The sequence below is a fragment of the Lathyrus oleraceus genome, chromosome 2, assembly GCF_024323335.1.
Source record: "Lathyrus oleraceus cultivar Zhongwan6 chromosome 2, CAAS_Psat_ZW6_1.0, whole genome shotgun sequence".
NCBI lineage: Eukaryota > Viridiplantae > Streptophyta > Magnoliopsida > Fabales > Fabaceae > Lathyrus > Lathyrus oleraceus.
Window position 1 is genome coordinate 442,356,647 of NC_066580.1, and position 144,179 is coordinate 442,500,825.

The window sequence follows — 144,179 nt, forward strand, 5'->3', positions numbered from 1 at the left end:
TCCATCTTCTGAGAAAGACTTAGGAGGATGACTTGCTTATTTCACATGACATGCAAAGATGTAATGCCTAAAGTCCTACAAATGAGATGCAATATGTTAAGCTAGTCCCAAGAGAGGAGGGCAAATTTTGAGGTGTTACAGTCGGTATTATATATTCACATAATAAGACATTCATAACTTGTCACTGCATGTTCACTTCCATTTTAAAGTATCATTGCAACGAAATTATCATCACAATTATGGAAGATAAAGCAAGTAATAACATCTGGTCTCAACTTCAATTGTAATAACAAAATAAGAGAGTTATAATCAATCAACTCATCATCTTAAGAATTCTCAACAATAAAGTTAGTCTTATGACTTCAACATAATCAAACATAAGGAATAAAATAAGCATTTAACGCAACCCGATGTTACATGATCAGAGCAAGGTACTGCTAGTAAAAGCGAAAAAATAAAGAAGTAATCCAAGAGCTACCTTCCACTTACTTCAACAATACTACTCTTGAGTATATGTACGATGCCCATGTAAAGGAAACATTCAAACAAAAGGGATGAGAATTTATTTCAATAATAACGATATAGAATGAAGAATAGAGTACAACATCTACACAATCATGCACAACAATATATCACATTCTTACATCCAAATCATAATCAACATCATACACGACAACATCTCAATTATCATAAACATCATACAAAACCACATCTCAATTATCATTAACATCATATGCAACAACATCTCATTCAACAACACATCAACAACAACCAATACAAATGCAACACTTATGCAATATACTCAACACCGACTTGACATGCACATGGTACCAAATACGAACACTCAGGTTCATCTCACTCCATGATCCCCACCATAGGATCGATTCCCTCTTGGAACTTGAGCACACCAAAATCGCTACCATCACCATAGGTAACTCTTCACTAATCTCCCATAATAGGAATTAGCTACTCGCACTTTATCCATCACAATGGGATCGAGGCTCGCCAAAACTCGTTACCATCAACATAGGTAACGCTTCACTAATCCCCCATAATAACAATTAGCTACTCGCACTTGATCCATCACCATAGAATCGAGGCTCACCAAAATTGGACCGAAGCCCATACACCAAGATGCATGACTCTCAAATAACATGCATTAACACAACAAGGTTCACCTAAAGGATCCCCACACACATCTCATCATTTGTGCATCACATCATTCATCATGTAACAACCAATTCATGTTGCCACATGAATAATATCAAAAAACATCAGAAACTCATCAACATCTTAACATCATCGACATAACAACATAATCATCACCCCATGATATTACAACAATGCAACGATTCATCAACCAAACGTATAAACCAATACATTTATTAACATATCAGGCATATGAATATTATTAAAACATATCAACAATCACTACCATGTTATAAGTCTTAGTGTTATATTTCTAAAGCTTCAAACGACATCAAAATCAGACTTACGGAATAAAAGTTATGACCAAAATCGTTGGGATATGTCAACAATTCATTGATCGAAGGTATGAACAAAAACTTCACCAATACAGTAGGCATAGGAATAATACTTAAATAATTCACATATCACTATCACGTAATATCTCTGAGATTCATCTTTCTAATGCTTCAAACCCTAACCCAAAATGATTCACGAGTTGAAAGTTATGATCAAAATCGTGCACGAAGGTATTACTAAAAAGTTGTTGTTTTCTAAAATTTCCAACACAATTTTCATCTTCTTCAACCCCAAAAACATCCATGAAATAATCACCAAAATTATTTTATCCCTGAAATAAAGTTATAGTCCTTTGTTTCATATATCAAACACTTCAAACGACACTTGATTTGGACTTACGGATCAAACGTTATGGCCAAAACGATTTTGACCAAAAAACACAAAAAAGACTCTCGCGCTGAGCACGACCGTGACAGATAGAATGCAGAGTTTTCTACGTTTTTCATCGTTGGAGGTCTTCCGGACCTCAGATTTCGATTCCGTAAAAAGCCAAACTCTTATAAAATTACAATCCATACAATACTCTAATTATCTAAAATTAATTTACAGTTTTAACACAATTAAATCATTTAATCACAATTTTAAGATTATGCCTAAAACCTTCGAAATTGAAACAATGGTGGATATATATTCAATCATAAAAATAGAAAAAATACACGCATATAAGGGACATAAAATTCATCATATAATCATCATATAACAACTATCATAGCATCCAAATTCAAAATTATGAATCAAAACACCCAACCATAAGGAAGTTAAAGGTTCCTCCACTCTACCCTTCTACCATACCCATTACTATTGGAATAAGTTCTCACCCTTACCTGAATTCCTTGCAAAAATTCTGAATTGAAACCTTAACTCTCTTCCCTTGATCACCTTTCCTATTGCTTTTTTTCTCCTTTTTCTCAAATGTTACTTACTGTGAAAATCTCCCTAAACCTAGGTTTCTCATATTCCTTACTTTTAGGGTAAATTTTTCCAAATCACCAACTTGACCCAAACTTAATTATCTCATATTCCTTCCTCCCACTAACTTTCTCAATTTCTCATATTTATTCCAATTATTCTATCTTCACTCATTAATATAATATAAATAAATAAAACATTATTTTTAATTATCAAAACAATTCTAAATTATTCTACTTACTTCTATCATCTCTTTATCCCCTAACTCAAGGATACATACTCCTCCAACACCCAGACATAAAATAAATCATCAAAGTCCATAATTCAAACAATTAAAATATAATAAAATATATAATAAAAAAAATGGGGTGTTACAACTCTCCCTCACTTAAGAAATTTTGGCCCTCGAAAATTACATGAGGAAAACAGAGTCGAATACGACTCCCTCAGCTGCTTCTCACGCTCCAAAGTCATGCTCCAATCAGCTGGTCCACCCCAAACTACCTTCACTAAGGCAATCTCTTTATCATTCATCTTCTTCACTTCTCGATCCTCTATCCGCATGGGTGATACATCAACAGTCAGATTATCTCCCACCTGCACATCATCCACCTGGATCACATGAAATGGATCCGAAATATATCTCCTCAACTGAGACACATGAAACACATCATGAAGATTAGAAAGCGGCGGCGACAAAGTAATTTGATAGGCCACCTCTCATATCCTCTATAAAATCTGGTACGGACCAATAAAACGCAGTGTGAGCTTTTGAGACCTCAAAGCTCAACCAACACCAGTTACATGCGTAACTCTAAAAAACACGTGATCTCCCTCCTGGAATTCAAGGGCTTTCTTCCTCTTGTCATGATAACTTTTCTGATGACTCTGCGCCACTTTCATATTTTCTTATATCATCTTGATCTTTTCAGTCACCAAGTGAACAATCTCGAGTTCGAGCACAACACTCTCGCCTGACTCGTACCAACACAAATAAGTTCTACACCTCCTATCGTACAACGCCTCATATGGTCCATTTTGATACTAGAATGGAAACCGCTGTTGTAGGTAAACTCAATCAACGACAAATATCTATCCCAAGTACCTCATTATTCTAGCACACAAGCCCTCAACAAGTCCTCCAAAGACTGGATAGTCCTCTCTATTTTACCGTCCGTTTACGTAAGATAAGAAGAACTCAACTTTATCTTGTTAGTTGAGTAGCGCCTAAGAGGGGGGTGGGTGAATTAGGATCTTTGAGAACTATTTTCGGTTTATGAAAAACTTTGTTCTTTCTTTTCTGGTTATGTTAAGCGATGAGCGGTAAAGTGCGGAAAGATAAAGAACACAAAGAGATATCCTAGTTCCCCTCACAGATCGAGAGTACTCCAATCCCCTTTCAACATGAAAGAGATTTCACTATCTGTTATGACTTGTACACGACAGAGACAATCACCAAGAACAACCTCTTGTGATTCACCAAGTTGATATGAGAACAATCCTCTCAAAACCAACTCTCTTGCTTCCAGTAATCCTGGACAACAAGGTGTTTACAAAACACACAATCTTATTTTTCAACAACTCTAAAAATAAGATAAGGATTACAACAATGGTTTGAATGTAAAGTTTGTAGTATAATGATCACTCAAAGTGATATATCAATTTGCTTGATCTTCTCTTCCAATGAAAATAATTCACAACACAAAGATATTAGATTGCTCAAGAATTTTCTGTTTTAAATGATATGAAAATATGCAGAAAATATCTTGAATGAAGGTTTCTAACAATAAGTGTGAATTCTGAAAATTAAAGAGAATAATTGGAAGAGGTGAAATTTGAATCTGAAAGATCATGAATTTATATGCACATAATACCTCAAATGAAACATGGTAATGTTCTGAAAGAATCATGAACAATTGTCAAAGATGAATTGAAAAGATTCTATGGAATGGTGCATGAAGAGGTGTATGAAAAGCCATTGATTTTTCAGAAACACATAGTGGTAAATCGATTTACAAAATGGGTAAATCGATTTCCCTGTTGCAACGTTTAAAATTTTTCAAAATCTTTCAATGGTAAATCGATTTCCCTAAGAGGTAAATCGATTTACCTAGTTAAAAAACTTAAAATTTATCTTCTAGAAAAGTAATGCTCCAGTGGTAAATCGGTTTCCCTAAGTGGTAAATCGATTTACCTAAGTGAAAAAATATGTAAGCTTCAGTGGTAAATCGATTTCCCTTAAAGGTAAATCGATTTACCCAGTTTGAAAATTAGAAATATGATTCTAAGACATTTTCCATGCACTATGAAAAGTTATGCAATAACTATATGAATACTTGAGCATCTAAGACTTTAGTAAAGGTAAGTATTCTCATTATACCTTCTTGAAATGAAAAGCTTAACTTCTTAAATCAAGATGCTTTATCATTGAATAAAATATTTGCCTTCTTGTTGCTTGGAGTTTTGTCTTCATCAAAAATATTCATCATAGAGAGGCTTGACTTCACACAGCTTAGTATCCAAAGTAGTCTATAGACTCTTCCAAAACCTCGATGTAAATCTCGGATCTCTATTTGACACAATACTTGAAGGATTACCATTCAACTTCACAATCTCATCAATATACAATTCATCCAGCTTCTACAAAGGATAATTGATCCTCATCGGTACAAAATGAGCCGATTTGGTCAATCTATCCACAATCACCCAAACTGAATCGCATCCCTTTGAAGTCTTTGGTAAATCTGTTACAAAATCCATGTAAATACTATCTCATTTCCACTATGGAATATTCAATGGTTGCATTAGACCCAATGACTTTTGATGTTTGATCTTTGACTTCTAGTGTGTCAAACAAGCATACACAAATTCTAAAACCTCTTTCTTCATTCCTGGCCACCAAAACATCTTCTTCAAATCTTGATACATATTCGTAGCACCAAGATGAATACTCAATCCACTTATGTGACCCTCCCCAAGAATACTCCTCTTAAATTCGGATACATTAAAAACAAAAACTCTATCTCTAAACATCATCACACCATTTTCATCAACTCAGAAATCACATCCGTTACCTTGGTTGATTAATGTGAGACGATCTATCAAACTTAAATCAGATCTTTGACTTCTCCAATCTCTTCAAGGATACCACTTGTCAGCTTCGACATACCTAACTTCACACTGTTATGAATTTTTCCACCCAATAACTCATATCTTTGAATTGCTCAATAAATTCTAACTCTCGAGCCATAAGCATCGACCTATGTAAATACTTCTTACTCATCGCATCAACTACAACATTAGCTTTACCCGGATGGTAACTTAAATTAAAATCATAACCCTTCAGAAGTTCAAGCCACCTCTCACGCCTCATAGTCGACTCTTCTCACCAAATAAATATTTCAAACACTTGTGATCATTGAACACTTCGAATTTGGAGCCAAATAGGTAGTGCCTCCAAATATTCAACACGAATACCATTGTTGTCAACTCAAGATCATGCGTAGGGTAATTCCTTTCATGAAATCTCAACTGTCTCTAAGCATAAGCCACAACCTGACCATTTTTCATCCACACACCTCCTAGACCCATCTTCGAAGCATCACAATATACAACAAAGGACTCACTTGGATTCGTCGAAATCAAAATTGGAGAAGACATCAACTTTTTATTGAGTTCTTGGAAACTCTTTTCACAATGCACATCCCAACCTAGGCATAACCTTTTCGAGTCAACTGAGTTAACGACAATGCTAAATTTGAAAAACCTTTAACGAACTTCCTATAGTAACCAGTCAATCCAAAAAAAACTTTTAATCTCAATGGCAAACTTCAGAGTCTCCCATTGTAACACGACATTTATCTTCGATAGATACACAACTATACCACCACTAGAATCACATGACCAAGGAAACTCACTTTATTTAACCATAACTCGCATTTGGAAAAACTTTGCGTACAAATGGTTCTCTTTCAATTTCTGCAATACAATTCTCAGATCACTCATAACCTCATACTACCGTCCCTCTTCTTCATTAACAGCACCAACACACCCCACAAGAAACACCTGGTTGAACAAACTTCTTCTCAAGCAAATCTTATAGTTGCTTCTTCAATTCCCCAACTCTGAAGTAGACACCCTATAAGGAGTCATCGATACCGGACTAGTACCAGGTACTAAGTGTATAGAAAAATCCACTTCGTGCTCTGGAGGAAAATCACTGATGTCTTCAAGAAACACTTAAGGAAATTCACACACTCCAGGAAGATCACAAACTACTCCCGTTCCTCTCGCTTCCAACGAAGCTAACATCACAAACACTTGTGCCATATCCTTTATCACTTGCTTAGCTGATACAAATGTCAACTCTTCACCTCCATTGAATTCAAACTCATGCTCTAGAGGAAAGTCGTAGATATCTTCAGGAAAAACATCATGAATCACACACCACTGGCATAACACTAGTCGTCACATTGCTCTCCACTCTCCAAGAAACAACATTAACAAAGTTGGGGTAAGCCCTAGAGGCCAATACTTTTGGTACTTGTATCGAATTATTTATTAATAATAAAATGATTTTTCTTTATTATGTTTGTCTAATAAAGTCCCTAGAATAGATAGTCCGTTTAATGTATCAAGTGTGACTTAATCATGAGATCACATTAAACATAAGGACACTATTCTTAAAGTATCCATAGTAGAACTTTATTGTGAAGTGGGATAACATCAAAGCATTAAGACTATTATGTATATAGACTGATGATCACATCTCATGGATCATGGATAAGGAGTTATCAAGTCTTAAACATAGGTATGAATATTAAGAGTAATATTTATACTGGATTGACCCGATATGAGAATACTATATAGAATGTTATGCAAAGTGTCATAAGTTATTCTCACGGTGATAATAGTGTATACCACCCTTCGACCTGAAATCACTATGGACCCTAGATATATAGTCGAGTGCCTTATTACTGATCAAACATTGTCCGTAACTGGATGACTATAAAGACAGTTGATGGGTACTCCACGAAGCATGCTAAGGGACATGAGTGACCTAGATGGAATTTGCCCATCCTGCGTAACAGGATAAATGTCTATGGGCCCAATATTAAACTGGACAAGGATGACATGGTCTATGCCTTGTGTTCAATATAGACATAAGGGCAAAAGGGTAATTGTACACATAAGTATTATCACAAAAGGATTTGTCAGATCACATGACATTTTCGTGTCTTGGATAGCAGTGATGTGTTGCTAGATACCGCTCACTGTTTATTATGTTAAATATATGATTTAATATAATTGCCAATGCCGCGAAAACCTACAGGGTCACACACAAAAGGACGGATTGATGAGAGATAGAGTAACTAAGGAATACCGTAATGTAAGGTGAACTTAAGTGAATTGTAGAACATCGTAAGGTACGGTGTACTTAAGTAGAATACGAAATATGGTAAGGTACCACACGCTTAAGTGATTTTGGCATATTATAAGATATGGGCCACATACATTTGAATGAGATTTTTAGCTTGCAACCCACACAAGTGGTTCTATAAATAGAAGCCTTGTGTAGAAGCATTTGTGCAGTTGCAATTTCGTTTCTCTTTCTCTCTCTCTCTCTCTCTCTCTCTCTCTCTCTCTCTCTCTCTCTCTCTCTCTCTCTCTCACTCACTCAAAGGCTTCATTCATAGCAGCTAGCACTGAGATTGAAGGAATCCATTCGTGTGGACTGAGTAGAGGCGTTATCATCGTTCAACGTTCGTGATCGCTCCGTAGATCTGCATCAAAGGTTACAATCTCCACAAGAGGTAACGATTCTATCACTGATCATGTCCATTCGTAAGGATCACTAAAGGAGAAATTTTTAATTCCGCTGCGTTTTGGATCGCTATTCTCCTTCAGTGGTATCAGAGCCACTTACGAAACCATGCATCTGATAGCTGTTTATTTTCTGTATTAATACAATTAAAAGATAAAATGAATCAAAGAATAAACGAGTAATTAAATTTGGCATCATGTGTGTACGATTTCGATGATTGATGTTGACTATGCTTCGGAATCCGACATTAGTATGGTGAAGCAGCGATACATCGATTGTCCATAGGTTATGCAATTGAGATCGATCAAGTTATATATATGATATAAGTAATCCTGATGAAAAATACGGTATATATGATATACTATTTCTGTTTCGTTCATTCAAACACTTAATGGTAGTTTTCCTTTGAGCGATCAATGGTCGTTTGCTTCTTGATCCGACATTAGTATGGTGAAGCAATGACGTGTTGATCAATCATACTGAATCAACAACCAAGGTGTGCTTGACGGTCTGAAATTGGTGCATTAGGGTTAATGACGGCACAAGGGTTGTGTTGTCAAAGAGTTATGCGATTAGGGTTGTGACTGTGCAAGAGTTGTGCTTTAAAGTATCAAGTGTTGATGCGAAAAACGACGTCAATTTCAAATGAATTGTTCATTAAAAATTCCGGTCAGGGGCGCTGCCCCCTTAACTCCCGTTCGCTGATCGGTCAGCGGAACCCCCGTTCGCTGACCGGGCAGCAGTTTACTGTGGAAATTGGTAAACAATCGCTGGTCCTCCCTAGGCCTTAAAACTAAGGGTTACTTGCAGGATCGACCAGTTAATCCTAAGACATGTACTACTGTAATAGGGTGACTTATTTAATTCGACAGACTATTAACTTTGTGAGAAACGGCTTCTGACAAAGTATTGAACAAGCACAGGTTTTTCCACATGAAATAATGATGCTATAGACTATGGGTGACTCGTGACCGACAACACTATAACATTCAAAAGACATACACAACGAACACGCTTTTGGTGAATTCTATTATCATAATAGAATTAGTGTCGACAGTGTAGACGACAACGAAAAATGATAATTCAAACATAAATGAAATTAAAATAAAGTGTTCAACGGGAACAATTGAAAAATAAGGAAGTTGCATTGAAATAAATGTGGTGATTCACGTACATAGCACTCTTAAAAACTCTTGCTTCCTCACGCTGGGAGTGTGATGTTTTTTACAAGTGATTTTGGTACAAAGTGAACACCCCGAGTCCTCTGTGGGATCCCCTATTTATAATGAACTAAAGAAACTGTCTACAAGCAAAACTACTAAAAAATAACAGACGTCGTGCCACACAATCTACAAACTGTTCCATATTTTGGCGCTTATTCCCCTTGTAACTGCTAGTCATTTTGAATTTCAAACTTATCCCGCTCAGGTATTTATGTCGACGCCATCTCCTATGTGTTTGACACAGCCAAGAATTCCTTAAGTCCCAATCTTCAGTTTAGTCGACAAAATGGATTTCAACCAAACATGATTCTTCTGTTGGTTTCATCTTCTGGTAACTTGTGGTTTTCCCAGCTCTTGCTTATCTTGGGCTCAACTTTCTTTCAGCCCTCCCCTTGGTGGGGTATAATCCTTAAATCCATAAGGCACTTTCATTGATTACGCCTTCAACATGCCCTATAAATTTCTTGTGGTAACAAAATGCCCCCCAGAGATGCCATTTTCGAATGCCGACTTTTTGTGAGATAATGGCATCTTTGAGATGTCGACTTGTTCTTTACCGCTTCCACTTCTACTTAGTGGTACACCTGTTTGTCCCACACTGCTTACGTCATCTAATCATGACAAACCTCTCCTTTTTTCCTCGAGACACACAAAGTCACGTCTCCATCACTTCACGTCTTTATGACGGAAACGTGTTTACAACCATGACTGCCTCTTCGCCTCCACGTGTCTGCAGACGTGGGAGCATGGGTACATGTGTCAGAGAAGGAAAATTAAACGTTCACTCTTCCTTTTCCTAGGGTTTAACTCTTATAAAACCCTTGTTTCTTCTTCTTCTTTCCTTTTTTTCGCCCTCTGCTTCAGTAAACGAAAACAACCTTTCTTCTTCAAACCTTTAACTTCTTCCATGGCTAGCTCAAGCAAAAACAAAACACTTCCCTCTGCTGCGAAGCTCACACAACCACTCACCATTGATGGCAAGGAATATGTTCCTGAACCTCCATTTGTTGAAGAAAAAGCCAAAATTTGGCGTTCCCAGGTATTAATCCCTTTCTCCCTGTCTGACAAACCTTTAGCATTCTTAGGTTCACTCCTAGAAAATCGTCATCCTGAGATAACTAAGACAAATTCCTTTTTCCCCACCAGTCATCTTTCTTAACCTCTAGTTTCTTCTCAAAAACCTTTCTCCCTCCGTTATGTCGAAAGGAATTTTAGGACTGCTCCTCCCAAGAACTGTCCTATGTTTTGCGCTTGGATGGATCGTTTAGAAACAGAGAAAATCGACCACTGGAAACGAATAGGTATCTATACCCTTCTGCAGATTGCCCCTTGTGGCCCCCCTCAATCTTGTGGCATGCTGCTAGCTTCCCTCCAATTTTAGGACAGTTCGACCAATTCTTTTCATACAAAGTGTGGCATGATTACACTGACACTCTTAGATATGGCTGCCATTACAGGCTTAAAACCGACCGGCGAAGTCTTCGACTCTGAAGCCGTAGCACCAGTCTCTCTAAGGTTTGACGTTGGAGATTCTCGCAAGCTGACATACAATAACTTTATTGATCATCATGCTACATCTTCAGGCCCTGTGACCACTGAAGAACATGTGGCCTTTCTAACTCTTTGGCTGTCTCGTTTTGTGTTATGTTCTAGATTAATGCAGATAGCTAAACATTTTGCTCTTTTGGCAACTCAGCTACACCAAGAGCGTGACATCGCTCTTGGCCAATTAATACTGGCCTCTCTTTATGAGTCTTTATCTGAAGTTGTCTGCTAAATCAAACTTTTTGACCCTGAGAACTCAAAGAAGAAGAATGTCTTGGCCCACGATCCTTTTTGGTTCCTACAACTGTGGCTCAACGCCACTTTTTCTAAAGACATAATGTCCCATGGCATGAGAAGGGTTGCGTGTCCCCCAGAAGAACGACACCTTTTTTGGAAGCGAATGATCCCTTTGACGCCCATCGACAAAACCTTTCCTGACGTCAAGGTGTTTCGCCTCTTGTTTACCATCATGTTGACTCACACCGACTTTCACCCTTCTATGGCTCCTTTCAGTAGTCGGACTGAAGGTCCTGAATGGCTCACTAGGGCTTTTCCTTCGACTGAAGATGAGCATAAAAATGGAACCTTTGTTATTTGGAGACGTTTTCTGGTCCCCCAGTTTCTGTCGGTTGTAACATCCGGCGTTAACCCTGGCCTAGTTTCTTACCAACCCAACTTGGTAGCCAGACAATTTGGACTTTGTCAGTTTGTCCCCAAGTCCCCGTATTCTTCTCTCGACATACTCACAAACATCCTTTGTGATCAACCCTGGAGTATGATCCAAGAAGATATTGAGGCCCTTTGGGAAAACCGACCAAGGCTCCATTCCATACCATTTCAACCAACCTTCTTTTGCACCAAGGAATTTGATGATTGGTGGCAATCATATCTTGCTGCTTACGTTGGTGCTCCTGAGGCCAAATTATCTGAACTAACTCATGCTCTTGTCTATTTGCAGGCAAAATCGACCAAGTGTAAGACTCTCTACGCCAAACAAATTCAAGCTTTCCAGAACTATTTCCGAGTTGTGTATCGACCTGATAATCTTCGTCGGACCATTTCTCAGGCCGCTGTCGAATTAAAGGAGAAGGTAACCGACAAGCTTCCAAAACTTAAAATCCCTGGTTACGCGAAAGACGAGTATCTTTTCGCCCTTCATTTCGGAAAAATCAAATTTTCTCCTTTGCCATCTAGCCCATTGGCTTTGGCCTTCGGCTATTCAATTCCAGATTGGTATTATTGTCCCTTTTCAGACGTGCAAAATGCTTATAAGAAAAAGGCCGACAGAGTGGTACCGACGAAGCATTATCTGCCCTACTACTCAGGGCCACTTCATATTGATCTTCATATGTTAGAGTGCTCGATTCCACACAAATTGGTAACACTTTTCTGGAAAGCTAACACCTCCTTTTATTTGGATTTTGTCGCTTACTTGATCTTCTATGTTTCTTTACAACAATCCCTATAGACCCTGTGGACTAATTGAAGTCCAGGTAACTTGAAGCCTCTGGCATAATCGGCTACGGTCGGGTAATGTTTAATAAAATCTCTAGCCTAACTAAAGTCCAAGCAACTTGAAGCCTCTGGCATAATCAATTGCGGTCGGGTAACATTTAATAAAACCTCTGGCCCAATTGAAGTACATGCAACTTGGAGCCTCTGGCATGATCAACTGCGACCGGATAACGTTTAATAAAACCTTTGGCCTAACTGAAGTCCAAGCAACTTGAAATCTCTGGCATAATCGGCTGCGGCTGAGTCATGCAAAATAAATCTCTATGACCTCCATTTAACGTTAACCCCATGGGGCTCTGAAAGTAGGTTCATGCAAATAAAAGTCTCTGACCTCCATTTAACGTCAACCCCCTTAGGGCTCTGAACGTCGGGTTTTGCAAAATAAAAGCCTATGACCTCCATTTAGCGTCAACACCCATGAGGCTCTGAACGTCGGGTTATGAAAAATAAAAGTCTCTGACCTCCATTTAACATCAACCCCCATGGGGCTCTGAACATCAGGTCATGCAGAATAAAAGCCTCTGACATCCATTTAACATTAACCCCCATGGGGATCTGAACGTCAAATAAGTTAATAATCCTTTTAAAGATACCAAATCAACATACTTCTGGCCAGATCAAGATAACATGCTTAGGACCTTCAAGGACGGGTGATGATACATGCGCCTAATGTAGTCACAGCGGTACGATTAGAACAAACCACTGATCTATTAAGAATTATTATGATCCTACATATATCCCGACCAGGGTGTATGAACCCGACTTCAATGGTCTGCGACCAACCGGATCTTATTTAAATCAGAGTACTGTGAAGGAAGCCGGTAAAAGAGCCCGGATTACCATAATACTCAAAATCTACATGAGGTATTACAAATCTAAGAGCAAAGACCGAACATTGGAATGGTTAAAACAGAGCTTCAATAAGTCGAGATCCCATAAGGGCTCTCAGATTTCTCCATGGCTGGAACTTACCGAGTCCTACGACGATACTAGGTCAAGAATCTACTAGGGATCTCCGGTTTCTTTATTAAACACGTAGTGTTTTCCGACATCATTAAAGTCGTATATTTTCCCAAGATACTTTTGGGGCTTACCCTTTTCCTTAGCAAGACAAAATATATCATTGTTATAAATCTAAGGACCTTAATAGGATCCAAACATATTACGGGAAGGAGAGAGAGAACATCTGGAAAAAAGATATGCTTCCATGATAAAAGATTTTCCACGTCCGTTCACGTCATTGTGTCGGTTTAGAAAGTGCATGCAAGTAAGAGTAGGTTGAGTTATATCTCATCTTAAATGGAGAATAATGTTTTAGGCTTCTTTTATCCGAACATATCCCCTTTTCAGGATTCATGTCCGGGGGAATTATGTACACCCCGGAAATTATCTGTCCGACCGAGGTATCTATTTTTCAATGTTGGTCGAGATGGTCACGTAGAAGCCTCAGACCGGAACACACAGGCCGACCCCTGATGTCGGACGACCGGGTTCCTTAACAATTAAGGGGCAGACTAAGGGTCATATGAAGGTTACGAAATGTTATTGTACATCCCGAATTTTATTATAACTTGGATATGACCGGTATGTATATTGTAGATTTTATGAGGTCAAGAATTATTACGATCCCGAACAGCGAGTTCTATACTTATCCCATACTCAATCGACCGAGCTCTGAAGGAATAAGCCAAGTCATAATCGTTGTAACGTTTCTGGAACAATCAAAGGTCAGAAACCGTTACAAAACGATTAACAAATCGGTTACATTTCACTAATGGTCATAAACAGTTACAAATACTTATTAAAGTTAGTTACAAATGATTAATAGGCAATTACATTTATTATGACCATAAAAGCCTATTAATCGTAAGAGGAAGGGTAAGGCATATATATAGATCTTGAAGCCAACAATGGAAGGAGACGACAGGGTGAGTAGCATGAGAAAATAGACTATTGGGTGAGAGCAACATACTTGTACGACTCAGGGATCCCAAGAACGAAGTCGATAACCTCATCCCCCATATACCAATCACAAACACATTAACCAGTCATTTTAGGCTCTCCTTGACTAATAACAAGGAAGTCAACATTTTAATGTTTTAGTAAGAAAAAACGTGACCAATGGAAAAAGCTTGATTATCAAATTTGTTCTATTCTACAACAATCTGTGGAGCTAGCCATCTTGACAAACTTTAGAGCCTTTAAAACTTGTCACTCTTTTTGGAAAAAGGTTCAAAGTGTCTTTTCTAATGAAATTCAACAATTGTTTGATGTTGCACATAATTTGACCACTTCAAGACAAATTGATCATGACATGGTTGCTTATGTTTTAAAAGCTCAATCGACAGTCGAGGGGTTAAAAGTATCGTTGGAAGCTGATACAACTGGAGATATGAAGGGAAAATTGATAATTTGTATATGGTGTTGGTTATACTAGGAATGCATCTAGATTTTGATCATGTTCGTGATCAAGAAATTCCTTCATTAGAAAATTTAATAACTCGACACCTTCGAGTCCCCTCGTCAAAAATAAAAGTAAATTCGGTAGGTATGATGCAAACTTGTGCATTAGTTTACAATCGAGGGGGATGAGGAGGACGTGAAAGTCGAGGAGGACGATGCATAAGAGCATGCCGATCTCAATGTTCTTATTGCAAGAGAATGCCTCACACTTAAGACACTTTCTACTATATATACAGATTTCCTGGAAAATCTGTGAATGTTTTTAAGGCTGAGACATCAAGTATGAAGTTTTCAGAAGCTGACTATCAAGAATACCTTCAACTAAAAGCTACCAAGGAATATATAAGTTCATCTGCCATAGTTTCTCATAACTCTACTAGTTGTATTTCTCAATCTGGTATTGATCACATTCCATGGTTAATTGATTCAGGTACCTCCATTCACATTGTTGGTAATGTCTCTTTATTTTCTACTATCTCTCTTCCCAAAATTCCTCATTTTATTACTCTAGCTGATGGCTCCAAAGTTGGAGCAAAGGGTATCGCTCACGTGTCACCCACTACTTTCATCGTTTTAAACTCTATCTTGTTTATACCTGGTAGTCGTTTCAATTTGATTTCTCTCAGCCAACTTACTCGTTCTCACAATTGTTCAATAACCTTTGATGCTGACTCGTTTGTTATACATGAACATGGTATGGGTTAGATGATTGGCGTAAGACATGAATCTCATGGTCTTTACTATCTCAAGTCTGATTCTTCTTGGATTTGCAGTGTTGTTGCCTCACAAAAACTTATTCATGAACGATTATGACATCCTCACTTGTCCAAAATAAAAATAATGGTTCCATGTCTTGAAAAAATAAAAACTTTGTCAAGACATGAAACCATTATTTTCCTAATTGACATGACTCACATGACAAAGTTTTTAGTTTTTTCAAGACATGGAACCATTACTCTCTAGTTCACAATCGTTATCATGTTTCAGCAGAAGTAACATTCTTCGAAGAAAAAACATATTTTCTACCCTCCTTAGATGAATACAATATCATTTAAGGAGTTTTTCCCATTCCCTACTTTGGTCCTCGTTTTTCTCGTTTGCAGGAATCAACTTCAACTATATGTTATACTCCAAATAATCATTCACCCCACACCATCTCAAAGACCCCTCATTACATACCAGCGATGCCCACATGTTCCTAACAGTGAATTGGAAGGCACTGAAAGACCAAGTGAATCATGTCCTACTCCAGCAGTTTACCCTACTACAATCCTGCCTGACAATTTTTTTGATTTGTCCATTGCTCATAAGAAAGATACTCGATCAACTCGAAACCCCCCTCCTATTTATAACTTCTTAAGTTATAGTCGCATCTCCTTATTATTCTTTCGTAGAATCTTTATCTTCTATTTATATTCCTTATTATTCTTTTATAGAATCTTTATCTTCTATTTTTATTCCTAAAAATGTCTGTGAGGCACTTAATCAGGCACTTAATCAGGCACTTAATCATCTAGGATGACCACCTACCATGATTGATGAAATGCAAATTTTTGAGCATAATTTTGTTTATAGAATATATTATAATTTAAATTTAAATATAATTCTTTTAAATATTAACATAATATTACACATAAACTTATAATTTAATTTATTTTTATGTTCAAACATAAATCATTTTAAAAATAAATTAATTTAAAACTAACTTTTAACAAACATGTAAATACCATATCAAAATAAGATATACATATATTAAGGAATATATCCATTATCACATAAATATATCTACAACAAATATTATTAAGTAAAATAAAAAAAAAAATATTTTACGTTGTCAACCAATCATCACCATGTATTTTACTAAGTCACCATAATATTTGTAAGGTATTCTATTAAGTCACCATAATATTCGTAAATTACTTGTATGATATGACTGATTGATAAATTTTCATCGGATGAAAGTGTAAAACTATTTAGGGTAATGCTAACTTGTGCCCCAAGGACACATGTTAAGAAATCCATAAATAGAAAATTTGTATTGAAAAAATAAATAAAATTATTAATTATAAATTTCTAATAAATTCAATACACAATTTCCAAGAATTTATTTCTATATTGATATCTTAACATGTGCCCCAAGGGCACAAGTTAGCATTATCCTTAGGGTAATGCTAACTTGTGCCTTAGGAACACAAATAAGACACCACCTTGTAGAAAATTTGTATTGAAAATTTCAATTATAAAATTAATTTTATACTTTTATTAAAATAAATACACAATTTCCAACATAAAACTACTTTCTTTAATTCTTATCTTTGTGCTCTAGTATTATCCTTACTATTAAACTATTTTACACCTATTTTACACCGTCAAGATCTTCGATCTCAAATACAAATTGTTTTGTTTAAAAAGGGAAATATATTGATACTTTAATATATTTGATAATATAGCATTAAGCTATAACTAAAAAATAATTTGAATATAATTTTCAATTAAAAAACAAGTTTAAGATCTTTTGAATAAGAGAGTCAGAGAATGAAATAATTTTACAGTGCGAAATCGTGAATCCCAGAACGCGAAACCGCGTCCTTTACATTTCTTCTCCATAAATAAAGACTTAGCGAGATCTCACTTCTTCAATCTCTCTCCATTATTAAATCATCACACTTTCTCTTTTCTCCAACTATGGCCGATTCAGGATCCACAATCCCAACGGCGTCAACTAACGGCGACGCAACTCCACCTCCCAAAGTAGCACTGATTACCGGAATCACCGGCCAAGACGGATCATACCTAACGGAATTTCTCCTCAACAAAGGCTACGAAGTTCACGGCTTAATCCGTCGTTCTTCCAATTTCAACACTCAACGAATCGACCACATTTATGTAGATCCACACAACGCTCACAAAGCTCGTATGAAACTTCACTACGCTGATCTCTCTGACGCTTCTTCTCTCCGTCGCTGGCTCGATATAATCCTCCCCGACGAAGTTTACAATCTCGCCGCTCAATCTCATGTTGCTGTTTCTTTCGAGATCCCTGATTACACCGCCGACGTTGTTGCCACCGGTGCTCTCCGTTTACTTGAAGCCGTCCGATCTCACATCGACGCATCTGGTAGATCTCACATTCGGTATTATCAAGCTGGATCTTCTGAAATGTTCGGATCAACTCCACCGCCGCAATCGGAAACAACTCCGTTTCATCCTCGGTCGCCTTACGCCGCGTCTAAAGTCGCTGCGCATTGGTACACTGTTAACTACCGTGAAGCGTATGGAATCTACGCTTGTAACGGAATTCTCTTCAATCATGAATCTCCACGACGAGGAGAGAATTTCGTGACGAGGAAGATTACTCGCGCTGTTGGTAGGATCAAGATCGGGCTTCAGAGTAAGCTTTTTCTTGGAAACCTTCAAGCTTCGAGAGATTGGGGATTTGCTGGCGATTATGTGGAAGCGATGTGGTTGATGCTGCAACAAGAGAAGCCTGATGATTATGTTGTTGCGACGGAAGATTCGCATACGGTTGAAGAGTTTTTGCAAGTTGCTTTTGGTTATGTTGGTTTGAATTGGAAGGATCATGTTGTTATTGATAAGAGGTATTTTCGTCCTACTGAAGTTGATAATCTTAAAGGTGATGCTACAAAATCTAAGAAAGTTCTTGGATGGAAACCTAAGGTTAGTTTCGAAGAGCTTGTTAGAATGATGGTTGATAATGATGTTGAAATGGCTAAGAAGGAGAAAGTGCTTGTGGATGCTGGTTACATTGATGCTCAACAGCAACCTTGATGTTGTTTCCATCATTTTTGTAATCGATTTTTGCTTATTTCTCAAGTCATATAATATTGTTGCTGTTATTTTCAGAGATTCGTTATTTCATAGTCAAGGAGTTTAGTTTCGTTTAGTTAAATCTACGAGCTGTTTTATATAATACGGGTTTGGAGTTGTTATTTATTTTGTATTTTGTCCTTGTTTATTGTCAGATTTATTTTTCTCTGTAAGCCAATGATTTGATAAATATCAACAAGTCTACATCGATTCTCACTGTTGAGTTCTACATTTCTCACCAACTAATGTTATTCAAAATGTATAAGCTACTTTTCCGGTTTATGTAACTATTACACATTTTTGGCTTGAATCTTGTCACATTTGAGGCAATTATTATCATTGGGTGTGTTTAGATCTATGAACATGGCACTGGAATGAGTAGAGCTTAAGACATGTTACACTGCGGCATTAGAGAGAAAGGAGAATGCTCCAACTATCAAATTCTCAATTTTAACCGCCCCGCACATTAACATGTAAATGTAAACCAATGAGATCTACCTTTAGATCAGATCTATCTTGGGGCACCCATCTTTATATTAATTGATAAAAGATTTTATCAACACTTGCGTACATATTTAATTTGTGAACAATTTAGAACAAACAAAAACAATATTTGAATGTTAAAATAGCACTGTTGAGGACAAAAGCAAAATGTTGAACAATTACATGGTTATGTGCACATTTTATAATGTAATTGGCCTTATTCACTCTCTAACTGAGATGCCTTAAACTATAGTGGGGTCATCCCAAAATCACAAACTTAAAAAATGACTAAATAAAATGAAAAATAGCTTCACATCTGATCACTTATTGTGACCTACTTTCAATTTTTGGCATCCAATTAGCAAGCCCAAACTTTGAGTGTCGGTGATGGGATCCAAAGCTCCCTAATATAGAGGCAATGTAACATGGCCCTATTGCTCTAAGGTTGCCATGAGTTAGATCTCAATTAATGAAAAGCTTTGTTCCCTCCATCCAAGGCATGGTCCATACAAAATTACTCAATCACGTGACTGTGATGCAAAAGCTCTTCAAGCTCTCAAGCTCCACTAAAATGCAAGAACCTTCTGAAAATATGAGCAATAATCAAACCTGTTAGTCCAACTACTATTCTGCAGAAGGTGGCCTTGTTTTTGTTAAGGTTTGCAAGTTAGTTGAACTTGAGCAAATTTCTTGATCAGCCTTAGCAATTGCAAAAGGTTTCATAGATGACCGAAGGGGTTCTGGGCCCTCTGCGGTAATCCTCTTGCACAAAGCATCACAGTTACTGATAACTTCGGTCAACCTTCCTTTGAGCCTTCCAATCTCTACCTGCAATGAATGAACTGCATATGCATGTTCCGAACATAAAGTTAACCCATGTTAACAGGCAATCATATAAGACCAGCAGACATAGCATAGTGACAGTTCCACATCCCTAACTAATTATTTCTTCAGCCATACTGATGCTGAGTAAACATTGTGATAGGCATGAAAATAAACCAGCATTATATATATATGATTTGGTGAACCTTGCAAAGCAATGAAAGAGGGGATTTCTCTTTTCAATTTAGCAGATCATGCAAATTACAGGGTTACTATAAAATTGAAAATTGAATCCCAGCATTCCATATATTGTAAGAACTAAGAAGTGTGTCTGATTATACCTCCCGAGAGATGCTGTGAAGCAGTCTTCATTGTGGACGTTGAGTGATTATATCGCTGAAGAAGTTTGATTGCCAAAGCATCAGCAACTTCTATTTTGTTTTCTATCTCCTCCTGCAAGTCATAGCATTTGCAAATCAGAGAGGGAACACAAGTCCATTTTCCTTTAAGGGTCTGTTTGGGAGTTTGGAGGGGAAGGTTGGGGAGGACTTTGAAAAAAGGGAAGGATTGAGTGGAAAGAATTGAAGGATTTTGATTGGGAGGGTTTTAGAGGGTTTGTTTTTATTCATAACACCAAAAATCCCCTAATTTGGGGAGGGCTTGCATAAATTTTCCAAATATATTTTATGTTGTTATAGTATTCTAAAAATAAAAAATATAGTAATGATAAACACTCTTTTATCATTCTATGCAAAATCATTCTTTCAAAAAAATTGTCAAATATTTTCCTATATTTTTTTAAAAATTCATTTTCGGAAGCCTTCCCTTTCCTCCCCCTCCCCTCCAAACTCCCAAACAAAGCCTAAGAGGCAAAATCATCTAAACACCAACGAAAACAATATCACTCACTTAGTAAAGCAACATCAATACAATAAGAAAAATTATTGAAGGGTGTCAATCGTCACAGGATATGATTTTTGTTTTACATTAAAAAATACACTTTTTCCAGATTGATTATTTTGCAAAATCTAACTATTCAGGCCACTTTTTATTAGAAATATTGAGCAAGCAACTATATGGAAATGTTTTTACAAAAGTAAACAGACCCTAAGTTTGTTACACTACGAGTCAGCCTACAAGTAAAAACCAAGTGTGTTCATCGTATAACTAACTCAAACTCTTGGTAGCTTTACTAGTTTGAACTAAGGAACAAAGGAGTTAAAAGACTGAGGTCCAAACCCCGGTAAAGAAAAAACAACCAATATAACACTTGCCTATCCAAAAAAATATGCAATGAGACAATTGAGAGTATTTCTAGTCAATTGATGGTGAATTAATTCAACCCTGATTGTCTTCAGAAATTGCAAATGAATGCTAAAGGGCTGTTAGGTTTGAGGGATTTTATTAATTTCATGTTTGTGATGTTAGTTATAAAAATGTTTTCATGTTTTCATTTTGTTTTAAAAAACATGTATGGGAAACATAGTATTATATTTTGGGTTTGAGCGTAAATCAACCCAAAGCAAGGTGGGTGCAGGTGATATCAGGCAGCCCAACTGATCCTAAATTCAAACAACTTCTTAAAATTTGGGTTCAGCATTACTGAACCCCACAAAACCGACTTGTAAGTTTGAGTTTGGGAACAGAAGGTGTAGAGAGAGTGGGTGTATTATAAGATGTGAGTCCAATATTTGTTGAATTCATTGAACTATTCTTGTATTAAACAGACCTGGTTTTTGCTTATCTCTTGGACCCTTTCTTCCTGCCAATCACGGTACATTGAGAAGAGCTCAAGTAAAACCTTGGGATTCACTGTAGCTGTTTGAACCACGAAAAGCAAGCAACTAAGTATTATCCCAAATAAAATTTTTGGTATTATATGCAGCTGATAGGATACAAAAAAAATAAGCAGAATAAACATGATAAATCACAAAAAGGATGAAGATATAAATGTGATTAAAAAACCTGAAGCTTACAACACCAAAGTATTTCTAAAAACAGCAGAATTATATAGGAGAGGCACATATAGTTAAGGATATGCCAATATGCCATTCCAGTAATCATCAACAATGGAATCTAGCATGAGTGCATGGCATGGCATACTCAGACAGCCAACTCTCATCTGTGAGCTATGATAGCGGAATGCAGGCTAAAAGATTTAATAGGAAACCGAGAGATTCCTTAAACACTTACAACGGAAGCTAGATTATCTAGCGCGTGTTGATGTGACAAATAATAAATATATAAACTAGGAGAAAATAGATCCCTGTATTTTCATTTTTCTTTGGGAAACTAACCAGCTAAACAAATATCCCATTGTTAAGTAAATATGGCTTGAGCATATCGTAGTCACATCCTCATTTTAGAATGAGGAATTTAAGAATAGTTTAACTGGAAGTATATACAGGGCAAAGGATATTAACCCATCCGCAACAAGAAAACACTGGCAATGATTAAGACGATCAACTCTCGAGGGCTAGAAGACTTGACAAATGTAACAGCACACAGCAAACAACATTGAAAATAAAGATCATAAACACAAGTCATTAGAATCAAATGAAGCAGTACTTGAAAATACACAAGAATAAAACAGTTCATGTACAATGGAAGCATTTAGAAGGGTTTATTTATACTAATTTTATGGCCTTAAACCTGTACAACAATAAGCATTGTATTGGAATCTACTATGAATCTAGATAATTCATTACCCGTACCCAGGGACGACGAAGGCCGCCTCACTAAAATATCAGTTAAAGTACCCTCCGTTGGAGGCGACGTCAACACCGGCGGCGTCTACAGTAAAACAATTACCGGAATCATCAAATTCGCAGTTCGGAACAAGTTTAATCAACAACAAATATTCTAAAAAAATCAAAATAGGAAAAGAAGACATACAATTTTGAGGGATTTAAGGCGCTCTAAAATGGGATCAGAGGCTTCCAACGGTGCTGTTACGGTGGTGATTTGGTCATCCGGCGTCTAGAGTCGCAATGAATTGAGAGAATTGGGTGAATAAGGAAACGATTAGGAAAGTAAATTTGGAATCGAGAGAGTGAAAGAAAGAAATTTACCTGTACGGTGGGGAAAGTAGACTCTGAAGCGCCCATGATAGGGGTAGAATTGAGCTAAAAAATCTTCAAGTTAACCGGAAACTATCACTAACTAACATTGCTTTGGGTGAGGATTTTGGGAATGAGCACTAAAATAATATTTCCATGGAGAATATTTTTTTGTCTTAATTCTTATATTATTTTAAAGAAAATACCTGTAATATTTATTTTGATTAGAAAGAGAAAAAAAGTTTTTTTATTTAAAATAATCATATTTTTTAATTTAAATTCTAAAGTTATTCATTTTTTAAAATTAATATTGAAATACGTATGCTGCAGTTGAACTGACGCATTTAATTTTCAATGAACACAAACACCACTTGGTAGGGCGCATACATGCCTTATAAATTTTCAAATGAGCATAAGTATCATTGGGCGCATGCATGCCTTGAAGCCACATGCATTGACGCATGCTTACACTACATCAGTGTATGTGTTATTGCATGTGACACATGCACTACATGCTTTTTTTTAATTTTATATTTATAAATAATTAAATTAAATATTTAATTGAAAACTAATATTATAATATAAAGGTAAAATACATAACAATTGACAAGAAAATCAATGACCCGCCCGATTGAAACACTCATTTGTTCCACATCCAGGCGCGTTAGCCTGTCTTCGAGGTCTCCCACGATTTCTCTGAGGTGTTTGGGGTCTTTGAGTGCTGACATGATGCAATGGTGGCTGGTGTGAAAGTCTGGTGGAAGGTCCAACGGTATTTGATAGATTTGTCATCATTTCTCCCCAATAGCTTGAGGGTTGTCGCCAAAACGGCGCTTCCGTAATTGAGTTTGGTGCATATGTTATCGTAGTTTGGTGTATTGTGGACGGTATGGTTGCCTGAATTGGGACATTAAATCATTTTGAAAATGAAGCAATGGTTCTTGTGGTGTACTAAAGTCAAACAATGGTTGGGTGTTGTGGCGATGAGATGTTTGGGTGTTCATTGATGGGGGACTACGATGGCATGACGCTGAATCGTATGAATCATTCGTGCTATAGACTGTTGTGCTGGTTGCGTATGGTTGTTGGTGGTTAGGGTTTGATTTCTGATTTTGAGTTTGGGTGTGTGGCATGAATTGGTTGCTAGATTGGGTGTTTAGTGGTTGGGTGTATATGGTAGGATGATGGTGCGAGGTTGGTCGTTGGGTTTGGGTGGGTTAACATTGTTCTTGGACGGGGATTTGTTGTTGGGCGTTTGATGACGAAGCTCGTTGGTGTGGATCAATCAAATACCTTGGCTTAAACACAAACTGTAACGTTGTAACTGACCTAAATCATGCCATATAATGTTGAGTTGGTCTAGCACCATGTATGACTGGTTCGTTTAAGATGTGTTATCGTCGATTCCTCCAATAACGACGCATCTCTTTTGTGAAGTCTCTCAAATCGGAATAATCTCATTGACCATCGACTCTTTATTGATGCCAATCTGCCAAACACGTCGGAGGTTCTGGAATTTGTTGTTGCATGTCAAACTGCAGTTTTACACGGTCACTCTGGTGCATCTCCACAATAGTGAACCTGATAATTGATGTTTTTGCTATCCAAACTGCTGCAACATCATAATTGGTGAATGATGAAGAAGAAGAAGAATCATTACCATCTAGTCATGTATATTGTCCACCTCAACACATGACAAGCTTGAATTTGGGTACAAATGAACCTTCGTTAGATATATTTTACAATCCTTATGTGCAAATTCAAGGATCATTGAAAGAAGGAGACAAATTTCGCACAAAAGAAGACTGTGTCAGAGCCATTAAAAAGTATCACATGGAATTATCAACTGATTATAGGATTGATCGAACTAATCCAATGAGGTATAAGATTTATTATCGAGTTGAGCTCTGTCTGTTCCGGTTGTCAGCATCTTACCGCAAGATGAGTGATTCTTGGAAGATAGGTTCTATAGGTTCAGTTCACACATGCTTAATCATAAACCCAATGCAAGACCATCGCAAACTCAACTCTTAGTTAATATACGATGAAATTTTGTCTGTCATTAGCGATAATCCGTCGTTATAATGAGTACAATAATCTCGTATATTGTAACATAATACAACTATACTCCATCATACAAGAAGGTATGAATATCTAGGACTAAGGCAGTTGAAAGAGTGTTTGGCAATTGGGAGGAGTCGTACAAACAACTCTAAAATACGTGGTGGCTCTTAAACATTATGCTCCAGGGACTATTGTCAATTTGGAAATGTTGTCGGCGTATACCCCAGATGGGACTTGTGCTATTGGTAATGGAATATTCCACCGACTCTTCTGGGCGTATCAACCATGCATCAAAGGTTTTGCTTTCTGTAAACTTATTATACAAATTGATGGTACATGATTGTACGAGAAATATAAAGGAACGCTACTATGCCAATGACACAAGATGACAACAACAATATTTTTCTAATCGCCTTTGCCCTGGTTGAAGGGGAGATTGCTCCCATGTTATAGCGGCATGTTCGAAGGTTCGACGGGGATCCATCCAACTTACTATTTGACGTTTACAAAGTCATAAGCCTTTACAGTGTTTACAAAATTAGCTATTCAGTGGTAGCAAAAGAGGATTACTGGCCTGCATATCAAGGGGACATTCTCTGGCACAATGAAATAATGCGAAGAAAGAAAAAGGATCGTCCAAACAACACCCGTATTCGAACCGAAATGGATACGGCGAACAAAATGATTAGATTATGTAGTTCATGTCGCCAACCTGGTCATAATCGTACTAACTATCCCAATGTTGGAACAAGCACAACAAGATAATTTTAATTGTAGCTCTTTTGCTTTACATTAAAAACAACATTCATTGCATATGATAACTTTGTGAGGAAATACCATCATAAACAAATACAACACATACAACACATAAGCAACACATAAATAACAACACAACAAACTACAACAAATAAAATACCATCATTAACAAATACAACACATAAACAACATAACTATGCGATTACAACAACATAACTATGTGATTACAACCATCAATTTTTTTTGTAAGGAGTATACATCATCCTGTGAACGTCTCTGTCAGTTTTAATATCCACCCAGAAACGAACTTCTCCATTTTGGTTGAATGTCGTATCAAGCCATTGAATTCTTCTGATCCTTTCACCATCTGCAATGTCTTCATCTAACAAACGGTTCAAGATCCTGTTAAGATGTTCGAACGTATCTACATTCCAAAGTTGGATCTTCATCGGAGGTTGCACTACTGAAAATATTAAATCAGCATTTCTCTTGTGAATATATGAATATACAGACATTTTAAAGAAAATTGAAGGAGATTGAAGAAAAATGGAAGAAAAATGGGAGGAGGGTGAAAAATCATGTGAAAAATTATGGGAGAAATATTGTGTATTTATAAATGAGTGCACATGCATGCATCATTGCTTTGGACGTACACACATGACTACATGCATGCGCCAATACTTTTTGGCGCACACACACATGGCTGCATGCATGCGCCAATGCATGTGACGTCTTCACATGCATGCGTCATTGCATGTGGCGCCTTCACATGCATGACCCAATGCATGCGTCAATGGCTTGGACGCCTCCTGTTCATTGGAAAATAGATGCGTCAGTTTAACTGACACATAAGTCATTGAAAGATGGTTATTTCCATAATTATTTTGAAAAATAGGTTATTTTAGAATTTGAATTAAAAAATATGGTTAGTTAAAAAAATTATCATATTTATTTTATTTTATTAAAGCATATGTCTATATTTATTTTTCCTTTTTTGTTAGTTTGATTCTATATTTATTTACCTTTCAATTAGATCCCACTAATTTAAGATCACGTAGGTCATTATTACCTTAGCATTAATTTCTTTTATATATATATATATATATATATATATATATATATATATATATATATATATATATATATATATATATATATATATATATATATATATATATATATATATATATAATATTTTGTAAATTTTGTTTAGTTTAGTCCAAATCAAAGTGTTTGAATTGAATCTAATCTAATGGTTAATTAAATAAAAAAAATTAATTTAATAATTAAATTAGATTCAATTCAAATATTATAATTTGAAATAAATTAAAAAAAAATTCTTAGAATAAATTGATCCGCACTCTTTTATATATATATATATATATATATATATATATATATATATATATATATGAATGATTTAGAGACTTACGGAATAATACACATAATATACAGAATTTTATACTAAATTGTTTTGTCATTCTCATTTTCTAAATCTCATTTTTATATTATTGTTTTAAGATGGTTTGAGAGATCGATCTGGGAACTGAAACACTACGGAAAATTCATATCTTAAAGAAGCAAACAAAATCAAACCAAATACCAAATAACAATAACAACTCCAATATGGATTCTTCAAATCCATATTACATTCACCCTTCCGATCATCATGGTAACCAGCTTGTTCCAATAAAATTGAATGATACCAATTACTTATCATGGAGCAGATCAATGGTCCATGCTCTCATAGCCAAAAACAAATTGGGTTTTATCGATGAACCCATCAAAGCACCATTATCGATGCAACAACATGATTTTTTCATGGCTCACACATTATGTAGAACTAAATTTGGCCAAAGGAGTCATTCATGCCAAGACTTCCCATCAGATTTAGAATAATTTTAAAGATCAATTTCCACAGAAGAATATACCAGCAATATATGAGATTCAAAAGTCATTGACCTTCTTATCCTAAAGCACTATGTCAGCTTCAACCTATTTTACAAAAATCAAAGACCTTTGAGATAAATTAGAGTCATATCACACTCTTCCTACTTGCAACCAAATGAAGGCACATGATGAGCAAAGGGAAGAAGATCGACTGATGCAGTTTCTCATGTGCCTTAATGTTTCTTATAGTACTGTTCACAACAACATCTGCATGATGTCACCATTACCCAATGTACGACAAGCCAACTCTCTAGTCATCCATGAAAAGACACAGCATCAAGTGACTTCTGAAATAACATAGAATTTCTCCAATGATGTTGCAGTCCATAGTCATTCAAACAAATCCTCCAACAAGCTTTTCAAAAACAACCATATACATTCTACTTCGCCACTTACTGAACTGAATCCCCCTCTTCCACCACCTACAAATGAATAAATACCAACCACTTCCCACACTCATGACCCACCAACTTACCTTATTCCTCAAGTTAGGGAATCCCTCAGTGATAAGAACCACTCGATATGACATAAATACTACCATATGTTTGGACAAGTCAATACATCTCCCTCGGTGCCAACGCCTAGGTCAAGTACTCGGTATCGTCTTTCTCATTATCTTTCATATTCACACGTTTATTTTACACATTGTGCTTTTCTAGATAACACTACAGCTCATAAAGAGCCTCAACCATATGATCAAGCTGTCCATGATCCACAATGGCAAGAAGCAATGAATATAAAACTGGAAGCATTGAAACAAAACAACACATGTGGCCTTATACCTCTTCCTCTTGGTCACAATCCCATTGATTGCAAATAGATATACAAAATAAAGTATAAATCTAATGGTACAATACAACGCTATAAGGCGTGCCTTGTTGCTAAGGGATACACTCAGATTGAAGGGGTTGACTATCAAGAAACATTTCCCCAAATTGCCAAAGCTACTACTCTTCTCTACCTTCTTACCGTTGCAACTACTCAGAAATAGTTCATATACCAGTTAAATGTACAAAACTCCTTGATTCATGGTGATTTACATGAGTTAGTGTACATGGAGCCTACATTCGCTCTTCACCGACAGGGGAAAACATTGTATGTCGATTTACCAAGTCACTTTATGGACTCAAACAAGCATCAATAATCTGGTTTTCTAATTTCACTAAAGCCAATCGAAAAGTCGGTTACCAATAATCAAAGGCTTACTACTCTCTCTTCACCAAACTTCAAGGTACTTCATTCACATCAATTCTCATTTATGTTGATGACATACTTCTTCCTGGAAATGACCGTTAATAAATAAAACGTCTTAAAGAGTTTCTTCTTAAGCACTTCCATATCAAATGTCTTGGAGATTTGAAATACTTTTTGGGCATTGGATTCTCTCATTCCAAGAAAGGTATCTTCATGTTTCAAAGAATGTATTCCCTAGACATAAGTGCTCGCCCTGACAAGTTTCTGATGGAAAAAAATTTGAAACTTACTCCCACAACTAGAGTAGTGCAAAATGATCCAACCAAATATAGAAAGCTCATTGGTAGGATAATTTACCTTACTATCACAAGACTTGGCATTTTTTACTCTTTTAAAACATTAATTCAGTTCATGCATGAACCTAGAAAACTACATTGGGATGATGCATTAAGAGTCCTTAGATACATCAAAGGCACACACAGACAAGGCATGTTATTTTCAACCTCTAATGACCTTTCCTTAAAGGTCTTTTGTGATTCAGATTGGTGAGGTTGTCATGCCACTATTAGGGGTTTGAAAAAAACCGGTTATCTATAACCAAATTGGTATCTAAATTGATCCATTTTAAAAAAACCAAAACAAATACTAAAATAAAAATTTGGTTTTGTTATTGGTTATCCAAATATAAACCGTAACCCATTATAAAAATTTAGTTTTGTTGTTGGTTATCCAAATTTTACTGTGTTAAATTTTTATTTTTGTATGTTTTTATGTTTTATCACATTATAAATCAATTTTATATTTTAAATATTTTAAAAATTTTATTTTAAAAATAAAAATCAGATTTTTTTTTCTTTTCACCAAAAATATTATATTTGGATTTTTTTTTTCGAAAAAATTATATTTGATATTTTCTTTCAAATAAAATTATTATTTTTTTCAGTAAAAAAATAGATTTTTTAAAATATTTTTTTCATAATATAATTATATTATTTTCAATTTTTTTTATATATTTTTTTTAATTTTTTCTGAATATTTGTTATTTTTTTTCTAAAAAATTTTTTTTTTTATGTTTTTTAAATTTTAAAAGAAAAAATATTTTAAAACCTCATAAAATTTGTTTATGAACAATTATGAGAGATTTTAAAAATTTGAACAATTTTTTTGATGAGTTATTTATTTTATGAACAATTATGATTTATAGAGATATGATTCATAATTATTTTATTTTATGACCGTTTTTATGTAACACATCATACTTTGAGATTGTTTTTAATCGAGATATTATTTGTGGTGATTATAAAAGTCAAATTTAAAGTAATTTTTATTTTTTTTTATATAAAATAGTTTTTTTAATTAGTGAAAATAAAAAAGTAAGTTAAAAGAGAATAAAATTATTTTCGATATAAAATTGATTTTTTTAAAACAATTTTTTTTTATAAAATTGGTTTTGAAATTGATTTTTTTAAGAAAATAAAAAATTGGTTTTAAAGAAATTGATTTAAAACTGTTTTTTTTAAACTATTTTTTTTTTGAAAAACCGGTTTAAAACCGAACCGATTCACTTACAAATCGATTTCTAAAAAATAAATTGGTTTTATGAAAATGGTTTTAAGAACCAAACCGAACCATATATATGGTTCAATTTGGTTTGGTTCATGATCTATGCACACCTCTAGCCACTATAATATCTATTACAAGATTTTTCATTTTCCTTGGACATTCCCCCATCTCATGAAAATCTAAGAATCAAGTTATTGTCTCTAGATCATCAGCAAAATATGAATATCGAGTTATGGATATTACATGTATGAAGATAACTTGGCTACACTTCATATTACAAGATTTAAAAGTCCCACAGGCTACACCAACACCACTATTTTGTGACAACCAAACAACTATACACATTACGGAAAATTCTGTTTTTCATGAGCGCATAAAACATATTGAAATAAATTGTCATAAGTACGAGAAAAACTACAAGCTAGTATAATTAGTCATTCTTATGTGCTGCCATAATTCTAGCTAGCAAATGTGTTCTCTAAAGCTTTCGGAAACGATCAATTTGTGACATTGCGCAACAAGTTGGTACTTCACGACATTCACTCACCAACTTGAGAGGGACTATTAGTAAATATCTTCTATATAATTGTTAATTTAATGTGTGTATATTTACTTTTCCTTGATAGTTTGATTGTATATTTATTTACCTTTATATTAAATCTCACTAATTTAGGATCACGACTGTCATGCATTAGGATTAGCATAACATTCTTCTGTAAATGTATTATTGTTATGCTAAAAAATTACAGGTGTGTTCCTCCTATAGGGGCGGGGGACTCGTAGGTCTTTATAGGTGTATAACAAATAACGGAGGTTAGGGACTTCCCCACGACGGTGAGAAGCTCTTTACGGTGGTGTATCAAAACTTAGAATTTGAGCTTTAACAACTTAAAGCGTAATTAAATATGTTAAAAAGCATCTAAAATGAAGATGAGAAAAATTCATAATTTTTCAACAAATTTGATGCTTTGCATACTAAACTAGTAGATAAGGAAATGTTGATTGAAGAACTAGAAGCATTGAACCAAATTCTAAATGTTAAAAAGCCATAGATGAATGATGAGTTACATGAAGCTCGAAAAGAACTTATTAATGTAAGTTGTTTTTCAAATCTAACTTAATTTTTTAGATTATTACTTTCTAAATCAATTTGAAAGGTTATGTGAGATGTTATTTTACTCTATGTTGTTAAATTTATGGTTCAGAACAAGGTAAATAAGATGGTTTTTGTAAAATTAAAATTGCATCATGTAGATATTTCCCATTGGTTAACAGTCCTAACCGAGGGGAAAATGACATATTTTCAGGTGATTTTTCCTCGATTAATAGTCCCATCATAGGGGAAAAGTGACACGTTTTCCAATTTTTCACATTGGCCAATGACCCGAGGGAAAATGACACACTTTCTATAACACCCTACGTTACCTCGACCACCAAACTAAGATAGAATATCCTTTCCAGCCGAGGTGAATGCCCTTTCTCATAGTAGTGTGGGCCCTAAAGAATATCACAAAATCTAAGTCATCTACTCCAATAAACATAATCTGCATCTTTTATTAACTTAAAAATTGTTATATTTCAATTCTAAGACCTCTAGCCTATTCATTGATGTATATTCTTATGTTTATATATTTGCATGACTCGAGTGACATTCTTAAGATCTCTCTTTTGCAACAACAGAAGTACGTGTCTGGATGAAACATGACGCTTCATTAAATCAACAATATATTTCCGCTCATCTGCACATAGGTAGTCCACGAACGCACGACCTTCCAATATACTAGGTAAATCGTGATTTTGAAGTTTAGATTTTACGTCAATCTTCCATCTTGAACCATCTTTAAACGGTGTTGATCTTATTTTGAATGGACAATCACATTTTTAGTAGTATTTTTGTATTACACTATCATCTTCCTTGTACTAGTCACCTCCATCACAACCTAATATTAATTTGTTACTTCTCCTCCTCTTTCTTGTCTCGGTATCTGATCATGCAATGATGAAAATCACTTTATGTCTAACTCCAACTTCCCTAGCCTATATTATTACAAGATCTCGTGTATCAAATTCTTGCGTAGTTGAGAAGGCATCAATGATGTCTAACCATGTTTGATTTTATGCACAGTAGAGGAATATCCACATCTATAAAAAAAATTAATAAAAAAAATTCAAAATAAAAATAAAAATACATACTAGATTACTTAAATGTAAGTGATATGATGATTAAAAGTAACATTCAGATAACTTGTATATAGGATTTCAAATGAAAATTTACATACCAGATAACTTATATATATGTTTTCCAGTGAAATAATTTACATACCGGATAACTTCAATGCAAGATTTCTGATGAATAATCCAAAAAACTCAAAAAGAAGTTATTTGGTGAAGATAAAACGTTCCATCACATTTGTTATGAAGTTATCCAATAAATTTTGTATATCATATTACTATAGCATATTAAAAAAATTGTTGTATAAGTGTACTTCAACCAAATTCAAAAAGGTTAAATGAATGGATGAAAAACTAAATGGTAAATAGTGATGTTGTAAAAAAGATAAAGTGAACATTTTTAAATATTTTATAGGGATAAAATATGAGGAATACCCATCCCACTCCATGGTGTGCATCCCACACCTCTGAAAATTAAAAAATGCTTTTATTGGTTTCCAAATTTGCATCTCCAGATGCATATAAAATCACACTAGCCCTCATAATTCAGTTACATACCTCGTTTTTCCAAAATATGGTCTGAAGATGCATCTCCGTAAATTATATGGAGTGGATATGGAAATACATCTCTGTAAACCCCCTGAATTAATTTGAAACTATTGGATGCACATTTATTGCACAAAATAGGGGATATTCCAAAGATGCATCTCCAAAATTCCCCTGAATGTTTTCTAGACAACCACATTGTCCTAACTTTGACATTGTTTTAGGCAAACTTATATTTTAGATAATTTTAGGCCATAAATTAGAAAACACATACATTAATTGATATAAACATACTACATATTCATTAAAAAAATTCATACATTATTTAAAGTAAATTAAAAAAATATATATAACTTATTCCAAAACTACAAAAAATAATACAACCAAACAAAACTACTTTGTATGTCTAACCCCTAAACTTCTCTGCCTGTACTGCAAGGCATTATGTGCCTCGTCAATAATGCCTTTTAAGAGGGCCAATCGGGACTTCCTTCCTTAAAAAGTCATGCCTCTATGCACGATCTCGCCATATCCACATTACGCCGACAAACATTGCGTACGTTCTGGGCGTGGTCATCCATAGCCTTCAGTACCTCTTGATTAAATTACCTATGTGATATTCTAGTAGCGTTTGGTATCATGATAGGATGTGACATTTTATAAAATCATGCGATGTAGTCATCTACATAAGCCCATTGTACAAGAGTTGGTACCTATGATAGTCCTCTAGTACCAAATGACTCTCAAGATCCTCAAGTATTACATCAAAATCTTTGCGGTGGACGGTGAGAGGAATAGATACTGAGGGGTGTCTCGGAGTAACCCATAAATACCCAAACCGTTGGATCACATGCTAGGGAAAATACACATACATCAGACCTGGCCCAAAAGTCAGTCATCCATATAACGAAATGACGTCCAACTAACGCGTCTGAAAGTGAACCTCGTATGGGCAGAAGGAAATCTCATATGCTACATGACAATCAAAATACACTGAAAGGGCTCGACCGTACGATTTCCTCTGAGTGTAGAAAAGGTGGAAGCACATGACCAATCCTCAGTGTAGTCCAGCACATGTTCCCACTAGGAAATGTGAGGAAAGTATGAGATGGAAAGTAGGAGATGATTCATCCATGAAAATGGTTCAGATAGAATATTAGTAACAAGTGTAACAAAAGACTTATGAAAATATTAGTAACAATAAATTATCGTAAGCAGCGTGTAGCTTCCTGTCAGCTACCTCATTTGTGTTCTCAGTTGGGTCAGCTCCCAAATACATAGCCAACATCTCGATGGCTTCCTCTCAATTAAGCCTTTTGTGGTACAATAATTTTCCTCTAATGAAAATATGTAGTAGGCATGAGACGTCATCTAAGATGATGGTCATCTCGCTTAGAGAAAGGTGGAAATATGACGTCTTTGAATGTCATCTCTCTGCAAATTCCACCTGCATGTCATGATTTATGGTCCTTTACGCAGAAACACATAAATTGGCAAACCTAGAGTAATGGATAGTATTTCTGAACCATTTATCTTCGGGTTGTTCCAAATCCAAAATCTTCCTTCTATTGTTTACAAATTCTAAACATGGACGCTCTTGTAAAAAAAATATCACCATCAATCGTGATTAATTTACTATAAAACAAATGTAATGTAAAAGTAAATAAATATACCTCTCCTTTCCGGACATGCCTATCAGCATGGTCTTCATAGAGATGAAGTAAGGAGGTGTCAAATGGGCCTCCTGAATAACTATTTACAAGGGCATCAACATCAACAACAAGTTCATCATGATTGGATTCATAAGCTTCAGGGGCTTCCCGTGAAGTAGATTCCTGAGACAGAGGACTTCGGGAAGTAGAAGCATATAGTTGTGAACCTTGGCCTTCTGAACCATCAAAGGAGGTAGCATCGACTCGTAGCCCTGTCCCTGACTATTCACGTCCACTACGCCAAAAACTGGAATAGACAGCGCACCTTAGAGGGCGCTTTATTACAAAAGCGCACTCTAAAGTGAAGCGAAAAAATAAGGAGCGAACAACTGGAATAGACAACGCACTTTAGAGGGCGCTTTTGTAATAAAGCGCCCTCTAAGGTGAAACGAAAAAATAAGGAGGAGATAGAGGGACAACAATACAGGGCGCTTTTTAGAAAGCGCCCTCTAAGGTTACCCTTAGAGGGCGCTTTTAAAAAAGCGCTCTATAAGTCCATGTGCATTTCCAGTTTATAAAGCGCTTTTGGAAAGCCTTAGAGAGCGCTTTCATAAGCGCCCTCTTAGGCCCCCTTTAGAGGGCGCTTTTTTTCCACAAGCGCCCTCTAAGGTCCCCTTTAGTAAACATTAAAATTATAACATACTGCGCGTTTTGTTATTTCACTCTCTGTTATTTTCGTTCTTTTTCACGTTAGGGTTCTCACTGCTACGATTTTCGCTACTTCTAAGGCGTTCTCCTTCCACCTCTGTTAGATCTACAACGTTTCCTCATTCTATTAATTCGTTGTTAGCTGTTCGATTTTGACACCATAGGTATTTTTCTAATCTTCATATTACTTGGTTTCTCTTCTGACGTTCGCTATTGTTCATTTTTGGTTTCATTTTTCTTGGTTCATACATTTATTGAGTATTCTGATGAATTCCGGAAGTCAAAGGGTCTCATCTTGGTTACTTCAGATGTATCTGCACGTGGAGTTGATTATCCAGATGTTACTCTTGTTGTACAGGTATATTTGGATCTCCTTCCTTGTTTCACTTGTGACTATATTACCAGCATGCTCGTGTCCATATGAATTTCTGTCATGTTTAACGCATACTCGTAAGGACACTCAATACATACATTTGCTAAAAGTGCAAGCCTTTTTTATTATGATTTGCCAAATTATTTAACGCTTTTATTGATTTCAAATTGTCATGTTTCTTCCATTTCTACAATGAACAGGTTGGTCTACCGGCTGATAGAGAACAATATATACATCGACTAGGTAGAACGGGGCGAAGAGGAAAAGAAGGGCAGGGCATACTGCTACTAGCTCCTTGGGAAGAGTTCTTTTTAGCTACTGCAAAAGATTTACCTATTGGGAAAGCTCCGGTCCCTTCAGTTGATTCTGACACTAAGAAAAAGGTATACTTGGATATACAAGGGAGACAATTATTGATTTTCTTCTAATACTTTAGCTAGTTTTTAGACAAACAAACCAATATGTGGAGCAACGATTAGCTACGAGTTTGGCAGGATCGCGGTGTGTCATCATGATTTTGGCAAAAGCTAAATTTTAAAGCTTTAGCAAAATTACAATGCCACCTCGAGTTCATTAAACTCACTGTGATTCCAACGATGCACTTACATTTTAAATTGTTAACAGGTGGAAAGGGCTCTATCCAATGTGGAGATGAAAAATAAAGAAGCAGCATATCAGGCATGGCTTGGTTACTACAACTCTAACAAGAAAGTGGGGAAAGATAAGTATAGGTTAGTGGAGCTTGCAAATGAGTTCAGTCGATGCATGGGGCTTGTGAAAGAGAGAAATGTTCTTGAATTGAAATGCCTCCACTTATAGTTTGATTTTAAGACTTGAAACTTCTAAATTTCAACTATCATAAAAATTTTTTCTGTATATTTTGTACTTCTAGATGAATTATCATTTAACAAGTACTGCAGAAACTTCAATGCCAGATGAATTTGTACTGTAAATCACTGATGCAAACTGTCTAAAATAGATATTCAATCATTAGTTTATGATTTAAAACATATACCTCGAATTGTTTTATATTTTGTGTGTTGAAAAATGATAAGAATATATTTTGATGTTTTTGCTTTGGTCATTCCCATTGTTATTTTATAATATTTTGTGTGTTGAAAAATGATAAGAATATACAGTTTTAGGTGTACTGCTTCAATATACAGGTTGTCTAAAATAAATAAAAAAATATAGCGCTTTTTAAAAAAAAAATTTAAATAACCACCCACTTTAGAGGGCGCTTTCCAAAATAAGCGCCCTCTAAACCCTTTAAATTTCCACTTTAGAGGGCGCTTTCCAGTAAAAGCGCCCTCTAAACCCTTAAAAGTTTCCACTTTAGAGGGCGCTTTCCAGTAAAAGCGTCCTCTAAACCCTTAAAAGTTTCCACTTTAGAGGGCGCTTTCTTTAAAAAGCGCCCTCTAAAGTGGCCCTTAAAGGGCTTAAAGAGCCACTTTAGAGAGCGCTTTCACCAGGAAAAAAAGCGCTGTCTTTACCTATGCCAGCGCCAGATTAGAGGGCGCTTTAAAGCGCTGTTATAGGCCAAAAAAAGCGCCCTCTTTTCCCTTATTTGGCGTAGTGGTCGTACAGGCACGTGTTGGGACACACGGTTGAACCTAATTCTATACTAGTTGTTTTCAGCCATTACAGTTGTAATAAAACCAGAAAATCACATCAAAATGAAACCAAAATGCACCCAGGTCAAGTTCGAAGATGCATCTTCGAAAATAGATAGACAAAATCCAGAGATGCGTCTCCGGATAAACTCGCGATATTCAGAAATGGCAGAAACCCCATTGATGCCTTAAACTCCAACCAAATGTGAATGCATGTCTATAGCAGTTACCCATTTCGAATGTACTACTATATAATGCATATTAAACAACCTATGTTACCTAAAACATCATTCAGATCTTAAAAAAAAGAAATGAGATGAGAAACTTACCAAATTAGAGTTGTGGATGAGAAACTTGAATAAAGTCAGTGACTTTGCAGCAAACGAAGTCGAATGAAGTGAGTGAACTTGAAGAAACTTGCTCAAATAAGGTTTGGAAATGACTTTGCAGCATAAAAGCTCAAGTGAGATTTTTTTAGTGACTCTGCAAAAAATGAAGAAGGAAGAGGGAAAAGTCTGGCGCGATTATATGAAATACACGTGTTCGAAGATGCATCCCCATAAAATTCTCTGAATTTTGAATTAAGAATTTTTACGAACATCTTAGAACTCACCTTAATGTTGATATGGAGCTGCATCTCCGAATTAAATTTTGCCAAAATAAAAGTAATTCATCAATTTGCTCTGATGGATATGAAAGAAAAAGTGCATCAGAATATACATCTCCAAATAGAGACATTTGTGACTTTTCACGAAGAAACACTCCATGAAATTTAAAGATTAATCCTCTAAAATATAAGTATAAGGTGTGAGTTAAAATTTTCTTGTTGGCGATGCTATATTTCATAAATTTGGCCTATTAATGGGTCATATATAACTTATAAGCTATGAGGAGAGCCCAATATCCATTGTAATGCAAGCCGTCAACCATTTAGGCTCCATCAAATAAAATTTATTTCCATTTTAAACAATACAATTGTTATACTTATAACTAGTTAAAAATTGGTGCGAGAAAAAAAATTACTATGCACTGATTAGGAAAATAGCACTCTAATATTAATGTAGAGAAACAATTTATTTATAAAAAATTAATAAATATAAAATTAAAGAATGATTTTCATCTAATAGAACTTTAAAATTAACCACTAAGTCAAAAATCTAAATCCATAATCACACACATAATAAAACATAAAATAATCCATGTCCTTTTTTCAGGTTAAAAAGAACAACTTAAAAGAGAAAAAAAAACATTTTTAGCCCTAGTTTTTCTAACATCTAAATCTATGTTTGGACTTCATTATCTTTCTTTAGTTATCCTTGCATGAGAAACTCATCAAAGCTTCATAGTTTGCGTGCCATAATAGCTATCATTGTTCTTTAAAAAGGAACATTGTTAGAGTCAACCTTTGCACTAATTGCTTATCCTTGTTCATCATCTTTTTTACCTCACTAACTCTGTGTATATTTTCTACGCTCCTGCTTGCTTGGCCCATAAACAAAAAACTTTCCGACCAAGATCTAGTTACCATGTGTTCATAACAGGAGTGTACTACTTTGTGTTATCTTGTTGAGCACTTTTTTTGGTTCTTAACTTTGTTTTCACTGAAGTCATTGGTTGAGCTGCACAGTCATAAGCCGACTGAAAAGGACGGGATGAGGTCACTTCCCACAATACCTTTTCTTAGCACAAAAATGCTCATTGCTTTATGGAGTAATGAAGTTTCAATTAATTAACCGAATTGACATTTGACAGACAGTACCTTTGTGCTAATTCACCATGATAGATTATCATCAAATTTAGCAATTATTGTTAAGAGAAATGGTACAAAATCATTGGTTGTAGAAGGTGTGGTGGATCGATGCTATTGGCAAACAGGAACAATTTTTTTAGGAACATAATTAGAATGGCTTTGGTTGGATGATGATTTCGAGAAACTTGACAGAATTAATGATACTGCTGCGGAATTCAAGAAAGAGGTGTGGTTTAGTTTAAACTCTTTTGAGTCGACAAAAAGATGAGATATGGAACTTTTGGTGGTAAAAGTTGAGCACACATTGTTAAGCACTTTTGGACCCTAGTTGTTGAAAGAGACTACACGTGGAACAATGTAGACTAATGAGACATGTCTTCAACTTGAACTATCAAAAGAGGATACAACCGAATCCAAAAGTGATTTCAAACTGTGGATTAAGTAACAAAAATAAATTATACTTATTTAACTATATTTTAAACAGTTTAAATAGCTAGTTTCCTTAAGGTATGTATGAATATGCTATTTTTTAGGGGCCATACTATACTAGCATGTAGATACAAATATAGGGCTTGCAAACGTTGGAATATATGCTCTGATTAAATGGAGGAATTGGACCATTTGGTCCATCTAAGAGATTGTATAGTAGAGTAGCTATGCTATATAAATCTTTTGATATCAATCAAGATGCAAGTTCAATTCAAGATCGGAGAATACAATTTTACAATAATGTTGGGTTGTAAGTTAATTTGATTAAAGAATAAACAATGTATTAAGTTGAAATCCTTATATTTGAAAGCATGTTACGCCAGGACTTCAACCAAAGTTAAGCTATAAAAGGATCTAGGGAAATTTAAGATAAAGAAAGAAAACTTTTCTAGATAGAAAAGTATAGAGAATAGAAAAATGCATGAGAGTATGGTTAGTGCATACCATAATACAAAGCATGGTCAACAAGAGGAATGGCGCAAAATGCATGCTAGACAACATACGGATTCTGGACCCACCAAAATTCCCCTTGCTCATTAATAAGCCAACGACTACTATCAATTTCATTTATTCACCGTTCGATTACTTTTAAAGTTTCAAAAATTTAATTAATAGTTTCTCTAATTCTAAAGTAAGTTTTCTTAATAGATAATTATCAATATAAATTCGAATTTTTTTTTGCCAAAATGTAAAACAAAAGTAAATCAACAACACATAACAAAATAAATAAAAAATTACAAAATTCATTCAAGAGCACCGAACAATCCTCTTAAGATTGAATAGAAAAAGACTAAAAATCAAATCTAATAAAAGAAACAATAGACAACTATCAGACTTCGTAGAGGTCTAAATCAACTTTTTTTAATCAAACCACAAATCAATTATTGACTAAAATACGAGAGAGGATCCTCTTCGAGTTCCTTATGAGAACAATAATTATTAGGGAAAATTAGAATCACCTTCCATGAGATATGTTAAAATGATATTATACTCTTCTAATTTAAAATTTTAAAATATGCACTAATCTTCATTGAGTTAACATATACTAACATAAATTTTTACTAATAAGTGTAGATAAATGTCATCTATACCTACAATTTTTAAATGACACTAAAAATTAAACGGTGTGTAATGTTAGTGTATATTTAGAAATTAGAGATGGTGTCAGTGTCATTTTAGTAAACCTCAGAGAGTGAGTATAATTTTTTCTAATTACTATCATATTTATAAAAAAAATCACCCCCACTTAAAGAAAACTAACTTAGTTTTCGAATTAAACCATCAAACATCAAATCAACACCTAATCAAACTTAAAGTTTTTCACTACCAAAAAAAAAACCTATCAAAATAAAAATACTTAAGAAACACTACCTTGCATTCTAACAAACTAAATACATTATACAATATTAAACATAAAATCATAAGTGGAAGTTGTAAATGGACTCGATATGTTTAGCATAAAAATACACCCAAATTTTTATTTGAAAGACAAATCACAATATATAAATTGATAATCGAAAAGAGAATCAAAAGTATAAGAAGTACAACAGTACACTCAAACAATTAACCTCAACAAATAGAACAAAAAAAAAGCAAAGCAAACTCACAAAAAACTCCAACACCCAAATAAAGACCATCACAAAAAAGAACCACCACGAACAAACCGTTTCAAAGAGCATGGAACCAAGAGCATTCATCGAAAAATCAAGCTAAGGGAAAGATGAAATAGATCACTCTTGAGCTCAAAGAGGCCAAAGAGCAACCACACACACTATTATTTGTCTAAGCATAAGAGAGGACCTGCTTCCAATCCCAAAAAATGAAATAGTGACCCGAAAGATAAGCCTGACTCCACTTCAAAGAAAAATAAATAATCGTGCTCACCCTATGATAAAAAATTGAGTTTTTTGAACAAAAAATAAAATTCTTATGATTTTTTCAGATAGTGCAAATCACCGCATGTCAAATCAAAGTAAAATCCAACAAAACTCTCTTACCCGTTAAACCACTTAATTCCCCCAAACAAACAAACAATCCATTTAACAAGTCCAAGCAATGATTAAACTTGTAAATGATAACTGACTTTATCAACATATCAGATGCATTCTCTTAAGTATGAATCTTTTCAAGTAATATCTATCCAGATGCAAGTAACTCTATGATCTTGTGAAACCTCACATCAATATGCTTGGTATTGGCATGATACACCTGATCGTTTGTCAAATAAATGAGACTCTGGATATCACAATGCAATCAAACTCCACATTACTCAACATCCAATTCTCTCACCAATCATGTAAGCCATAAGGCTTCTTTGGTAGCTTCGTCTACCACAATATATTCTGCTTTAGTTGTTGACATGGCCATTATGGATTGGACTAATGATTTTTAATAAATAGGCCATCTTGCTAAAGTAAAGGCATATCCTGTTGTAGACCTCCTATCATCCAAATCACCAACATAATATGAATAGACATATCCAAAAAACCTTGTTCACTACTAACCATGATACCATAACTCATATTACCTTTTAAGTACTTAAAAATCCACTTGACTGCTTACGAATCACACTTTCCTGGTTTGTATATAAACTTACAAACTTGACTTACATCATGTGTCAAATCTGGTCTAGTGCTGACCAATACATACATTAAACAACCAACAACACTGGCATAAAGAACCTTTGACATATATTCACCTTTTGCATCTATCTTTGGACACTGATCCAATGAGAGCTTAAAGTGATTCTCCAATAGAGTACTCACAAATTTCGAATTACTCGTGCCAAACTTGTCTAGCACCTTTTCAACATAGCTTTTATGAGAGAGCCGTAATTTTCTGGCACTCATATCCCTGTGAATTTCCATACCAAGAATCTTCTTAGCAACACCTAAGTCTTTCATGTCAAACTATTTTTCTAACATGATTTTCAGTTCATTTATATCATGTAAATGATTAACAGTAATCAACATACAATAACCGAAAAATAAAAGAGGCATCACCAAGGCTCCTAACATAGATATAACAGTCATACTCACACCTTATGTAACCAATCTTAAGAATGTATGAATCAAAGCGTTTTTACCATTGCCTTGGAGACCGGTTTAAATCATACAAAGACCTCTTTAATTTACGAACTAGTCTTCCATGTCCAGTGACACTGAACCCCTCTGGTTGCTTCATGTAAACTTTATCATCTAGATTTTCGTGAAGAAATGGTATCTTCACATCCATCTACTCTAAATGCATGTCTCAGCTACCTACCATGGCTAATATCGCTCTGATAGAAGCATGTCTCATGGGAGGAGAAAAAAATCTCATCATAATTGATGCCCTTCTGTTGTGAGTACCATTTTTCTACAAGGCGAGCATTGAACTTTTCCCATTCTTTCTGTTACTGGTGGTTTTCTCTTGAACACCCACTTACAACCGATGGCCTTTTTTTACCTTAGGAAGCTGAACAAGCTCCCATTTCTGATTTTTCTTCAAGGATTCCATCTTATCCATCATTGCGCCCATCCACTTATCTTTACCCTAGATATCTATAACCTCTTGAAAATTAAAAGGGTCTCCAGAACTAGTAAGAAGTTCATAGGCTACCAATCTTCATACCCATATCTTTCTGGTGGCCTGGTTGAACAATGCTCTTTGTCACGTACCAAAATGTAATCATGTACTTCACATGAAACTTCAGGTTCGTGGTCAATTTCAGTATCAAATCCTGGCTCTTCTCATTGTTCAGGCACTACATGCAAATTATTCACTGTTGGCGGACCAACATCCACCTGAACCACCTATTTGCTAGAAGTTTCTTCTTTAGATGCTGATACATCTATTACAACTGACTGCTTCAACATTAAATGCTCATAAAAAACAACATCTTTGTTGATTACCATATTCTTTTTAATTAGATCCCATAACTTGAACCCATTCACACCTTTTGCGTAACCGACGAAGACACACTTCTTCGACCTTAGATAAAGTTTGAATCGATATTCACTAGATATATGCACATAAGTCTGACACCCAAAAATCCTTAAATTATCAAGATCAATGGGATTAACTATCAATACCTCCCCTTCAACCTTCCCCTCCAATGAAGTCTATGGTGAACTATTGATAAGATAACACGCCATGTTAATTACCACTGCCCATAAATCTTTTGATAGTCCATCATTTAACAAAACACATTTTGCCCTTTAAGTTAAATACCTATTTATTCTCTCTACCATACCATTTTGTTGTGGTGTTGATGACTTCTCGACAAGTGTACTGATACTGTCGAAGTAATAAAAAGATCGAATCCACAAGGACTACCTTCAAGCAAGACAAAATGCGTGCAATTTATAGAAAACTAGTAGGGGCGAGTTTCAGTACAAAAAGTAAATAAACGAGTAAACAATGCCACAAAAGCGGCCAGGTTGTTTTGTAGAATCCCTTATTCCTCTATTATTGATGTTTGATGCTCTGTATGAATGATTTAATCATTATAATCCCACAACGAATTAACAAAACCGTTATACTCGATCCCTCACAAAAAAACTTACTAACCACTACTCGGAGCTTTATATCCCTATTCCGCCAGCATAAGCAGTGGTAGGCGATGTATAGAACATTAATTCTCCATGCCACTACTCGGGGTCTCCTATCCCTATTCAACCAGCATAAGTACAACAATTGCCCTAGGTCCAACACATAAACTAATGGTCAGTATTCCCTATGTGCCCAAAATCAGATTAAAAGAGTATCTCACATAAAAAGTATTACGAACAAGAAGAAATTAAATAAAATTATAGATCAATAGGTTCATACAATGGTCAAATCAACAATCCAACAATGTAAAAATAGGTTCATCATAACATAACCTAACCTATAAGAGTTTAGCTACTCATAGTGAAATTAAAAATACCACAATTAATAGATGAAAATAACATAAAAAGTCCCTTGAAGTGATGGCCTCCAATGGCTTTAAATGCTCTCAAAATCTCCATTTTTGCTTTCAAATTTGTGCTTCAATCTCCCAAAATCGTAACCTTTGTGAAAGTACATAAAATACCTTTTTAAAAGCGTAAGAATAGACCAGAATGCATCAAAAAAGCCCAAAAAAAATATCTATACATGCATGATGCCTTGCATCGCGCGCGATATAACTTCAAAGACCCTATCGCGTGCGCGATGTTGGGAAATAGTGGGCGTGATTATTCTAGTGGTTGCACGCTTTTGCTCCTTTTTTCACTCAAATTTTCACTAAGTCCACAATTTTCACACTTACCTATTTTTTCCTCATTCTTTGGTCATTCTTATTAATTTTACCTCAACTTTCACTTGATTTTCTATGATTCTTCGACAAAATATATGCAATGACAGACTGTCATCACAATCCCAAACTTGAATGTTGTTTGTCCTCAAGCAATTCGCCTGCAACTGCATATTTCAACTAACAACAAGTCGCATAATAATAAACGAACATCACTAAATTAAATATTTCTTTTACCTGACCATTGTTTTAGCTCCCAATTCCTACTCGACGAATTCGAAAAATGTCCTCAATATTGACGAGTACTCAACCTGTCTCTCAGCTCACTATAACTCACTCAATGGATAGGGTGATCTCTCAATCAACATGCAAAATCAATTATACTTAGCGTGATCATGTTCTAATAGAGTTCATCATAGAAAGCACAATACACACATTAGAGGTTTTTTTCGGTTGTAACTTGGCTTAGGTTTGGGTAGGAAATTTTAAGGAAAGTAGGTTTAAACCTTTTGAGTTAGGTGTCTAGTTCTCCTTCTATCATCATACCTTGTTGTTCCTTTTTTACAGTACTAGAGAGTTTTGGTCCTTCTTATAATATCATTATTTTTTTTCTCATTTTTTTTGAAGAAGTGTCTTTTTCCATTTTTTTTTCAAAACAATTTTCGAAATTTTGGACCATTTTCTCTAGTACCCCAACCCCAAACTTAAAATTTTGCTCACTTCCAAGAGCAACCCAAAATTTGATCTTTTGCATATGACCAATGAACTAAAGTTTCTACCTAACTACAAAGAGAGGGGTGGAAACATTTAACCTTTCAAGTCAAATGGCTAATAGATGTGGCTGTGTCACCGAAAAAGGCCTTAGGATAAAAATGGTTAGCAATGGATTACATATTGAAGCTACTTGAAAAATACCTGAGCGTATCGCACGCTCGAGAGAAACAGATTCGCCATCAAACTTTATTTATTCCTGAAGGAAAGGGAAAACATCAATAAAAACCAGGGGAAGAGAAAAGGGTAAGGAAGTCGGTTATGCAAGGGGAGAGTATTAGCACCCCTCACATCCGTTGTACTCGACGGGAACCATCTTGATTGTTTTTTGCTCGAATGGGTGTTATTAACTAAAGATTACTTGTAAATGGAGAAAAAAAAATTTATAATTAAAGTGCTCGCTGATGATTGGGGCCCCCATGCCTACGTATCATCATAGTGCAATAAGGAATTCAGAGCTCTGTAGTTCATATAACTAATGATGGGAGATGAAATGGGTGTTTGCATAAGCACGAGGACTGACAAGGCAAATAAGAAAGAAATGGGTTTTTAAGTGATGAAAGTATGGTTTGAACCAAATGATTGTATTGTTTGAACTCATAAGGTAGGTAAATCTGAACCAAAGAGAATGTGGCATGAACCAATACATGGTATGGCCAAAGAGAAAAATGTGGCATGAACCAATATATGGTATGGTCGAAAATAAAAAGAGGGTTTGCCTAAGCACAATGACTCACAAGGAAAATAAAAGGAAATGTTTTTTCTAAACACTAGGGCTAACAAGACAAACAAAAAGGACCTTGGTTCAGAAGTAGGTATTTAACCATATGGTAATTAACCCAAAGATATATATGGAATCCAAAGAAAATGTATTTGGTCCAAAGAGATAAGTATATCAATGATGAGAATTGTTAAAGGTATTTGAAATGTTTAATAGTGAAAGTTTTAGATGTTTCCCTAAGGCATAAGAATATATTTAATTGATTATGATTATGAAATTTGTTTGGCGATTTTAATCTTTGTTAACGCAGTTCAGCCAATGATGCATATCTTTGTGACTATAGAGTATCTATAGTTTCCTTTATTTATGTCTTATAACTTTGAATTGGATTACAATGTCATATATATATATATATATATATATATATATATATATATATATATATATATATATATATATATATATATATATAATACTAAGGTTCAGCTTATTTAAAATTCTAATCTCTAGTTTCCCTCAACAAACCGTTATCTCTACCCCATAAGTATTTAAATGGTATGAGTTATATTCTCAACAATCCACACTACTATGAAAAACACATATAATGACGATTGTACGTCTGTTGTTAGGTAGCGTGTGATTGTATGTATGCTGGTTTCCACAACGGACGTGTGACAATGGTTATAAGCTAGGTAGCACTCTCTCTCTCTCTCTCTCTCTATATATATATATATATATATATGTATATATATATATATATATATATATATATATATATATATATATATATATATATATATATATATATATATATATATATATATATATATATATATATATATATATATAATACTAAGGTTCAACTTATTTAAAATTCTAATCTCTAGTTTCCCTCAACAAACCGTTATCTCTACCCCATAAGTATTTAAGTGGTATGAGTTATATTCTCAACAATCCACACTACTATGAAAAACACATATAATGACGATTGTACGTTTGTTGTTAGGTAGCGTGTGATTGTATGTATGCTGGTTTCCACAACGGACGTGTGACAATGGTTATAAGCTAGGTAGCACTCTACCTATTACAACGGTTATATGTTTCAACCATTGTGGTATGTGTGAGAGTTTATTATAAAATATGGAATTGTTTGTTTTCCATGCCCCTAATTAACCATATACAACCATTCAAATAGATTTTTGAGATAATAATCATAAAAATTAAATTATTCTTGAAAAATAAATCAAACGATACACTGTTTTTCGAATTGTATGCTTCTTGAAATTCATGATTTCCTTATTAACCCATAGAATTTGATTCAATCCTAAATTCTTCAAAGTAATGATGATGAATTGATGTCTTCTAAGTCTTTCACACAAAATTTGATTTCCATTTTTTTTTCTAGTTTATTTTGCAAACATCAAATTTTGTGTGAAAGACGCAGAGTGACATCCATTTATCATCATTATTTTGAAAATTTTATGGCATTGAATCAAATTCTATAGGCTAAAGAGGAAATCATGATTACAAGATGCATGAAATTCGATAAACATTGGATCATCTAAGTTGATTTTCAAGAATAATTAAAATTTTCTAATTATTGCCTAAAAAATCTATTTAAATGAAAACAAGTTCAATGAGGGGTTACTGAAACAAGCAACATGAAAAAAACCGAGGAGAAAGCTGCAAACTTGTGTTAAATTTGAATGGATGTCATTCGAGATCTATCACACAAGTTTTCATCTTTCACTTCAGCTTCATCCTCTCTTGCACTTTTTCTTCATAACAACACAAATCAATTGAAATCCTACAAACACCATAAAAAATAGCATGTTAACATAAACTATCAGTACATTGTAATCCAACAAAAAATTATCAACATACATAACAATAACATCAACATAACGACAACATGCACGAAAATCATATAACTAACATTTATCAATAACAACAACAACAACATACAACAACAAAAAAACTCATAAACTCTCGATCAAGAAGTAAATCTTGTGAAAATCATGTGAAACATAACAACAACAACATACACGAAAACGAGAGAGTAAGGAAGAAGAAGAACACCTTTATGTATGAAGAACATCATTGATGATATACTATAGAATATGAAAGCTAATGACGAAGAAGAAGAGAGGAAACATGTGTTAGGGTTTTGCTGTGAGAGATATGACGAGTGTCAAGAAGCCAGAGTTAATTCACTTATATATGGGTAAAAAATTTCACTAAGGTCGTATTCAAAAATCATGATGAAATGTAATGTCATTCACAATGGTTGACTTTACCAACCGTTGTGATAGACATTTTAATCTCTCTCTCTCTCTCTCTCTCTCTCTATATATATATATATATATATATATATATATATATATATATATAGTATAGATAGAGAGAGAGAGAGAGAGAGAGAGAGAGAGAGAGAGAGAGAGAGAGAGAGAGAGAGAGAGAGAGAGAGAGAGAGAGAGAGAGAGAGAGAGAGAAGGACAATACTCATTGTAACGAAAAAGTAGAAAATTGTTGGAACTGTGATTCGAACTCTGTCACTCCATAAATGTATAATCATGGTCAATTGTTTTGATCGTAATGCAAAGTATTTTCGTAAATATAAAAAAAACGCGTCAAAAACTGAGGTATTACCACGCTTAACTGTCAGACCGTTGTAATTTAGTATTACCAAAGGTATATTTTATAGTAGTATCGTAGCTATCTCAACCCTTAATAATCTCAACAATGAGTTATACTCTCAACAACCCATAATTATCTCAACAACCCATAATTATGTTAACAATATGAGTCATACTCAATACTACTAATCAATTTATAGACTCTTAACTAAATAGTCACAACAAACTTATATTGCACAAACACAAATTGGCCCATTGTGTTAACAATAACCACACACTTTAGATGATTCACTCAATAAGTATTTGTCAAGAGAAGGCAACCACTTTAGAGGGATTCCAACTCTTACACCCACTCGCTAACACCTAAACTACTCTAACTGACCTAGGCCCCTCATTCTTAGGCATTTTGTCGAACATCTCAAAGGCCAACTTCACAGGAAACCACCTTACACATTAAAATTTCACGTCCATTCACCCTCTTAAAAGGCTTCACCTTACTCACCCAAAAGAACGAGGCTAGAAAGAAGGTCCTCCTAAAAAAACAATGTCTTCACTTGAAATCCCACACTTTGTACCCAAACCATTAATTCAAAAGCACTACCTCTAAAGAACCCCATAAAGAGGCGGCTCTCCACCACAGAGAGACTCTCTACAAAACCCGTAACATGACCTTCTAAAAATTGGACGACACGACATCCGCACCATATCATACCACCAAAAATTGCCTCTAGAGTGACGAACAACCCTGAACAGACCTCAAACGCAAACTCTTAAAGAGAACAAGTTTAACAAACCTCAAATCCTAAATTTTGATACCCGCAATTCCTTTGATTTACAAACAACCTGTTGAAATATTAAACTTGATTTGGGCCTAATTTTATTTGATTTTTGGGCTTAGTTTATTTTAGGTAATGTTTCTGGAAAACTCTTGCAGTATTTGAAGTGTCTAGATATTTCTTAGGGTTGTAATATTTTTCTAGAATACTCTTTGAATGTCTAGAGTTGGGAATTCTCTAGAATTAGTGTGTTTAGAGTTCTCCTTAGAGTACTATAAATAGAGATGTAATCCTACACTTTTGTATCAAGCAAAAATACAAATTTCTCTCTTCCATAAATAATTCTTCTACCTATCAAGTTTCTATTCAAGCTCTAATATTCCCACACACTTTTCCTAAACACAAAAAGGGTTTATTTGCAACAAAGTGGCATCAGAGCTTCAAGGTCCTCAAAAAATGGTGAATGGAGGTTTCCCTTTCCAAATACCGATGCTCACAAAGAACAACTATGACAATTGGAGTATCAAGATGAAAGCGCTACTAGGAGGTCAAGATGTGTGGGATATCATTGAGAAAGGATTCAAGGAGTAAGATGAAGCCTCGCTAAGCCAAGGTGTAAATGAGACATTGAAGGAGTCAAGAAAGAGAGATAAGAAAGCTCTTTTCCTCATTTATCAATCGGTGGATGAAGATATATTTGAGAAGATCTCCAACGCAACGACGACCAAAGAAGCATGGAACAAACTTCAAACTTGCAACAAAGGAGTGGAACAGGTGAAAAAGATTTGTCTTCAAACTCTTAAAGGTGATTTTGAACGTTTATTTATGGAAAAGTCCGAGTCAATTTCTGTTTATTTTTCTTGAGTATTGGCCATAGTCAATCAACTTAAAAGAAATAGCGAAGATGTTGATGAGGTGAAAGTCATGGAGAAAATACTTCGCACTTTAAATCTAAGTTTTGACTTCATTATTACCGACATTGAAGAAAACAAGGATTTAAATAGCATGACTATTGATCAACTCATGGGTTCCTTACAAGCATACTAAGAAAAACAAAAGAGAAAAATTAAACAAAAGGAGGCTATGGAGAAACTACTACAACTCAACATAAAGGAGATAAATTATGCGAATTACAAGAGCCAAAGAGGACGAGGTCGTGGCCGTGGACGAGGACATGGAGGAGAAGGAATAGGCGGTTACAACAATTACTCTAACAATGGAGAAAGAAGTTGGAATCCACAAGCAACAAGAGGTCGTGGAAGAGGAAAATCATGGTCGAGGTGTGACAAATCAAAAATCAAGTGCTTCAACTACAACAAGCTCGGTCACTATGCATCTGAGTGTAGATTTTCGAAGAAGGTTGTGGAGAAAGCTAACTTTGTAGAAGAAAAAGGCGGAGAAGAAGAAACTTTGTTGCTCGCGTGCCAAAACCAAGTTGAAGAGAAAAGAAACAAATGGTACCTCGACACCGGCGTAAGAAATCACATGTGCGGTGATCAAAGCATGCTCGTAGAGATCAATGAAGCGACAACTAGAAATGTCTCATTTGGAGATGACTTAAAGATACCAATCAAAGGCAAAGGTAAAATTCTTATACGCTTGAACAATGAGAGTCATCAATTCATATCCAATGTCTACCATGTTCCTAACATGAAGAATAATATTTTGAGCTTGGGACAATTATTAGAGAAAGGTTATGACATCCACTTGAAAGAACATAGTCTTTTCTTAAGAGATTGTAGACATAACTTGATTGCTAAGGTGCACATGTCAAAGAATAGAATGTTTCTCTTGAACATTCAAAACAATGTTGCAAAGTGTCTCAAGACTTGCTATAACAACTCTTTGTGGCTATGACATCTATGATTCAGACATCTCAACTTCGACAGTCTAAAATGTTTGTCAAAAAAGGAGATGGTGAGAGGCTTGCCTAGTATAAACCACCCAGACCAACTATGTGAAGGATGTCTAGTTGGGAAGCAATTACAGAAAATATTTCCAAGGGAATCAACATCAAGAGCAACAAAACCGCTAGAGTTAATACATACCGATGTTTGTGGACCAATTAATCCAAACTCTTTTGGTAAGAGTAAATACTTTCTCCTCTTTATTGGTGATTATTCTAGAAAATATGGATTTATTTCTTGAAGAAGAAGTCAGGAGTGTTTGAAAACTTTAAGAAGTTCAAATCCCTTGTGGATAAAGAAAGTGGTCTTTCCATTAAGGCCATGAGATCTGACCGAGGAGGAGAGTTCATTTCAAATGAGTTCCAAAAATATTGTGAAGACCATGGAATTCTCCGTCCACTAACAGTGCCAAGATCACCACAACAAAATGGAGTAGCAGAGAGAAAGAACCATACCATATTTAACATGGTGCGAAGCATGCTTAAGAGCAAGAAGATGCCGAAAGAGTTTTGGGTCGAAGCAATGGCATGTGCGATTTACCTGACAAACCGTTCCCCAACAAGAAGCGTGCATGAGAAGACACCACAAGAAGCATGGAGTGGAAGGAACCCTAGGATCTCTCACCTCAAAGTGTTTGGAAGCATTTCCTATACCCACGTTCCAGATGAAAGGAGAATAAAGCTCGATGATAAAAGTGAGAAATATGTATTTGTGGGTTACGACTCAAGCTCCAAAGGGTACAAGCTCTATAATCCAAATAGTGGAAAGATTGTAATAAGCTGTGACGTGGAGTTCGAAGAAGAAGATTGTTGGCATTGGAGTGTTTAATAAGACAGGTATAATTTTCTTCCTTACTTTGAAGAAGAAGACGAAATGGAACAACCAATGATAAAGGAACATATTATACCACCGGCCTCATCGACACCAAGGTTTGATGAAATAGTTTCAAGTGAAAGGACACCACGACTAAAGAGTATTGAAGAGCTTTATGAGGTAACCAAAAATAGAAACGACATTAACCTCTTTTGCCTTTTGGGTGATTGCGAGCCTCTAAGCTATCAAGAAGTAGTTGAAAACGTAAAATGGAGAGACACCATGGAAGAAGAAATCAAGTCAATCACGAAGAATGATACATGGGAACTTACTACACTTCCACGAGGACACAAAGCAATCAGAGTAAGGTGGGTGTACGAGGAAAAAAAGAATGCAAAAGGAGGCGTGGAGAGATACAAAGCAAGATTAGTGGCGAAAGGCTATAGTCAAAGACAAGGAATTGACTATGATGAGGTATTTTCCCCCGTTGCTCGTCTTGAAACTATTAGACTGATCATTTCTTTGGCATCCCAAAATGAATGTAAGATCTATCAAATGGATGTGAAGTTGGTCTTCTTGAATGGTTTTATCGAAGAAGAAGTTTATATCGAGCAACCACAGGGCTATGAAGTAAAAGGGCAGGAAGAAAAAGTCTTGAAGTTAAAGAAGGCGTTGTACGGACTCAAGCAAGCACCGAGGGCTTAGAATGTTCGAATCGACAAGTACTTTCAAGACAAGAACTTCATCAAGTGTCCATATAAGCATGCACTCAATATTAAAGCGCAAAGTGGAGATATTTTGATTGTGTGCTTATATGTTGATGACTTGATCTTCACAGGGAACAATTTAAGCATGTTCAAAGAGTTCAAGAAAGACATATCAAATGAATTTGAGATGACAGATATGAGGCTCATGGCATATTATCTCGGCATCGAAGTAAAGCAAGAAGACAAAGGAATTTTTATCACCCAAGAAGGCTATGCCAAAGAAGTCCTTAAGAAGTTCAAGATGGATGATAAAAATCCAGATGGCACCCCGATGGAATGTGGCAGCAAGTTGAGTAAGCATGAAAATGGAGAGATTGTGGATCCAAATCTTTACAAAAGTTTGGTTGGAAGTCTGCGTTACTTGACAAGTACAAGACCATATATTCTCTATGATGTAGGAGTTGTAAGTCGTTACACGAAAGCTCCAACAACAACTCACTTCAAGGCGACAAAACAAATTCTTCGATACATTAAAGATACAATAAACTTTGGCTTGCACTATTACTCTTCTAACAATTAGAGATTATTGGCTATAGTGATAGCGATTGGAGTGAGACTTGGATGATAGAAAGAGCACTACTGGTTTTGTGTTCTTTATGGGAGATACTGCTTTCACTTGGATATCAAAGAAACAACCTATCGTCACACTGTCAACTTGTGAAGCTTAGTATGTCGTCGCCACATCATGTGTTTGTCATGCAATTTGGCTAAGGAATTTGTTGAAAGAGTTAAAAACATCACAAGAAGATCCTGCAGAAATATGTGTTGACAATAAATCAGCACTTGCTTTGGCAAAGAATCATGTATTTTATGAAAGAAGTAAGCACATCGACACCCGTTACCACTTCATAAGAGAATACATCGAGAAGAAGAAGGTGAAGTTAAAGTATGTGATGTCTAGAGATCAAGTTGTCGACATTTTCACTAAGCCACTCAAGTTGGAAACTTTCGTGAAGCTAAGGAGTATGCTTGGAGTCACAAATCAAGTTTAAGGGGGAATGTTGAAATATTAAATTTGATTTGGGTCTAACCTTATTTGATTTTTGGGTTTAGTTATTTTGGACTTAGTTTATTTTAGGTAATGTTTCTATAAAACTCTGGTAGTATTTGGAGTGTATAGATATTTTATAGGGTTGTAATATTTTCTAGAATACTTTTTGAATGTCTAGAGTTGAGAACTCTCTAGAATTAGTGTGTCTATAATTCTCCTTAGAGTACTATAAATAGAGATGTAATCCTACATTTTTGTATCAAACAAAAAGACAAAGTTCTCTCTTCCATAAATAATTCTCCTACCTATCAAATTTATATTCAAATCTCTAATATTCCCACACATTTTTCCTAAACACAAAAAAAAGTTTATTTCCAACATAACATCTCAGCCAAACAATCTTTGACTTCTCTCTAGGTCCAACCAAAAAAACGCTTCCACATATCATCAATCTTCCTCTAAACCGAGACAAACCCCTTCATAAATTTCATAAATGAGAGATAAAAATAGGTATGACACTCAAAAAGGGAATTATGAAGAAGCACCCTCTGATCAAGATTAACAAACCTATTCCTTCACGAACCAAACTTAAGACCAACTTTTGACTAGCTTGAACCCTATCTTTAAGAAAAAAACTATCAAAATAAGAGGATCACCTTAAATGCCGTGCATTTCTTGCAAAATCCTAGTAACACCCTTTCGATCAACTCTTTCCTTCTGAGAAGGCTAGGCAAGCACAGTGTAGCTATTTTAACATTCTCATATTTTATACATGATATATAATATCTACCTTTAATATTAACTAATAAATGGCAACACTTTATACACTAAAGTAACTTGCAGATTATAAACGTGTTGTATTTATTGCACCTCTCCGATCCATGAGTTGAAAGTAAGAGAAAAAGAGAGAATCTTCCGTGAAGACAGCATGCTCTGATCTTTTTCGTAATTGGTTATGAAAACTAAATTACAAAGAGGTCTTTTAACCTTACAATGAGAAAATATTCTCAGCTTGGATATATGAAAAAAAGATTTAGTGAATGCACATGACTTGTAAAAAAAATTAATGCTGATCAATCATACAACAATATATAAAAACATGAATGCTTAACGACCAGAGCCCTAACTAATAATGTTTAATTTCTTCTTTGTGATAACATAAAATAAGATATAAATGTCTAGATTCAAGAGACATTTTGACGCATGCATCTCAATTTTGCACTCATCCACACATATTTTTACAAAAATTATATAATATATATATGTCTCTTCTCAACAGATATAACATATATATATCCATGGAAACATTTATATATAGTATTATACTACTAGTACTAGTACATATAAAATGGTAATTAATTTCTTCATTTTTCAAATATGCATATTCCAATATCACTGCAATCTGAGGTAGCATTCAAAAACTTGTTCCCTTCATCCCTACCACCTTGCTGCATTAACAGCAATGCCATATCTGAGCTTGGAATATTATTTGTTCCTCCACCAAAACTTGAGAGCACTCCTTGATCAATTTCAACTTCATGACTCAGTTGAGACGCCACAAACTTGTCAAGATCTCTCCAATCAGCAGTAACATTATTTGTAGTAATATTATTGTTGTTGGATGATAATAATAACAACCTGTTTTGATCATCGATATCATCGTTATTATTCTCGGATACTAGAGACACTGAGCTTGGCCTTTTTATTATTGGCAATGAAGGACTTTCAAGCTGAGGAAGCTGTATAAATTGTTCTGCATGCATGCATGCTTCTATCTCTTGCTTACACATATTGTAAGTTTGAGATAAATAGCTTTGAGGTTGCCTTGAGATAAGCTCAATTGGATCCACCATGGAATTGTTTACCCTACTTGCACCTTCTTCATAGAAATAGCTTGTGTCCCATCTTTCCATTGTGTTTTTTGTACTTTGGCTATTTGTTGCTCTTTTCTTAAATGCTCTACAAACAACCCATCCTTCCTCCTGCACAAAACATATAGCTTAAAGGGATGAAAAAGAGTAAAAAAGCAACTTACTAGTGATTATATTTTAATGCATTTTTTTATAAGAATTATATTAGTGATTATATTTTAATGTATGTTTTGTTTTCCCTTTAGCTTTTGCATAATTTTCCATCAAGCTATTTCTATAAAGAAGCGGCATGGTTTTAAATAACGTCACGGTCGTGTAAAGGCTTTCGCGATTTCGGTCATTGCCATCGTCGCGGTGCGAATGAACCATAATTTATTCTTTATTATAAAAATGGTGAATAATATAGCATCTTTCGTTACTGTTTTGTTACGACCATTTTCGCTGTGACGGACTGATTTTTAAAACCTTGGATAGTAGTACATAGGCGTAGTCAACTGATTAATTACAAAGAAGTTTACCTTTGACTATGAAAATGGAAACAAAAGTGTGTAAGCAAAAAGGGAAGGGAATGAAAGAAGTATAATTATTCCCTATTGAAAGTAGTGACTTTTGACTTGTAATTGTTTGGTGAAAGTAATATATGTTGCAAGAAAGCGTGTATGTGCCTTATTGAACATTTAGATTATAGTGGTCTAGGAAAAAAGTGAAAGTGAGTAGTAGAGAAAGAAAGTGTGCACGATCTGCATTAAGAATAAGTAGCAGTGACATCACATTGAAGCACTAACGAGACAGTAATAACTAGATAAAGTTCAACACTGGCATGGCTATAAAGAAAAAAAAAGTTCATATATGATAATGTTAGGATTAGAAGTAATAACATATGGTTAGGTTTAAGCAGTTAATTACCTGTGGAGGACCATTTTCATCAGACTCAAGCCTATATTCATGCATGATCCAATCAGATTTCTGTCCATTAGGTGCTCTTCCTTTGTAGAAAACAAGAGTTTTCCTCATTCCAATAAGTTTCATCTTGTCATAAACTGATTTATCTCTTCCTGTAGCTTTCCAAAATCCAGCCATGGTAGCTCTGTTAGTTCTTGTACCTGTTGGATACTTTTTATCTTTGTGGCTGAAAAAATACCACTCGTTCTGCTCTTCATACCCTATCCTGCATCTATCTGCATCACAAAATATTTTTTCAATTATAAACAAAGCAAAACAAAGATCTTGGTTTCTTGCATACTAAAACCTAGTCCTATGTATTAGATCTTCAAAACCCTAATATTTTCTTTGGAAAATAGCACATATATATAGTTTATATAAAAGTATTTGTATATGTAGATATATGTTTGTATATGTATACCTTGAAGATCCCATGGTTCGATACGATAAAGATCGATCTCTCTGATAACATCAAGATCAATTTTCTGAGAAGCAATTTTCTTTCTGAGATAATAACCAACAAGTTCTTCATCAGTTGGGTGGAAACGAAAGCCTGGTGGGACACATGACTCCATGGACTCCATCATACCAAATTATAGCTGTTGCTGCATAAAATTCACCACCACAATTAGTACTCACCACCACACTCACTTGACTTTCTTCATCATGTTTGAATTATAACCAAACAGGATGTGATGTATGTGAGTGCAAATATCAATAACTATATATATATGAGAGAGAGAGAGAGAAAGAAAAGGTGACAAGTGTTATTAGAGATAATCATAAGTTCATTTGGTGGTGAGAAAGAAATTAAGTATAAGCGCGTGTTATAAAACAAAACCTGTTAATTTCAGAAACAATGATATTGTTATAGAGAGAGAAACAAATGATGAGGGTTTGGTTTTGATAAGGTAAAAAAAGATGAGGTTTGGTATAGGGTAGCCCTTGAGTTTGATGAAGCAAGGGTGTATATAAGAAACGGACATGTAGAGGGTTGTGCTAATGATGTTGTCTTGTGTTAGTGAATGGTGGTGGAAATTATGATTCATTAACAAACGGGGTTCCCCATTCCACATTACCATTCATTATTATGTATCTATATATCTATATCTATATATTACTATTTAATTAGAGATAATGTAAAGTGATTAATTAACCTGTTAATGAGATGGATAAAAGAAACAAAAACAACTTTTTAAGGTAACAGAATGCATGCTTATAAAATGGTGAGAGTTAAGAATTGTGATTAGTGACGTAATCATAAAATGTGGCACGCGTTTTGCGGAAAGTGAAAAAGTGAAGGGACAAAAAGAGAGGTGTAGAAGATAAAAAGAAAAGAGTATCGTATAGTGGTTGTTGAGATGAAGACATTAGGTATAGGGAGAGAGAGTGAGAGAGTGTTTGGTTTTTCTGATTGAGGAAACAATAGGACTCTGACTATGTTGTCTTTTTGTCTAGAATTTTCATGTCACATCTCACTGACTCATTCTCTTAACGGACTTTAAGATAAATGTTTCTGTTGTTTACTACTTTTCTGGTTTAATAAATCCAATATGTGGACTGTGCAGGTGCAGGTGCAGACGCAGATGCAGATGCAGCATTCATTGGAAAAGATAAAAAGATGCATGCATGAAGAACATGAACATGTTAATGGACTTTATTGCTAGTGTTATAAGCTCACCTGAAGAGTAGTTTTACTAGTTTAAAGAAGACAAGTGTAGTGAAGTGAAAAGAAGAGAAGAAAATGATGAGGGAGGATTGAGTTGAAGAAGAAGAGAGAGATGAAGAGGAAGAGAGAGAGAGGGATGAAGAATTGTGTTAGGAGTGAGTGAGGGGATTAATTATAAAGAATAAAAGAATGAAAAGAGTAAGGGAGGGAGGAAGGACCGCAGATCAAATTGCGCATGGGTTCATGGTTGTCCCCCATGTAGTGACGTCATTGCCTAACATTCTCACCTTTTACCTTTTCTTTTTGTTTCTTTTACTTTTCATTTGCAGAATATGTCTAGCTCTCATCAAGGATTCAATAAACAAAATGGCACATACTTCCATCTAGTTCATTCATGACTATATAACTGCACGGGAATTAACTTCTATACATAGGACGGTCTTAAATACCTAGTGCGTTTCATTCTCTTGTGACTTTGGATCATTAAACATGTTGTGCTTTGGATCATTAAACATGTTACGCTTCGGATTTATTGGTCTCGAACAAATAGTATCATAACTCTACTTTTCTTTTATGGTGGAAGGAATTAGGATCATATATTGAATTCTATTATAGGATGTAGGAGACTCACACTTAAGAAATTGATTAGTGGATTCAAGTGTGATTGGTTAAGTCTCACATCATCTATGAATGAGTAAAATTTAACATTTGTAAGAAATAGATAAATGAGTTCAAGCGTCGTTGGTTAAAAAAAACTTGTCGTTCATGTTGTTTGTTGTTGTTGTTTTGTACTTCTCATATTGTTGTTTACAAGTGTACTAATGATACTCCTTGTACGCTAATTCTTAAAAAGTATAATATGTGACCATCCCTAGTGATTAAGGGAGGATGTCAGAGATTTTAAGGTATGTTATGGGGTTGAGAGCTAGCTCATGTAGGGGGTGAGAAGCTCTGTGTATGTGGTTTTCTGGGTGAGAATCAGATTGTCCTCTCAACTTTATCGTTAAGGTATTTATAACCGAATCAGATTTGGATCCTAGGTCCCTTAGAAATAGCATCAGCTTTTAAGAAGATGGGGGAATGAGTAGTTAATCTCTTTATATTAAAGGGAGCGTGGCTAACTTCCCCATGACTCATTCTACATCAAATGGATCGTAGACACGTCACTTACCCATTCTCCTACGCCAGACGAATTGTTCTAGAGATGGGTGACACATTCAATAAATGGGCGACACATCCAATAAATAGGCGGTTGATCTCGTAAATGGGCGACACATCCAATAAATAGGCGGTCGATCTCGTAAATGGGCGACTATAAGGGCTCTAAGGTGAAATGATGCTTCGATCGCCTCCCTAATCGCGTGACTAGTATGTCTATAGGATTCGTGACTGCAAGTGCACAGTCGTATCGCATAATTTTAAAGATTATCGAACCCAAAAGACTAATAATCGAACTTACCGTTATCTAATGTTACTATGTAAATCTAAGGTTGAGGATCTCTCTAGGATTTAAGGGACGAAAAGAAATAACTACTAACGAAAACAGAATCTTAATATAAATATTCAATAGCGGGATACCGGTATGTAACGCATCAAACCTCGGGGATTCGATAAATAGTTGGTGTAATTTTAAATATCAAAATATTCTTCAGTAGAAATTATTTATTTAAAAGACTTTATCTCACACTCTCATTTTTATTGACTCTGACCATACTCTTAAACCAGAATGCTTCGCTCTCGCTGTCTCATTTGAATTAAAAGTAATTTTTGGAAATAAATAAAGTCTAATTAATCCCAAAGCGCTATCGCTGTATTTAGGATTAATGCCTAGTTTCAACTATCCGGTTAAAATCTCAAACTCTCGTATTTATTGTTCGTAACCTTTGTTTGCTTTGTACTCTCGTACGAAAAACAGTTTTGAATTTAGAACAAGAAACTATAACTGGAAAATAATATTTTATAAAAGTCAACACCAATTATTTACGAATCCCTTCGTTTCGACGGTCTTTACATACTGATATCGATTGCTTTAGCCGGACATGGATTCGAGAACAAACATGATATTTTGATAATTAAACATGAGATAAGGCATAAACAATTAAAATAGCAATTAAAATAAAACCTGGAATATAAACCGAAAACTTGGAATGAATGTTGATTCTTGAATTCAAACAATGTCGACACGCTTTGGCAATCAGGTACACCGTTACGATCAATTTCAGTTGCTTAAAACAAAAATCTTAATAGTCCCCAATGTAGAGAATCTATCACTTTACAGGTAAATATCTGCTTAAGAAATGATAACAAAAAAATCTGACTAAAAAAATGAACCCTCGTCTCTAAAGACCGAAGTCTATATATACTCCCCACTCCTCCTTAAAAGTAGCCTTGAATATCTACTAGTGGGGAGTGGTTTGTTGAACGAGCAAAAACTGAACGTTGAGAAAATTATGGAGAGGAACAAGGAGGAATGGGTTGGTGGCGGCTGCCACAATCCTAGTTTGATCCACGTGGTGGGCGCCACATTCTTCTAACATGGTGGGCGCCACCCTTCTTCAATCCATGTGGCGGGCGCCACTCTCCCATGTGGTGGACGCCACATTCTTCTAATATGGTGGGCACCACCGTTCTTTATTTTGCTCCATTTTCTTTCCTTTTTTATTTCCTTTTTGCTATTTTCCCCTTTGCTTACCTAGAAATCTCTTATTTGATAAATACCTGAAATAAACAAAAAGTACGACGTAATACTATGGAAAATCAAGTAAAAAACAATGCATGTTAAGTCAAATATACGATATATTTTTGCGTTATCAAACTCCCCCATACTTAAACCTTTACTTGTCCTCAAGCAAATGCTGCGTACATGAATAAAAGAGTCTTGTAAAATTTTGCAGCATACAGTATCAAGACCCGTGAAACACACATTTGCATTCAGATACTCATTCTAGCTTACAAACTCTACTTTGGTCAGAAATTGCATCAATAGGTACTAACTTCCACACTAAGGGTATCGTTGGAACACATAGTCGCAATCGTGCAATCATAAGTTTCCCTCCTATACAAACCAATAAGAATCATGTCATCATGCATAAGCTACCTTACTAATCCTTATTTTTATCCTTTTTCATTCTAGTGCAATCACATTAAGCTCGTTATCCTTTCACATTCATAGCAAGATAATTTGTTAGTGACTATGATCTCATCATTATTTATTTATTTCTTTTCTCGCACTTTGGCTCAATTAACAGCTAAAGATGAGGGTCACCTAACTTAGAAGGAACAACATTTTTCATAAATTTTGTCAATCTTTTTCTCTTTTAAGCCTGAGATCATACACTTATTTGCATCGACTTCTTGCGTAATGTGTGCTTAGGATGGTGCTGACTGCTAAATAAACTACTTAAGGAATATTAAAGGATAGAATTTAAGGCTACGACATGACAAGTACTCAAATCGATCTTATACTTGGGAGATTTAAGGTGTTAAAACGATACCGATCTTGTAAAGTTTTTCCAAATCTCTACAATTCAACCTAAGTTTTATTTATAGTTTAAAATTTTCAAAAGATGTATTGTGTTTCTAAGTCAAGATTTTCGCAAAAATTTGGTATGACTTAAGCAAATGGGAGAATCAGTAAATAACAGAAACCACGCATAAAGACTCGACAGTGCAATGATATTTGACTCAACTAACACTTAATAATTTAACAAAGGAAATAACAAAAGGAAATAACAATAATTTAAATCTACCTAGAAAGCGATAAATAAAAGCGGTAAAGCTTTCCTCCCCCATACTTAAACCGAGCATTGTCCCTAATGCAACAACATAAGATAGGAAAGAAAGGTAGAACCTGGGTAGCCTACTACTGGCGCCTTCTGCCACGTGTTCGTCCACGTCCACCGTTTCCAGGCTGGTGAGGTGGCGTACCCACATAAGAGGCATAGTCTTGTAGATCTTCCACACGCACTGTCAATGCTGCCATTTCATCGATCAAACCAGACATGTTCTGTTCAGTCCTGAAAGCGTAATCATGCTGCATCTGGCGAAGGATTTGCATGATTTCTGTTTGTTGAGCTTCCATGTTTTGGATTTGTTGGTCACGTTGAGCGTATAATTCGCTATGCCGCAGCAGTTCAACATAGATGTCATCAAGAGAGGCAGGTGCCACATTTCTTCTTCTAGGGCTTTGGTTGGATGATGCACCTGCAACATTTTCAGAAGAAATGTGTATGGTGTGTGGGTGTGGGTCAGTAGCGGGAGCATCTAGCTCCTAAACAAAATCCTCATCGATGTCCCCGCCAGCAGCTACATTCTCAGGAATGTGCGCGGGGACTTGGTTAGGCACCAGATCATGAATATAACAATCATTGTCTGGGTTGCGCACATCTGTGCGAATTGGGTTGGGGAGGATGAAATCATGAAAAACACTATTGGCAACCATTAGGTGAAATTTACCGTCTTGTTTGCGTTTTACCAATTTCATGCTCCTTGACATGTCAATGTCAATGCCACGAGGCGGAAGCGGTGTTAGGCAGGAGAGTTTATCTTCGAGTCCTAGGACTCAGGCTATTTAGGTTATTAAACCTCCAAAAACAATTGGTCCTCTTCTCGCGTTGACTATGGCCTGCATGTGAGAGAACATGAAGGGGACGGTATTTACCTTTTGTGTCACAAAAGTGGCGAACAGATAGAAGAATTCTTTCTCGTTCACCTTGTTAGAGTTAGATCGGCCAAAAATGGTGCAAGCCAATATTTGGCAGAAATAACAGATAGCCGGATTTTGAATTAAAGTGGCTCTGTTTCCCTCAAAACTGTGTGTTACCGTACCTATTATTGCCCTCCAGAATGGTTGAAAGGCATGTTGCCAACCCTCAGTGTCTGGGACCTTGCTTACTACGTCATTCCCATGGGGAAATTGTAGTAGGTTCGCTAGTTGGGCAAAAGTAAAAGCGTACTCTACATTAAACAAGCGAAACTGGACAGTCCCACTGGAATAGTTTGTGTTGGGGGCGAGACTAAAAATAAGCGAACTAAGGAATTCTAGTGTTAATTAGGCATATACCGGGTCTTTAAAAGATAGGAAATAATTTAAACTTAATGTATTTAGCATATGATTAACACTATCAAGAATTTCTAAGGCTATTAAACAAGGTTCATCAGCGTACCTTGTTGACTCTATTTCTCTTGCGCTTAGAGTCATGTAGATATCTTCCTGCAATTCACCTGGTTCGCCGACTCTGAACAATATTTCGTATTCGCGCCTTTGTGTCATGACCAAAATTCACACTACTCGTGTATGTAGTAAGAGTGTAGTAAGAAGGAGGAGAATTACGTTTATGAAAGATGTGTTTTGTGAGGTTAATTTGTTGGTTTATATAAAGGTAAGGGTAGTTGGAAAATAATTAATGGAATAAATTTCAATAAATTATGTTAAATGCATTGGTCAAAGTATTAAAAGTGGTTGAAGAAGGTTTAATACTTTGTCTGGCATGCACGGGACAATGAATTTATGGAATTGATGGCACATCAGCAACGTAAGGATTGATAGAGTGTGGCAGGCGCCACTTTGGGTGTGTAGCGAGCGGCAATATGTGAGTGTGGCGGGCGCCATAACCTGTGTTTGTGGCAGGCGTCATAGCATCTGTGTGTGGCAGGCACCACATGCAGTGCTGTAGGTGTTCCCTATGTGTTCCCCATGCTTTATATTTGACCACGATTCTTCATTTGAATTTATTTGACCAGCATTTAATAGTTATTATATAATTAGGTGAAAGAAAAAACAAGATACATAAAAGTGAGAATTAAGGATTAAATAGGATATGGTAGAATGAAATTAAGACATAAAATCGAAAAAGAAAAGAATGAGGTAGGTAGAAAAGAATAACATAATTCATTTGCTAGATAAAAATGAAATAATTAAAAATTCCTAATGTGTAAAAACAACAAGAAAATCCAAACATGTAAATAAAACCTAAAATCAATGTCAGTAAAACGGTAGAATTCATATATATTAGCCATTACGGTGACTGCCGACAAGAGGAGCGAACAAGTAGGAGTGCTGGTAAATGTGATCTAAGTTCTCTATCACTACGTCCATAAAGTCGTGGAGGTCCACACGCAAAGTGCTCAATTCGCCTCTCAGGTTGGCGATGTCGGTTTGGACAGTGTCGATGACAACAACATGATCGGTAGGAGGCGCAACAGGTACAGCAGGGGTGCACGAGTCTGCGTCACAGAGAAGGTATCATAATGGTCATAGATTTGGGGTGTCTCTAGAGGAGAGGGTGGTTCATCTGGTGGTTCGTCCAAATCAAAGAGTCAGTTTTTCCTATCATGTACACTCGTCCTATGGTCTGGCAAGGTAAATAGGTGTACAACTTGGTTGTTAATTAGAAATTCAAACACATCTGGGCCCAGGTTTCTAATGATACCAGTGTTGAAACAGAATCCAATGTTCATTGGTCGTATTCCCCCTAAAGGGTTAAGTCTGATAAGTGGTTGTCTCAGTCCAGTTGCATTTGCGATCATGGTCACTAAGCCTCCTATTAAGATTGGTTAATGGTTAGCTTGTGCCATACGGTCTAAGTTGGCTATCATAAATGTAGCGGCATTAACAGGATGGGCCTGTGATGTACAATACATTATAAAGAGTTCGTCTTTGGAAACGGAGGTTATGTTTTGTTCTTTTCCAAATAGGGTGTGAGCTAGGATCTAATGAAAGTAAAGGATGGCAGGGTTGTGGATGTTCTCAAAATGCATGAGATCTGGCTTGGGATGGTTGCTTCCTGTAATGCTACCCCAAAAGTAATCTAGTTCAAGGTCTGTAAGCAGGTCTTCCTGGGTTATGGTAAAGGTATCAAGACCATTTAGGCATCCTAGGAGTTCAGCCCTTTCTCTGTGATTGTAGCGATATTCAATATCAAACATCCTAAAGGTGATGAGGCCTTTATTAAATCTGATACCATGGCTTGGCAAGTATGTAAACTAGGGAGCTTAGAAATTCTAAGGTTAGCCTACGGTAAGAACTAAATTTTCTTTTGATAGCAAAAGTATCCCAGCCAATTTGGTTAATTAGGAACATGATATTATCTCTTATACCTAACTTAGTCATGGTACGTCCATCGGGGTATATGGTTAGTGTCATCTCTCTCTGAGCTAAAGCCTCAAAGCGTCTCCTTTGACCTCTGCCTCTGAAGACTATATCCATGTAGTCTACTTGTTGCATCGTGAAAGTCAGTAGCTAGATAAATTTAAGTAGAAAATAACACTAAGTTAGTAATGGTTAATAATAAAGAAAAATACCGAGTGACTTTATGAAAAATAAGAAAGAAAAAAATATGAGAAATAAGAAATAATAATAAACAGAAATTTAGATGATAAAATTAATAATTAAAAATAGAGTGTGGGTTGTCTCCCACCAAGCACTTTGTTTACTGTCGTAAGCTCGACAGAAATTGGTTAAAGGTCAATTCGATGAATGAGTGGGCAGCTCTGCAAGCTTTAGATTCGCGAAAAAGTCGTTGTTATCAATGTTATGGTAATGTTTCAAACACTTCCCGTTTACGGTAAATGGTTCGCTAGCTTTTCCCTTTATCTCTATCGCTCCATTTGGAAAGACGTTGGTAATTTTGAAGGGACCGGACCACCTAGAACGAAGTTTTCCTGGAAAGAGTCTAAGTCGGGAGTTAAACAGAAGTACTTTGTCACCTTCCTTAAACTCTTTCCTCGATATACGATTGTCATGCCATTTTTTGTTCTTTCTTTATAGATCTGGGCATTCTCGTACACGTCTAATCTAAGTTCTTCTAGTTCATGGATATCTAATATTCTTTTCTCTCCTGCGGAAGTATAATTGAGATTAAGGGTCCTAACGGCCCAATATGCCTTATGTTCTAATTCTACCGGCAGATGACACAATTTTCCATAAACTAGCTTAAATGGTGCGGTTCCTATTGGGGTTTTATAAGCTGTCCTATATGCCCACAGGGTTTCGTGTAATTTTGAGGACCAATCTTTCCTATAGGGGCAACTGTTTTTTCTAAGATTTGCTTGATTTCTCTATTCGAGACCTCTACTTGACCACTCGTTTGTGGGTGATAGGGTGTTGCTATGCGGTGTCGGACTCCATATTTCAGTAATAGCTTTTCAAAAATCTTTGAAATGAAATGGGAGCCACCATCACTGATGACAAGTCTCGACACGCCGAATCTAGGGAAGATTATATGCTTAAAGAGTCTAATTACCACTCGTGTGTCATTTGTTTGAGAGGTTATAGCCTCGATCCATTTTTATACGTAATCGACCGCAACGAGTATGTACTTGTTACCAAAAGAAGATGGGAAAGGTTCCATGAAATCAATTCCCCACACGTCGAAGACTTCTACTTCCAAAATGCCTTTAAGTGGAATTTCTTCGCGTCTAGAGATGTTGCCAGTGCGTTGGCACCAATCGCAATTTATGATCACGATATGGACATCTTTCCACATAGTGGGCCAAAAGATGCCGGCTTGCAAGATCTTGGCATAAGTCTTTGAGGTGCTTGCATGCCCTCCATAGGGAGCAGAATGACAGTGGGAGATTATATTTTCTACTTCACCTTCGGGGACACATTGACGGAAGATACCGTTGGCGCCTCTTTTGAAAAGAAGAGGCTCATCCCAATAGTATTGTTTAATATCATGGAAGAATTTATTCTTTTGTTGGTAAGTTAAGTCTGGTGGAAGCACCCCAACTGCTAAGTAGTTGACGAAGTCAGTATACCATGGCAATATGGTTTTAGTGTAAATTGCTTCCACTACCTCGTTTGTTTTGGTATCCTTATGGATTAATATATATTTAGCTGTATTACTTTCCAATTGGGCTATGAGTTGTTCGTAAGGGAAATCATCATTGATAGGCACTCGTTCAGGTTCAATACCTTCCATTCTTGACAAATGATCAGCCACGGCGTTTTTAGTGCCCCTCTTATCTTTGATTTCTAGATCGAACTCTTGTAGGAGTAAAATCCACCTTAGGAGTCTTGGTTTGGCGTCCTTTTTACTTAATAGGTACCTAATTGCGGCATGATCAATATAGATAATTATTTTTGCTCCTACTAGGTAAGAACGAAGTTTATCCAAAGCGAACACGACAGATAAAAGTTCCTTTTCTGTGGTTGTGTAGTTCATTTGCGCAGGATCTAAGGTTCTACTTGCATAATATATTGCGTGAAGTTTCTTATCCCTTCTTTGTCCTAAGACTGCGCCTACGGCATAGTCACTAGCATCACACATGATTTCAAACGGTAATCTCCAATCGGGCGGTTGCATGATAGGTGCGGTGATAAGAGTTGTTTTCAATTGTTCAAACGTTGTTAGGCATTTGTCGTCAAAGATGAATTCGGCGTCTTTCATCAATAAGCCAGTTAGTGGTTTGGTGATTTTTGAGAAATCTTTTATGAATCGTCGGTAGAGACCGGCGTGTCCTAAGAAACTTCGTATTTCTCTTACGGTTTTCGGGGGTTGAAGGTTTTCTATAACTTCTATTTTAGCCTTGTCAACTTCAATCCCCTTATCAAAGACTATGTGTCCGAGTACGACTCCTTGTTGGACCATGAAGTGGCATTTTTCCCAGTTTAACACGAGGTTCACTTTTACGCATCTTTCAAGTACCATTTCCAGATTTGATAAACATCCTTCGAAGCTCTTCCCACAAACAGAGAAATCGTCCATAAAGACTTTCATGATATCGTCTATAAAATCAGCGAAAATTGACATCATGCATCTTTGGAATGTTGCGGGAGCGTTACATAGTCGGAATGACATTCGTCGATAGGCGAACGTACCATAGGGATATGTGAAGGTTGTTTTCTCTTAGTCGTCAGGATGAATAGGAATTTGGAAGAATCCTGAATAACCGTCTAAATAGCAGAAGTGAGAATGCTTAGCCAATCGCTCAAGCATTTGATCAATAAACAGTAAAGGAAAATGATCCTTTAGAGTGGCTTTGTTTAATTTTCTATAATCAATGCACATTCTACTTTCAGTTACCACTCTTTGTGCTATAGATTCGCCTTTTTCATTATTAACGACTGTGACACCTCCCTTCTTTGGTACGACATGTACTGGGCTGACCCATTGACTATCGGATATTGGGTAGATAATCCATGCTTCTAACAGCTTTTGCACTTCTTTCTTTACTACATCACTCGGAATGGGATTTATCCTTCTTTGATGTTCTCTAGAGGTCTTATTGTCTTCCTCTAGCATAATGTGATGCATGCATATGGAAGGGCTTATTCCTTTTAGATCTGAGATATTGTAGCATAAAGGATTTGGATATTTCCTTAAAATGTGTAGGAGTTTTTCAGTTTCTATCTTCCCTAAGTCTGCATTAACTATTACAGGTCACTCAAGTTCAATGTCTAGGAATTCGTACCTTAAATTTTTGGATAGCGTTTTAAGTTCTAAGGCTGGTTTCTTTGGGAAAGGCATATGATTGGGCGTTAGTGTTAGACATTCGCTTAGGCTGTCATCTTGGTATTCCTTACTCCAATTTTCATCTTCGAAAGTAGGAGGCCTTGGAATTTTCAGTATTTCGGAGTATGAAGTTTGTTCATTCTCCATTTCTCTTACACATTCGTCGATAACATCTAGCAGACAACACGTATCGTCTATAGTTGGTGCCTTTAAGAATTGCGTCAAAATAAATTCGGATTTTTCCTCACCAACTTCAAAGGTTAGCTTGCCTTTCTTAACATCTATAATAGCTCCGACAGTGGCTAAGAATGGTCTTCCTAATATGATAGGGATATTGGAATCCTCTTTCATGTCCATGATTATGAAATCAGTAGGAATATAGAATTGACTTATGCGCACCGGAATGTTCTCTAACATACCTACGAGGAATTTAACAGAACGATCCACGAGTTGTACGGACATCCTAGTTGGTCTTAATTCTCCCATTTAAAGCCTTTCGCATATGGACAAGGGCATTGAGATAATATTGGCTCCTAAGTCGCATAGTGCTTTGTCTATGACAAATTTTTCGATTACACAGGGTATGGAGAAACTCCCTGGGTCTTTCAGCTTAGGAGGCATATTGTTTTGTATTATGGCGCTACACTCAGCAGTAAGTGTAACAGTTTCGTTATCCTCGATCTTCTTCTTGTTAGATAAGATCTCCTTAAGAAACTTAGTGTATGAGGGCATTTGAGTGATGGTGTAATACCCCAAAATTTACCCTTCATTTTTCCTGGAAGCATACGCTTTACACCTCATGCATGCATTCATTTTTAGGTCATTTAGCATTTGCATTTCATCATGGCGATCGGAATCGGATCCAAGAAGCTTGAACATCATCCAGGACACTTTGTGGGCTCTATTTAGATGATCAGTCAACACAAGGGAAAGACTTGAGTTACTTCCAACAAGGGTCTATTCGTCAGTTAAAACGTTAATCTTGAAGGAGCAAAGGTTTGTTCATGAGCTGTCATGCTCGCTAGGCGAAGCCCACGTGTTTTGAAAAGAAAAAAAATGGAAAACGAAATAAAAAATAAATAAATAAATAAATAAATAAATAAATAAATAAATGAATAAATAAATAAATAAATAAATAAATAAATAAAAGAAAAAATCTTGGACTTAGACCTCTCTCATTTGAGCCCACAGGTCCACAAAAATCAGGTTATAAATTCAGAGTTTCAGTGAAACAAAAGACCATTCTATTCCTATTACCCTGTCTGGGAAAAAGATAGTGAGAGAAGAACCCTGGGGAAAAAGATAATGAGAGAAGAGCTAACAGAGTTTAGAGCAACCTCCAGGCAACTCTGAAAGGTTCATCCTGACTCACACACTTTCAGCTCAAGCAAACCCTAACATTGGTTCGCAAATCCAGCCGTGCCATTTGACTTCAACCGATCTCTCCAATCAGGTTTGCCCTTATTCCCATTACCTTTGTGCTTTGAAGTTGAATACTCTGAATGTTTGAGGTATGATGGATGAATTTCATTAGGTTTTTGCCCACGGGTTCATAATTATGTATGAATGTATAAATAATGCCTTGAATGCTTAATCGTTTAATTTCTGAAGTGTATGCCACAGGGTTTGAGGTTTCTGAAACCATACTGTTATCCATGAAAAACCATATTGTTTTGCTCTAATCTGACTTACGTTTGTCATAGCATGTTTTCTCCTAATCCTTATCTTGTTTCACTAACCCTTTTGTTGAGTTTTTGTGAAGGCTCACATGACTTTTGCAGGGATAGCTCGCTGGATATTCCACTTTTCTTGTGGGATACCATTTGGGAGATTTATTCTGATTGCCTTGTTGGCATATTTACTTTATACATGTTTGTTTTGTATGTGTTCGTATCCCCGCAGGTAGCGCGGTTCCTTCGTCAAGGACTGCCTTTTTGCATGAGCATCCCAAACCCTAACCCTTCATTGATTTTTCTTCTCCTAAACACACGTTTACTCCTTCTACTACAGGTGAGTAAGTCTCCAAAGGTCGAGCATCTGGTAGATTGCGTAGTAACGTCGTCCGCCCCCAAAACATAATCCTTAACCCCGTAGTTAGCCGAACTACGGCTTGCTCTGATTCTCATTCCAGATGAGATACGTAGGCATAAGACGCGATGTCTTAGCGAGCACACATCCCCCAACCCATAGGTCAGCCGAGCTACGAAGACTCTGATTCTCATATTCAGATGAGATACGTATGCAGTGGATGTGACATCCGCGCGAGTCATTTTCATTTAACCCCTTTTTTAGTAAACAACACAAGATAAACTCACACCCTTTAGACAAGAACTACAAAAGTGGATCCCGTAGAGTAATACGGATGCGTAGGGGTGCTAATACCTTCCCTTCGCATAACCGACTCCCGAACCCAAGATTTGGTTGCGAGACCTTGTCTTTTCCTTTCCTCTTTTCAGGTTTACTTCGAGCGTTTCCTTTCCCTCCTTTGGGATAAATAACGCACGGTGGCGACTCTTCTGTCATTTTCTTTCACCGGTTGTTTTTTCGTACACTGTATTTTTCAGGTTACGACAGCTGGCGACTCTGCTGGGAAAAAGGTTTCCCTAAGCGAGTCCCTCCTAGCTTTTGTAGTTTGTTTGTTTATTGGGTGTTCATGCTTCCGTACAATTATTTATTTACCTGCTTTACCTTATTGCATTGTGTACATATCATTGCTGTATCTGTTGGCTGACTATAGCTGCTTGGTGATCTTTGTGAGATGAGTTCTATACCCGAACTCGAGTGCACTTAGGATAGGAGAATGGCATAGTCTTGTCGACTTGTGTGGAGTTATTCCTTAGCAAGTTGACTTGCAAGCCCATTCACTTGGTGGAGGTCATGTTGAGAACAATAATGTCACACAAGTAAGTTGTGGTTAGACATTACTTTTTCCAATATAGACCTTAGAAGCCGAGGACCTTAGTTTACCAAACCCATCTTGGCCTATTCGTAGGACGTAGTGCGAAAGTCGTTCAAGTGTAAGATTTGATACGATTGTTACGCGATACTACACTCATAAGAGTCTCTCTTGAGAATATTTTTGGAATACGAGTAGTCGTTCCTCTGATAATATCCGAAAGATGGGATTATGACTATGGGAACCTTTTGTAGAACATGTTTGGCAGGTTTAAACCTTAGTACACTCCTTTTGGGTGGTTCTTAACCTAAACTCCATGCTCGTGACTTGCAACAAACCCTTGATTCATGGTTGATCCGATCAGGTATCCTTAATATCAATGAAACTTGGGTGTTGATAAGGTGTAAACCATAATCCACCAAAATGGGTGGTTGATATTAAGGATAACATGATCCATCCCATGACCTTTGTTTGGTATGCTCTTAATTTCTCTCCAGACAGTGCAACCTGACAGATGTTCAAGCAGATACAACGATCCTGATTCCCATGCCACTGCACTGCATTCACATCATTTTGCATTCATAATCATTCACACATGTTTATCCATTTCTGTGGGGTTTATATCTTCTACTTGATTCTAGTCGGAATTTTCTTGGTTCTCATAAACGGCTTAGTTTTTTTTACATCGCTTATCTATTAAGAGACTGGAATCAAGGGGGTAGAATACCTTTGGAATTGATAAACATGTCATTGCATTTACATATTCATTAGCATGTCTTGCATAACAGGTACCGCCACAGTGTTCTCAGTTTGTTTGGTGTTCCATCAGCAGGATAGCTGACCCAGGCATTCACCGGTACGGTACCCGCAGAAACCAACAGAGAGTAATGGAAAGCCTATAGGCAGAGTTCGCCGAGATGAAAATCCGCATGAATCAATTCATGGATGTGGTTCAAGGGGTGGCTCAGGGACAGCAAGAGCTCAGGCAGATGATATAGAGGAATCCCCCTGCTCAACCAGAGACGGTGACTGATCCTCCAGCTGGAGAGGCTAATGGACCCAATGGACCGGGGCATATCCCAATCCTACATGTCACCTCCGGTCAACAGCCCGTTCATGATGATCAGGACGATCAGTTCCCCCTGCTGCAGGAAGACTTTGGTATGGGTCATGGTGTGGACCCCATGTTTAGAAGATTGGAAGACAATATTGAGAACTGCAAAGCTTTTAAGCACGTAATTCAGGACCTCGTTGATTCGAAGGCCGTTAACTTTGCACCAGCTCCTAATGTCGTCAACAATCCCATGCCCCAGCATGGTGGAGCCAACGTTAACATGGTTGAAGGAGAAGTCAAATTAGTCTCTGCGGTCAACAATGAAGATGGGGATAGTGATTGCGACATCGATAACTGGGTGCGTCCGAGGATCCCGGGTGAAGTTCTCAACAATTGGTCTTCTGAGGAGATTGTCCAAGCCACTTGTCTGGAGGAGTAATTTTATTTGTTTATTCATGCATATCCAAGTCTTACGTTCCGCCAGGGCGTAATGACTCATTGTAGGGCTCATCTATGTGACACTTGCATTTTTTATCATAAATAAAGGACGTCTTTTTGCATTCAAATATTTCGTTCCCTGTCTTTCTATTTTTGCAGTTTTTCAAAAAAAATGGCAATGTTTTGTTTAGTTTCCACTTTTTTTTCTTTTTTTTTCACACTCATAAGCACATACCATCACTCATGCAGATGCACATCACCAGATCCTATTGATAACGGTTCTGCTATGGCTCGCTTCGACTTTGAAAATCCAATCTTTCAAGCTGAAGAAGAGGGTGATGAAGACTGTGAACTCCCTAAAGAACTTACCAGGTTATTAAAACAAGAGGAAAGGGTCATTCAAACGCATCAAGAGTCTGTTGAAGTGATTAATCTCGGCACCGAGGACGCCAAGAGAGAAATCAAGATAGGGGCTGCTTTGGAAGACAATGTGAAGAAGGGGTTGATTGAATTGCTGCAAGAGTATGTTGACATCTTCGCTTGGTCTTATCAGGACATGCCAGGGTTTGACACAGACATCGTGGTACATCGCTTGCCGCTCAAAGAAGGTTGTCCTCCGGTCAAGCAGAAGCTCAGAAGAACAAGACCAGAGATGGCTGTCAAGATAAAGGAAGAAGTGCAAAAACAGTTGGATGCAGGGTTTCTAGCAGTCACAAATTATCCGCCATGGGTTGCAAATATCGTTCCGGTACCTAAGAAGGATGGAAAGGTACGAATGTGTATTGACTATCGGGATCTGAACAGGGCTAGTCCTAAAGATGATTTCCCCTTACCTCACATTGACGTTTTGGTGGATAACACGGCTCAGTTCTCGGTATTCTCCTTCATGGATGGCTTTTCTGGCTATAATCAAATTAAGATGGCACCAGAAGACATGGAGAAGACAACATTCATAACCCCATGGGGCACCTTCTGCTACAAGGTGATGCCGTTTGGTCTGAAAAATGTTGGAGCAACATATCAGCGAGCGATGGTGACTCTGTTCCAAGATATGATTCATCATGAAATCGAGGTTTATGTTGATGATATGATTGCCAAATCTCAGACAGAAGAAGAACATTTGGTGAATTTGCAGAAACTGTTTGAGCGTTTGAGGAAATTCAAGCTGAGGCTTAATCCGAACAAGTGTACTTTTGGGGTGAGATCTGGAAAACTACTGGGTTTTGTTGTTAGCGGAAAAGGGATTGAGGTGGATCCGGCCAAAGTGAATGCGATACAGGAAATGCCTGAGCCAAGAACAGAGAAACAAGTCTGTGGTTTCTTAGGGAGGTTGAACTACATTGTAAGGTTCATCTCTCACCTAACAGCCACGTGTGAGCCAATATTCAAATTGTTGAGAAAAGATCAGGCTATCAGGTGGAATGATGATTGTCAAAGGGCGTTCGAGAATATAAAAGAGTATTTGCAGAATCCTATTATCCTTGTGCCTCCGGTCCCAGGGAGACCGCTGATTATATATTTGACAGTACTAGACAATTCCATGGGTTGTGTTCTCGGTCAACACGACGAGACAGGTAGGAAAGGGCATGCCATCTACTACATGAGTAAGAAATTCACAGATTGCGAGTCGAGATACTCAATGCTTGAAAAAACATGTTGTGCACTTGCATGGGCTGCTAAGCGATTGAGACAATACATGCTGTCTCACACAACCTTACTGATCTCCAAAATGGATCCAGTCAAGTATATATTTGAGAAGCCAACTCTCACCGGAAGAGTTGCTCGTTGGCAAATGGTACTGACAGAGTACGACATCCAATATACTTCCCAGAAAGCCATCAAGGGGAGTATTCTGTCAGACTATCTCGCTCAACAGCCGGTTGAAGATTATGAGCTGATGAAGTTTGATTTTCCAGATGAAGACATCATGTTCCTCAAGATGAAAGACTGTGAAGAGCCAGTTGTTGAAGAGGGACCTGATCCAGACGAAAAGTGGACTTTGTTGTTTGATGGGGTTGTCAATGCCAGAGGAAGTGAAATTGGTGCTGTCATTACAATTCCGAAAGGTGCCCACATGCCTTTCACCGCTCGTCTGACTTTCGAGCGCACCAATAATGAAGCTGAGTATGAAGCCTGTATCTTGGGTATTGAGCAAGCCATTGATTTGAGAATCAAGACTTTGGACATCTTCGGAGATTCAGCTCTGGTAATCAATCAAGTGAATGGTGATTGGAACACTCTCCAGCCCAATCTGGTCCCCTACAGAGATTACACGAGAAGACTGTTAACTTGTTTCACAACAGTAAAGCTGTACCATATACCTCGTGATGAGAACCAGATGGCAGATGCTCTTGCTACTCTATCCTCCATGATCAACGTGATTCGGTGGAACCACGCGCCCAGGATCGATGTGATGCGCCTCGACAGGGCCGCGTATGTGTTTGCTGCTGAACTGGTAGTTGATGACAAGCCCTGGTATCACGACATCAAGTGCTTTCTGAAGAATCAAGAGTACCCTGCAGGGGCATCCAACAATGATAGAAAGACTTTGAGAAGATTGGCAGGCAGTTTTTTCTTGAACAAAGACGATGTTCTGTATAAGAGGAACTTCGACATAGTTTTGCTCAAATGTGTGGATAGACACGAAGCAGACATGTTAATGCAAGAAGTTCATGAAGGCTCCTTCGGTACTCATGCCGGCGGACATGCAATGGCTAAGAAATTGTTGAGAGCAGGTTATTACTGGATGACCATGGAATCTGATTGTTTCAAATATGCTCGGAAGTGCCATAAATGCCAGATTTATACTGATAAGGTGCATGTGCCGCCGAATCCTTTGAATGTGATGTCTTCGTCGTGGCCTTTCGCTATGTGGGGCATCGATATGATTGGAAGGATTGAGCCGACCGCTTCCAATGGGCATCGCTTCATCCTTGTTGCCATCGACTATTTCACCAAGTGGGTCGAAGCAGCGTCATTTGCGAAGGTCACCAGACACGTGGTCGCCCGATTCATCAAGAAAGAAATCATTTGTCGCTATGGGATTCCCGAAAGAATCATTACTGATAATGGTTCTAATCTCAACAACAAAATGATGAAGGAGTTGTGCCAGAACTTCAACATTCAGCATCACAATTCTTCCCCTTACCACCCTAAGATGAACAGTGCTGTTGAAGCGGCAAATAAGAACATAAAGAAGATTGTGCAGAAGATGGTCGTTACGTACAGAGATTGGCATGAGATGCTACCCTTTGCCTTGCATGGGTACTTTACTTCAGTACGTACATCGACCGGGGTAACCCCTTACTCCCTTGTGTATGGTATGGAAGCAGTCCTACCTGTTGAAGTGGAGATTCCTTCTCTAAGAGTCCTGTTGGATGTCAAGTTAGACGAAGCTGAATGGATTCGGACAAGGTTTAATGAGTTGAGTCTTATCGAAGAGAAGCGAATGGCAGCCATTTGTCATGGGCAGTTTGAAGGTGAGAAAAACAAGAAAGGGGGGGTTTGAATTGTTTGGAAAATAAGCGCTTTTTCAAAATGAAAATCACACAAGGATTTTATACTGGTTCGCTTATAACACAAAGCTACTCCAGTCCACCCGGCCAAGGTGATTTCGCCTTCAACAAGGACTTAATCCACTAATCTTGAAAGATTGTTTACAAACAACATCTAAGAGAAAGATCTCTTAGTCCTCTCAAGTCTACAGACTACACAGAGTCACTTGAGGAAAATAAAACAATAGATGAAAGCTTATGTAATCTAGAGTGCTTCTAAGATAAGCAAATATTACAACAATAAGAACAAAGTATTTCACGTACTAAGCAAAAGCTTCGTGAAGATTGAGAGAATAAACAGTATTTTTGTGTGTTGATGTTTCAGTAAAAATTTTCTTGTATATGTTGTGCGCTGAATGTTGATTTGCAGTCCTTTATATAGAAGAGAAGGATCCGTTGAAAAATCATGGCAGATAATAACTCTTGAATAATAATTAGTGCCATATCTTATGTTGCTTGTTGTCAAAGCAACTTTCACTTCTTGAATGACTACTTACCACAAATAGTTCCTTATCATTTGTATTTTTGGAGTTAACGTCTCTTCCTGTATTAGGAAATCCATTTCCATAACTTTATTTGAAGTTAACGTTACTCTTCCTTATTTAGCAATTCCATAATCAAAGTCTTCATGTTTCTGGAGATCTTGGAATCTGCTATCTAGCTTCTGATGTTGATCTTTTGAGTTCTGATGATTTCTTCAGATAGCGCCAAGAGCTTCTGAAGTTTGACATACTGTTGTTCAGAATCAGAATTTTCTAGAGCGTACTTCTTGTTCAGATGCTTCTGATATTTTGCTGTTTTGCTCAGAGTTAGACTTTCTTGAACGTGTTTCTACTTCAGATGCTTCTTATCTTCTGATAATTTGTATCTGATTTGGTTCTGTATCTGATGACATCATCAGATCTCTTCCTTCTTTCTTTAGAACCCTGCACACTTAGAAACTTTTCGTTAGGGTGCCATTTTTGGTTTCATCCTTTGTTATCATCAAAATCATGGAATATGTTGTAGAACAATTTTTGTTCTTACAATCTCCCCCTTTTTGATGATGACAAAACAATCTTAATTAGCAGATGAAACATATAAAATATCAAATTAGATATACAAGAGCTCCCCCTGAGATAGTGCTAGGGAGTTCAGAAGTTCTTATCAGAGCTTCTAAGTAAAGAGGTTTCTTGATACCTTCTGCAATTTCTTAAGTCCAGGTTAGATAAATTTATTTTTAAGAAAAATATGTTGCAGAATGCTTAAGGTATTTAGACAATATTTTCATCAGAGCTATTAATGACTTCTCCTCCTTTTTGTCAGAATCAAAAAGACATAGCAAAAATAAATAATTGAAGAGAAAAACATTGTATTTAGATAAAAAGCAACAGAGGCAAAAAGAACAAGTAAACATCAGAAACAGAGAAATCAGATCAACAAGCAATAAGTCCTAAGTGCCTAGGGGTTCGGAGGCGGAGGCATTCTCTGAAGCAACATAGCCAGCATGTTCTGAATGTTGTCGTTGACAGTGTCTTGTTTATCCATTCTGGCACGGAGTTCATTCTGATCTTGCTTAAGTTCTTTCAGCGTCTGGAGAACCATAGGGATAACAGAAGAAGAAGACTCCCCCTGAGTCAGAGCCTGCTGTGCTTCAGCAGCAGCCTGCGCTTCAGCAGCAGCCTGCGCTTCAGCAGCAGCAACAGCATCAGCCAGAGCTTTAGCTTCAGCTTCCTTTATCCTTAGAATTTCAGCTTCTCTTGCTCTTTCTTCCTCCAGCCTTCTAGCCTCTTCTTCAGCTTCTCTTGCTAATCTCTCTTCTTCCAGCCTTCTGGCTTCAGCTTCTCTTGCAAGTCTTTCCTGGAGTCTTGCCTCAGCATCTCTGATGTAGCCATTTTTGACTTGTTCAGAGATGTGCTTCAGTCTAAAAGCCTCGGAGGTCATCCATCCAATGACTCTGTTCCAGTGTGTCCTTACAGAGTCAGGATCATCACTGACTTCAGAGTTAGTGGTCAGAGACTTGACCTTTTGTACTGAAGCCCCTGCGACCAGCATTATGGCTTCCTCAAGGGTAGGTACAGAAAGGTTTGGTTCAGAGGTTTGAGGTGAAGAAATTGGAGGGCTGAGATTTAATGTGAGAGGTTCAGATTCTGCTTCAGGTTGAGGTTCAGATCTTTGGGGTGAAGCGTAAAGAGGGTTTAAGTCTAAAGGTTCAGTTTCAGCTTCAGGTTCAGGTTCAGCGGAGGTGTTTGGAGGGGTGATATCAGAGGTGTGGAGGTCAGAGGGTTGAGTTTCAGAGGGTTGGTCTTCAGAAGTAATGTTGGTTGTTTGTTCTGGTGGAGGTGAAGTTGCTTCAGATTGTGTTTGTGTTGGTTGTTGTGAAGCAAAGTTTTGAGCCTGAATTTGGGCTAAGGTTGGGGAGTCAGGGTCAGAGTATTCTTGGTCAGAGGAGATTTCAAGGTATGGGGGTGATTCTGGGGCTGAAGATGAAGAGGAACTGGTTTTGTTCAGTTCTTCAGCTTCAGATAAAGGTAGTGTTGTATGGGCAAGATTAAATTTGGGTCGAGGTTCTGAGGTTCTGGTGGTTGAAGGTGGGGTTTCAGAGGTTGTGTATATGGGTGGTGTTGGGAGAGGATTAGATGAAGAAGCCAAAATGTGTTCAGAGGGAATAGAGGGAGCAGACATACCAGTAGTTTCTTGCAGAGGCGCTGGAGATCTGGTCCCAGAAGTTTCTCCTATTCTTGCTCTCTTTGCCTTTGAAGATTTATTCTTAGGGGGACCTCGTTTAAATCTGACAAAATCTTCTTCTGAGTCCAGACAGTCGTCCAATCTGAAGTCAGATGTGTCAACTTCTTCATCCTTCAGCCGTTGCAAGTAGTGGAGGATTGCATCTACAGGTTCATTCTTGAAGAACCTTGCAAGACCATGGGGAAGCTTCCTCTGATCTTTCAAGGCATCCCAGGAGGTATCCATAGTGGGTCTGACTTGAATTTTCTTCAGAATTCCCGTACTCTTGAGATTTCTGGCATTCAGAGGTTTTCCAGTATCTATAGCTAGATCATCCATCAGCCTGTTCTTCTCCAGATGATCTACCAATCCATTCTCAATGAAAACATCAGATATGAGCCTTCCCAGAGGGATGTAGGATCTGGGCTTCATGTTGTTTCTGGTTTCCCTCACAGAGTCTCTGAGGTATCTGAAGAGAAGTGCAGGAAGGCAGAGCTTCACACCCTTGTGAATGCAATAAAGTATGCACTTCTGATCTGCATTGATGTAGTCATAGGAGTTTGATGTTGGGCGATGATGAATGGTTCCCAGAATGATCATGAGCCATACTCTGAGGTTCTGATGAAGCTCTTTGTTCTTTGAAGGATTTCCTTCAGTGTTATGTTTGAAGATGGTTGGATTGATCACTTCAGCAATGCGCGTTGACCTAGGGTTGATGTTGTAAATCCTTTTTCCTCCAGTTTTCTCCATGTTTAGTAAAGAAGCAATTGACTTTTCAGTAATTACTATCTTTACCCCCAATACGAAGGAGACGATGAAGTGGTCATCAGCATCAGCAAATCTCCAGAATTCTTTGATGAGATTTGGGTAAATAGGACCATAAAGCCTTTGGAAGTAGTTTTCCCACCCTTGTATACGGAGTTCTTCAGTAAGATCTACTCCATTTCTTCTCATGTTGTCGAAGTCCACCAGAGTTTCACATAACACATCCAAGCCCTCAAAGGGAGTTTCTAGGTTAATGTGAGGTAAACGATCAAGGATATGGGGTTCCTTGTATACTGGAGTAATGGAAACTCCTGTAACAGTTGGAGTTGGAAAGCTTGAGCTTTGAGCGGTGGCGTTGGATTCCATTTGTTGAGAAAAGTTGAAAACTTCTTGTTGTTGAGCATCCATAGTTGAAGAAGAAGGAGATGAAGATGAGGAGTTGAGAGACGCTTTAGAGAGGGTTTAGGGTTTTAGAGTGAGTGAGAGTGATAAGTGTGTGAAATATGAGAAGAGTGTTTAAATACTCTAAGTGAAAACACATGCAAAACGACACACATTTCAGCGTTAGCACAAGAATCAAGTTAGCACGCTTGGGGGGAGACATGATTAAGGCTCATTAATGAGGGTCTAATCCCAACAGTATGCACACTGCTCGAGGAGATCTCAAATGTTTCCCTTTGATTTTCTTCTGGACAGCTGTCTAGAAGTTCTAGGGTTGGACGCTAAGTGCTCCACGTGTTGATGTATCTGATCTTCAGGAATACCAAAGGATTGGTTCCTGGAGATTTGTAACTCAGATATCTTCTTAACTTGGTAGAAGTATCAGAGGCAGAAACACATTTGTTTATGTCAGAGTCTCATTTTACATTTTCGAGCCACACTTCATTCTGGGCAATTTTGAATGTTCAGATTTTCTAAGATAAAAAGAAATCTATCTTCAGCTAGAGGCTTAGTAAAGATATCTGCCCATTGATGATCTGTATCAATGAACTTCAATGTTACTATCCCTTTCTGAACATAGTCTCTGATAAAATGATGTTTTATTTCAATGTGTTTAGCTCTGGAATGTAGAATGGGATTCTTACTTAGACAAATGGCAGCAGTATTATCACAGAAGATAGGAATGTTACTCTCAAAAATTTGCAGATCTTCTAACTGATGCTTCATCCAGAGCATCTGAGTTGTGCACAGTGATGCTGAGATATATTCTGCTTCTGCAGTTGATAGAGCGATAGTTGACTGTCTTTTACTAGCCCAGGAAATTAGATTGTTTCCCAGAAGCTGGCAATTTCCATATGTGCTTTTTCGTTCTAGTCTATCTCCTGCATAATCTGCATCACAGTAACCAGAAAGTCTATACTCTGATGTTTTCTTATACATCAGGCCCAGGTTAGGAGTTCCTTTCAGATACTTAAGAATTCTCTTAACTGCTGTTAAATGAGATTCTCTAGGATCTGATTGGAATCTGGCACAGAGACAGACACTAAAGAGAATATCAGGACGAGTAGCAGTCAGATAGAGAAGAGAGCCTATCATACCTCGATAGAGCTTCTGACAAACCTTTGCGCTTACTTCTTCTTTTTCAAGAATGCATGTTGGATGCATTGGAGTTTTTGCAGAGTTGCAGTTAGCCATGTCAAATTTCTTCAGAACATCTTTAATATATTTGCTTTGATGAACATATGTAACTTCTGAGGTTTGGTTAATTTGAATTCCCAGAAAGAACTTTAGTTCTTGCATTAAGCTCATTTCAAATTCTGCCTGCATTAACTTAGAGAATTCTTGACAAACAGAGGCGTTAACTGAACCAAAAATAATGTCATCAACGTATATCTGGCATATCATGAGATCATTGTTAAGGTTCTTACAGAAAAGTGTGGAGTCAACTTTCCCTCTGATAAAATTGTGTTCCAGAAGAAAATTGCTTAAACTTTCATACCAAGCTCTGGGAGCTTGTTTAAGTCCATATAAAGATTTTTTAAGTTTAAAAACATGTTCTGGAAAGTTTGGATTTTCAAAACCTGGAGGTTGGTTGACATACACTTCTTCTGATATATAACCATTAAGGAATGCACTCTTGACATCCATTTGATATAATTTAATAGAATAGTTAATAGCAAAAGATACAAGAAGACGAATAGATTCTAACCTTGCGACTGGAGCAAAAGTTTCATTATAATCAATACCTTCTTGTTGACTATAACCTTGAGCTACCAGTCGAGCTTTATTTCTGACGACTTCTCCTTTCTCATTCAGCTTGTTTCTGAATACCCATCTGGTTCCAATAACGTGAGTGTCTCTGGGCTTTGGAACAAGATCCCAGACATCATTCTTTGTGAATTGATCTAATTCTTCTTGCATAGCTGAAACCCAGTCGTTATCTTGAAGTGCTTCATCACAGGACATAGGCTCAATCAGAGACACTAGTCCCAGAAGAGTATCTTCAGAGGTCCTGAAGGTAGATCTGGTTCTGACAGGTTCGTCCTTGTTTCCCAGAATCAAATCTTCAGATATGTTGATACGACTTTTGACTTTCTTTGGGATTTCTGGGGATTTAATTTCTTCAGAGTTCTGAGTGACAATTGCTTCTGGGGCTTTATCAGAACCTGCAAGAGTGATTTCTAAATCTGCAAAATTTTCAACTAGCTTTGACTTTTCAGGGTCAAGCTTATCATCAAATCTGACATGAATTGATTCTTCCACAATTTTGGTTTCTGTGTTGTATACTCTGTAGCCTTTAGAGCGTTCTGAGTATCCTAACATAATACCTTTCTGTGCTTTGGAATCAAACTTGTTCAGATGTTCTTTAGTGTTTAAGATAAAGCAAGAACATCCAAAAGGATGAAAATATGAAATGTTTGGTTTTCTTCCTTTACACAGTTCATAGGGAGTCTTTTCCAGAATAGGTCTTATAGAGATTCTATTCTGAATGTAACACGCTGTATTTACAGCTTCTGCCCAAAAATGCTTTGCCACATTAGTTTCATTGATCATGGTTCTGGCCATCTCTTGGAGTGTCCTATTCTTCCTCTCTACAACTCCATTTTGTTGTGGAGTTCTAGGGCAGGAGAAATCATGGGATATTCCATTAGAGTCAAATAATTCTTCAAAATCTTTGTTTTCAAATTCTCCACCATGATCACTTCTGACTCTAACAATTTTAGCATCAAATTCTTTTTGCACTTTGGAGCAGAAACTAGTGAATACAGAGTGAGACTCACTCTTGTGCGTTAGGAATTTCACCCATGTCCAGCGACTGTAATCATCAACAATGACTAGTCCATACTTCTTTCCATTGACTGATGATGTTTTCACAGGACCAAATAAGTCAATGTGGAGAAGTTCCAGAGGCTTAGAGGTAGAAACAACATTTTTCTTTTTAAAGGATGTTTTTGAAAATTTTCCTTTCTGACATGCTTCACACAGAGCATCTGAAGAAAACTTCAGTTTAGGTAGGCCTCTGACTAACTCGAGTTTATTTAGCTGAGAAAGTTTCCTCATGCTAATGTGGCCCAAGCGTCTATGCCATATCCATTGCTCTTTGTGAACAGACATCAGACATTTAACATTTTGTTCTTTTAAATCAGAAAGATTAATTTTATAAATGTTGTTTTTCCTCTTGCTTGTGAAAAGGACAGAGCCATCATTCTGATTAATGGCTTTACATGTTTTTTTTATTAAAGATTACATCATAACCGTTATCACTTAATTGACTTATGGATAACAAGTTATGCATCAATCCTTCTACGTAAAGGACATCAGATATAGAGGGAAGAGTACCATTACCAATAGTTCCGGAGCCTCTGATCCTTCCTTTCTGATCTCCTCCGAACCCTACAAATCCAGCGTCTTTAAGTTCCAGACTTTGGAACATAGACTTTCTTCCCGTCATGTGTCGCGAGCATCCAGAGTCCAGGTACCATGACTGGTGTCTGAACTTTGCTGCATAGGATATCTGCAACATGCACAATCTTATCTTTCGGTACCCAGAATCTCTTGGGTCCTTTCTGATTAGTTTTCCCAGAGTTTCTTATGACTTTGGGTTTTCTAGCATTTACAAATTTTTGTTCTTGTGTGTGTGTATAGTGATATGAAAATGGAGATTTAAGTTGGTCACTAGAAGAAGTTTTAACTTCCTTAGGATCATACCCAATTCCCTTTTTATTGTTCTGACTGACTCCATAAATCATGGATGCCATAATACTCCTACCTATTCCATTTTTCAGAAATTCTTGAAAGGCTTCTTCGTATTCAAAAATAATTTTATTTGAAGTTTGTGTTGCTTGAGACAACGCTTCTTCTAATTCTAAGCTTTTTCTTTTTGCTCCATCTCTTTCTAGTGTTAAAGATCTGATTGTATCTTCTCGCGCTAGAATTGTCATCTCAAGCTTGCCACATTCTTCAAATTTTGCTTTAAGACAGCCTTTTATGTTTTTAAGCTTTTGTTTTAGTTTCTGATATGAGCTAAGAGTTTCTGACAAGCATGATTCTAGATCAGATCGAGAGAGTTCAGAAAATACCTCTTCAGATTCTTCATCTGAGCTGCTCTTGGATGTGGTAGCCATAAGTGCCACGTTGGCCTTTTCATCAGAGTCAGATTCTGATGACCCAGATTCACTATCATCCCAGGTAGCCATTAATCCTTTCTTTGTCCTGAAGGTATTTTTCTTGAAACTTTCTTTTCTAGGATTGTCTTTCTTTAGCTTGGGGCATTCATTCCTGTAGTGACCTGTTTCTTTACATTCATAACAAGTAATATCTTTGTTAGTTTTACCTTTGAAGGTTGATTCTGATCGATCCCCTCTGGGTCTTGATCTTCTGAAGTTGTTGTTTCTCTTTTTCCAGAGTTGTTTAACTCTTCTGGTCAGGAGGGACAATTCTTCTTCATCATCAGAATCTTCTGGTTCAGAGTCATCAGTATCTTCAGTTTCTGCCTGGAGAGCTTTGGTTCTGTCAGGTTTGCGTCTTTCATATCTGGACTTTAATGCTACGGACTTGTTCCTTTTCTGAGGCTCATCTTCCTCCAGTTCTATCTCATGGCTTCTGAGGGAACTGACAAGTTCTTCAAGACTTATATTGTTCAGATCCTTTGACAGCTTCAGAGCAGTAACCATGGGTCTCCATTTCTTTGGCAGACTTCTGACTATCTTTTTGACATGGTCTGCAGTTGTGTATCCTTTGTCTAGAACCTTTAGACCTGCAATCAGAGTTTGGAATCTAGAGAACATTGCCTCTATGGCTTCATCATCCTCCATTTTGAAGGCTTCATATTTCTGGATAAGCGCCAGAGCCTTTGTCTCTTTGACTTGAGAGTTTCCTTCATGAGTCATTGTCATACGGTGAACTGGACTTTATTGGATTTGTAATCGCAATGTCGCGGTTAGCAAGAGTCGCCACCGACTTTTCTTTTATCCAATAAGGAAAGGTGGAAAAGAACAGGAAAGACCTTAATTTTAAATTCTTAGGTTCGGGAGGTACTTTATACAAAGGGAAGGTATTAGCACCCTTTGTATCCATGGTTATCCATGGGCTCTTAATTGCTCAATCATTTATGTTTTCTAGTTTGAAAAAGGTGGTTGAGAAAGGTATGAAAATGTTTTGAAAATGAGAATTTAACTTTGTAATGATTCTTGCATGAATATATACAAAGTGGTTATCTCGTTTAATTTAGAAAATAGTTTAGAAAAATATAACTCGGCAATGATCCTAGTACGGATGTATGCTAAGTGGTGATTTTCCAAAGGAAGACGTTTGAAAGGTGCGAGGTGCGAAAAGTATATTTTTTAGGTTATGACTGAGCAATTAAGGTTATACCTGTCCGAGGTCTTTCTGGGCATTTCCCATCCTTATGAGGGTAAAACTGTCCTTACTATTGAGAAGTAAGTGGTTTTATCCTGGGGATGTTGAAGGGTCATCGTAGGGTCATCGATAGGTCATTGAAGGCAACAGTTGTGAGGATACCTTAGCATTCGAAGGGACGATCATCATTTAACCGTAGGCTATACCGAAGGGTCATCGAGGGACGAAATCGTATTTTCCGAAGGCAACATCCGAGGGACTATGATGATTTTACCGAAGGGTCTTTGCTAAGGATATCCCCATATTCGCGGGACATGACCGTTATACCGTAATACCGTAAGGCAGCAAAGAGAGGTCCAAGATCACTTATTTAAAGGTCATATTTTAAAGTCAATTAAGTAATTAAGTCCATACTAAAATCAATGCATTAAAAGTAATACATTAAAATTAAGACATTAAAATGAACACATTAAAATTAATTAGGCCACTTAAGGTGAGTCTCCACAAGGGTATCCCACAAATAAAGTGGGAGACCTAAACAGCAATCTTTTCCCGGGACATATGAACCTTTGCAAAATTCAGCAAACGGGTTAGAATACCAAATCAGGGTGCAATCGAGAGTTGCACCAAAGTAATAGGTAAACAAAGCATGGTTATGATAAAACAGCGGCGTCCATTACAACAATTCAGAGTATCCAGGCAGACTTAAGTTACATGCAAAACCTCAAATATATTTATGAATCTCAATTATGATATCACATGTGAATTAGGAACATAAAGTGATAATAGTAATGCAAACCTGTTTGCACTTGAGTCGCAACCTTGAATTGGCCGATCGGATAGACTTGAGCGGAGGTGACCTTTCTGCCACCGTAAAATTAGATTCGGTAAAAAGGCACGCAATAGTTTCCGTTGTAGAAACTATGGTGCAAAAAAGAATCAACTAAATACCAAAAGGGAATCAGGAATGGCAAAAGAAATAGTGTAGCACTTGTAACACAATGCCTAAGCTGCTGGAAAAGAAGAAAAAAATGCAAAGGCGAAAACGGCAAAGGAAAAAGAATCTCGGAAAAAGCTCCCCTTTTAGGTTTTCAAGGTGGCTATTTATATTGTTGTCATTAGGTCATGTATGCTGCCCAAAAAGTCTTCAATGTGCGCATGGATATAGGGCCCAACGGATCTTCAAGTCTCCGAAGCGTTGCCTGCGCCCACAAAGTAGGGGAATGGTGTGACGTTCGTCACACCATGTGTGACGCCCGTCACAGGGGTGTGCGAGGCGTGACGCTCGTCACAGCCTCTGTGACGCTCGTCACAGATGCCACACCCGTGTTCTTGTACTTTGGGTTGGGCTTTGCTGTTTGGTCCGTTTTCTTTCCTTTTTGTACCCCTTTTCCTCCACTTCCAAATAAACCACTTTCATATTATCACTAGGTGAGCGTGTAGCGAGTAGGCCAGTTTGGGTCATTCGCGAGCTGGGCCTTAGTTCCTTTAAGTGTCATAAAAATGAGTCGGAGTGCCCTGAAATGTCTTGAAATATTAATGGGCAAATTTTGGGGTATGACAGCTGCCCCTGTTCAATATTCTTGAGCCGAGAGAGTAGAATGGTATGTGCCGCTCGTGGTCTAGAGGTGAAAGATTATTGAACACTAGAATGCCCCAAAATTTTGCACTTGCCAATTAGTCTTGGTGGAGATGGGCTTAAAGATACCATCCAAGAAACTTGCTGAGGAGATTTCCAGATTGTGTCGTACATTAGACGATATCTAGAGACATGGGTATCACACCGGGTCATACATCAGACCGTATAGTGAACCCTCCATTATGCTGTTGACTTCGTCGGGGAGTCAGAGTATGCTATACTGCTGGGGATAAGGGATCAGGATGGATCATACATTAGACCGTGTCTGAAGACCAGAGTGGGTTATCCATTAGGCAGATGACTTTGCTGAGGATGAAAAATCAGAACGGATCGTACGCTAGATTGTATCTGAGTTGAAGATCCAAATGGGTCTTATGATAGACTGTATTGGAGTTGCAGGATGAGCCGTCCATTAGGCTGAATCTGATGATAAAAGGGGGTAGTCGTACACTAGACTACACTTCAGAAATGTACCGTACACTAGGTAGCATCTGAGGAGACAAAGGTCTTAATTGGGTCGTACATTAGACCGTATCAGAGCAGAATGAGCCGTCCATTAGGCCGAATCTGATGATAAAAAGGGGGTAGTCGTACACTAGACTACACTTCAGAAATGTACCGTACACTAGGTAGCATCTGAGGAGACAAAGGTCTTAATTGGGTCGTACATTAGACCGTATCAGAGCAGAATGAGCCGTCCATTAGGCCGAATCTGATGATAAAAAGGGGGTAGTCGTACACTAGACTACACTTCAGAAATGTACCGTACACTAGGTAGCATCTGAGGAGACAAAGGTCTTAATTGGGTCGTACATTAGACCGTATCAGAGCAGAATGAGCCGTCCATTAGGCCGAATCTGATGATAAAAAGGGGGTAGTCGTACACTAGACTACACTTCAGAAATGTACCGTACACTAGGTAGCATCTGAGGAGACAGAGGTCTTAATTGGGTCGTACATTAGACCGTCTTGAAATAGTTGAAGGAATCATATGTTGGGCTGAATCAGAATGAACCGTATGTTAGGCTGTATCTGATAATATCTGTACATGTTGTACTTGCAATAAATGTCTGGGATGGGCTTAAAGATGCCATCGTTAGGAAGATACTGAACTGTAGTCAGAATGAATGTCCCGGGAATTGTATCTGAGATACATATCTGGATCTTGTACATAATTGATAGAGGTGTCTGTCTGAATGAATGTTCCCGTGAATTGCATCTGGAATATGTATCTGAATCTTGTCTGTGATTGATAAAGGCGTCTGCCTGGATGAGCCTTTTACTTTGACTATATCAGGAGGATAATTAACCTGCAAAGAAAGGTTAGCTTTATGCCATGTCATGATGCATGAGATGTTTTATGCTTTCGAAAATAAATGCGAATGTTGTATGCATGCGTATGATGTGAAATGATGTAAGGAATGAGTTATGCGTATGAGAAGTTCGGCTTGGAGACTCTACTGGGGAAAATAAATCCCCATCTACTGATTGGAGATACTTGTAATGATGACCCTTTCGCGGCAGGGGGTTGTTGATTTGGTCTGATGGCGGAAATATTCAACAGAGCCTGGCTGGGGATGGAAGAGAGGATCAATCTGTCTGATGGTGCCAACCTCTGTTGGGGGATAGCTGGCTGTGCCGGGGAATACTGCCCACTTCTTCTGGGGAAGAACAGGCTTGCTGGGGGAAGAGAATTGGTAGTGGACTCATCGGGAGCATGCTTAGACCTTATCCTCGATCCCGAAGTCTTGTAGTAACTGCTATTGCTATTCTATGTACGTATTTTTGATAAACATTGATCATATTCAAATGCACATATTAATTCAAATTAAATCAATGGACGTTTACGCAAACAAGACGGAAAAAGTAAAAAACAAAAATATCTTTTTTGCAAGAAGGTTGTATTGATTTTGAAAGGAGGCCTATAAACAGGCAATTTGTGTACAAGGAGACAGAAATCCTGGTAAGAGGAAATTGTCGAAACAAAGAGAAAACTATGCAGAAAAAGTCCTATTGATTTTAAGTCTACTACGGCCATTATGTCTTCAAGCATCTCATCCTCTGCTGTCGGATAGAAGTGATTGGCTTGGTCAGTCCCTTGAACTTGGATGAAAGTTGACTGAAAACGGGACATAGTCATACGCTTTAATCCCTAACTTTTGCCTGGACCGCCTTTTCAGGTTTTCAGTCCAACAGGATACCCTTTTTTGCCCAAGCCGCCTTTTCAGGTTTTCGACTTGCCGGGTGTACATCTTTTATATATATATCCCTAATTTTTGCCCGAACCCTTTTGGTTCGCCGGGATGCCCTTACTTTTGCCTAGATACGTCGATCTAGCGGGTCTTTTTTATGCGTAGTATTTTTTAACTATGTCCGCGTTCACGGGATGTGGGAAGTCTTCACCATCCATTGTAGCAAGTATCATGGCTCCACCAGAGAATACCTTCTTAACTACAAATGGCCCTTCGTATGTGGGAGTCCATTTGCCTCTGGGATCACCTTGGGGTAGAATGATACGCTTGATCACCAAGTCGCCAATTTGATACACCTGTCTCCTGACTCTTTTGTTAAATGCCTGGGTCATGCGCTTCTGATATATCTGTCCATGACAAACAGCCGCAAGTCTCTTCTCATCGATCAAGTTTATCTGATCGAGTCGTGTCTGAATCCATTCATCTTCATCTAAGCCCGCCTCTTTCATGATCCTTAGGGAGGGAATCTGAACTTCCACTGGTAAAACGGCTTCCATTCCATAGACTAAAGAGAAAGGAGTTGCCCCTGTCGAAGTGCGTACTGAAGTGCGATAACCGTGAAGGGCAAACGGTAACATCTCATGCCAGTCTTTGTATGTTACCGTCATCTTTTGTATGATCTTCTTGATATTCTTATTAGCAGCTTCTACGGCGCCATTCATCTTTGGCCGGTACGGAGAAGAGTTGTGATGCTTAATTTTGAACTGCGTGCAGAGTTCAGTAATCATCTTGTTGTTCAAATTAGTACCATTATCAGTGATAATTCTTTCAGGGATGCCATATCGACAAATAAGACTATTCTTGATGAACCGTGCCACCACATTCTTGGTGACAGAAGCGAATGAGGCCGCCTCTACCCACTTTGTGAAGTAATCAATAGCGACGAGAATGAAGCGATGTCCATTGGAAGCCGTAGGTTTAATCTCTCCGATCATATCGATGCCCCACATTGCAAATGGCCAAGGAGCTGTCAACACGTTCAATGGAGCAGGAGGCACATGTACTTTGTCCGCATAGATCTGACACTTGTGACAGGTTCTGGAGTGACGGTGGCAATCCGCTTCCATGGTAGACCAATAATACCCTGATCTCAGAATCTTCTTGGCCATTGTATGTCCATTAGAATGAGTCCCAAAAATACCGTCATGCATGTCTTCCATGATCCTTTCTGCTTCCTTTTTATCCACACAGCGAAGCAGAGTCGAATCATGATTACGTTTGTATAACACTCCGTTACTCAGAAAGAATTTAGCGGAGAACTTCCTCAGGAATTTTCTGTCCTTGATGGATGCCCCTTCAGGGTATTCCTGAGCTTCTAAATATCTTCTTACGTCGTGGAACCAAGGTTTCTCCTGTACCTTCTCAGTGTTAAGTCCATAACAGTAAGCTGGTTCATCTGACCGTCCGATGGTAATCATGGGAGCTTCGCTGCCCCATCTGACTCTGAACATAGATGACATGGTAGCTAATGCGTCTGCCAACTGGTTTTCCTCTCGTGGAATATGTTCAAATGTTACCTCTTCAAAGTATGGGATTAATGTCATCACCTGCTCTCGATAAGGGATGAGATTTGGATGTTTAGTATCCCATTCCCCGTTGACCTGACTGATTACCAAGGCCGAATCTCCGTACACACTCAAAAACTTGATTCGCCAATCTATAGCAGCTTTGAGTCCAAAAATACATGCTTCATACTCAGCCATATTATTGGTACAATGGAAACATAGTCTAGCCGTGAGAGGTGTATGGTAACCTCCGGGAGAAATGAGTACAACCCCAACACCATGGCCCAATGCATTAGAAGATCCATCAAAGACCATAGTCCATCGGGATCCCCATTCGGGTCCTTCATCTGGTTTAGGTTTTCCATTATCAGTAACAAGCATGACATCCTCATCTGGGAACTCAAAATTCATAGATTGGTAATCGTCCACCGCTTGATGAGCCAAATGATCAGCTAGCACGCTTCCTTTGATTGCTTTCCGAGTAGTGTACTGGATATCGTACTCTGTTAAGATCATCTGCCATCTCGCTATTCTTCCGGAGAGGGCAGGCTTCTCGAACATGTATTTGATGGGATCCATCCTAGAAATCAACAAAGTGGTCTGATTCAACATATACTGTCTTAGTCGGCGAGCAGCCCAGGCCAAAGCACAGCAAGTTCTCTCGAGCAGTGAGTATCTTGTTTCACAGTCGGTAAACTTTTTGCTCAGGTAGTATATGGCGTGCTCTTTTCGACCAGACTCGTCATGTTGCCCCAATACGCACCCCATTGAATTTTCTAACACGGTCAAATACATGATTAGAGGTCTTCCTTCAACTGGTGGTATCAGAATCGGAGGTTCCTGGAGGTATTTCTTGATTTTGTCAAAAGCTTCTTGACATTCCTCATTCCATATCATCTTTTGATTTTTCCTCAGTAGCTTGAAGATGGGTTTGCAAGTAGCGGTCAAGTGGGAGATAAATCGAGCAATGTAGTTCAAGCGTCCCAAGAAACCTCTGACTTCTTTCTCCGTACGGGGAACTGGCATTTCTTGAATAGCCTTCACTTTAGCCGGGTCAACCTCGATTCCTTTACCGCTGACAATAAAGCCCAAGAGTTTACCGGATCTCACTCCAAAAGTGCATTTGTTTGGATTCAATCTCAACTTGTACTTCTTCAACCTCTCGAACAGTTTGTATAAGTGATCGAGATGTTCTTCTTCAGTATGAGATCTAGCTATCATGTCATCCACATATACTTCTATCTCATGATGAATCATATCATGGAACAAAACCACCATAGCACGCTGGTACGTTGCCCCGGCGTTCTTTAGACCAAATGGCATTACTTTATAACAGAACGTGCCCCATTGCGTCACAAACGTAGTCTTCTCCATGTCCTCAGGCGCCATCTTAATCTGGTTGTAACCCGAGAATCCATCCATGAATGAGAATACTTTGTGTTGAGCGGTGTTATCTACCAGAACATCAATGTGCGGGAGCGGAAAGTCGTCTTTGGGACTTGCTTTATTCAGGTCTCGGTAATCTACGCACATTCGCACCTTACCATCCTTCTTTGGCACAGGCACCACATTAGCAACCCATTGAGGATAAGAAGTAACGGCTAGGAAACCGGCATTGAATTGTTTCATAACCTCGGCTTTGATTTTCTCAGACATTTCGGGACGCATGCGGCGAACCTTTTGCTTGACAGGACGGCAGTCTTCCTTCGTAGGCAGCCGATGCACCACTATATTAGTATCCAACCCGGGCATGTCTTCATAAGACCAAGCAAAAACCTCCACATAGTCGTGCAACATCTGGATCAACCTTACTTTCACACTACTTTCCAAATCTGCTCCTATTTTGACTTCTTTTCTGTCTACCTCAGTACCCAGGTTTACGATTTCGAGGGACTCTTCATGCGGCTGTATAGTCCTTTCCTCTTGCAGTAACAATCTAGCAAGCTCTCCAGGGACTTCACAATCTTCCTCACTTCCATCTTCGGCTTGGTAGATCGGATTTTCAAAGTCATAATGAACAGTAGCGGAATTATTATCAATAGGATCCAGAGTGGATACGGATCTGCAATTTGTTACGTGAGTGTGTGTAAGAAAGCATAGCTTGTTCGAAAGACGGCAGGAAAAAATAAAGAGCGCAATATTTGAATGCGAAAAAGTCCATTGATTTATTGAATATGAATATGCTTATGAAATGACAAAACCCTTAACAAATTAGCTATTGTGCCCCGGGCGTAGACACAATGCTTTAAGAGGTTCAATTGAAAAATAAAGATTTGCAATACTAAATGGACAATAACAATTACTCCTGACTAAAGGAAATCGGGATAGTGTCTTCAGCCTTCCAATTATTGAGTCCGTCGCCAATTGTTGGGTAGATCCAATTATCCAGGTCGCCATCACTGTCAGCATCTTCTACAGCATTGATTTGCTCTTTGACCATCTTTTCAGAGTTGAATCCCAGACCAGCTTTGTCAGACTTGTACGGTACGTTGATCAGTTGACCCCAGCCAGTACAGCCACCATCTTCGACCACAGCTTGAGCATCTTTCAGAGAAATCATAGCAGGAGGAGCACGAATAACCTTGGGCACACAGGGAGTTGGCTTAAGGACAGGATCGGGCGGAGAAACCCCTTCAAATGACTGAGTTGGAGTCTCGAAGAATTCACCATCCATCTCAACGTATCTGAAGGTATGCACACTACTGACAATGTATTCTTCTTCCCCACACACAGTGACAATCTTACCCTCTATCGGATATCTCAACTTTTGATGGAGAGACGAAGCTACAGCACCTGCCCCATGAATCCAAGGGCGTCCCAGTAAGCAAGAATAGGCAGGACGAATGTTCATTACATGGAAGGTAGTATTGAAGACTTGAGGTCCTATCTTGATAGGGAGGACTACTTCGCCATGGACAACACTCTTCGCACCATCGTAAGCACGTACCACAATATCACTAGGCTTCAATTCAATGCCTTTACAGTCAAGTTTATCGAGCACGACTTGCGGTAGCACATTCAAGGAAGAGCCATTATCAATCAACACATGAGCCAAAGTGATTCCCTTACACTCAATAGAAATATGCAGGGCCTTGTTGTGGTCTTTTCCTGCTGGTGTCAGGTCAGCATTGGAAAAACCTAGGCCGTCGTCAACAGTCAGGTTAGCAACATAGTTTTCGAACTGATCGGCGGAGGTCTCTTGAGGTACATGGGCAGTCTTCAGGAATTTCATCAAAGCATGGGCATGAGATTCAGAGGATAACAACAAGGACAACATCGAGATTTTGGAAGGAGTATGCCCCAACTGTTCTACCACATCGAAATCACTCTTGCGGATGATTTTCAGCATTTCTTCCATTTCTCGTTTGGCAACATCTTCAGTAGTAGCTTCGATCGGTGTCTCTGACTGAGAAGGGTTGACTGGTTCTTTTCCTCGGTTTTCGGGAACCGGAGGTGAGATCTCTGGAGAGAAGATCCTTCCGCTTCGAGTAACTTTACTAGTCCCAACAATGTCATTAGGATTAGCAGAATTGCCAACTTGCTTTACACCATGGATGTAAACATCACCTCCATAATTCCACGGAATAGCTTTGCTTGAGGAATACGGGATCGGGCCAGGTGCAGTAATGATCAGGGGAGCTACTCTGGGCTCAGCAATAATCTTTACAGGTATTCTGGGAGCAGTAATCTTTACTGGAATTTTGGACCTCGCAATCACAGATACTTCTTCAATAGGGTTTTCTGCCTTAGAAACCCTTTCAAAGAGGATTGTACGATCGTCCATCAGTCGTTGGATACCATTCTTCAACTTCAGACAGTCCTTGGGCCGGAGTATGCAGAGATTGCAATCTTCAGTACAACCTGGAAATAAACCAGCTTGCAATAAATTCCTCTTTATGATCGGGAGAGGAGATGTTAAGTCCGCTACAGTAGTGATGAGAGAACCGTCATCGAGAGCATTAACAGCTTTGTCATGATTAGGCATAGGAGCAGTGATGACATTAGGAGTCTCCGGAGGCTCGAACTCAATTTCTCCAGCTTCGATCATATCCTGAATCTTATTCTTCAATGGCCAGCAATCGTTTGTATCGTGCCCGGGGCTATCGGAGTGATACGCACACCTGGCATTGGGATTATAACGAGAAGAGGAAGTGTTGGGATTTGTAGGAGGATCTCTGAGGGTGATCAAATTTGCCTTTAGCATTCCCTGCAGTGCCTGTGCCAAGGTCATATTGATCCTGGTGAACTGCCTTCTTGGTCTGTCTTGTCTTTGTTGGAAGTTCTGAGATGGCGGTGCTGCGATCGTCACTGCTCCAACGGCGTGGTCACCATTTTTCTTATTATGATTCTTCTGACCATACACCGCATTCGATTCATTCTTCCCATGGTAGGACTTTTTGCTGCTTGTAGAAGTAGCTGCCTGTAACTTCCCACTCCGAATGCCGCTCTCCACCCGTTCGCCTGTCAGTATAAGTTCAGTGAAACCTGATGAAGAACTCCCCAGTAGGTGGCTGTAGAATGGGCCAGTCAGGGTACCCATGAACAGGTCTACTAATTCTCGGTCAGTCATAGGGGGCTTGACTCTGCCAGCCAAATCTCTCCATTTCTGAGCATACTCTTTGAAGCTTTCTTTAGATCCCATGGCCATGTTCTGCAACTGTAGCCGAGTAGGTGCTAATTCAGAATTGTACTGGTACTGCTTATAGAAAGCCGTTGCTAAATCAGTCCAGGTGCGGATGTCAGAGCTCTCGAGCTGATAATACCATTCCAACTGAGTGCCAGACAGACTTTCTTGGAAGAAGTGGATCCACAGTTTCTTATCAGTGGTATGCGGCTGAATCTTTCTCACATAGGCCCTTAGATGCATCTGAGGACAAGACGCACCATCATACTTAGTGAAAGTGGGGATTTTGAATTTGCGGGGAATGGTCACATCGGAGACCAGACCCAGACTTTCGAAATCCAGACCAGGTGTCTTCTGACCCTCCATTGCTAGCATGCGTTCTTCCAGCAGTTTGTACTTATCATCTCTTGGAGAGTACTGTTCATTTTCATACTCTTCATCTTCATCCTCAGGGTTAGAGAAATCAGGATTCTCCTCCTCTGAATCAATTTCCGCCCCCTCTTCTGGACCATTCGGGATTCCAAATTTGATTCCCGTAGCCTGTCCTTTACGCCTTCTGCCCGGGTTAATGAAGCTCACAGCTTTCTTGTCCTTCTTCTTTTCGGCCAAAAGAGCCTTCAGTTCCTCCTGCCCCTTGGATAAGCTTAGCATCATCTCCTTGAACTGAGCATTCTGAGTCTGGAGATCTTTGACAGTTTGCTCGAGATCCATTTTTCTGTTTAAGAGGCAGACCGTGAGAATATGGTCCTTTAGAATACCTGTTATGCAATGTTATGTTATGTGATGCAATGCATGAAATGTTTTCAAGGACTTTTGGAATTTAACTTTGCATAAATCACCAACAAGAGAGAAATGTTTATTGCTACTTTTTTAATCAATGTTCATTACAAAAGGAATAATAGTAAAATACAATGACATCTCAAATCTCCCAGGGGCGACTTCTTTTTGGGCGAAGATATGCATTGAGTCTTCGTTCCTCATTAAGCTGACTGGTGAGCTCTAATACTTTCTTCCTTTCTGCATTGAACTGAGCTTCGAAAGTATCTCTCTCCTCTCTCAACTGGGTCCAGGATCTTTTCAATTCCTCAGCATCAGTAGGCATATTTGGGTAAGAAATGATCTGGGAAGTACCTCCTTCGACCTCCGATTCAACAATCAATGGTCCGACTGCAAGATATGGCATGACAAGTTCACGAGCTCTGGCGCGGACCCATCTGAGATAAGGCTCCATAGGAATAGAATTTTTCTTGCCTAAATTGCTTCTTTTCACCATGCCCCAAGCTCGTACAAACTTTTGACGGAGATTTTGAGGGTCATTGTCATAGTCGAACACTGTACCTTGAATAATCATTTCATGTGGACCATCTCTTCGGGCATACCCAAACTGACGTAGGGCTAAGGCAGGATTATAAGTAATACCTCCTCTTATCCCCATGAGGGGTACATTAGGGAATTCTCCACAACGGTCGATGATGATAACATTTTCTCTGAGGTTAGAACACCACCGGATGTCTGAATGGGAGAGTGTCATTATCCTTTGAGACCATTTCAGATTTTGATCATTCTTCAAGACTGATTGAGGGAGGTGCGAAATAAACCACCTAGACAACAATGGTACGCAGCACATGAGAGTCCCTTGCTTCTTCATAGTACGAGTGTGAAGGGAATGCAAGACATCTCCAAGCAAGGTAGGCACAGGGTTATGAGTGAGGAATATCTTAATAGCATTCATGTCTATGAATTGGTCTGGATTAGGGAATAACACCAAACCATAGATTAACAATGCTAGAACATCTTCAAAAGCACGAACATTCATAACTTTTAGGAATTCTCGGGCCTTACTTATCAGAAATTTGGCGAGTAAACCTTTAATTCCACTTCTTGGTACCCAATTGGTCTCAATGTCAGATTTCGTCATGTGTAAAGCTGCGGCAACTTCTTCAGACTTTGGCATCTTTTCTAAACCGCTGAAGGGTATTTGATCCAGGATAGGTATCCCAAGCAGCTGGGAGAATTCTTCTAACGTGGGTACCAACTGATAATCTGGGAAAGTGAAGCAATGATGCTTAGGATCGAAGAACTGGAATAGGACTCTCATCATATCTTCTTTGAAACCCGTGATAACCAGATTGAGGAGATGACCATGTTTCTTGTTGAACTGAGCATGATCGGGGAGTTCTGACACCAAATCCTTGAGTTGAGGAGAGATTGCTACAAGATTGATCCGGATAGTCTTCCTGGAAGCCATAACCTGTTCAAAGAGCAAAGCTAAATTCCTAAGTCCTTGAAATGGTTAGTATGATGATGTTATGATGTTATGATGTTATGCAAGCACAAGCATGTCACACAACAATTATTCCTAGGTTTTAAGGCTTGCATGAGTTCCATAGGTAAGTACCCTCCCCACTGAAGTTTGGTTGGTTCAACCTGTCCTAGAATAGTAACCGGGTTCTAGAAGGATCTCAGATCATCGACCTTTCTTTAGGTCCACTTCAGTGCAACACCAAGTGGTTGACCGAAGCTTCCCTAAAGTCCAATCTCAAAGAGTGTAGTATCGAGTATCAACCAACCTCAATCGGAACCGAAGTCAGTTATCTCACTACTTTCTAATGGCTAGGATAAGTCAATTAGGGTTCTAAAGGTCTGGTTAATGCTTTGATGACACCACGCGGAAGCCAAATTTTTCCTCAAGTAACATGAGGAACATCAGGACAACCAAAGTGTCACATTAACCGTAACTATCATTTTAACCATTCCAGTATACGCCGGATAGTCGCGATGATCTATTGCTACTTACCTAAGGTACACTAGATCCGGGTGTAGGATCTTTCACTCAACAATACCCTTGAAAGAAGGAACAATCCCAAAACATAAATGATTTTTTTCAAAGATGGACCTCTCTTTAAGTCCCCAGCAGAGTCGCCAGTTCTGTCATACGGTGAACTGGACTTTATTGGATTTGTAATCGCAATGTCGCGGTTAGCAAGAGTCGCCACCGACTTTTCTTTTATCCAATAAGGAAAGGTGGAAAAGAACAGGAAAGACCTTAATTTTAAATTCTTAGGTTCGGGAGGTACTTTATACAAAGGGAAGGTATTAGCACCCTTTGTATCCATGGTTATCCATGGGCTCTTAATTGCTCAATCATTTATGTTTTCTAGTTTGAAAAAGGTGGTTGAGAAAGGTATGAAAATGTTTTGAAAATGAGAATTTAACTTTGTAATGATTCTTGCATGAATATATACAAAGTGGTTATCTCGTTTAATTTAGAAAATAGTTTAGAAAAATATAACTCGGCAATGATCCTAGTACGGATGTATGCTAAGTGGTGATTTTCCAAAGGAAGACGTTTGAAAGGTGCGAGGTGCGAAAAGTATATTTTTTAGGTTATGACTGAGCAATTAAGGTTATACCTGTCCGAGGTCTTTCTGGGCATTTCCCATCCTTATGAGGGTAAAACTGTCCTTACTATTGAGAAGTAAGTGGTTTTATCCTGGGGATGTTGAAGGGTCATCGTAGGGTCATCGATAGGTCATTGAAGGCAACAGTTGTGAGGATACCTTAGCATTCGAAGGGACGATCATCATTTAACCGTAGGCTATACCGAAGGGTCATCGAGGGACGAAATCGTATTTTCCGAAGGCAACATCCGAGGGACTATGATGATTTTACCGAAGGGTCTTTGCTAAGGATATCCCCATATTCGCGGGACATGACCGTTATACCGTAATACCGTAAGGCAGCAAAGAGAGGTCCAAGATCACTTATTTAAAGGTCATATTTTAAAGTCAATTAAGTAATTAAGTCCATACTAAAATCAATGCATTAAAAGTAATACATTAAAATTAAGACATTAAAATGAACACATTAAAATTAATTAGGCCACTTAAGGTGAGTCTCCACAAGGGTATCCCACAAATAAAGTGGGAGACCTAAACAGCAATCTTTTCCCGGGACATATGAACCTTTGCAAAATTCAGCAAACGGGTTAGAATACCAAATCAGGGTGCAATCGAGAGTTGCACCAAAGTAATAGGTAAACAAAGCATGGTTATGATAAAACAGCGGCGTCCATTACAACAATTCAGAGTATCCAGGCAGACTTAAGTTACATGCAAAACCTCAAATATATTTATGAATCTCAATTATGATATCACATGTGAATTAGGAACATAAAGTGATAATAGTAATGCAAACCTGTTTGCACTTGAGTCGCAACCTTGAATTGGCCGATCGGATAGACTTGAGCGGAGGTGACCTTTCTGCCACCGTAAAATTAGATTCGGTAAAAAGGCACACAATAGTTTCCGTTGTAGAAACTATGGTGCAAAAAAGAATCAACTAAATACCAAAAGGGAATCAGGAATGGCAAAAGAAATAGTGTAGCACTTGTAACACAATGCCTAAGCTGCTGGAAAAGAAGAAAAAAATGCAAAGGCGAAAACGGCAAAGGAAAAAGAATCTCGGAAAAAGCTCCCCTTTTAGGTTTTCAAGGTGGCTATTTATATTGTTGTCATTAGGTCATGTATGCTGCCCAAAAAGTCTTCAATGTGCGCATGGATATAGGGCCCAACGGATCTTCAAGTCTCCGAAGCGTTGCCTGCGCCCACAAAGTAGGGGAATGGTGTGACGTTCGTCACACCATGTGTGACGCCCGTCACAGGGGTGTGCGAGGCGTGACGCTCGTCACAGCCTCTGTGACGCTCGTCACAGATGCCACACCCGTGTTCTTGTACTTTGGGTTGGGCTTTGCTGTTTGGTCCGTTTTCTTTCCTTTTTGTACCCCTTTTCCTCCACTTCCAAATAAACCACTTTCATATTATCACTAGGTGAGCGTGTAGCGAGTAGGCCAGTTTGGGTCATTCGCGAGCTGGGCCTTAGTTCCTTTAAGTGTCATAAAAATGAGTCGGAGTGCCCTGAAATGTCTTGAAATATTAATGGGCAAATTTTGGGGTATGACAGTCATCCTTAGAGAGTCAAGTATGTCATTGGCTGTTTCTCTGTTGGTGATCTTTTCATACTCGTTGTAAGATATAGCATTTAGAAGTATGGTTCTGGCCTTGTGATGATTCTTGAAAACTCGTTTCTGATCATCTGACATCTTACTTCTGGGAACTTCAGCTCCATCCTCTGTGACAGGAGGTTTGTATCCATCTGTGACAATGTCCCAGAGATCAGCATCATAGCCTAGAAAGAAACTTTCAATTCTATCTTTCCAGTAATCGAATTTCTCTCCATCAAAGACAGGAGGCTTAGCATTGTAACTATCCTTTTCATTTGTGTGGGCCATAGTTTTTCTCTTTCTGGATCTCTCTACACTGTTAAGTGTTTGATTAGAAAATCAATAACATAGCCGGAGCTCTGATACCAATTGAAGGTGAGAAAAACAAGAAAGGGGGGGTTTGAATTGTTTGGAAAATAAGCGCTTTTTCAAAATGAAAATCACACAAGGATTTTATACTGGTTCGCTTATAACACAAAGCTACTCCAGTCCACCCGGCCAAGGTGATTTCGCCTTCAATAAGGACTTAATCCACTAATCTTGAAAGATTGTTTACAAACAACATCTAAGAGAAAGATCTCTTAGTCCTCTCAAGTCTACAGACTACACAGAGTCACTTGAGGAAAATAAAACAATAGATGAAAGCTTATGTAATCTAGAGTGCTTCTAAGATAAGTAAATATTACAACAATAAGAACAAAGTATTTCACGTACTAAGCAAAAGCTTCGTGAAGATTGAGAGAATAAACAGTATTTTTGTGTGTTGATGTTTTAGTAAAAATTTTGTTGTATATGTTGTGCGCTGAATGTTGATTTGCAGTCCTTTATATAGAAGAGAAGGATCCGTTGAAAAATCATGGCAGATAATAACTCTTGAATAATAATTAGTGCCATATCTTATGTTGCTTGTTGTCAAAGCAACTTTCACTTCTTGAATGACTACTTACCACAAATAGTTCCTTATCATTTGTATTTTTGGAGTTAACGTCTCTTCCTGTATTAGGAAATCCATTTCCATAACTTTATTTGAAGTTAACGTTACTCTTCCTTATTTAGCAATTCCATAATCAAAGTCTTCATGTTTCTGGAGATCTTGGAATCTTCTATCTAGCTTCTGATGTTGATCTTTTGAGTTCTGATGATTTCTTCAGATAGCGCCAAGAGCTTCTGAAGTTTGACATACTGTTGTTCAGAATCAGAATTTTCTAGAGCGTACTTCTTGTTCAGATGCTTCTGATATTTTGCTGTTTTGCTCAGAGTTAGACTTTCTTGAACGTGTTTCTACTTCAGATGCTTCTTATCTTCTGATAATTTGTATCTGATCTGGTTCTGTATCTGATGACATCATCAGATCTCTTCCTTCTTTCTTTAGAACCCTGCGCACTTAGAAACTTTTCGTTAGGGTGCCATTTTTGGTTTCATCCTTTGTTATCATCAAAATCATGGAATCTGTTGTAGAACAATTTTTGTTCTTACACAGTTGTATCAAAGTCGGATGAAGAGAGCCTTTGATCAGAAAGTGCGTCCTCGATGCTTCCAGGTCGGAGATTTGGTGTTGAAAAGGATCCTTCCTCCTCAGACAGATCACAGGGGCAAGTGGACTCCTAACTATGATGGACCGTATATTGTCACCAAGGTTTTTGATGGTGGGGCCTTAATGCTTGCAACGATGGGTGGTGAAAACTTCACTTCCCCGGTGAACTCAGACGCAGTTAAAAAATACTTCGCATGAAATAGACCCGCTGGACAATAAAAAGAGTAGTCCAGACAAAAATGGGCATCCCGACGAACCAAGAAAATGAAAAAGGTTCGGGAAAAAATTAGGGATTAAAAGTGAAAAGATTGTACACCCGGTAAGTTGAAAACCTGAAAAGGCAACTTAGGCAAAAATGGGTATCCCGGTGGATTGAAAACCCGAAAAGGGCGATCTAGGAAAAAGTTAGGGATTAAGCGAATGACTGCGTTCTGAGTAGTTCTGAATCTCATCTTGTGTTAATGACTGGAAACTTTTGAAGGATAGGAAACAGTCCAATCACTCTTTCAGAAAGCTGATCATCTGGAGGATCTTGAAGACGAGCAAGTCATAGCAGAATTGGAACCCAATAGAAATCCATTTCACATTGCCATTAGATTAATGTCTGTTTTTATCTGTTGTGCGATTACCTCTTTCCAGGGATTGCTTCCTGATGTAAACGCCTATTCAGAGGCCGTTCAATCAATAAAATCATGTTATTCAGTATATCTCTGTTTTCATTTTCATTTTTCTGTTTTGTTTGCAAAAATGACGTCCAGATTTTTTGATAAACATTGCATCATGACACATAAGAGCTTTACAAGTACATGCTTAATAAACATTTAAAATTGCTGTAAATTTTAAGTGCTTTGGATCGTCTATTCAGAACAGGTACCCTCGTGGCATTTCCTTAAAATCCCTTGCAGATGATCGTGAATGTTTTCCCCCAACAGACGAATTCGGTATCTTATCCCTACAGAGCTGATTAGAGCGTTGGATTCTTCAATCCCCAGCAGGTTCTCACCACTGTACCTCCCCCCAAGCGGTGGTTTCAGATTATATACTCCCCAGTAGAGTTGACACTGTCAGACTATATACCCCCAACGGAGTTGACAGTGCCAGACTGTATCTTCCCAGCAGAAGCGACTGCTCCTCAGAGTTCGAGGCCAGATCGATAATCCCAATGCCAGATCCATGGTTTCTTTCCTTGAAGCAGAACCTCGGTACCGTATCGATGTTTGTTTCCCCTGCTGAGTCATCTCTCGCAGATCGTGGTTGCCAGAACCACTATCGCTTTCCCCAACAACAGGTTTTCAGTGTCGTTCTCTCCCCAGTCAGAATCTCGGTATTTCGTCATTGCTAGAACACCGTGTGGCGGGTCATTTCCCCACATAATTCTTTGCGCTGTGCATCTCCAGCAGCCTTGCCAGGGTCCAAAAGATGGTGATCATTTCCCCAGCAGATCCCCTTGCCTCAGCTTGGCATTCTACCCAGCATTTCGCATCCCTGCATGTAGAATCATATTGCATTGCATCCTCCCAAATCGCGTAGCATTTCCATTTTCATGGAGCATTACGCCATTGAAAAATTCAAACATCCGCATGTAAGCATAAAACATTCTCGGTATCCCAAGTGATAAGCCAGAAGTTGTTTCCAATACTCAGACTGAAGATTGTTCATGACTTACCTTTGTTATCCCCAGCAAGTGTCATTGGCCCATGCGCTGCCTCTATTATCGTTCCCTATTTCTGTCGATGCTGACAGGCATGAAGTTTCCGGTATTCAGACCGAAGTGGCGTTCAGGCCAGTTTTCCGATGTTCAAATCGAAGAAGTTTCCGACGTTCAGGTCGATGCAACTTGTGGCGTTCAGGCCAATTTTCCGATGTTCAGATCGAAGAAGTTTCCGACGTTCAGGTCGATGCAACTTGTGGCATTCAGGCCAATTTTCCGATGTTCAGATCGAAGAAGTTTCCGAAGTTCAGGTCGACGCAACTTGTGGCATTCAGGCCAGCCTCTCGGTGTTCAGACAGATATTAATAATCTCATATCTCCCGATGTTCAGATCGAAGTCATTTCCAGTATTCAGACTGATGAGCGGCATTCAGGCCATGGTTATTTCTGTGTTACCATTTATTTTGGTATCCAGGTTAACATTCTTTTTCGATATTCAGACTGATGAGCGACATTCAGGCCATGGTTATTTTTGTGTTAACATTTATTTTGGTATCCAGGTCAACATTCTTTTTCGGTATTCAGACTGACTCTCACCGTACCAGACAGATTCTTCTTTCAAGACCACCTCTTTGCCGATTCTGACAGGCATTGTTACTTCACTTCAGTGCAAATTTTCGGGCTTTTATTGTATTCAATCCCTTGATACCTCGAAAGCACGAAAGCCGCTGCTATCTTCTTTCCAGGTCTCTAGTTGATTGAATAGGGACAGCTGTAATACCCCAAAATTTACCCTTCATTTTTCCTGGAAGCATACGCTTTACACCTTATGCATGCATTCATTTTTAGGTCATTTAGCATTTGCATTTCATCATGGCGATCGGAATCGGATCCAAGAAGCTTGAACATCATCCAGGACACTTTGTGGGCTCTATTTAGATTATCAGTCAACACAAGGGAAAGGATTGAGTTACTTCCAACAAAGGTCTATTCGTCAGTCAAAATGTTAATCTTGAAGGAGCAAAGGTTTGTTCATGAGCTGTCATGCTCGCTAGGCGAAGCCCACGTGTTTTGAAAAAAAAAAAGGAAAACGAAATAAAAAAATAAAAAAATAAAAAAATAAAAAAATAAAAAAATAAATAAATAAAAGAAAAAATCTTGGACTTGGACCTCTCTCATTTGAGCCCACAGGTCCACAAAAATCAGGTTATAAATTCAGAGTTTCAATGAAACAAAAGACCATTCTATTCCTATTACCCTGTCTGGGAAAAAGATAGTGAGAGAAGAACCCTGGGGAAAAAGATAATGAGAGAAGAGCTAACAGAGTTCAGAGCAACCTCCAGGCAACTCTGAAAGGTTCATCTTGACTCACACACTTTCAGCTCAAGCAAACCCTAACATTGGTTCGCAAATCCAGTTGTGCCATTTGACTTCAACCGATCTCTCCAATCAGGTTTGCCCTTATTCCCATTACCTTTGTGCTTTGAAGTTGAATACTCTGAATGTTTGAGGTATGATGGATGAATTTCATTAGGTTTTTGCCCACGGGTTCATAATTATGTATGAATGTATAAATAATGCCTTGAATGCTTAATCATTTAATTTCTGAAGTGTATGCCATAGGGTTTGAGGTTTCTGAAACCATACTGTTATCCATGAAAAACCATACTGTTTTTCTATAATCTGACTTACGTTTGTCATAGCATGTTTTCTCCTAATCCTTATCTTGTTTCACTAACCCTTTTGTTGAGTTTTTGTGAAGGCTCACATGACTTTTGCAGGGATAGCTCGCTGGATATTCCACTTTGCTTGTGGGATACCATTTGGGAGATTTATTCTGATTGCCTTTTTGGCATATTTACTTTATACATGTTTGTTTTGTATGTGTTCGTATCCCCGCAGGTAGCGCGGTTCCTTCGTCAAGGACTGCCTTTTTGCATGAGCATCCCAAACCCTAACCCTTCATTGATTTTTCTTCTCCTAAACACACGTTTACTCCTTCTACTACAGGTGAGTAAGTCTCCAAAGGTCGAGCATCTGGTAGATTGCGTAGTAACGTCGTCCGCCCCCAAAACATAATCCTTAACCCCGTAGTTATCCGAACTACGGCTTGCTCTGATTCTCATTCCAGATGAGATACGTAGGCATAAGACGCGATGTCTTAGCGAGCACACATCCCCCAACCCATAGATCATTCGAGCTACGAAGACTCTGATTCTCATATTCAGATGAGATACGTATGCAGTGGATGCGACATCCGCGCGAGTCATTTTCATTTAACCCCTTTTTTAGTAAACAGCACAAGATAAACTCACACCCTTTAGACAAGAACTACAAAAGTGGATCCCGTAGAGTACTACGGATGCGTAGGGGTGCTAATACCTTCCCTTCGCATAACCGACTCTCGAACCCAAGATTTGGTTGCGAGACCTTGTCTTTTCCTTTCCTCTTTTCAGGTTTACTTTGAGCATTTCCTTTCCCTCCTTTGGGATAAATAACGCACGGTGGCGACTATTCTGTCATTTTCTTTCGCCGGTTGTTTTTTCGCACACTGTATTTTTCAGGTTGCAACAGATGGCTTCTGTAAAGGGTATTGTGATATTCAATTGTTTTAGAAGCTCTACAAATTTCTTAAATTGCCCTACACTTTTAGATTTAGCAAGTCTTTGAGGATATGGGATAAGAGGTTTATACGGTGGTGGAGGCACATATGGTTCTTCTTTCTTTACGGCCTCTTCGCTTTTATCTTCCTTTAGTTTATTTTCCTTCTCATTTATCTTACCAGGGTCTTGGTGCATGGCTGGGTTTTGAATTCTAGGGTCGGTTGGTCCGTCTAACTTTGTCCCACTTTGTAGTATAATAACATTTGCACGACCTTTTGGGTTTGGTTGTGGCTGTCCAAGAAATGTACCTGCATGGGCAGCAGTAGGTGCTTGTTGTTGAGCTACTTGCGAAATTTGTGTTTCTAACATTTTGTTATGGTGGCTAAAGCGTCTACTTTGTTTGCTAACTACTTGATTTGCTCACTAGTGTGTATGTTTTGATTTAGGAAATCCTTATTTGTTTGGGATTGGGTAGCTATGAAGTTCTCCATCATTATTTCAAGGTTTGACTTCTTAGGAGCATTTGGAGCATTTGTGGCAGCTTTATGATATCCTGGTGGTACAGCAGGTGCTTGGTTAGGTGCATACAATGCGTTATTGTTTTTGTACGAAAAGTTCGGATGGTTCTTCTAACCTGGATTATATGTGTTTGAGTAAGGGTTTCCTTAAGCATAGTTCACTTGGTCTGTGGAGATTCCTGTCAAAAGTTGACATTCAGGGGCAGCATGCTCAGGAACTCCGCATATCTCACAGTTTGGTGCTACGGCAGCCACGGTGGCTGCGGGTGTTATGGTCAGGTTTTCTATCTTTTGAGTAAGAGTATCTACCTTAGCATTGATATGGTCTAGACTGCTTATTTCGTACATACCGCCTTTCGTTGGAGGTTTCTCTACGGACGTTCTTTCGCTTCCCCACAGGTAGTGATTTTGGGTCATACTTTCGATAAGTTGATAGGCCTCATTGTAGGGTTTATCCATCAGTGTGCCACCTGCGGTTGCGTCTATTGTCAATCTTGTGTTGTACAAGAGACAGTTGTAAAAGGTATGGATGATCAACCACTCTTCTAGACCGTGATGTGGACAAAGCCTCATTATGTCCTTGTATCTCTCCCAAGCTTCAAAAAGTGATTCGTTGTCTTTTTGTTTAAACCCATTTATTTGGGCTCTTAGCATAGTTGTCTTACTATGTGGGAAATATTGTGCTAAGAAAACTTTCTTCAACTCATTCCACGTAGTGACAGAGTTGGATGGTAGAGACTGGAGCTAAGCTCTAGCTCTATCTCTTAATGAGAAAGGGAAAAGACGTAGTCTTATAGCTTCGGGGCTGACACCATTCGCTTTCACTGTATCTGCGTATTACAAAAACACTGATAAATGTAGGTTCGGGTCCTCCGTGGGACTACCAGAAAATTGGTTTTGTTGTACGGCTGACAACAATGAAGGTTTTAGCTCAAAATTATTTGCCTCGACGACAGGGGCAGCGATGCTGTTATGAGGTTCATCCTGCGAAGGGATGGCATAGTACTTGAGAGGACGGTTCTGCGGTCCTTCGTCCATCTCTGGTTGTATAACTGGGACAGGAATAAGGGTATTAGGATCGGGAAGATTTTGCTTGATACGGTGTTCTCGTATCAAGTCTTGTATCCAACGTTCTAATCTTAGATAACGCTCTGGTTCTTCGAATGGTAGATTTAATTTCTCGCCTTGAGAGTGAGTACTTGGCATACACTCGACAAATTAGAAAGGGAAATATATTTGTTTGCCTTAGTCTATATTGGGCAACACTGGAGTTACGATATCGACTAAATTAGTCCCCGGAAACGACGCCAAAAACTTGATCGCATGACTAGTATGTCTATAGGATTTGTGACTGCAAGTGCACAATCGTATCACGTGGTTTTAAATATTATCGAACCCAAAGGACTAATAATAGAACTTACCGTTATCTAATGTTACTATGTAAATCTAAGGTTGAGGATCTCTCTAGGAGTTGAGGGGCGAAAAGAAATAACTACTAACGAAAACAGAATCTTAATATAAATATTCAATAGCGGGATATTGGTATGTAACACATCAAACCTAGGGGATTCAATAAATAGTTGGTGTAATCTTAAACGTCAAAATATTCTTCAGTAGAAATTATTTATTTAAAAGACTTTGTCTCACACTCTCGTTTTTATTGACTCTGACCATACTCTTAAACCAGAATGCTTCGCTCTCGCTGTCTCATTTGAATTAAACGTGATTTTTGGAAATAAATAAAGTCTAATTAATCCCAAAGCGCTCTCGCTGTATTTAGGAATAATGCCTAGTTTCAGCTATCCGATTAAAATCTCAAACTCTCGTTTTTATTGACCGTAACCTTTGTTTCCTTTGTACTCTCGTACAAAAAACGGTTTTGAATTTAGAACAAGAAACTATAACCGGAAAATAATATTTTATAAAAGCCAACATCAATTATTTACGAATCTCGTCGTTTCGACGGTCTTTACATACCGATATCGATTGGTTTAGCCGGACATGGATTTGGGAACAAACATGATATTCTGATAATTAAACATGAGATAAGGCATAAAAAATTAAAATAGCAATTAAAATAAAACCTGGAATGTAAACCGAAAACTTGGAATGAATGTTGATTCTTGAATTCAAACAATGCCGACACACTTTGGCAATCAGGTACACCGTTACGATCAATTTCAGTTGCTTAAAATAAAAATTGTAATAGTCCCCAGTGTGGAGAATCTATCACTTTGCAGGTAAATATATGCTTAAGAAATGCTAACAAAAAAATCTGACTAAAAAAATGCACCCTCGTCTCTGAAGACCGAAGTCTATATATATACTCCTCACTCCTCCTTAAAAGTAGCCTTGAATATCTACTAGTGGGGAGTGGTTTGTTGAATGAGGAAAAATCGAACATGGAGGAACGGGTTGGTGGCGGGCGCCACTCTCTCTTGTGGTGAGTGCCACATTCTTCTAATGTGGTGGGCACCACCCTTCTTCAATCTATATGGTGGGTGCCACATTCTTCAACCTAGACATCTCTTATTCGATAAATACCTGAAATAAACATAAAGTACGGCGTAATACTATGGAAATCCAAGTATAAAGCAATGTATGTTAAGTCAAATATACGATACATTTTCACGTTATCACTCTCTCATCACCTCTCAACGACGTTTTATAAATATACCACTACATAGTCCCTCAAGCACGAGGGCTTGGAAAGAGCGAAGTTATTTAGTTTCGTGCTTCTTATTCGACTGTGTTCCTCAAGCATTAGGCGGATCTCTTGCACAAGGTGAATCCCCCGCGTCTAAGGCGAGTCCCTCACATGTAAGGTGAGTCCCTCAAGCAAGGGATGGCTCTAAGTATGTGTCCAAATGTCAATGATGTGACCACACGTCAACTAAGGGATTTTGAACGTCAATCAACTGAAGCAGATCAAGCGTTAGTCAGTTGAGGGAAATCATACATCAATTGTGGAAAACATGTGTTGCATTAAATGCAATATATGATAATTTTTCTTGGGAAGCCAATATTGGCTTTACTTACTACATGTGTCTCTGACGCGGGGAATATTTCCCATTTCTTTTAACTGTTAAGGTGTTCAATGGGCGACGATAGGTTATCCCTTTGACTGAATCATCCCTATATATATAAAGATTTCAATTTCCCTTTCTTGGTATTTTTCCACACTTTATTTCCCCAACCCTTCACTCATATAATCACATAATTGAGGAACGTTTCAGGCATTAATTTTATAAGTTCTTGATCATGGTAATAAGTTTAATTTCGTTCTTTCCTTAATCATTCTCTACCCAGTGGTAGTTTTTTTCTGGAATTTAGAATGTTTAAAGTAGTGTCTACTCTTTTAATATTGCTAAATAGGCCATATGGGACATAAGAGCCCCGATGATTTCGGTAGTACCTCATCCTTATGGGGTAGAACTTTCGAACGATAAGCGAATATCATATAACACCATGATTCCTAGGTCGTGACAGGGTAAATAGAATCTTAAGTGCAATATTACCAACGATTGAAGTAATAATCATCATGAACCATGCGGTACTCCATTACGATGCAAAGTGTTATAATAGCTCTTCCATACGTTAATTTGACATTGAGTCAAGAAATAAGGATCAAAGTGCACTAAGATAGTCGAGAGGCGAGGAAATACCTAGAACCTCGAACGTAGAACTACCGTCGGGTTTGACAGTCTCTACTGGTGATGAAAGCACTTACGAGATACCTCTTAGGAAATGGACTCCTTGCAATAACTTTTGATCCAGTGCATGCGAACTACCAGATCTCTGTTGATCAGAGTCAGACGCACATGTTATCAGAAGATCATGTGACCTTCAGTAACTTGATAGTTCACTCTCATAGAACAACAAAGATTGAACCCTTGGTAGGGTAGAACATGAGGAGGGAAACACCCAAGATTCCTAATAACATTAAAGTGAGACATCATCTGAGACGCCTTTGGTCGACATTCTTATCTAACTTAAGTTCCAACTTTACCAATATTCAGAAACATAATATTGCAAAGAAGAAAACCATGCTCGGTCCACAAGGATCGAGAAAGGACTTGACAAAGAAAACCTTAAGGAACTTAATCTCCATTAATAAACTCTCTTAGCATAAGCAAAATCCATTTAGACCCCATAGGATAAACCCATATATCCCCTACAGGCACGAGGTCAATCAAGCTTTGGAAGATTAAGGAGAGCAACTTCTACCTCAACTATGAGGGACAAAAAGATATTATTCGACAAATCGTGCACAAGAAACAACTCTCGGTGACCTCTAGAGACAAAGGAACATACACATATGATAAATATGAAGATGCTAATCGTCCCATATTGTCTATTGGTTAATGGTACATAAACATAATCTATGGCGGATGAGCGCTCTTACCGGTCAGACATAATGATGATCATATCAGCTGATGGTGCGGTTAGCCAAGGAATAAGTGGAAAAAGACAACATAATACCATCATGATTTCCTCAATAAATTAAGTATTTCGTAAAGCTTTTGCATAATTTTAATAATTAATTTGCTGACTATGATACACTCGACCACAAAGGGTCTTATAACTCCATGAAAGATGGCATAAGCCACTCTTCTAAGAAGAACTCCACACCTAGTGAGCACTCTTCCCAAGGTAGTTGGCATACCCCTTCTTAGGAACTAGCCACTCAAAGAGAGTAGGTGGTCGAGCCCGGAGACGTCCACCTCAAACCAGGTCAATATTGGAGAAAAGGACAAAAAAATTATGTTTGGTCGGGGATGGTTCCTAGCGACACTGAAGAATCACAATAAATCTTTTCAATATGAGCTAGTAATAACAAAACTATGGTTGAGACTACAGAGTTATAAAAATAAATCAGACACCAACAACACCCACGAGGCAAACAAATTTTAAATTGCAGGAACAAAAATTAAGTCTCAACGTAATAATAACTCACTGGTCAAATTAAGCTGAGGCAACTAGCAATTGACGAGGTGAACTAGACAATTACAAAGAAGAAATAGATTTAGGCCAAGCGCACAAAGCTAAATAAAGCACAAATCACTAAGGTTATATATATATATATATATATATATATATATATATATATATATATATATATATATATATATATATATATATATATATATATATATATATATATATATATATATATATATATATATATATATATATATATATATATATATATATATATATATATATATATATATATATATATATATATATATATATATATATATATATATATATTTGTTATCTTTCCAAGGCATGAAAGCCTGGAGAAATTTACAGAGAAGAAGAAGAGAAAAACATAAGAGAGAATAATCAATCTTACGCGCTCCGAGATGTCGTAGCCTGGTTGTCTGCCGAAGCCCCCGTTAGGAGCCACTTTGAAAGAGTCCAAACTTTCGACGGGGGTATGCACGCTCGAACAGAACTCCTTAGCCTGGTCTTCTGCCTGTTCGAGAGCTCCATACACATTCTGCATATTATTTTGAAGAGACTCATACATTTTCTCCTTTAGAGAAACCACCTCTTCCTTATGAGCTTTATGATCCTCGACACAGACTCATTTTCTTGCTGAATATTTTTCTGAACCTCCTCGGCACGACGTGAAATTGCATGTCTCTGCTACCTTCAAGTTTATAGTTTTGTTTCTTGTCTTTTAAGCTTTTGGTTTTGGTTTTATTCCATTGAGTCTCCTCATCAATTGCACATATATGGATTGAGTTTTATTTCCATATTTTTAGCATGCATAAACCAATCTGTTTGATTATAATGTAAGCAAAACGCAAAATGGTTTAATATTACTTCAAGTCATGACATTGGTAGAATCTCAAAACCTCCTTAAAATTGCAAAAAAAAATAGATTCTAGAAGTGTTATTCGTATCACATATCCCATGACTTGAATCAAATGAAACATAAACTTTCAAGAAATGTTTGAAGTTATCATGAATCGAATTACAATTTGTACTTGATTCGAATCATAGCACCCTTGATTTGAATCGCAACTTACACTTGATTCGAATCATACAAGACTGCATTTCTATGACTTCGACTCGAACCACACATATGGGTTTCTCATATATTTTAGATCTTGATTCAAATCACTTTTCCATCTGACTTAATTCATACTTTTTGCTTATGACTTGAATGAAACATCATTTTTCGCTCATTTTTATGCTAGATCTCCAACACCTATAAAAATAATTTTCTCTCAAAACCTTCACAATGTTAGAAAACATACTCTTCCAATATTGATTTGAAAACTCACAAACCACTTGTTCTCTCATATTGTCAAAAGAGTTTTGAAACTTTCTTAAATACTTACAAACCAATTCTTTCATCTTCTACCTCATTGTTTCTCCTTTCATCTTCTACCTCATTGTTTCTCCATCGTTGAATGAACTTGAATCTCATATTTTGGGATTTGTAATTGTTGAGGTTCTTTGAAGATTTGGTTGAGATTTCAGATGTTCATAAGGCATGCAGTGTTATGGTTGGTTTTTACAATTCTAGTGGAAAGGAAGGAGGTTCTTCTCTCAAGGTCCATCTTGGTAGTGTTGTGTGGAAGTCTACAGACAATGTGTGAGTTATTCTCAATCTGGGTTGTGCTTATTTTATAATAACAAACAGAATAATTTTAACTCAGCGACAGAGTGTCACATATTTTCTGAACATAAAACATTTTTTTCAAAAATCGTAATAAAATAGTGGAACTCAAAACATCATTTCAACTTTAATTGTCTCAAATTATAAATCATTTCATTTAAATAAATGAGGTTGAATTAAACAACTAGCAGAACACAAAAATAAAGGTAACTCACCTCAGTGTTATACTACCAAAGCGAGACACAAAAATAAAATAAACCCAAAGCGATAAACCACTAAGAAAGCCACTACGCCATCCTCCAACTCAATAGGAGCTAAGGCTCCAAATATGGGGTGAGAATAAATTCATAAATGTTAATAGTGTGTAAAATAGCAAGGATAGCTCACTTAATTATTAAACATATATTCATCCATAACAATCACCATTCACCAGTGCAATTACGTATGGAATGCAATCAACACCTCTACTCCATTGCATGTGGTACCAAGTTTTGGATATAAGAGTTATGTTAATAATTTATCCATACACCAGTGGTTCCTCTCTGAACCTTGTTCCTCTTTGAACCAAAACTCATCCCAGGTCCCCACTTCTGAACCTAGAACTCGTCATTGGACCGAAGTCCCAGACTCGTCACTGGTCCCCACTAGTGAACTAGAAACTCATCTCTGGACCAAAGTTTGTACACCTATCTCCGATATACATGATACATGAAATGATACAAACAATACCAATACAAAAATCATCAATGGTTCCTCTCTGAACCCACACCATCGCCAATATAAGACCACCATAGTAGTTCCTCTATGAACTATACACCTCAACCTAAATATCTTCAATATAAGGCCACCACAATAGCTCTTCTATGAACTACACATCTCAATATAATTCATCATAAATTCATAATTACAACTCAATAATATTTATAATTAAATATTTACTCAACAATACTCACCAATAAGATAAAAATAACACTACACAACCCTAAACATTTAACATGGTCGTCACATAACTCAATAGAGTTCATAACATCTCTTCCACTTTTTATTCAAGGATTACGAGTCACAAGGCGTACTCTAACCTTAACTCAACTATTCATCAAATTGACTTTGATTATGTCAGATAACTAAAAAAATCAACCCTCTTGACACACAAAACACTCCAAACATATCAACACAACTCAATAACTTACTCATAATTCTAAATATATCAAGTGACTAAGAACTCAGCCCCTTTTATTCAACTCAACTCTAAAAATATCAAATACCTCAAACTCAACTCTAAGAATATCAAATACTTCAAAATCAAGTCTAAGCATTTCAGGCTCAACCCTAAAAATATCAAATACCTCAAACTCAACTCTAAGAATGTCAAATACTCCAAACTCAACTCTAAACATTTCAGGCCCAACTCTAAAAATATCAAATATCTCAAACTCAACTCTAAGAATGTCAAATACTCCAAACTCAACTCTAAACATATCAAATAACTCAAATTCAAGTTTTTCATAAATATATTCAAATTCTCTAAGTCGCTCCAAGATTTTTCTAAAACACTTGCCTTAACTCTAAAATTGTCTCACCGTAATAGGGTTTCCCTAAATCCTTAACTTAACTCTAAAACATAATGTATAACTTCACAATAACACCAAAAATTATAGATTTATAATAAAATTATTAAACTTTCCAGTTTAAAAGTTTGTTAAACCCTTTTTCTAACGCAATTGACCGCAACTCAAACGAACTTACGAAACTCAAGTTACATGTCAAACAAGATGACCAACGCATGATTGAAATTCGAATATACCTCTGGTATAAAAAAACTAAAGAACTGCTACTATGGTAGCACTCCCTAAACCAATTTTCTCACTTTAAAATAAATATTATTGTGTTAGCTTCCTAACCTAATTGAAGGAACCTCAAATGTACTTACGAAACTCAAGTTACGCATGAAATAAGACGATCAATCCCTTTCTATATCTATATGCGGTTTTCTGTGTTTTTCTCCCTCTTTAACAGATTCAAAGCTCACATTTTTGAGTCTCAATCGCCCCAATACACAATAATAAACATAAACACTGACAATATGAATAAAGCATCACATATTCAACATTTTATCACATCAAACATCACAAATTCAACATTTTATCACATCAGCGTCATATATTCAACATTTATACTCTCGTCTTATCACAAGGCATCAACATAATTGATCAATTCAACATTTATACTCTCGCCATATTGTCGCAACCTGAAAAAGGAGATGCAAAAAAACAACCGGCGAGAAAGAAATGACAGAAGAGTCGCCACCGTGCATTATTTATCCCAAAGGAGGGAAAGGAAACGCTCGAAGTAAACCTAGAAAAGGGAAAGGAAAAGACAAGGTCTCGCAACCAAATCTTGGGTTCGGGAGTCGATTATGCGAAGGGAAGGTATTAGCACCCCTACGCATCCGTAGTACTCTACGGGATCCACTCTTGTTGTTCTTGTCTAAAGGGCGTGGGTTTATCTAATGTACTATCTACTAAAAGAAGGGTCAAAAGAAAATGACTCGCACGGATGTCGCATCCACTGCATACGTATCTCATTTGAATATGAGAATCAGAGTCTTCGTAGCTCGGCTACCTATGGGTTAAAGAGGAGTGTGCTCGCTAAGACATCGCGTCTTATGCCTACGTATCTCATCTGGAATGAGAATCAGAGCAAACCGTAGTTCGGCTAACTACGGGTTAAGGGTTGTGTTTTTTAGATGAACGATGTTACTACGCAATCTACCGGATGCTCGACCTTTGGAGACTTACTCGCCTGTAGTAGAAGGAGTTAATGTGTTCTTAGGAGTAGAAAAATCAATGAGTTTGTTTGGGTTTTAGGAATGCTCATGTAAAAAAGGAAGTCCTAGACGAAGGAACAGTGCTACCTTAATTGACATGCAAACGAGAGACTATACGAAGCCTAGAAATCCTATGGGGAGACGATCACACCATACAAAACAAACATGCATAAAGTAAAATGCCAACAAGGGGGTTCAAACATATATGGGTAGGGCTTTAGTCAAGAGGGGTTATATCAACCTCGACAAACAAGCCATGGAATAGGTAATCAAATGGGCTCTTAACCACTGACATTGAACGTCAGGGTGAGCAGATCAAAAGGGTAATAAGGATAAGACCTCATAGCTCTTTACCCTGGACAGGGTGAGCTCATGACAAAAAGTGGGGATTCAGAAAGGTGGAACCCTCTCCACTGACTGACCGGACAAAAGGTCTTGGGCTTTTGTTCTGAAGCATCGACACGTAGTGCGAGCATAAAGAACGACACACTAAATAACGGGGGATTGATTACTAATCCCTTTTATCTGTCAATTGCCTCTTCAGGGAGGTCTTTAGCACTGATGCCTCTTCTTGGAAGTCTTTGGGCACAAAGGTAAACAAACAAAAGAAAACATTGCCTCCTATCGAGGTCTTCCAGCTAAGAAAGCGGTAAAATGCGGGAAAGATAAAGGGATCAAGAGGTCTACCACACGGATAAAGATCCGAAGTAATAACAGCTAAAGAAATAAGAAACCCAGAGATCTCTCGAGCTGGCACCATCAAAGAAAGCAAGTTAATACAGGTAATCGGAATGAATCTCCAAATGGTATCCCACAAATAAAGTGGAAAGCCAAGCAAGCTATCCTTTCAGGAGTCATGTGAGCCCTCACAAAAAACTCAACAAACAGGTTAGAGTGACAAGATGGGGTGCAATCAAGAGTTGCCCCAAATCAAAATGTAACCACATGAATCATGCCATTAAAATTCACAAAAAGAGCTCACAAAAAGCAACCAAGTGTAGGAGGCCTAAACCTCTTGTCAAACACATGCATCAAAAGGGTATCAAAATTCAAAGTCAGGGGGCAAGGATCCACACATCAAGACATGACATACATACTAAAACATGTGCCCACATGCAAAACCTAATGATACCCACTCTTCCAAATTCACCCATAATACCTCATACATTCAGAAATTTCAGGTTGAAAATATAAAGTAGTGGAAATAGGGCATACCTGATTGGGGAGGATCGATTGAAATTAAATTGCACCGTTGGCTTTGCAGAACAATCTTAGGGTTTATATGAGAGGGAATTGGTTCTTTGCAGATGAGTTCCCTTCAGTCTCTGGAGGTTGCTCTGAATTAGTTAGAATCTCTCTAGGGTTTTGTCCCAAGGAAACTTCAGAGTGTTTTCGGCTTTCACCAATTCTCCCTCTCTCTCTTTCTTTTTCCTTTACTGAAATTTCAGAATTTATAACCTGATTTTCGTGGCTTTGTGGGCTCAAATGAGAGAGGTCCAAGTCCAAGATTTTTCTGTTATATTTTATTTATTTATTTATTTATTTTATTTTTTTTCGTTTTTTTTTTCAAAACGCGTGGGCTTCGCCTAGCGAGCATGACAGTTCAAGAAATTCCTCTGAGCGTAGGTGATTCTGGTGGCTTTTCTTGGGACTCGCTAGGCGACCCATTCTGCTCGCCTAGCGAGCATGACAGCTCATGAACAAACTTTTGCTCCTTCAAGATTAACGTTTTGACTGATGAATAGACCCCATTTAAACATGTTGGAAGTATCTCAAGCCATTCCCTTGTGTTGACTGATCACCCAGATAGGACCCACAAAGTGTCTTGGATGATATTCAAGCTTCTTGGATCTAATTCCGATTGACATGATGAAATGCAATATAAAATGTTAAATGACCTAAAAATGAATGCATGAATGAGGGGGGAAATTTTTGAGGTATTACACATATCATAAGGCATGAACATATTTTATCAATTCAAAATTTACAACCAATCAAGTACAAAAGGAAATCATATCATATTAATCGCCTTAGAGAGGTTTTGCACAACCCTTCTTCAGCCTCAAAAACCTCATCAATGGAGGAAAAGAAAATGTAAAAAGGAAAGAGGGTAAGGAACACTCACTATCCATCTGCTTAAACACCCATACATGAATAGTTTCCCCTACCTCGAAACTGAAGAAACTTGAAGTTTTGGCTATGGAACTCCCTTCTCACACTCTTGCTTTCCTAGGGTTTGCTCTTCTCTCCCTTGCCTCTTTCACAACTTTTTCACGTATTGACAAACTCTCCCTATTTTTCTTGAAAACCTAATTCTCCTTTATTTTAATTAATTTCTGAAAACTCCCCTCAACTCTCTATAACTACACCCACCTCCCTAATTTCTTTAAAAGTCTATTTATTACCCCTAAAGCTAATATTCTCATATTTTCTCTATTAATTAAATAATTAAAAATCTAATTAAATCTAATTTACTGTTAAACCACCAACCCTCATTTCTACACTAATTCTAACAAAAATTCACCAATTTAAATTATTAAACTAAAAACACTCCCAAAACTCTATATAAAAATAAATATAAAAATTGGGGTGTTACACCCGACTCTTAAGATACTGGTAGGATCGAGTAAAGATCGATGCATAACAAAAAATTAGGAGCAGGTTGTTAGGGCTAGAAGATTAAAGACGATTTCCCATGAGGATTTCACAAAGAGTTAAGTTCGTAGACTGTGTACAAGTCAAGGATCCAGATTGAAGATCTTTATATTTTCAATGTTAATTTGGATATTATGATTGTACTAAACCCGTGTAATTTTGTCACAAACATTTTTGGTAGACTAAAATTTTCAATGGGCAAACATTTGAGAATGGGTTAAGCTTAGCGAGGATAATAGTTGAACCACTATATATCTCAATGTTCACCTCTCTCTCTCTCTCTCTCTCTCTCTCTCTCTCTCTCTCTCTCTCTCTCTACCCCCTTTTGATTTTTTAGACATTTCATGTTAGTTTATTCTTTACTACTTTATAGAATTGAATCCCATTATGATTTTTTCCGGTAGCATTGAATTGTATAAGCGTAGGTTTTGTTAGAAAATGGAACTTGTATTTTATCTTGTTGTTGAAGATTAAATTGAAAACTATGATTGTAGAATCAACATAGTGTTGGTGTTGTAAAATCACATTTCTCATGTAATTTTATCAATTATTCAATACAACTCATTAGTTTGTATATTTTGTTTAATATGTGTTACAATCTTGATTGTGTTTTTAATTGTATAAGTTATTACGAGTCGATTCCAATCTATAAGCATAATCGTTCTATTCGCTAAAAGTTTTCTCCATTGTAGAAAATCATTTTTGTTTTATATCTTTGATAAAAGTTTTTCAAACTATTTTCAATGAAAGTTTTAATTTTGAGGTTTATTTATCTTCCATCTAGACCATTGAATACTCATATTCTCGCCCAACAATTGGCCTCAAAGCTGGTATTTTGATCAGGTCTAAGCTACTAAAAAGTTTGAGAATATGGGTGACAACGATCTGAAGGGAGCTTATAATAGAGTACCATTTTTTAAAGGCAAAAATTATGTTTATTGGAAGGAAAACATGTATGTATACTTAATGTTAGTTAATAAGCATCTATGAGTAGTAATCACCGATGAGCCTTTTTTCCCCAAAATCAAAGTCGATAATTATGTTAAACCCTCAAAATATTGGACCGATGATGATACCAAAAAGGCATCATATGATTTGAAGGTGAGAAATATACTTATCTCAGTGTTAAGAGATAAAGTATATTACTTTATCTCATATCATAAGAGTGAACAAACAATGCGGAACACTCTTCAAGCGCTTTACGAGGAAACTGAAGATGTTAAGGATTCTAAAATCAATATGTTGATAGAGGAGTATGAACTTTTCCATATGGAACTCGGTGAATCTGTGGGATCCATTCAGACTCATTTTCTCCATTTAATCAACAAGTTAGACAACTTGGGAAAGACCTTTTCTAACAAAGATTGTGCTAACAAAGTTTTAAGGTCTATGTTAAGGGAATGACAATTGAAGGTTATGACCAACAAACAATCAAATAATATTAGTAATTTGGATATCACAAAAATTTTAGAAAATATAATCGAACAGGAGACCAAACTAATATGGCTCGCTGCAAGCGAAGTAATATCTAAAAAGAAAGAGAAAGTCAAAAAAGAAAAGCAGGATCTTTCCTTGAAAGCTTCATCGTCAAAGACAACGAAAGCCAAGGATGGAAGTGATAGTTCTGACGAAGAATCTTCTAAATAAGAAGAGACATGGCTATTCGTCAAGCTCTACAATCAATATATGAGGACATGTAAGCTCAAACATTTCGACAAAAACCTAACTAATTTCAAGAAGTATCATCCGCACAATAAGGAACATAAGAAAAAGAAAGAAGATGCCACATGCTTTGAATATGGAAAGTCTGGTCATTATCGAACAATATGTCCAAGTCTCAACAAACATCATAAGAAAAAGGATAAGGAATTATACACGACAAAGGGCACACGTCATTATTGTGGTGACAAATGTCACATTAGGCATATTTTCCATATTAGAAATGTAATTTTTTTTAACAAACCCTCCAAGATCCACTAGTTGGGCATCTAAATTACCTATTTGATTTTTTGTAGGAGCGTCTTATCTTCGTGAAAAGGCTGTGGTTCCTAGATAGAATATTCTTAAGACACATGGCGGGAGACACTTCGATGTTCATCAAGTTTGATCATAAAGAAAGTGGCCACGTCACACATGGAGACAACACAAGAGGTAAAATATTGAGAGAATATGTTGTAGGAAACCCCTCTACAGTTACCATTGAAGGTGTTTTATTGTTTAAAGGTCTTAAATATAATTTAATTAAAGTTAGTCAATTATGTGACAAGGGGTATTCTATTGTTTTCCGATACCTTGAGTTGCTTAATTGAGAATAAGGCAATTAAAAGTCTTGTGTTTAAGGATTCTGAGGTTGACAATATATATTTTATTAACATGGATGATGTGTCAGTGTATGGTACTAAATATTTAGTCACTAAGAATGAAGATTCTTCATTATGGCATAGACTTTTAGGACATGTACATTTTGACTTAATAAATAAAATAACATTTAAGAATCTAGTAGTTGGTCAAAGTTGATCAACAAGATATATTTTCACCTTGTATTTAATAGTTGTTTTGAAGCTTGATGAAAGTTTTGAAACTTGATGAAAGTTTTGAAACTTGATCAAAGTTTCATATCCTTGAAGATACACTTTAGAGTCTAGTGAAAATGAGGCTTGAATTTATCATAGTACATATGGATTATTTACTTCAGAAGCGTTGATTGGGATATTCAGAGTTAACTTTAGTTGAGCACTTATGATGGTGTACAGAGTCCATGGTCTCTTTATCCAGAGTCTAGAGTCTCTCTATTCAGAGTTTAGAGTCTCTCTATTAAGAGTCTAGAGTCTGATGAAGAACCAAACTTGTTCCAACAATCTCCCCCTTTTTATGATGACAAATACTATAATTTTGATGAACAATTTTGATTTAACAAATAATCAGCTAAAAATCAAAGTTAGGTTTGTAAGCTCCCCCTGAGTTTTAGACTTCAAAGTTTTCTTAGCTTAAATTCATAAAGTGAGGTTTGTAGAAAAAAATTGATTTTCAATCAGCATAGATAGTCTTATAATTTATCTAATAAATTAAAATGTTTGGGATTTGTCTTGGGGTAAAAATGAATCAAAATCATATCGTTTCTCCCCCTTTGTCATCAATCAAAAAGAATAGATATCATTTAAGGACATTCAAACTGATTTTGGAAAGTGAGAATACAGAATGATATAAACATGATCAAACTAGCAAAAAATATTTTAGGATGGTGGGGCTAATCTGGCTAGAATGGTTGTTAACAACTCTTCAATTCTTGAGTTGGTCCAATCTTGTTCTGACCAAAGTTGGGGAGATGTGTGTAAGACCCCAATTTTGACCCTAAGATCCCTCATGACATCATAACATTGCATTTGCATAGCCTCAAGGATCATGAGCATCTTGGTTCCCTTTGCCTTTAGGTGGGACTCCTTGTGATTGATTTGAGATCACCAAGCATGCTTGAATTATACATCATTGTTTCTCTTACTTTTGTTTACTAAAAAAAACGAAAAAACGAAAAAAGAAAAAAAAGAAAAAAATAAAAATAAATAAATAAATAAAATATAACAAAAAAAATTTTTTGGACTTGGGCCTCTCTCATTTGAGCCCACAGGTCCACAAAAACCAGGTTATAAATTCAAGGTTTTAATGAAACAAAAACATGTCATTCCTATTACCCTGGCAGGAAAAAGAAAGTGAGAGAAGAGCTAACAGAGTTCAGAGCAACCTCCAGAGGCTGAAGGGAACTCATCGACAAAGAACCAATTCCCTCTCATATAAACCTTCAGATTGCTCTGCAAACCTCACGGGTGCAACTCAATTTCAATCGATCCTCCCCAATCAGGTATGCCCTATTTCCACTACTTTATACTTTCAACCTGAAATTTTTTGATACCCTTTTAATGTATGTGTTTGACAAGAGGTTTAGGCCTCCTGCCCTTGGTTGCTTTTTGTGAGCTTTTTGTGAGCTTTTTTGTGAATTTTAATGGCATGATTCATGTGGTTACATTTTGATTTGGGGGCAACTCTTGATTACCCTATCTTGTTTCTCTAACCTGTTTGTTGAGTTTTTTTGTGAGGGCTCACATGACTCTTGCAGAGATGGCCTGGTGTTCCACTTTATTTGTGGGATATCCCCTGGAGGTTTATTCCGATTACCTGTGCTTAATGGCTTGAGATATTTGTTTGTGACTGCTTATTCCAAAGGATGGGAGCTACTTGGATCATCAATATGATCTCAAGAGGGGAACTCCTAATGTGGTTTTATTTTCTTTTCCCTTATCTCTTGTATGTTTAGGAATTTAACCCTTCTTTTTTTCCCCATTCTAACCCAAGCCAAAACTTTTTGTGCAAACAATAACTTTTGTTTTCAACATTAGAAACCTAAGCCTTCTGCTTTTGATTTTCAAAACTTATTTTTCATAACACTTATTCTGATCTGAACCTTTTAATCCACTTTAACCATATTTTTGTAAATACTTTTAATTGGCAAATATAACCCATTCAAATACTTTTTGTGGTTTCAATGACCACCTTCTTAATCAAACCCTTTTTTTATAACCATTAGCTATTAGGTTTGAATTATCCTTGAGGTAGATATAATACTCACATTTATCCTTAGTGATGGACAATGAGTCTTCCATGCTTATCATAGGGTTAACCCCTCACTAGCATGTTGAAGCTATCCTCACATGGTGGATTTGTGGTTTTAGGTTGAGTTTTCTCCCTTTGATAACAAAAGACCTTAAGGTTTTTGGACCAATCAATTCACCAACTTTTTTTGAATTTTTTTACCCCGAACTACGAGGTTTTGATCCTAATCTTTTTTTTTAAGATGGTACGTAGGCAATGGGTTCATCCATTCAAACACAAAATATAAATAAATTTGTATATTCTTTTCTCATCCCTTCAATCATGTTTGCACAAATAAATTTTCACAAAAAAAAAAATAACAACCTTACAACAAATGTGAAAAGGGCTCCCTAGGAGTACCTAGGATGCTTTGGGTGCCTAACACCTTCCCATTGCATAACCAACCCCCTTACCCAGATCTCTGACATTTTTACTAGTTTTTGATTCGATAAAACTTTTAGGTTTTTATTCGCTTTCTAACCATTCCTTTGGATAAATAGAAGTGCGGTGGCGACTCGACTTGTATGATTTACCTTGGATTTAGTCAATATCTCTAATGGTAACGAATACCCCGCTACAGAAAAATGGCGACTCTGCTGGGGAGAAATAATTTGCCTAGTGGGTTTTGCCTACTTTTCATATTTGTTGTATTGTATTGTATTTTTTTGTGACATATTTTTGTGCAATTTGGGATTACTGTATTGTATGTAATGATTGAATTGTTTGAATTTTAATTCCTTGTATGCTTGGTGATCTTCGTGAGATGAGTTCTATACCCGGACTCGAGTGCACTTAGGATAGTTGAATGGTGTAGTCTTGTTGACTTGTGTGGAGTTATTCCTTAGCAAGTTGACTTGCAAGTCCATTCACTTGGTGGAGGTTATGTTGGGATCAATAATGTCACACAAGTAAGTTGTGGTTAGACATTACTTTTCCAATATAGACCTTAGAAGCCAAGGACCTTAGTTTACCAAACCCATCTTGACCTATGCTTAGGATGTAGTGCGAAGGTCGTTCAAGTGTAAGATTTGATACGATTGTTACGCGATACTACACTCATAAGAGTCTCTCTTGAGAATATTTTTGGAATACGAGTAGTCGTTTCTCCGATAATATCCAAAAGATGGGATGATGACTATGGGAACCTCTTGTAGAACATGTTTGGCAGGTTTAAACCTTAGTACACTCCCTTTTGGGTGGTTCTTAACCTAAACTCCATGCTCGTGACTTGCAACAAACCCTTGATTCATGGTTGATCCGTTCATATATCCTTAATATCAATGGAACTTGGGTGTTGATAAGGTGTAAACCATAATCCACCAAAATGGATGGTTGATATTAAGGATAATATGATCCATCCCATGACCTTTGTTTGGTGTGCTTTGCTTGATCCTTGAGTGTGATTGTTCCGTTCATGCATTCATGCACCCATTTGCATTCATATCATCAAAATAAATAAAAAAATAAATAAAATAAAAAACGTTTTCAAGGAACTTAAGAGGTCTATTTGCAAATTTTCAGAGATGGAAAGACAAAGAAGGAATACAAAGAAGTATAGTTTCAGACAACCAGACTTGAAAGAGTTAAGGAATTTGACATCTTATGTATTAGATCCCTTGGGTTTCAAGGCTCGTTTCGGGAAGCTTCTTCCTCTTCTGACCACTCAGGTGGATGAAGGATTGATGAGTGTATTGGTGCAGTTTTATGATCCCTTGTACCGTTGCTTCACGTTTCCGGATTTCCAGCTTTTGCCTACCCTTGAGGAGTATGCTTATCTTGTGGGTATACCTATTCTAGATCAGTTGCCGTTCAGTGGCTTGGAGAGTATTCCTACTTCTCAAGAGATAGCTGACATGTTGCACATAGATGAATCTCTGGTTGGTGCTCATATGACTACCAAAGGAGGAATTCAAGGTCTCCCTTCTGAGTTTCTCATTGCTCAAGCTACTATCTATGGGAAGGCCATGAGTGAGGACGCCTTTGAAGCCATATTTGTACTTCTCATCTATGGGCTAGTGTTGTTCCCCAATATCGACAAGTTTGTGGATGTGAACGCTATTAGGATTTTCTCTACCCTTAATCCCGTTCCGACTCTGTTGGGCGATACCTACTTCTCTTTGCATATGAGGAATGCAAAGGGTGGTGGCGCCATTGTGTGTTGTTTGCCTCTGTTGTATAAGTGGTTTATTTCTCACTTACCTCAGATGGTCGCTTTCAAGGAGAACAAGGGATGTCTACGGTGGTCCACGAGACTCATGTCTCTCACTAATGATGATATCTCTTGGTATAACCGTGTGTATGATGGTGTGCAGATTATTGACTCTTGTGGTGAATTCCCCAATGTACCTCTTCTTCGTACATATGGTGGGATTAACTACAATCATGTTTTGGCACGTCGGCAGCTTGGGTTCCCCTTAAAGGATAAACCCAATAGCATTCTGTTAGAGGGTGTATTCTTTCAGGATGGTAAAGATCCCCAAGGCTTGAAAGCTAGGATGGTCCGCGCTTGGCGCAAGATTCATAGGAAAGGAAGGAAAGAGTTGGGTCCTAAGAATTGCATCGCTTTGGAGCCTTACACTGTTTGGGTTAGGAAGAGGGCGTCTGAGTATCTCATGCCTTACGAGTATCCGAGACCTACACCTATGATTATGGTTGGGCCTTCAACCCTCCCTAATCAAGGAGTAGAGGAGTTGAGAGACGAAGATCGTTCACGTGCCTGGATCCGTGAACGTGAAGAGTTGCTTCAGCAGATTAAGGAGAAGGATGCGTTGATTGAGTTTCTTGAGCATCAGGTTATTGATGACCCTGATGATGTATGGACTTCTCTACTTCCTCAGTCTTCTAAGTTCTGGAAGAGGAAATATGATCGACTCGCCAAAGAGAAGGCCGATATGGAGGCAGCCTACGAGAGGGAGGTGAAGAGGCTTCGCGCATCTTATCTTCCTGTGTCCCGAGCTTTAGATGATTGTTTCTAGGGATCCATAAGACGATTATTTTCCTTTTCTCTTGTACATGATTGATGATGCTGCACTTATTTTCCCTGATATTATTTGATGAGATATTTCCATATGTGATAAAATGCTTAATATTTCCAGAATTTGCAAATAAAACTCTAAAGTTCCTTTGAAATAAAAAACAAATCATATGCACAAACATTGCATGCATCATATGCATAAGCAGGTTTTGTTTCCGGTCCCTTGCCCTGTGGTCTAACTCTGTGTCCTTCATTTATTTTGAAGACAAGCTGACTCACCGGTACTATACTAGAGCCAATATTTCAAGACCATGGATTCACGAGGCAGGCGCCGTGACGTCCACCCTACACCAGAAACTGAAATTTGTGAAGAACAAGAAGCTGGTGGTGGTAGGGGGAGAAAGGGCTCTCCTGGTTAGCCATTTGTCTTCCTTCTCTTATATAGATGCTGAGGTTGAAATTTGAACTCCTTTCCAAGCTTTATCTATAGCTGAGCCTATTGAGAAGAGAACTCCTTCATTTGCTTCCTACAAAGATGCAAAGTTGGCCATTGAGCGTGGTGCAACCACTGGTTTAGGAAAAATGATTGAGTTAGAAGACAACGAGTCCCGGGCTGGCATAGGTTTTTCTTCTGGCACTTTCAACAAGCAAGGGTTACTCAAGAGTGGAGGTTTCATCCACACTGGTCTAGATGAGGAGGTTGCTACGATTTTAGAAGAAGATACAAAGGATTCTGGCAATTTCATCATCTCTGGCAATTTCAACGTAATGATCACTTTGTTTAAAAACCCTTCTCCCATGCCAAAAGGAGGAGTGATGATATTGTTGGCGCATAAACACAATGATATTTTCATTCAATAAATTCATGTTAAATGTTTGTTTTTCCATTTATTTTCCCTTTTCGCTTTTTGCATGAAATTGGTGATCACATAAAACCCTAAATAAGAATAAAATCAATCTTTTCATCTGCATAATGATTTGCCTTGTTTGAATTCTAAAGCTTTTCATATCCAAAAATCATCATGCAGGTTGATTTCTAAACCCATTGAACATAATGACCCAACACCATCTCCCAATTTTGAATTCCCTGTATTTAAGGCAGAGGAAGATGATGTTGAAGAGATTCCTGACGAGATTACCCGTCTACTTGAGCATGAAGAGAAGATCATTCAGCCGCATCTTGAGAATCTGGAAACAGTCAACTTGGGGTCTGAAGATTGTGTGCGAGAGGTAAAGATTGGGGCACTTCTGGAAGAATCTGTTAAGAAGGGGTTGATTAAGTTGCTACGAGAATATGTTGATGTCTTTGCCTGGTCATATGAAGACATGCCTGGTCTAGATACTAATATTGTGCAACATTTCCTACCTCTAAAGCCTGAGTGCATGCCTGTAAAGCAGAAGCTCAGAAGAACTCATCCTGATATGGCAGTGAAGATCAAAGAGGAAGTTCAGAAGCAAATTGATGCGGGGCTCTTGGTGACTTCTATATATCCTCAATGGATGGCCAATATTGTGCCCGTGCCTAAGAAAGATGGAAAAGTCCGGATGTGTGTGGACTATAGAGACTTGAATAAAGCTAGTCCGAAAGACGATTTTCCTCTACCACACATCGATATGTTGGTAGACAATACAACTAAATTCAAAGTCTTCTCATTTATGGATGGGTTTTCCGGATATAATCAGATTAAAATGGCACCCGAGGATATGGAGAAAACAACATTCATCACACCTTGGGGAACATTCTGTTATCGAGTGATGCCCTTCGGTTTGAAGAACGCCGGAGCCACGTATCAACGAGCTATGACTACCTTGTTCCATGATATGATGCACAAGGAGATTGAGGTGTACGTTGACGATATGATCGCTAAATCAAGATCGGAGGTTGTACTCCCTGTAGAGGTGGAGATCCCGTCAATGAGGGTCTTGATGGAAGCCAAGTTGACTGATGCTGAATGGGTTCAGAGTCGTTATGACCAGCTAAACTTGATTGAAGAGAAGAGATTGACTACCATGTGTCACGGTCAGTTATATCAGCAGAGGATGAAGAAAGCTTTTGAGAAGAAGGTCAAGCCTCGTGTATTCCGAGAAGGTGACCTCGTGCTCAAGAAAGTTTTGTCTTTCGCGCCCGATTCCAGAGGCAAGTGGACTCCGAACTATGAGGGTCCGTATGTTGTTAAGAGAGCCTTTTCAGGCGGTGCTTTGATACTTACAACTATGGATGGGGAGGATTTCACTCGTCCTGTGAATTCATATGCAGTCAAGAAATACTTCGCCTAAAAAATAAAAATAAAAATAAAAACTGAATAGCTCGCTAAGTTGAAAACCCGAAAGGGCGACTTAGGCAAAAATGAGCATCTCGGTGGATTGAAAACCCGAAAGGGCGGTCCAAGCAAAAGTTAGAGACACAAAAAAATATATAATAATGATATATGTATCCCGCTAGATTGAGTACCTCGTCCTGGGGCAATCTAGGAAAAAATTAGGGATTTGGCAATTAACTGCATCCTGACAAGACTTTGTTCTACAACTGTCGTCCGTCAGAGATCCTTGCTCATTGTCAGCCAAAGCTTCAAATACATCGAATTCAGAATTGGTGGAGAAATGGTCATTATGTTCAATGTAGCCCTTTTCCAATATATATCACCAATTTCAAATTTGTAAAGATCTATGGAGTCTTGCCATTCGCAAACTACCATTCTATCAAATAAATTTGAGCCTTTTATCCAATTATTGGCACTCTTATCTGTTTCTATTCAACAAATGTTTTGCATGTTTTGATTAAGAAAATATCATTGTTTTAAACGATCAAATTTTTTATAATTTGTTTTTAAACAAAGTGAACATTCACAATGACGAAAGGATACTTAGGAGATCCTCAGTGCTCTCCCAAGGGTGGTGCGATCCCCAACAGGGTAAGAGTTTTGTCCATATTCCTGGCATGGCTGTATCTCCTCCCTCCGGAACCCGTTGTGGTTTATCCTACCAAGTGGATTGCTTGTTGAGAGTCACCTTTCTTCCCTTCAGCAGAGTAACAATCTTTCTTCCTCAGCAACTTGGATCTCTTTGGGCAAGAGCGGTATTTGGTGGTTGATCCCGATAAATCCTTTATCTCCTCGGATAGATTCCCCAGTAGAGTTGTTGGTGTGGTGGACCTTGTCTGTGATAACTCTCGTCCCCAGCTGGAACGATTGATGATTCATCCCTTGCAGAGTTCTTTGCTTCCTGGTATCTCTGATACCCAGCAGATTGGATACTCTCCGGTGAACTTGGCTTTCTCTCTTGAGATGTAGTACCGGGTGGTTAATTCCTAGACCTGGTTGTGTTAGATATGTCTGTCTGTCAGCATACATCATACATAAACCACGCATATTCATGCATAATTATAACATTCAGGTATTCATGTTGCATTCTTTGCCATATATCGTTGTTTGCTGTCTCCTGCTATTTGGTGATATACTTCCCCAAGCAGACGTGTGTGTCTGATCTCTCCATATAGAGTCAGCTTCATAAGCAGAAAGCGTCTATCCTTTCTTCCATATTCCCCACGGGTTATATCCTCGTGGATGTTGATTGTTTTTGTTCCTTCCCAACACATATACTGGGATGGTTTTCCCCATTAAGTTATATCTTCACCGGGACAAGTCTTGATTTGGTATGCCTATCTAGTTTGATCCTAGATCGGTCTCTTGAGACTCTTTTCCTGTTTCCCCGTGGTAAATGAATAATCGCTCAATAATTAGTAATTATTATCCCGGCGGAGTCTGTGGTTCTCTACCCTCATAAATGTAGTTGTAAGTCATATTTTTGTGGTCTACTACCCAGTAACCGGTAGTTGTAAACCCCATTTTGTCCCCGTGAAGAGTTAAACCTTGATTGTTGTTCATCCTAACCGATGACGGGTACTCTCTTTTGTGGTTCTCTACCCTCATATCGGTAGATGTAATTCCCTCCTTGTTGGTTATCTTTATACAAAATTCGATATTGACATTCCTTAATTTTTTAGTATACCACCCAGTAACCGGTGATATATCTCTTGGATAATTGCTCTAATTAGGCAATTTATCCCCAGCGGGTCATCTCTCGTCTATCTTGTTGTTGTTAGTAACGATTGTTCCTCCCCTGAATTGGTCATCATTATATACCTAGTTTCGGTATCCCGATGCCTTTTTATTTTCGGTCGATTTATCCTTTATTAACCCAGTAACCGGTTGTGGATAATCGTCCATGCGAGTATATTATCTACGTTCTGGTGGTAGTAGATAGTATCTCTCATGCACTCTTTGGTCTAAGCCTTTTGTTCTTCCCCAGTTGAGTAAGATTCGTACCCCCTTTTCGGAGTCGAATGTCCATCCCATAATCGAGTTTGCTTTTTTCCCTCTTTTTGGATGATGAGTGTTTTGGGAATATTCCCAAATTCACGCCTTGATTGGTCATCATTATATACCTAGTTTCGGTATCCCGATGCCTTTTCTTTTCGGTCGATTTATCCTTTATTAACCCAGTAACCGGTTGTGGATATTCGTCCATGCGAGTATATTATCTACGTTCTGACGGTAATAGATAATATATCTCATGCACTCTTTGGTCGAAGCTTTTGTTCTTCCCCAGTCGAGTAAGATTCGTACCCCCTTTACGGAGTCGAATATCCATCCTATCATCGAGTTTGCTTTTTGCCCTCTTTTTGGATGATGAGTGTTTTGGGAATATTCCCCAATTCACGCCTTGATTGGTCATCATTATATACCTAGTTTCGGTATCCCGATGCCTTTTATTTTTGGTAGATTTATCCTTTATTAACCCAGTAACCGGTTATGGATAATCATCCATGCGAGTATATTATCTACGTTCTGACGGTAATAGATAGTATATCTCATGCACTATTTGGTCGAAGCTTTTGTTCTTCCCCAGTCAAGTAAGATTCGTACCCCCTTTACGAAGTCGAATATCCATCCTATCATCGAGTTTGCTTTTAGCCCTCTTTTGGATGATGAGTGTTTTGGGAATATTCCCCAATTCACGCCTTGGTTGGTCACCTATTATATGCCCAGTAACCGGTATCCCTGGTGTTCCCTCCTCTCTGCTCCCTATTATGACTTTTTATCCTCTGTGGAGTCAGGTTTTCCTGAGTTGAGATATACCTTTTTAGGTCTTCCTCATATGATTCGGTTGATTGATATCTCTCACCCTTATACCGGTCTTAGATATTCATCCTTCCCGAGCATGTTGTATCTCACCCTCATACCGGCGATCAGATCACATGTCTCCTTAAGCTTATTACCCAGTAACCGGTAATACCTCGTCCTGCTGCTTCCCCAGGAGTGTCCTTTTAGGCATCCCCAGCGAAGTCCCTTAGTGGATTGTTTTCATCCGGATTTTTATCCGAAGTATCCGTTGTGGATAGTTTTTGCTGTATTGGCATATTCCCCAATACATGCACCTTTGAGTCAGCTCGGGTCTTGCCATTGGATATTTTCCCTTTAGAATTTTGTTCCCCAAGCATTGAGTCGTGACCTGCTCACGCATTTTATTCCCTCTCCTATCCCCATAAGAGTCCCCAGAGTCTCTGTCCCATTGAGTGTATTTCTCATATGGATTGTCAGTTTCTCCGGATGTCTTTTCTTCTTTGTGGACACATATCCCCACGGAGTTCGTACTATTTGCATACATACATCTGCATCATGAGGTCTCTTAGGGACCAAAATTTGTCTCTTTGTTATTATTTAAGCCCATTCTACCTCGTCGAGACGAAGATTTTAACCTTCACTTCTCCGGCTAGAATGACCTTAAATAGGGGCATCTGTAAGACCCCAATTTTGACCCTAAGATCCCTCATGGCATCATAACATTGCATTTGCATAGCCTTAAGGATCATGAGCATCTTGGTTCCCTTTGCCTTTGGGTGGGACTCCTTGTGATTGGTTTGAGATCACCAAGCATGTTTGAATTATACATCATTGTTTCTCTTACTTTTGTTTACTAAAAAAAAACTAAAAAAAAACGAAAAAACTAAAAAAATAAATAAAAATAAAAAAATAAAAAAATAAAATATAACAAAAAAACTTTTGGACTTGGGCTTCTCTCGTTTGAGCCCACAGGTCCACAAAAACCAGGTTATAAATTCAAAGTTTTAATGAAACAAAAACATGTCATTCCTATTACCCTGGCAGGAAAAAGAAAGTGAGAGAAGAGCTAACAGAGTTCAGAGCAACCTCCAGAGGCTGAAGGGAACTCATCGGCAAAGAACCAATTCCCTCTCATATAAACCCTCAGATTGCTCTGCAAACCTCACGGGTGCAACTCAATTTCAATCGATCCTCCCCAATCAAGTATGCCCTATTTCCACTACTTTATACTTTCAACCTGAAATTTTTTGATACCCTTTTAATGTATGTGTTTGACAAGAGGTTTAGGCCTCCTGCCCTTGGTTGCTTTTTGTGAGCTTTTTTGTGAATTTTAATGGCATGATTCATGTGGTTGCATTTTGATTTGGGGGCAACTCTTGATTACCCTATCTTGTTTCTCTAACCTGTTTGTTGAGTTTTTTTGTGAGCGCTCACATGACTCTTGTAGAGATGGCCTGGTGTTCCACTTTATTTGTGGGATACCCCCTGGAGGTTTATTCCGATTACCTGTGCTTAATTGCTTGAGATATTTGTTTGTGACTGCTTATTCCAAAGGATGGGAGCTACTTGGATCATCAATATGATCTCAAGAGGGGAACTCCTAATGTGGTTTTATTTTCTTTTCCCTTATCTCTTGTATGTTTAGGAATTTAACCCTTCTTTTTTTTCCCCATTCTAACCCAAGCCAAAACTTTTTGTGCAAACAATAACTTTTGTTTTCAACATTAGAAACCTAAGCCTTATGCTTTTGATTTTCAAAACTTATTTTTCATAACACTTATTCTGAATTGAACCTTTTAATCCACTTTAACCATATTTTTGTAAATACTTTTAATTGGCAAATATAACCCATTCAAATACTTTTTGTGGTTTCAATGGCCACCTTCTTAATCAAACCCTTTTTTTATAACCATTAGCTATTAGGTTTGAATTATCCTTGAGGTAGATATAATACTCACCTTTATCCTTAGTGATGGACAATGAGTCTTCCATGCTTATTATAGGGTTAACCCCTCACTAGCATGTTGAAGCTATCCTCACATGGTGGATTTGTGGTTTTAGGTTGAGTTTTCTCCCTTTGATAACAAAAGACCTTAAGGTTTTTGGACCAATCAATTCACCAACTTTTTTTGAATTTTTTTACCCCGAACTACGAGGTTTTGATCCTAATCTTTTTTTTTAAGATGGTACGTAGGCAATGGGTTCATCCATTCAAACACAAAATGTAAATAAATTTGTATATTCTTTTCTCATCTCTTCAATCATGTTTGCACAAATAAATTTTCACAAAAAAAAAAAACAACAACCTTACAACAAATGTGAAAAGGGCTCCCTAGGAGTACCTAGGATGCTTTGGGTGCCTAACACCTTCCCATTGCATAACCAACCCCCTTACCCAAATCTCTGACATTTTTACTAGTTTTTGATTCGATAAAACTTTTAGGTTTTTGTTCGCTTTCTAACCATTCCTTTGGATAAATAGAAGTGCGGTGGCGACTCGACTTGTATGGTTTACCTTGGATTTAGTCAATATCTCTAATGGTAACAAATACCCCGCTACAATGTGCTCGAAGACCAAGAATATTTCTCTCACTTATGTCCATTGGTGCATATTAAATAAAGTTGATTTTGCTTTATCCCAAACTCTCTATATTAATGAAGTTTTTTTACTAGCATGGTCACATTCCTCTCTTTTCCATTTAGCTCTTCTCATATCAGACAATATGAGCAAATCATTCGAGAACTCTTAGAATGGCTCCTCCAAGGAAGTTAGTAAGGACGTTGGGAGACTCAAAGATGATAGGTTCAATTCCTCTGAAGGTACAAGAACACAAGCTGGCACATCTGTGTTAAGAAGGACTTTTATGTCAAGGATGAAGAACCTCAAGAAGAATAAGTCAGCTGATGATAGTGGATCAGACACTAATGAGGACTGGAGGACTTTCATCAGGTCAGGTGGTTGGACTGCCAACCAAGTCTAAGAGTTGTAACCTTTTATAGTGCTTCTGTTTGTTGTAATTTATTCTGGATATGTAATGGTTTCTGAGCAATAATAACTTATCCTTTTCTCATTACTTTTGTTTATGAGTTTCTTTCCACTAACATCCACTGAGTGAGTCACCGGTGTATAAAGAGAGTTTTCAGAGAAGTTTTCAACCATTTCAGTCAGGTTTTGTTGAACAACCATTGAACTTTTAGGGTATAGGGTTGAAAAGATTCAAGTGTGAGTAGTGAGAGTTGCGTTGTGTGTGAAAAAAGTGATACAATGAGTTTTGGACTTATTTTAAACATACATACATTGAAAATACAGATAATGATGACCTAGGGGGTGCAAGGCATGATTTTATTTTACCCAAAAAAATAATAATTACTCCCAAGGTTTATTCAAGTGGTTTACTGCTGTAAGAATTAGTTAGACACAAGCAAACATAGTTCTTAGCCACAATGAACACGCATGAATTAAAGCATTAATATCATTCAGAGTCTGAAAGACAGAAATTCTCAGAGGGATTCTGACTTAGGACCTTCTGACCCAGAGAACCTTCTCACATCAAAGGGTTGACTAGTTTAGAGCCATGTTTCCTCAGATTCTCATTTTGACTCTCCAGAGGCAACACACATTGAGACTTGAATTTTTACTCAAGACAAAATTCCATTTTTAAATTCTTCAGAATGAAAACAAATTTGTCTCCAACAAGGAATTTTGTAAAGATATCAACCCTTTGATGGCTTCTATTAATAAATTTTAAATTAATAATACCCTTTTGAACATAATCTCTTTTAAAAGATGTTTTATCTCGATGTGTTTAGCTCTAGAGTGTAAAATGGGAGTCTTAGATAAACATATAACAGATGTATTATCACAAAGGATATGATGCAATATATTCATCTTATGTTGTTGATAATGCAATCGTTGACTGTTTTTTGCTAGACCATGAGATTAGTTTATCATCCAAAAACTGACAGCTTACATTAGTACTTTTGCTTTCAATTTTATCTCTAGTGTATCCAGTGTCACAATAACCAACTAACTTGTAATATGAAGATTTCTTATCAAACAAATCAATATTAGTAGTACTTTTCAAATACTTTAAGATTCTCTTAACAACTGTTAAGTGAGATTCTCTAGGATCTGACTGGAATCTGACACACAAACACACACTAAATAACTTTTTAGGTCTAGAAGCAGTTAGACACATAATAGAGCCAATCATACCTCTGTATACCTTTTGTTCTACCTTTTTACTATCTTCGTCCTTCTCAAGAATGCACTTTGGATGCATTGGAGTCTTGGTAGGTTTGCTTTTGTCCATATCGAACTTCTTCATAAGTTCTTTTGTATACTTACTCTGGGGAATGTAATTTCCCTATAGACATTAATTAATTTGAATTCCCATAAATAACTTCAATTTGCCCATCATGCTTATTTCAAACTCAGCCTGCGCTGATTTAGAAAAATCTTGACAAAGAGAAACATTAGCAGAGCCAAATATGATGTCATCAAAGTAAATTTTAATTATTAAAATGTCATTATTGATTGATTTACATAACAAATTTGTGTCAATGTTTCCTCTTGAAAAACCATTATGCATAATAAAGTTTCTTAGTCTTTTATACCAAGCTCAAGGAGCTTGTTTCAAACCATAAAAATATTTTTTAAGTTTATAAACAAATTCAGAATTTTTATGATTTTCAAACCTAGGGGGTTGATGAAGATACACTTCCTCTGCTATATATCCATTCAATAATTCACTTTTAACGTCCATTTGATATATAATCAAATTATGATTAACTGCAAAGGATATTAAAATACGAATAGATTCTAACCTGGCCACTGGTGCAAAGGTTTCAGTATAGTCAATTTCTTCGTGTTAACTATAGCCTTGTGCAACCAGTCTAGCTTTGTTTCTTACCACTTCTCCTTGCTTATTTAGCTTGTTTCTAAAAACCCACATGGTTCCGATGAAGTATTCTCCTTTTGGTCTAGGAACCAGAGTCAAAACATCATTTCTGGAGCATTAATTCAGTTCTTCTTGCATTTCCAAAATCCATTTAGAGTCTATAAGAGTTTCATCAATGGATGTTGGTTCTGTAACTGACACTAGTCCCAGAGGCATTTCTTCATCTTGTCTGAATGATGATCAGGTTCTGATAGGTTCTGTCTTTTTACCCATAATCAAACCTTCATGATGATAAGATCTTTTCTCGAACTTCCTCAGAGGTTCTAATGTGTCAATAACTTCTGGTTCCGATGTTTTAACTTCTTGTTTAGCATCTCCAAAAGCTTTACCCTTAGCGTCTGAATATTAAATTTCTAAATCGGAAAATTTATCAACTAGATTTGACTTTTCAGAGTCAAGCTTATCATCAAACTTAACATGTATTGATTATTCAACAATTTGGTTTTCAATGTTATAAACTCTGTAGCCTTTTGAGCTTCCAGAGTATCCTAACATGATACACTTTTGAGATTTGAAATCAAACTTGTTCAAGTTATCGTTAGTATTAAGCATATAACAAGTACATCCAAATGGATGGAAATATGAAATGGCTGGCTTTTTGTTCTTCCACAGTTCATATGGACTCTTCTCTAGAATCGGTCTTATTGAGATCCTATTCTGAATATAACATACAATATTTACTGCTTTTGCCCAGAAGTGCTTAGCAATATATGTCTCATAGATCATGGTTATGGCAATTTCTCGCAGAGTGAGATTTCTCAGTTCAACAACTTCATCCTATTAAGGAGTTCTGGGATAGGTTAAATAATGAGAAAAGCCATTATTTTCAAAAAAGGTTTTCAAAATAATTCTTTTCACCTCCATTATCACTTCTGACTTTGAAGATTTTTAAATTCTTTTCATTTTACACTTGTGTACAAAAGGTAGCAAACACAAAATGTGGCTCATCCTTGGTTTAACTTAGATATTCTTCTCATGCTAACATGGCCCAATCGTCTATGCCTGGTTTATTGCTCTTCATTCACTGACATAAGGCATTTAACCTTTTGTTTTTCTAAATGTGAAAGTCTGACTTTATAAATATTGTTTTTCCTTTTGCCACTGAAGAGTGCATAGCCATCCTTTTGACTCACAACTTTGCAAAACTTTTGATTGAAGATAATGTCATAACCATTGTCACTTAATTGACTTATGGATAAGATATTATGCATTATACCTTCAACTAATAAAAAATTAGTAATAGAGGTAAGGGAACCATTACATATAAGTAATACAGGCTTAAGTTTCAGCTCTTGGAATATATGCCTTCTTTCTGTCATGTGTCGAGAGCACCCAGAGTCCAGGTACCATGGTGTCTCAACTTGGCTGCTAAGGATATTCGAAACATAGATTATTTTGTTTTTAGGTACCACATCTTTTGGGTCCTTTGTGGTTAGTTATCCCAAAGGTTTTATCAACCCAGGGTTTATATGAAGAATATATATTATGTGTGTGACCATAGGTGAAATTAGAGTATAAATCTTTTGGATTTATCACTGTCTCTTTGGATTTAGGCTTGAACATAAAGTTCTTTGGTTTAACAGAACTAATTCCTATTTTCTCTTTTCCACTTACCTCATAGATCATTGAAGCCATCTTGCTTCTATCTATGTTCTTTTCTAGGAATTTTTGAAAAGTTGTTTCATATCTCTTGGAAGCATGTTCATAATCCATAGGAGCTTCTGAAAGAATTTATTTTTCAAGTTTTTCACTCTTGCTTTTTAGGGCAGAGTTTTCTTTTTCTAAACTACTAACTCTTTCTTTTTAAATAGAGTTTTCTTTCAGAAATTCACTATGGGCTTCAGAATCGACTACATGAATCTGTTTCAGATTCTTGTATCTTTGTTGAATCTTTTGAAACTTTTCAAGAATCTTAACTAAGAATAATTCTAATTCAATATGAGTGAGATGAGAAAATACTTCGTCAAAGTCTGAGTCTTATTCTAAATCTGATTCTGATTATGATTCTTCAGTGCTAGCTTTCAGAGCTATGTTAGCTTTCTCTTCTTCAGAGTCATCTTTTAAAGATTCAGAGTTGTTCCAGGTTTCCATCTGAACCTTCTTCTTCTCTCTGAAGAATTTTTTTTTAGGCTTGAGGTTGAGACACTCATTCTTATATGTCCGGGCTTTTTGCACTCAAAGTAGGAAACATCCTTGACAACTCTAGACTTCTTCTGTCTAGAGGTTGACTCAGATCATCCATATGTTCTTATGTAGCCTCTGAAGTTTGTTTGTCTTTGCTTCCATAGTTGGTTGACCCTTCTTGAGAGTAGAGACAACTCATCCTCTTCTTCAGAGCTTTTTTCAGACTCTCCTTCTTCAACTTTGAAGAGCTTTAGCCTTCTCGGGCTTGCCTTTAGACTTCATAGCCACATATTTTACTTTCTTCTAGGCCTCATCCTCTTCAATCTCAATCTCGTGACTCCTTAGAGAACTTATAAGTTCTTCCATAGTCGTGATGTTCAGATCCTTTGACACCTTAAGTGTTGTCACCATTTGCTTCCATTTCTTTAGCATGCTTCTGATGATTTTATTGACATGATCTTCATTGGTGTAGCCCTTATTCAAAACTTTTAATCCAGCTACAAGAGTTTGAAATCTTGAGAACATCTTCTCGATCATTTAATCTTCTTCCATTTTTAAGGCTTCATACTTACGGATTAAAGCCAAGGCATTTGTTTCCTTAACTTGCTCATTTCTTTCATGAGTCATTTTCAGATAATCAAATACTACCTCCGTTTTTTATTATAAGTCGCTTTGGGAAAATATTTTGTACCACAATATAAGTCGCTTTATAATACTAATGAATCATTAATGCTATGTTTCTTATTATACCCTTAAATATTTATTATTCTCCCTTCTTTCAATTATATCAATTTGTCTTTCCAATACCATTAATGAAGGACAATTTTGTAAAATCTTTCATAATTTTTCATTTTTATACCATAATTATTACGTTTCTTAATACGTGTAAAAAGTCAAAAATGACTTATAATAAAAAACGGAGGGAGTATAGACTTAGCAGAGTCTCTATTTGTAATCTTTTCATACTATAAATATGAAATATCACTCAACGGTATAGTTCTGGATCTATGATGATTCTTGCGATCCTTCTTTTACTGCTCATTCATTATGTTTCTTTCAAGCTTTATACCATTTGCATCTGTAGGGTGTGTGTAACCATTTATTACCATATCCCATAGATCTGCATCATAACCTATCAAGAAACTTCTGATTCTATCTTTCCAATAGTCAAACTTTTCTCCATCAAAGAATGGAGGTTTGGCAGAATAATGATCTTTATCATTGTCTGCATGAGTCATTATGTGTTTCAAACTATGGATCTTTATCTGACATGGTTAAGTGTGTGACACAAAGTAGTGAATACCAGAACCGAAGCTATGATACCAATTTAATGTTTAGGAAACACAAGAAAGGGAGAGATTGAATTGGGTTTCAAATATGATAGATTTTTGCGACCCAGAGACAATAACAATAATGATAAGGTATTTTTATCCTGGTTCACCGTCAAGGTTAGTCCAGTCGACTCGTCATAGTGATTTTTCCTTCTCAACCTGACATAATCCAATGATAAACCTAATTTCAATGTCAAAGACTACATGTCATTAACTTCTCAAGGATTCTGACTAAACTTAGTCCCTTAAGGAATTAAAACTCAAAGACTACCCGTCAATGACTTCTTGAGGCTTCTGACAAACACCTAGTTCCCCAAGGAATTTAAGAACTATTAAATACAAGGTTTGCTTTTACAATATTGCTTCTAAATAAGCAGATACATACAATGATAAACAGACTTTACACTTGAATATATGAAATAAAGTGCTAAGTATTTCTCTCTATTTTCTCTTTCTCGATATTCATTTTCTCTATTGAAATTCTTTCAGCATTCGTATAAATGTTTCGTCAATGAAAGTTCTTTGTATGTTGATCAGTTTTATCTTCACAGTTTCTTTGTCCTTTTTATATAGATAATGAATAATGTTGTTGGAGGATAGAATTGGAAACTTCTTCAATTTCACAGTTGTAATTGTGGTACGAGTTTGAGCCTAAAATCATGGATAGTGGAGAGAAAATCTTTGATAGTCGTTGGTAATATAGTCCTTGAGAATACCAATGTATCAGTCATTTTGATTTTGCTGCTTAAATTGTACTATATGTTGGAAAAAAAGTTGGGTTGTACCATATCCCTTAGGTTTTGATGATAAAAAAGTATGTAAAGAACAATTAGGTATACTAATATTTGTTCAAGTGTGCAGGACCGTAGACTAAAATTTCAGGAATAGTCTAAGTATTGGTTCTAATAATCTAAAGAGAAGCTTAAAGATCAAAATATGAAGGATCAGAAGTCTACTTTTGAAGATTTGACTCTGAAGAGGTCAACGTCTGAAGACCAGAGTCTGAAGAAGTCAGCCTCTGAAGACCAAACTTTGAAGAAGTCTGCCTCTGATGATCAGAACCTGAAGCCAAAAAAAGCACAAAGACCAAGGTGACTCTGATAGGTGATTGTTAGACTCTAAGGCTAGTTTTTCTTCTTCTGATCACGTGAAGGCCTAAGATTTTTCTCCTAGAGTTATTTGGGATGTAAGTGATAATTCCTTTTGTAGCAAAGGGATTTCAAACAAGCTTTCAACGACATTAACCATTTAAGGAAACATCTCAATGTCTCTATTGAAGCTTCTCAAATACTCTCTTGTGAAACCTCTCCAACGTCTCTTTTCCTTCTCTATTTAAGGAGTTGATGACTTGAAGAACAAGAATAAACCACTGATATTAAAAGAGTAGTTACTCTATGAAAACACAAGTACAAGTTTAACTTAAGATTTCTTATCTTTGTATATTCTAGAAATCCCTAAGTCTTAAGAGTCTCTTGTATTGTATTTTCCTACACCTCTGATTTCATATTAATTGTATTACCCCAAACAATCTTTTATTTAGTAGATTGTTAGAAGTATCTTACTTAGTGTTTAAGCATTTTAAGTCCCTTGCTTGTGTGCTTGAGCATAGAAGTCTTTTGCTTGTGTGCTTGAGCAATCAAGTCTCTTACTTTTTGTTTGAGCATTAGAAGTCTCTTGCTTGTGTGCTTCAGTAAATTGTAATTTTGTGAGATTATAGTGAAAATCTCTTGTAAGTACAAGGGGATTGGATTACTATTGGTTTGTGAGAGAAACCAAGATAGCTTTGTGTGTCTTTCTTCTTTCTTTCATTACTTATTCGCTGCCTATTGTCATACCAAAAAAATTTCCTTACCCTTTTCATCTTTCCATTTAATCCATGGTTTTGGTTTCATCTGTACACATTCATCTGCATTCATGTGCATCATGCATTCATTTTAACCAACATCAGATTCAAAAGTTTGTGGTTGGGTTCTTGGCCTTGTATTCATGTGTATCAAGCCTAAACCTTAGCTCTTGTTGGTGGGGTATGCCCCTTGATCATAATATCTCACTTAACCTTAAAACCCTAGTTTTGTTAGCCACTTTGGTGTGAGTTTGTTTGTGGTGCTTTTTGCTTGCTTTGGGTGATCTTGGAAACCCTAATTCTTGTTTGTGAGGTGTTCCATGTCCTTAACTCATTATTAATCTTAAAACCCTAATTCTAGGTGGCATATGATGTGAGCTTTCTTATGGATCCTTAGTGATTGTCTGTGTTCATCTTATTGACTTTGATATTGTGAAACCCTAGTGCTATGGGCCATATGGTTTGAGTCTGCTTCTTGATCCATGATGCTTGATGCTTGTTTCTTGTTCACATGACCTTACTACTTGACTTGAAACCCTAACTTAAGAGGACATATCATCCAATCATTGGTGTGATGCCCTTGTGGTTGTTGATTCATCTAGTATGATACCTTGGGTCATTCATAATGAGTCCTTTAAATTCATTGCATTTTAACATTTTCATAGTACATTTGTTCAAGATCATTGTTTCCATTTAGGCTCTTCGTTCACTCATAGTCCACAAGGTTCAACGTGCATCAATCATACAATAATATTGCATTATATATTCAAATGCATTTCTTGACCAATGTGTCTTTTGGTCAGCTGTTGACTTTTTGGTCAACCAATTGACCAAAGTCAATAGATCAATTGTTTGATTATACTAATTTTAGTTTATGGTTTACCATGTTGATTCAT

General features: G+C 37.4%; 6 protein-coding genes and 1 non-coding gene across 10 annotated transcripts; 5 read left to right on the plus strand and 2 right to left on the minus strand.

Annotated features, from left to right (window-relative positions):
* Positions 1-17,506: 17,506 nt before the first annotated feature.
* LOC127120159 (GDP-mannose 4,6 dehydratase 1) lies at positions 17,507-19,068 on the plus strand. The gene has a single exon (XM_051050561.1). The coding sequence runs from the start codon at positions 17,710-17,712 to the stop codon at positions 18,811-18,813; it is 1,104 nt and encodes a 367-aa protein (XP_050906518.1). The 5' UTR covers positions 17,507-17,709; the 3' UTR covers positions 18,814-19,068.
* A 396-nt stretch (positions 19,069-19,464) lies between these two features.
* Positions 19,465-23,403, minus strand: LOC127120160 (uncharacterized). 2 transcript variants are annotated; one of them, XM_051050562.1, is made up of 6 exons: positions 23,229-23,403; positions 23,053-23,136; positions 22,866-22,950; positions 21,887-21,975; positions 20,499-20,610; positions 19,465-20,177 (listed from the first exon to the last, which is right to left on the minus strand). In XM_051050562.1, exons 1-6 carry the CDS (start codon positions 23,262-23,264, stop codon positions 19,960-19,962), a joined length of 624 nt encoding a protein of 207 aa, XP_050906519.1. In that variant the 5' UTR covers positions 23,265-23,403; the 3' UTR covers positions 19,465-19,959. The 2 variants fall into 2 exon arrangements, with proteins under 2 accessions (XP_050906519.1, XP_050906520.1); XM_051050563.1 differs by having other exon boundaries at positions 22,872-22,950; positions 23,229-23,383.
* An 8,392-nt stretch (positions 23,404-31,795) lies between these two features.
* Positions 31,796-37,013, plus strand: LOC127123625 (DEAD-box ATP-dependent RNA helicase 31). The gene is made up of 5 exons (XM_051053827.1): positions 31,796-31,837; positions 31,949-31,954; positions 36,102-36,179; positions 36,395-36,577; positions 36,819-37,013. Exons 1-5 carry the CDS (start codon positions 31,796-31,798, stop codon positions 37,011-37,013), a joined length of 504 nt encoding a protein of 167 aa, XP_050909784.1.
* Positions 37,014-51,290: 14,277 nt separating this feature from the next.
* LOC127123626 (uncharacterized) lies at positions 51,291-52,064 on the plus strand. Its single transcript, XM_051053828.1, has one exon. The coding sequence runs from the start codon at positions 51,291-51,293 to the stop codon at positions 52,062-52,064; it is 774 nt and encodes a 257-aa protein (XP_050909785.1).
* A 1,715-nt stretch (positions 52,065-53,779) lies between these two features.
* On the plus strand, positions 53,780-54,214 carry LOC127123627 (uncharacterized mitochondrial protein AtMg00810-like). Its single transcript, XM_051053829.1, has one exon. It carries the CDS (start codon positions 53,780-53,782, stop codon positions 54,212-54,214), a length of 435 nt encoding a protein of 144 aa, XP_050909786.1.
* Positions 54,215-55,906: 1,692 nt separating this feature from the next.
* On the minus strand, positions 55,907-59,327 carry LOC127120162 (NAC domain-containing protein 37). 3 transcript variants are annotated; one of them, XM_051050566.1, is made up of 4 exons: positions 59,180-59,300; positions 57,920-58,097; positions 57,463-57,734; positions 55,907-56,667 (listed from the first exon to the last, which is right to left on the minus strand). In XM_051050566.1, exons 2-4 carry the CDS (start codon positions 58,083-58,085, stop codon positions 56,050-56,052), a joined length of 1,056 nt encoding a protein of 351 aa, XP_050906523.1. In that variant the 5' UTR covers positions 58,086-58,097; positions 59,180-59,300; the 3' UTR covers positions 55,907-56,049. The 3 variants fall into 3 exon arrangements, with proteins under 3 accessions (XP_050906523.1, XP_050906522.1, XP_050906521.1); XM_051050565.1 differs by lacking the exon at positions 59,180-59,300 and adding an exon at positions 58,340-59,098 and having other exon boundaries at positions 57,920-58,103; XM_051050564.1 differs by having other exon boundaries at positions 55,908-56,667; positions 57,920-58,103; positions 59,180-59,327.
* Positions 59,328-108,711: 49,384 nt separating this feature from the next.
* On the plus strand, positions 108,712-108,818 carry LOC127123966 (small nucleolar RNA R71). Its single transcript, XR_007803618.1, has one exon. It is a non-coding gene; the product is annotated as a small nucleolar RNA R71 (small nucleolar RNA).
* The last annotated feature ends 35,361 nt before the right edge of the window (positions 108,819-144,179 follow it).

What these genes read in the sequence shown, in the direction of transcription:
- LOC127123626 (XM_051053828.1), top strand. Translation starts at nt 51,291, where the DNA reads ATGGAGAAACTACTACAACTCAACATAAAGGAGATAAATTATGCGAAT.
- LOC127120160 (XM_051050562.1), bottom strand. Translation starts at nt 23,264, where the DNA reads ATGGGCGCTTCAGAGTCTACTTTCCCCACCGTACAG. An exon ending in TTCGTCGTCCCTGGGTACGG is followed by an intron (nt 21,976 to 22,865) that starts GTAATGAATTAT and finishes TGGTTCAAACAG; the next exon opens with CTACAGTGAATCCCAAGGTT. An exon ending in TTCACAGCATCTCTCGGGAG is followed by an intron (nt 20,178 to 20,498) that starts GTATAATCAGAC and finishes ATGCATATGCAG; the next exon opens with TTCATTCATTGCAGGTAGAG.
- LOC127123627 (XM_051053829.1), top strand. Translation starts at nt 53,780, where the DNA reads ATGTTCAAAGAGTTCAAGAAAGACATATCAAATGAATTTGAGATGACA.
- LOC127120162 (XM_051050566.1), bottom strand. Translation starts at nt 58,085, where the DNA reads ATGATGGAGTCCATGGAGTCATGTGTCCCACCAGGCTTTCGTTTCCAC. An exon ending in CGAACCATGGGATCTTCAAG is followed by an intron (nt 57,735 to 57,919) that starts GTATACATATAC and finishes TTTGTGATGCAG; the next exon opens with ATAGATGCAGGATAGGGTAT. An exon ending in ATGAAAATGGTCCTCCACAG is followed by an intron (nt 56,668 to 57,462) that starts GTAATTAACTGC and finishes TGTTTTGTGCAG; the next exon opens with GAGGAAGGATGGGTTGTTTG.
- LOC127120159 (XM_051050561.1), top strand. Translation starts at nt 17,710, where the DNA reads ATGGCCGATTCAGGATCCACAATCCCAACGGCGTCAACTAACGGCGAC.
- LOC127123625 (XM_051053827.1), top strand. Translation starts at nt 31,796, where the DNA reads ATGAATGATGAGTTACATGAAGCTCGAAAAGAACTTATTAAT. An exon ending in ATGTTACTCTTGTTGTACAG is followed by an intron (nt 36,180 to 36,394) that starts GTATATTTGGAT and finishes TACAATGAACAG; the next exon opens with GTTGGTCTACCGGCTGATAG. An exon ending in ATTCTGACACTAAGAAAAAG is followed by an intron (nt 36,578 to 36,818) that starts GTATACTTGGAT and finishes AATTGTTAACAG; the next exon opens with GTGGAAAGGGCTCTATCCAA.